The sequence below is a fragment of the Polypterus senegalus genome, chromosome 8 (assembly GCF_016835505.1).
Source record: "Polypterus senegalus isolate Bchr_013 chromosome 8, ASM1683550v1, whole genome shotgun sequence".
Classification (NCBI taxonomy): Eukaryota; Metazoa; Chordata; class Cladistia; order Polypteriformes; family Polypteridae; genus Polypterus; species Polypterus senegalus.
The window spans coordinates 161,828,475-161,955,145 of NC_053161.1; the positions used below are offsets into that span (position 1 = coordinate 161,828,475).

Genomic DNA, 126,671 nt, shown 5'->3' on the forward strand with positions numbered 1-126,671 from the left:
AACCATCATTTAAAAACTGCATTTTGTGTTTACTTGTGTTATATTTGACTAATGGTTAAATGTGTTTGATGATCAGAAACATTTTGTGTGACAAACATGCAAAAGAATAAGAAATCAGGAAGGGGGCAAATAGTTTTTCACACCACTGTAGAAACATTCCTATTCAAATATAAATACAACAGTGAGCCTCAGCACTTCCACTTGATTGACACCACTTCTAACCTCACCTAATTCTGATCAGATTCCTTATTATTTGCGTCTTTTGCCAAGAACTAATTCAAACAAAGACCTGCTTGCCTCACACAACCAAAAGAGTATGGTTGCCATCCCTATAAGAAGACACTGTAAATGGACAGTCCAGGTCATCAGGGGAGACAGTATTTTGAGGACTGCCCTTCACTGGACTCCAAGAAAAACATGCAAGTAAGGTAGGTCTTACAGTACATGGAGGATGACTGTGGAGGTGGAAGTCAAACCTGTAAACCACAGATGAGATGCTATCAAAATGTTGACCCAAGACAGACTTTTCTGCCCCCTACGTGCCACTGGGCATTATAATAACTATATTGTAGATGACTGATTCTAGTCATGAAGCAAGTAGCTTCATCAACAGTTCACAACCAGAGAAGTAATTTGGGTAATCTCGTGGCTCTGATTTAAAAGAAGTATGATCTTGGTTTGATAATTTCTGAAAAGTATTTTTGTTGAGAAAATGGCTACATTTAAAAGTTAGAACAGTGCTGTAGACAAATGATACCAAAAGGTTGATTGCGGTTTTGGTGGAAGGCAATCTGGTCCTGAAGATTTATCCTTAACCAATGCAGTCTGTAAATCTTCTGAAGTTCAGTCCGTGAAAAAAAAAAAAAGGTAATCTACTGAGGTTTGTTAAGTGAGTTTCAGGAGGACCAGGCCTTCTAGAAATAAACTTTTAAAACTTATGGTGAGACAAATGGAATTTAGCAAAATTGTAAGAGCCAATCTTAGAAAGTTAAACATTTGAGTTAAACCCATTTGCTTAATTTAAATGGAAAATTAATTTCTTTCATAGTCATAGATAATGGTGTAGTCTTTTCCCCCTGTAAGTTAGTATGGCATAGAACTTTCGTGCTATAACTAAGATAATAGTGTGTGTTAATTAAGTCAGTTGATGTTTAGAATAGGTCCCAGTACACAGGGACTTAAAAGACCCATTTTCAGCTTAGAAATGGGATAAGCATACAGTTTTCTGACGATTTAGAAATGGTTCAGAAACGTTTAGAAATGATTTTGTAATGACTAGAAATTAAACAAGATTTATAAGCTTTGAGCAGAACTTCTCAAATAAGAACTTTTCTAATTTATGCTATTTCAATCTTTCTCTGCTTTTGTGTGAGCTGTTTTACCTTATATTTTTACTAAAGCTTTTAAAAATGAAGATATTTTGTCTTCAGAATCATTTCGACATGTCAGGCTTCTGCTGAATCCCATTTACAAGTTGGTGCTGCTGAACGTTGGTAATTTGCACTAATTCTAACTAAAATTTAAGAACTTGGTAATTTCACAAGGTTTATTGGTATGATGCCCTGACTAGTTTCTGATGACCAGAGACAATGAGTTATACCTCCAAGAATAACTGTTTCAGTGCAAATGTTGGCAGATGTTGATGGAGTTAATCAACTGTAAATGGTGACAAAACCCGTCATTATGTTTTATTGGACTCTCTTTGCTAGAAGTAAAGTTAGTTTCATTGGTATGACTGAGATTCCCCGCGCTCACATGGGTAACAAGGAGCAAATAATGGCAAAAATGGCATTGACATCTAGCAAGAGATTGAAGTGAATGCATAAAGAAAAATAATCTGTGGATGATGTTTTGCATATATGATTGTTGAAATGGACTCTGACTCGATAGACACAAATTTAATACAAGTGATTGAAAACAAATGTGAGGTAGCAGCATCAGCTAATCCTGGTGCTCAACAGGTTTGTATAGCTGACACAGCTACAGAGATGTTAGCCTGGGAGGACCGCCACTTGCAATGACAAGAGGTACCAACCAGACTGCGATGCACTGTAACCACACATGCCACTGCTGCCCCACCACCATGTGAGAAAAGCCTGGCAACTAGTCTGCCGTGCATTTCAGGCAAACTGGAGAATACAGCACACAGCAACTAACGTTTTACGTTGATTTTCTGTGTGAAACCTTTGCTTTGAGTACTTTTCAGAGAACTCTTTTTTTTGGAAAAGAAACATTAACCCCTCAAAGAGATAAGAGCCTACTGTTAGCTGAGTTTAGTTCCAGACAAACAATATTGCACCCACATATGGCAGACCACTAACACAGCCCTTTCGAGAAATAAACAATTTATTTCCAATTAAGTTTGTCATTTTGTGCTCTAAGTTGAGAAAAGAAAAGAGATGTGATTCTAGTTTCAAGGTCTTTTGCCATTTGGACTGAGCCAAACAGCTGGTGACCCACACTGGGAAGGTGCCACAGCCTTTAACAGTCACCTCAGCAAATTAGGTATCCTCTATGGCAACAGAGTAGTTAATAGAAATCAATTCATCAGATCACTCCAATACTATTATTTGTGTTTTCAAAGTTTTAACGGCAGCTGCCCTTTCTACCCAGCTCCTTGCACACCTCAGTGTTAACATATGCAATGCTTATGTCTCTGTTATGTGACATTTGGTATATGGAATTAGCAGTCTTGCTGAAGCCAGACACGTATAATATGTACGTCTGGAGACAACCTTGGGTGAATTTTGTCTAAAAACTGGGTGGGAACAATTACATGACTTATTGTCAGTTTTATAAACCAATCCAACGCCTAATGAGGGTGTCACTCAATGTAGGTGTCGGGTCTGACTTAATACAGACTCGAGCATTTAGGGCTGAAGGAGAGATGAAAATATGACTTATCCTTACAGCAACCACCGCGCTTGTGGCATCTTCACAAATAAACCCGGTGCATGCTGTCAATAGGGCAATGTCCTGACGGTAAAAGGTTTGCGCACGCGTATGCGTGTGCGAGCGGCTCGGGCAGTGACACAAGCGATTTGTGGGGTGTAACATTAATTAGCTCCCCTACTACAACATACATTTGGCATGCTACTAATTATATACATCCATTCATCCATTATCCAACCTACTATATCCTAACTACAGGGTCACGGAGGTCTGCTGGAGCCAACACAGGGCGCAAGGCAGGAAATAAACCCTGGGCAGGGCGCCAGCCCACTGCAGGGCGTGCACACACACACACCAGGGACAATTTAGAATCGCCAATTCACCTAATCTGCATGTATTTGGACTGTGGAAGGAAACCGGAGCACCGGGAGGAAACCAACGCAGACACGGGGAGAATATGCAAACTCCACGCGGGGAGTAGGTCTCCTTACTGCGAGGCAGCAGCGCTACCACTGCACCACCGTGCCGCCCTAATTATATACAATAACTAATTATTATAGGGAAGTTCATAACTAAAAACTACAAAAAAATTCAAAAGACACATTACACCGTCCTGGCGTCATGCCAGGGGTTTGTTTCCTGCCTTGTGCTCTGTGTTGGCTGGGATTGGCTCCAGCAGGTTGGATAAAAGATGGATGGAGGGATGGACACATTACACTTTGCTACAGGTGCACAGATCAGGCTGCATAACAACCACTGTCTGACTATACGTATAAAACAATTAACAAAAGAAATTTAACATTACTCTCTAATTGGAAATTCAAACATATCACAAAAAAATAACTGCAGTGTTTTAACACACTGTATGTCCATAGACTACAATGCTTATTCAAAATGTATTTTCTGTTGTCATGAAATATAGTGCTGCAGTAGTTAAAATGGCGGAAAGAAATCTTAGCAGAGAGAGACATTTCTAAAACAAAGAATAGACCTTTGCCGAACAGTCACTTCTCTTTTGTGCTCCATAGCTGGTCTCCATAATGCAGGGTCTTTAGAACTGCAGTAAGGTGTTTGTGGCTGATCATCAGGCAGTGGCTGGGCTCCATCATCATCCTCACTGGACTCACTAAGGTTAACCTGTTGCTCCTGGTAGATTGTGTTGCTCTCACTCCACTTTGCCATAACATTCTCCTACCCCTCAGAACTGGCCAGGATAACATGGGCTTTATCACTACTACTGCTAAATCCCAATGGCTGTGAGGCTTCGTGTTTTTTTTAAGAAGGAATCTAACAATTCCGGGCACATTTTGACATATGACAATAATGACCCTTTAAATCTATTTTGTAATGTGATTTTTTTATGACACTGTAGGTTGTACAGAAACTGAGTGCATGGCTAGCCAGTAACCAAATGTGTGAACTTAAGAGTTTTTTTTAAGTGTTTTTTCTATATATTAACCATATTAATTGTGATTCCAAATTGTGCCGTGTGCAAGTGTTTAAATTGCTGTTTTGGTTGTACAGTATTATTTCTGTGGGGAAAACAGAAGCGCTTAAAATTAAAATCTTTTGAGTCTTGTTTCATTACAAGAATCACTATAAACTTTGAGAGAAAAAAAGTAGTAGAATCACAAGGATTGTAAAGTGCTTTTTAAGCACCTACCCTATTTTTAAAATATGTTAGTTACACCTGAATTTGTCAGGAAGTCGAAAGAGAAGGTTTATGCATGTATTGAGAGAGGACATGCAGGTGGGGGTGCAACGGAGCAAGATGCAGAGATCTGGTAAATATGAAAGAAGACGATCCGCTGTGGCGACCCCTAACGGGAGCAGCCGAAAGAAGAAATCCTATTAAAGTGGCGAACTGACAGCGAAGCTCCGGTTCGAACGTGTGAATACGAGGCGGACGAATGCGCGTGCACGTCAGGGCTGAACGAATTTGGCGGGTAGTATGACATTCGAAACGGAGCATGCGCCATACTGAAACGCGGAAGAGCACGCGAGTATCTCCGTATTGCCGTGTCTCTTTCAAGCGGGCATTTGTTCTCATTGGGTTATTAGGTAACTGAGGAGGTGATTTGGCTCGTGTATTATTTGAGCGAATCTTTCGCAAAGATATCCCGTGAGACTCCAGCTCGTGCTTCCCCGCCGGTGTACGGTGAGTGTCATAACTGTGCAGTGTGGCAGGAGTGCGAGCAGCTTTAAAGAATCACATCACACATAAAGCCAAGGGTAAGTGCTCAGAGTGCTGCCTCTTCACTTCATGACTGTGATGTTTTACATACTCTCCTGTGAGATGTCAACAGCGTTGATTCATTTTGCCTTTTTATTTGCTGCTAAGGCTGAAATCTTCCCATCACGTCGTACTGCGTGACGTCATTAAAAGCGCCGGAACTGCAGTCGGCGTGATCCTCGTCGAGATTTTCAGTTGTGGAAGTTGTGGACAACAAACTGGAATCTGTGAACGGGACTGTAAAAACCTGACGTTGAGTGAGTCGGCTTTAAAACGTATAATAACATCCCATACAGGCAGAAGGTAAGTGATCGGAGTTCAAGGCCGTCACGCTATGGAAGTAGTCCTTTAGATTTGCTCCAGTCACAGAGCACGCTGGCTTGAATCGCTGCTAAGGGCACATCTGTCTCGTCCTACACTGCTTTTTGTCTTGTCGAATTTGCTCCCTGAATACTCCAGAGGGTTTGCTATCTCTGCTTCGAAGCAACGGTTAATATTCACTATTTGCCGTATGTTCCTGTAGAGATTATTGTCCTTGTGGAATCCCAGAACTCGGTGGGTGATCCGGTCCTGCTGTTTGTACATTAACTGTGGTCTGGTTATGTATCTTTAATGAAAACACTTTGTCTGCGGCTCACTTCATGTGACGTTGTTGCGTTCCATTACTACTTTAAAGCGCTGATTAATGGTCATTATCGTATGTTCAGGGCATGACATCTTATTATATCACCTCAGCGATGTACTTTGGTTAGTTCTTTTCTTTATTTATAGGATAGTCCCAGGTAAAAGTTTATAAATGTGCACTGTACCTTTTCATTGTTTTCTTAATGACACACACTAATCACTTTCTAAACTTTTTTAAAGGGCATCAAGTATTGCCAGAGGTCACCAAATTCTTGAATGCTTTCCAGTACTGGATGAGAGAAAACTTTTTGCAACTAAATAGTGGCAACATAGAAGCCATTGTTGTAGGTATTCCATGCCAGATTTAAAAAATAAATAAATAAAACTGGGTACACATTACTGTAAATGGCCAGATGAATCCATCATTCGTCTTCGTTACTAAGGTAGGTGTTTAGCTTGGTACCACCTTCAAACTTTGATAGGGATGATCCATGTAAAATGCTGAGAAGTTAGTCCATACTTTTATATTGCCCCACCTGATATACTAAAGAGCATCTAGTAGTTGCAGGTTGTGCATAATACTGCTTTACTAATACACAAAAGTATTCCCTTATAACACCTGTTCTTTACTTTGTTTGCCTATAAAGGAGTAGATCTCATATAAGAGTCTGCACATTGTTTACTGGCAGTCACGTGTTTGGGATTAATTTATTCCATCCACTTCTGCTATCCTCTAATTCTCTGATCATCCTGTGGAAAGCTTTCTGCAATGTGTGATGGAGCCTTTGGTTTCATTGTCCCGCACCTACAGAACAAATTGACACAGTTTGTTTGGGCCTTGTGTGTTTTGAGTGTTTCTGAGTTTTAATATACAATTCTTATTTTAGTGTTTTATGTCTCTCTATTATAATAAAAAATCCTGGAGAGAAACAGTAGGGCGACGATACGTGATCTTCATGTTAAGATCACGGAAGACACTTAAAAGACCCACGAAGCTAAAGAGATTGGCCACAGAGCGTCTCGCGGGGACCTTAAACATGAGACTTTGTGCCAAGTGATTGACCCAGGACCATCTCGTGATGACGTAGAACATGAGATTCTTGCAAGATACACCCTACTTACAAATAAATAAGAGCAAGGACAGCCAGCAACACACTCGGTCGTGTTTTGGTTTTGAGCACACACACGTTATAAATGAAACATAGACAACTAAGCGAAGAAGAAAGCAGCGTAGAGAAAAGAGATGCAAAAGCGTTGGAGAGGCAAAAAAGGAAAAGAATAATCTAGGTGCAAATTCAGAAAATAAAGAATGTAATTATCAACCCGGAACAAGTGGTATTGAAAAAAAAGAATGTCCAATCCGGATGTTGGCACTATACACACGCAGAGCAAGTTCGAGATTATGAAAGCAGTGAGATTTGAAAGGCTCAAAAAAAAAGTTGCTGCGATACACATGTGGAGAAAGTTAAAGAATATGAAAGTAGGAAAATAAAGTATAATAAAAAAAAAAAGAAAGTAAAGATCACAGGAGTTCAAACAAACAGAAATTACTCGAAAAAGGAAAAATAATCACCATGGACCAGATGTCATTTAAAAAAAAAAAAGCGGGATAAAGCAAGGTCAGAAATAAAAGACAGAATAGAAAACAAAGTAAAACGTCATAAAAAGGTTAAAAAACAAGGGGCCAAACACATGCAGAGCAGGTTATAGATGATGAAAAGTGGTATTTAAAAGATTTAAAAAAAAAAACATAGGCGCAAAACAGATACAGAATATGAAAGCAGAAAAAACAACAGTGTCAAAACAAAGAAAATAAACATCACATTAGCAAAAAGAAAGAGAAATTATTACTCAGAGAAATAACGAAAAGGCGAATAGAGATTGAATATACAGTGGTGTGAAAAACTATTTGCCCCCTTCCTGATTTCTTATTCTTTTGCATGTTTGTCACACAAAATGTTTCTGATCATCAAACACATTTAACCATTAGTCAAATATAACACAAGTAAACACAAAATGCAGTTTTTAAATGATGGTTTTATTATTTAGGGAGAAAAAAAAATCCAAACCCACATGGTCCTGTGTGAAAAAGTAATTGCCCCCTGAACCTAATAACTGGTTGGGCCACCCTTAGCAGCAATAACTGCAATCAAGCGTTTGCGATAACTTGCAATGAGTCTTTTACAGCGCTCCGGAGGAATTTTGGCCCACTCATCTTTGCAGAATTGTTGTAATTCAGCTTTATTTGAGGGTTTTCTAGAGTGAACTGCCTTTTTAAGGTCATGCCATAGCATCTCAATTGGATTCAGGTCAGGACTTTGACTAGGCCACTCCAAAGTCTTCATTTTGTTTTTCTTCAGCCATTCAGAGGTGGATTTGCTGGTGTGTTTTGGGTCATTGTCCTGTTGCAGCACCCAAGATCGCTTCAGCTTGAGTTGACGAACAGATGGCCGGACATTCTCCTTCAGGATTTTTTGGTAGACAGTAGAATTCATGGTTCCATCTATCACAGCAAGCCTTCCAGGTTCTGAAGCAGCAAAACAACCCCAGACCATCACACTACCACCACCAGATTTTACTGTTGGTATGATGTTCTTTTTCTGAAATGCTGTGTTTCTTTTTACGCCAGATGTAACGGGACATTTGCCTTCCAAAAAGTTCAACTTTTGTCTCATCAGTCCACAAGGTATTTTCCCAAAAGTCTTGGCAATCATTGAGATGTTTCTTAGCAAAATTGAGACGAGCCCTAATGTTCTTTTTGCTTAACAGTGGTTTGTCTTGGAAATCTTGCAGGCCGTTTTGCCCAAATCTGCCATGCAGGCCTGCAGTTTTTAGCCCTGGGGTCTTTGTGACCTCTCGGATGAGTCTACGGAAATTGAACTCAGGTGTGATACACCACAGTTAGGTTATTACTTTAACAAGGGGCAATTACTTTTTCACACAGGGCCATGTAGGTTTGGATTTTTTTACTCACTAAATAATAAAACCATCATTTAAAACTGCATTTTGTGTTTACTTGTGTTATATTTGACTAATGGTTTAATGTGTTTGATGATCAGAAACATTTTGTGTGACAAACATGCAAAAGAATAAGAAATCAGGAAGGGGGCAAATAGTTTTTCACACCACTGTATGTATATATAGATAGATAGATAGAAGATAGATAGATAGATATTTTTATCTATCTATCTATCTATCTATCTATCTATCTATCTATCTAACAAACTAACAGCTTTGCGCGTAGTATCCCATTTTTACCGGCCGGCGATTCAAAGATGGTGCCGAAGCTTAGTGCAGTCTCGGGTGTCTGGGAAAGCAGAAAGACAGCTACAGGGGAATCTTTGTTGGTGTGGTAGTGGATGTGCACCGTAGCTTTTTCTTTTTTTTTTGTCTTAGTAACCTCAAGATAAGGTTGACTTGTTTAAATGTTATTTAGTGTTTTTAAATGTGTTTATTTTGCTGTTGGATATTTTTTGTTTTTGCTCGAGGTGTTGTTATTTCCCCCTGATGGACCGAAATGGTGTCTTCCTGTGTGTAGGCAAGTTGACCAGGGGAATTAATGCGCCTTTAGAAGTACTGTACTGTTGCCTCCGCTACAGGGGAGGGGGGCGTTTGGACGATCGTTCGGAGAGATTTGTGTGAGGTGCCTGAGCAGTAGGTTGATGTTAAGGAGTGGCTTGAGCAGCTTTTTTTTCCCCTCAGAGGAGTTTTATTCATGACATTGGATGAAACAGGGCCCATTTTTGTTTTTTTTAAGGTTGTTGATATTCCTACCTGAACTGAAAGTGACTGAGTAAACATCATGGTAAGAGCCTCGGTGTTGTTTTACGCATTGCATTTACGCATATGCTTTTGTAGACGACTTTTGACCATATGTATACCTAAAACTATCCGATTTATATAACCTAGCCATATGCACATTTCTACGTAACTTAGCCTTTAAAAGTCTCAATCACATCATGGATATGTGTATATGAATGCACTTCAAATGCCGGCCTGAAACGCCCATATATGCACAGCATTGTTTACTTCTCCTCAACATTGGAGGACCGGGAAGGGTGTAAGGTTCCAGCGCCTGAGCGGGTAGCCGCTATGACCCGGCACATGTAATGACACGATAACGTTACAGTGACTAGTACAGGCCATATAAAAACACTGAGGGTTAAAGCCAGCCACCACGTCATGTCTGCCAAAGGTACTCAAAATAACCAAATCACGTTGACACATTTGTCAGTCGCATCTTGGAATGGCAGATGAATTGGGCATTACATTAGGAGAACTGGACACTGCAGCAAATTGCTGTTTATGTTGGGAAAAGCATTTCTTTCTTTTTTCTTAAATATATGTACATATATATCCACACCATACATTGTAGTGCCTCTCTGGACGGTTAATGACATTCAGCACAGCAGGGATGACAGAGTGAAGTTTAGCTGAGATATTCCTGATCTGTCGGTTAGCCCTCTAAAACGTATCAACCAGTAGTTGATATTCCGTGCAAATGTGTTACCTTGACCCTCTTAAAAGAGAAGTAAAATACAGTCTATACATCATATTCATCACTTGTGATGCGTAATATATTTGTCACGTCAATGCACATTGTAATGATGGCTCGGTGATTTGAATTATTATGCATGCGAGTCAACATTTAACCGGTTTGCCTGCCTTTCTCCACTTAACAGTGTCGTCCGTTCCAGCTTTCTCCAGAAGATTTGTCATTAATATACACCAGCCCCGCTAATAGAAAATTTTGGGCCCCTGACTATAGCCGAGCACCTGGGCTCCATACTGCGATAAGTTTGCCTCCCCAAGCCGATCGAGTGACGTACCTATGCTACACTTAAGCTTAACGACAATCACATTGAAATGTGAAAACGGAATTCAATGTATGTAATATCATATCGCATGTCGTGTTTCGTGATGTTTGGAAGGACTGGTAGCTCCGAATTAAAATTACTAACACAGTCCACGTATCTGTATGTGTATCTCATAGTATGATATCAACGATCACAGTGCCCACGTTTGCGCCATACATGGTCTTGACGTGAATCCCCTCATCTTCCAGATGATGTGACAGATCCTTTGAATATTTTGCATCTAAATTTAAACAAGAGGCTGAGATCTCCTCTTATGCTCCTAAAGTTTAAAATTGGACAAAAAAGGCGTCATACGTTGTTTAGGCTTTCAAAACGCCCGGACAATTCTAAAATTAAGGAATCCATCATGCTGTGAAACGTGCCTCTTCTGAATTTTTACTTCTGGATCTTGGGATTCCTGATCATCTGCTTCAAATCCGTCGGACTCAATAAGACGTCTTGCTGTTTTGTAACGCCGACCTGATTTGAACACTGTGGCGATTTCCATTTCATCTGCTGCTGCTTTAGCCTCTCGCAACAGAGCCTTCCAACTGCTCCGGGCCCCTGACAGCTGTTATGGATTCCATCCCTCTGGCGGCGGCTCTGTATACACTTTTCCCCCCAGTCAAGTTTTCTTGTATGTAAACGTCTATGCTCGGAAGCATGTGTGTCTGTCCAGCCCGGAACTGAGACTTGCAGTCATGATAACGGCTCCACCTTCGAGGATATGTAAGCAAGTCCAGCACATGAGCAAAACAAAACCTTCCAAGAAAGAGACACTCGCTTAGCTGCTAACGTCAGCAAAACGGTATCCCTTTTACTTAGATAGATAGATAGATAGATACTTTATTAATCCCAAGGGGAAATTCACATAATCCAGCAGCAGTATACTGATACAAAGAAACAATATTAAATTAAATAGTAATAAAAATGAAAAAAATGAAAAAATAAAATTAATGTTAGCATTTACTCCGCCGGGTGGAATTGAAGAGTCGAATAGTGTGGGGGAGGAACGATCTCCTCAATCTGTCAGTGAAGTCTGTCACTGAAGCTACTCCTCTGTCTGGAGATGACACTGTTCAGTGGATGCAGTGGATTTTCCTCCCGCCGCTTAATCACAAGCGAGGCGAGTACCTCGGTAGCACGAAAGCTCCTAGGAGAGAGATGCCCAGAGCAGTTCCTTTCAATTACCTGACATCTCTATATTTCAATTTTTTTCTGACGATCTTAATAGTTTCTAGGACCGGGCTTTTTACAGCATTGGCTTACACAGCCATATTTTATAAATCCCAGTGTTTGCCTGGGAAGTTGCTTACACACTTTTTAAGCTTCTTTGTGTGCGTATGTCAGCTTTATAAATAAGGTCTCTGGATAAAAACACAAACTAAATGTGCGAGAATGTCCGGGTAAGTTAAATGCCTTCCTGCACAAGTAATTTTTTTTTTTTATTTTAAAAAACGAGTTGAGTCAGCCGATCTCTTTAATTCTAGGGAGGTCATTCCAAAGTCTTGGCACTCTAGATCTGAAGGCTGTGTTACCCATAGAGCAGCGGCTAGTTTGGGACACAACGCGATTGCCAGGATCAGGAGACCTTCGTGGGTGACCAGGCACAGCATGATGGAGGAGGTTACTAATGTGTTTTGGTGCAAGGCGGGCCATTTGAAGCCTTCTAGGTTGGTAGCCGAATTCTGTATTCAATCCCGTAAAGCACAGGGATCCCGACTTAAAGCGGAGCAGGACGGGTGCTGCGTGCTCGCTGGTCCGGGTCTGTCTAAAGATTCTTGGAACCAAATGGAGCTGGGATTAAAAATCAGCGGGGGCACCTGCCAGTTGGGAAGACTGTTTTTATTGCTTGGGTGTATTTTGTATTTTTGCTGCTATTTTGTAATTTTATTTAGTTGTGATTATCCTTTTGCTTTTTAATTATCGTTTACTATGTCTTTTTTAGTAATGTTATTATTTTTGTTTTGTTTCCCCAGCCTACCATGTATTCTAGCTGTGGAGCGTGGAGTTTGGAACAACCAGATCACCTAATCTGCAGATGCACCGCCGATGGGACAAGTACCTAAGACTCTCCTGTACTGTACAAGCAAGCTTTGCTTCCCAGTGAAACTCCTAGGGCACTGCAGAATTCTCGTACTTTTTTAGTAAGTTGCTGTTTTATTTATTTCTTGGGGTTTTCCTCTCTTATTGTTAAAGGCTCCTTCTAGCTTCAAGTTAAAAGTTCTCCAAGTTTTAGTCATGGGTTTCCTCCAATTAATCTAAAAAGTGTAGCCTTCTGCTCTTTGAGTAAGTTAGCCTTGTCCAAAGTTGTTTTTTTTTTCTCGCCGCCTTTGTTCGTTCTTGTGGTAAAGATTTTAATATCTCTCTCTATTATAATAAAAAGTCCTGGGAAGAGAGCCGCGAGATGAGACTGTGCCAAGAGATTTAACTATGCCCGGGGCCGGAAATAAAAGACAAAGAGTAGATGACAAAGTATAAGGTCGTAAGGGATTCAAAAATGTTGGTGCGATACACATGCAGAGCAGGATAGAGATAATGGAAGTATGAAAATTCGAAAGTCTCAAAAAAATGATACTAAAGATCGCATTAGTGCTAACAAAAGGAAATTATTACTCGGTGAAATAATGAAACAGCGAAAAGAGATCGAATATATTGTTCGGATTTAAACTTTAAGTCAGAGACTTGTAGATCATCTAATGCATGTTGCCATCAGGGAAAAGTTAGTGTTTCTTTCCAATTAAGAGGCATATCTGTGAGAATTAAAAGATCTGTTGTTTGGTGAAAGTGAAATCCCGCGAGAGAAAATTTCAAGCCCCGCGAGACAAGACTTTATGCAAAGAAATTTGGAAAAGTCCTGCCCACATCTAAAACATTTACAACCGCGCACATGGTTCAATCATTTCTCATTTGTGTGAATGCTATTGTCAGACACAGTTTGTGTAGAGAGAAAGAAATGCTATTCACTCATGGGCAGTTATGCGTTGCGTTGTCACGATGTAATTCCAAACATGGAATCAAAATTCAATGCGATATTGAAGAAAAGGTAAAAGCGAAAAGTGATTGAATATATGGACATAGGTGATATGACAAAAGTATGTAGATGGCTTTAAACTTTAAGTCAGAGACTTGTAGATCGTCTAATTTGTGTTGGCATCAGGGAAAAGTAGTGTTTCTTCCCAATGAAGAGGCGTATTTGCAAGAATTAAAAGATTTGTTGTTTGGTGAAAGTGATGTCCACATATACGAGCAGCAGAGACGTGAAGCTGCTGGTGCATAGCATAGGCAGGAGGGTTGGCGAGCAAAGCGAGCAGGGGGCAAAGCCCCCTAGTCTTATGAAAGAAAGAAACATCCCCTAATAGGACAAGTCAGTGATCAGGCAGGAGAAAAACTCTTCATGGCATCTTTTAATTACTCCTCGGCCAAATGCCTTAGAGGGTTCATTCATCAAAAGCAGTCCATTACAGCCTGGTCAGAGAAACAAAGAATTGAAGGTCAGTTTATAAACTACTGAATTTATGTACAGTGTTAATCGATGCTTATATTTATTCTGGTTGGTTTACACTCAAAAGACTTGTATACAATTAAAGTCTATTGTATTATATTCTGATTCTTCTTATACCTTTGAGTTGAGTTACCACCGTTGAAATTTCTGTGCATGCAACAACTGTCCATTCTGGTTCTTTACAGGATATCTGCTGATTTCTTAGTCATCATTCAGTACATTTGTCCTGTATTTGATTTCCTGTTATGACCACAAAGGTTTCTGACATTTATTATCCCTTTATGCTGTTTCTATAAAATGAAAGCTATGTTACCCTAAAATTATTCTTCCACATTCTTTAAGTTATTTGAGTTATTCTGATAAGTAAGAGTGGTTGAAGGGTCACTGTTCTTTTTATGCAAGCATCTTTGAATTTTATTGTTGTTAACTGTCTTGTCGGTAAGTTGTTTCATTATTCTCTGCTCCTAGCTTTTTAGACTGTATGACGTCGTCGTAGTACTCTTAAACTGTGTGAACGATAGGGGGCGCTCTCGCTCCCTTGAACCCCTGTCCACGACTCCAGACACCAGGTAAAAGTCCAAATGTTGACTTTATTTTTCTTCCACAGTGCACAAAGCACACTCTCCACCACAATACTCCTATAAATCAACAATTCTCAAATAAACCAATCCTCCAGCTCCCAGACGCGTTGCCACCCTTCCACCCAGCTCAGCTCGTTGTCTGTGAGTTCCCATAGTCCTTTTATACTCCCTGACCCGGAGGTGTTTCTGCCCAACAGTCCACAAGTCCTTATTCCTTCCGGGTCAGGGTAAATAGTCCTTTTCTTCAACCCGGAAGTCCGTCGCTCTTCCTATGACGAACCTCCGGGTCACAGGGCACAAAGAAGCCCTCGATCCTCCCTGCAGCTCCTCCTGTGGCCCCACGGCATCCAGCAGGGCTTTGCATAAAACTCCATTGTCCATGATGCCCTGCTGGTCTTCTGGGACCTCCACGCTGCAAGGAGGGCTCCACCTGGCGGCTCGGGTATTGGCCGGGATAAATGGCCGGCCATCCTTCACAACTGTTAATTCTATTCTGTGGGTTGTTTTCTCCAAGTTACCACCAGTCATTTCACTTAAAACTGTAGCCGCCCAAACAGTTTTTGTGTTGAACTCATCATTTAAATAAAGGTTGCTGTCAGTTTAGTGAAGTTCCCATCTGATTGGAATAACCGACCAAGTAGTGTGGTAGACATTAAGACTTTAGGGACTTTCAAAACTCAACTTGATGTTATTTCTGAAGAATTAAGTGGATAGGACTGGCGAGCTTTGTTGGGCTGAATGGCCTGTTCTCATCTAGATTGTTCTAATTACTTAAGAAGGGAGAAGGCAGACTCCGGTTAAGAAATGTAACACAGTGGCAGCAAAACCCAAAAGGTCCTGAGCACGCAACTGTTTCAATATGAAAAATGTCTCTTGTTGATTTCTGATTAGATGTGTGAGATTAAAATCCAGTTTCTCTTGATGCCTTTTGTTGTTCTATTTGCTGCTTTAGATGTTATTGTACTGTTAATTTGTTTTACCCTGTAATGTAATCTTTACCCTGTAAAGCACCTTGCCATGGTGTTTGCTGTTAATGATGCTGTTTAAAATACGAATTGACACCTGGTAAATTTCCTTAATATAATAGGAAATGTGGAAAAATGTATTTGGTTAACTGATTATCAGTCTTCTCATCTTTAATGATATTAATTAATGAACAAATTTGGTAAGACTCCTACTTTACTTTACCTTTGTCTGTTTAAGGAGGTGTTCTCCAGTCATTAGGCTAATATAACTTGTTTTAAAAAGCAGACTAATACAATTTGTTGATAAACATAAGGATTATATAAAACTTACTGTATGTACAGTGACACACAATAAATTTTAGAACACCTCAGTAAAAAAACGTAATCATTTGAAGTGCAACAAATGACCCAAAATTGTGAAAAAGGTTTTAATTTAAAGTTTAGGTTAGCAAAAGCTGCAAAAAAAGGGAAATTTCAAAATATTACAAATGGGCCTTCATCAGGGAACAGCTAATAGGTTGCACCCTACAGATGTTCTGCAACAATTCAAGTAAATGAAACCTTGAAAATTGATGCAAACAATTTGCACAGGTGTCCTAACTTCTGTTGATTACTTAAAAATAAAACAAAACAAAAAAAAAAAAAAACCTGTCCGTCTCTCTTAAAGCAGAGTTGGAACAGATTTGGTCATTCATTGCATTTCAGCTGAGGGGTTCTAAAACGTTTGAGTGTTAGTGTATAAGACAGGACAAACGAGACAGACCAGCGTATAAGACCGAAGAGACTGGCTGTTTACCGAACTCTTTAGAGGTCTGGTTTAACTTGGCACCAATTAAATACAGGGTGATTCAAAAAGATTCATCCAATTTCAAAGTGCCATTTACAACCGTGAGTCACCTAGGAATCAATCTCATACCAATTTTAAGAGGTGGGTCACAGAGTTTCTGACTGTCACCACTCCCAACAACACTGGATGATCTCTCATTGAAAGAGCCATGAGTCCAGCGACACCCGACATTCTCAATCGAGTATGGGATGAATTTGACTATCGCGTTGATGTTGTCTGTATAGCTGGAGGAGGTCATAGCCAGTCAAAGTCATAATCCCCCTCCAATAACTTTTTTAGCTTAAATCTCCCATTATGCCAATCCAAGACACATGCAAATTCAGTTCCAAGGGTTACTCATAGGACCAAATCAGCAGGCCAAGATTCGTTAAAATCTGTAACAGTGATGCTCAAAAGTGTGAGGATTTGATATCGAATTACCGTTAGATAAGAGATTCCATAAAAGGAAATTCGATTGTCTTTAGGTCTGAGTGATGTGGTTCTGCTTGTTCTTTCAACAGCAAGGAAGAGGCAGCTGCCATTTACTGTAACCTCTAAATGGATATAAAACAGGAGATATGTGAGACTGACATCAATACCATGGAGATCCTGACTGTAAGCATTAAAGATGAGGACTGTCAATGGGAGTCTGTCCACCCAAAACAGAACAGTCTCTGCATTAATAACGATTATGAAGTGGTGACTGTGGGTATTAAAGAAGAGGCGGAGGAGAGCTCTGTCAATACCGAAACTAGCAAATGTAAAATTATAGAAAGCGTCGAGGAAGATGAACTTCGGTCATCGTCGACTCTTCATTATTACTCTCGAGATGAAGCAGTGACCGGGATAGTGTCTTCTCAAAATGTATGTCCTTCATCTCTGAAGCCACCTATCACAGGAAGTCCTGAATCATTACATTCTGACACCAAGAGGACGGAGGAAATTTCATCGACTAGAACTCGGGACAGTGAAGCATCGCCTTCAAAGCAGTCTGGAGAAAGTAAGTGGAAAATTAAAATATTTTATTGTAAGTCTTAGGGGTCGGGGTTATAGGCCTGTTAGAGAGATCACTTGTGTGTGTGTGTTTTAATCTGAAAATGGGAAAAGCAGTGAGTTTTAATTTTTTCATGGTGATCGTTTCCCATTTCTTCATTGTGTAAGCACAGGTTTCTATTGTGATCGATGACTTGTGTGGCATGAATTCCATCAGTAGCATATCCTTGTATCTCTAAAAGCTTTTGCCATGGCTTTTTTGGTTGGCTGCTGCACACAGAATTTCTCTTAGGGATCATATGCATGAATGTTATGGAATCTTTTGTTTGGTTTCAAGGATTTTCTCCAATCTTAATTTTTCTGAAAAAGGCATTGTGTGTCACCAGACTGTTCATGGATGGTTGGGAGACTTGCTCTCGGTGGATGTTTTAGCCCCATTTTTTATTCATGGCTGTGTTCTTAGACCAGATTGTGAGTGAGCCCACTCCCTTGGGTGAGAAGCAACCCCACACATGAATGGTCTCAGGAGGCTTTACTGTTGGCTTGACACAGGACTGGTCCCATTCTTTATTCATGGATCGGGATCAGGGCACTACTTGTGCAGAGCTTAGTAAGGAATGGCAGCAGGCAGGTGGGAGTGCATCTGCATGCACAGTGAGGTGAAGACTTTTGGAGGATGGCCTGGTGGGTGTCAAGAAGGGCAGCAAAGAAGCCAAGAAAAACATCAGGGACAGGCTGATATTCTGCAAAAGGTCCAGGGGTTGAACTACTGAGGACTGCTGGGGTCAAGTCATTTTTTCTGATGAATCCCCTTTCTGATTGTTTAGGGCATCCGGAGAAGAAAAGGTGAGCGGCGCTACCATCAGTCCTGTGTCATGCCAACAGTAAAGCACCCTGAGACCATTCACGTGTGGGCTGCTTCTCAGCCAAGGCAGTGGGCTCACTCACTATGTGGCCTAAGAACACAGCCATTAATAAAGAATGGGACCAAAACATCCACCGAGAGCAAGTCTCCCAACCTTCCAAGAACAGTTTGGTGACGCACAAGACCTTTTCCAGCATGATGGATCACCGGGCCATAAGGCAAAAGTGAGAACTAAGTGGCTCAGGGAACAAAACATCGAAATTTGGGGTCCATGGCCAGGAAACTCCCCACTTAGAACTTGTGGTCAATCCTCAAGGGGCGGGTGGACCACCAAAAACCCACCAATTCTGACAAACTCCAAGCATTGATTATGCAAAAGTGGGCTGCCATCAGTCAGGATTTGGCCCAGAAGTTGATTGACAGCCTTCCAGGGTGAATTGCAGGGGTCTTGAAAAAGAAAGAAGGGCCAACACTGCAAATATGGACTCTGTGCATAAGCTTGATGTAATTGTCAATGAAAGCCTTTAAAACTTATGAAATGCTTGTAATTCTACTTCAGTGTACCATAGACACATCTGACAAAAAGATCTAAAAACACTGAAGCAGCACACTTTGTGGAAACCAACACTTGTGTCATCCTCAAAGCTTTTGGCCACGACTGTACTCTGACATGGGACTGTGAGTGTGAGGAGGCGATGGGCTGAACCCTAGCATTTTGAGAAAGCTGAATTTTTTTTTCTCCTTGTGTAAAAGCCATGTCCACACTGTGGTACCATGAGGAGTACGGTAGACCTGCCCTTTTCACATTCACTTACACCCCTGAACATTCCAGGATAGCAGTGTAAGGTAGAGTCCTGTGGGGGTGTAGTTGTCAAGAACTGCATCCTACACGTACCGACATCTTTTAAACTGCACCTGAACCGCTGCGCCCAAACAAGGGTTAAAGGGAAACAAAACCGACCCACTGATTTAAGAACCGCAACCCAAACTGCAATCGCAGGCATTCATGATTAGGAATGAGTGCTAGTGCCCAATATCACGCATTTGTAATGCCTAGTGGTAGGGATTGGGGATGTACTTCATATATGCATTTCTTTTTAGTTATGCTTTGCTTTATATTTTTTCCAGTTTAATGAATTATAGTTTAGCATACTTAGTTTACATTAGTATATTCCAAGCCTTTGAAAAAGCAAAAGCAGAACACTGCAATTTGTTATGATACTTCTGTTTGTCTGTCTATTATATAGTGTCTTTCTATCTCTTTCTCTTCATTATATAGTGTCTTTCTCTTCATTATATAGTGCCTTTTTCTCTGTCTCTCTGTCTTCATTATATAGTGCCTTTCTGTCTCTCTCTCTCATTCTTTTTCTCTCTCTCTCTCTCTCTCTGTATCTATATTAGTACAATTTTGACATGAACAGCCACTTACTCCTCAATCCTTTTCACCTAATTCCTCAAAAACAATATTAAGGCTGCCATGCGAGATGGTCACTCATTCCATGTGTCTGTAGTTTCCCGTGGGTGTGAAATGTACCCTTAACAAGTTTCTATTTGCGACTTGGTTTTCTTGTTGACTATTTGAAATCAAATCAAAATCAAATTTAAAACCACAAGCAGAACCCAGTGTACTAATTCCCTTTGTAGTTCTAATCAATTATGTCAATTATTTAAGGTGTGATATAGAAGTCCAACCATTAAAGGTGCTCTTCCATATTGCCAGGGTGGATGTTTAGGAGTCTCATTATACCAGTCTTACACACAGTCCTGTCCAACTTCCATCCACGGACATGTTGCTACGATGTTTGGATGTGTCAAATACCATTGCATTGTTATCAACTGCTATTTTTCTGAAGCATTAAGTTCAAGAAAAGTTTTCCAGGACATACCCATATTGATTTTTCTGAATGTTTTACTTGAACGCAGTCAACTTGGGTGTGATGTAATTCCAAGCTCCAACATCTGACTTCTGAGGTAAATGGATTGCAGTCCCAAATGATCAGCCAGTCTCAGCCAACTTGCTTCTACTGTTTTAACTTTAAATAAAGAATTCTGTCATTTTGCCGTGGACTTATTGCTACGATGTTTGGATGCACAAAATACATACTATGTTTAGGATGGAAAATAAAAATGAAAGATTCATACAAGAAAAGTAAGACTTGCTTTTTGAGAAACAAGGGACCATGTAGGATACAGGAACAATCATTTTAAAAATGCCTGGACATTCCCACAGTGTATTAAGCTGGTCTGCAAATAAGACTCAGAATGATTATATTCACATTTGAGAGGTGTGCTGGTCAAACCCTGATGCAGTTTCTTGTTTGTTTATAACCCTGTGTAGGTATCTAAACATGGAAAACACTTCAGCAGGCTGCATCAGTTAGATAGATAGATAGATAGATAGATGGGATTAATAAAGTATCTATCTATCTATCTATCTAAGTTAGAAGGGTGCTTTCTGAAAATCTAATTAATGCAAAGCCAAAGATGCAAACTATTTTTTTTTTCTTCTATTGTTGAAGGTCTGCTCTCACCAAGTGGTGTCATCTGAACCACACATTTTGATTTTGTTACACTCTACACCTATAGAGGCACCCCTATGCAAAATTTTGAGCCTGTTAGGTGGTTTAGTTCTTGAGATGTGGTCTTGTGTTAAATTTGACACCCCTCTCCTCTCAAAAAATTGTCTCTCTCTTGGAAAGTATTGCTCTTACATCAAATTTAGGTACTTACCTTGACAGAAACAGCAGGTACGGTATTGTCCGTGAATGTGGGTAGTGGTGCAAAAGGGGTGTCGGTGAACGAGGCTGAACATCTGCAAAGGGTGCAATGTGGATGAAGGTTATGGGTGAGCATGCAGGGCTTGAGAGGCCTATTGAACTATGTGCATGTCTTTGGAAGGAGTTGTCAGAATCTAAGTGTTACTCGCTGACCTACAGATATGAAGAATAAGGTTAGGTGCCACCTGGAGAGAGTGTGTTCAGGAGATGGATCCATTTTTTATGCATGGGCTATATGAGTTGTGATTGGATGATTGTATGCAGTGTGATGGCGAAGCGAGTCACAAGGTAGGCATGAGAAGGAGAGATTTGACAAGGATTTGCTTGCAGTAATCCTGCGAAAGTATCTAATGGTGCTATGGTGGCTAAAGAGGGGAGTGTTCATTCTAGAACTGAGCAGGTATGTCCGTTTCTGGCAGAATGACCATTGTGCCCTGTAGTGTTTACGTTGGAGTTCCTCCAATTAATGTGTTTAACTGAAGGAGAAGTGATGGTTTTGAAAGGTGCTGGATGAATTCAACTCCTCTGCTAGTAACTTTCTGTAAACTCCATGGGGTGGGGGAGAAGAAACTACAGTGTCTGCAGGTGAAGTCCTCTGAACTATTGATGAAGTGGGGGCAGAACCGAGTGGTGATCTCATGTGCTTAACTAATTGTCATGGGGAGCTATTTGTCATTGTCATCTGTACTTTTCATCACATGACTGATTTCTCTTTGTCCTAAGTAGCTTTTGGGAGTGGAGAGAGAGAGAGGTTTTTGTCATTCATAATCCTCTTCATGAATTGCACCTTATTTTTGATTGTGCCAGTGCACATTAACTGATTTTTTTTTTATTGACTATTGTACTGTTATAATTTGGCACATTTTGAATAAATATTTTTTATACTTTTTCCATAATATTGGTCTGTGTCTCCCAGTCATCTCTTTCTAGTCATGGACTCCAGATGCCCAGAGTCCAAGAACATGCCAAGATGCCATGGCACAGGAGCGTCACACTACACGGTACCAATGTGAGGTTTCACATTCATTCTCTGATTGTAACAAACATATCTATCCAAGCATCCATTCATTTTCTGTCTGATGTATGCATTTTCAGAATCAAGGACCACAATAGCACATGCAGAACAGTGGGATATTGGAGGAAACTGTTTACCAGCAGTTCTAACAACAGTTGTAGCAAGTAAAAATCGAGGCAAATTCCAAACAAAGTAGTTGTTTGCCTTGTCTGCACCAGCAGTGGAATGAGCTGCTCCATTAGTCTATACCAAAATAAAATTATTATGTTTCAATACATAGATACAGAACATAAATCTCCCTATTAAAATGATGTGTGCGGTGTTAACAGAAATCTATATTCTTCTAGAAATGCAGCTTGGGCAAAACCACATACTTCATTGATGAATATGCAGATGTTAAGTTTATGTCATTTGTTTGCTGTTTGAAAACATACTAATGTAGTATAAACACATGTCATATTTGAATGGTCAAGATTAATTTGCATTAGGTTAAAACAGCCCGATTCAATTTGTAATTCTGTATTTGTTCATAACTCAATAACAGCAATCAATCATTCATTTACAGTTCTTTGAAAACAGCACAACAGAGACTTCTGAAATAATGGAATAATAATGTAAAATGTACAGGATTGTTTTCACACAGAAAGCTTTAAGGTGTGAAGAAACATTAAAAAAAAGGTAAATCACATGATTTAAGTGTACATTTCCTATTTTACTATTTAAACTTTTGCTACAGACAATGTGCTCATGTGTTGAGCATTTATAAAATTATTGAGATCTGTATCCTTCCGTGTTGAATTTAATTTTTACAATTTCTTTTGTTCTTTGAAATGTTGTTCATAATTTCAACAAGAATATATGTAATGTGACTTAGTTAACAACAGAGCAGTGGCGTGAAAATAAGCATTTATTTTTCCTCTTAACCTTCATACAGGAGAGAAACCTCACTGCTGTCCTGAGTGTGGCAAACGATTCACACAGATGGTCTCCCTTAAAACCCACATAAGAATTCACACCGGAGAGAGGCCGTATTCTTGTCCTGAATGTGGAAAACGATTCTCAGACAGGAGTCATTTTCGGAGACACAGAAAAATTCACACTAAAGAAAAACTAACACCAAGAGAAAAACCTTACTGCTGTTCAGAATGTGGCAAGCGATTTTGTAATTTAAGAGATCTTCGTTGTCATACAAGAATTCACACCGGGGAGAAGCCATATTGCTGTTTGGACTGTGGCAAACGGTTCTCACAGATGGTTACCCTTAAGACCCACATTAGAATTCATACCGGAGAGAAACCATATTCTTGTTCTGAATGTGGAAAACAATTTTCTGACAGGAGCCATTTTAAGAGACACAAAAAAATTCACACTGGAGAAAAGTTAACCCCGAAAGAGAAACCTTACTGTTGTTTGGAGTGTGGCGAACAGTTTTTGCTAATGAGTCATTTTAAGAAACACACCAGAGCTCATACAGGGAAGAAACCCTTCTGCTGTTCTGAATGTGGCAAAGAATTCTGTGACAGTAGTACTCTTCGAAGACACTGTAGAATTCACAATGAAGAAAAGCCTTATTGTTGTTCGGAATGTGGAAAACGATACTCGCGAATCACCTACCTTCAGATACACACAAGGATTCACACTGGAGAGAAACCTTATAGTTGTCCAGAATGTGGCAAACAATTTATACAACTAAGAAGTCTTAAGAGTCATGCAAGAATTCACACAGGAGAGAAGCCATATTGCTGTAATGAATGTGGCAAACTGTTTGCACAGCTAACGTATCTTCAGAGTCACACAAGAATTCATACTGGGGAGAAGCCGTATTGCTGTAATGAATGTGGCAAGCAGTTCTCACAACTGAGCAGTCTTCACATCCACAGACAGAGCCACAGTGGAGAGAAGCCATTCTGTTGTAACGAATGTGGCAAACAATTCTCTTACAGGAGCAGTCTTCGTAACCATTCGAAAATTCATTTATTGGAGAAACCACATTGCTGCTCTACATGTGGTAAGCGGTTTTCCCAAATTGCCACTCTTCAGACCCACATGAGAATTCACACTGGAGAGAAGCCGTACTCCTGTTCTGAATGTGGGAAACGATTTTCTGACAGCAGTCGTTTTCGGAGACACAAAAGAACTCACACTGGGGAGAAACATTACTGCTGTTCAGAATGTGGCAAACAGTTCACACAAAGGGCCACTCTTAAGACCCACTTAAGAATTCACACTGGCGAGAAGCCGTATTCCTGTTCTGAATGTGGCAAACTGTTCTCTGACAGCAGGTATCTTCGGAGACACAAAAAAATTCACTAGCTAGGGAAGCCCTGAAAGTGTAAATTAGAATGAAGAGGTTTAGTTTTAACTCTTTCCTCTCCTTCACTGTCTAAATCTTGATGAGTGTGTTCACAAGGGGGACTTTTCTTAAGATCCATACCAATCTTCTCATAATATGAATCTACTTTCATAGTGTGAAAGAATCCATAATACTTGCTGAAGGATAGAGTGTCCAGATTATGCACTGTGGTAGATAATGGTGGCAATGACGAGTGCAACACTTTTGGATAAAGACCAAAAACCTCCAATGTGATGTCAATCTGGATTTATAGTTTTGCTAGCTCCAGCACAATGGAATGAACAAGGCAGCAAAAACACATCAATTGAAGAGGACTGGACTCGGGGCAGTGACCAGTTGAATATAAAAAGGAGATCACATACTGATACTTCTACACAACTGACCCTGAATGTACAACTAAAGAACATGACAGGAGGTCCTGTGCATATATGTATAGTCCAAGAAGATAATATTGAATTGCAAATTAGATATAACTTTATGATCTGATTGGAATAATTAAAAACAAATCAAGAGAAATTGGAACAACTCCAAACAGAAAATGAAGATAACCATGATTAGAAAGCAAGACCTCCTATAGGCGTGTAAATAGAAAGGGAAACGTCCTGTTAGGATGCGAAGAAAAGGGTATTCATGTGATGTAGCATTAATGAAAGCATTAGCAGCCAACAAAACAGGAGACAGACACGTATTTAAAGAGACATTTGAGAATATATGGAGAAAAGTGACCCAACACACTTAAAAGGAGATCATCATCAAGGGAATGTGTCCTCAAAGGCAACTGATTCTCAAACGGTGAAGTGCCAACAATTAACAGAGAAGTGATGGGAGAAGGAATTGATGTGCAACAGATTAAAGGTGACAAAATGTTTACATTCAACTGAAACTGCCCAGAATTTGCAAGAATATACCACTGCAATGGCTCAAAAAGAGGAGTATCTAGAATTTGAAAAATCATAATAACATTTCAACCCAGACCCAAAAAAGAACAAACCAACTAAACAGAATCTGTCAACACTGGCAGCAGTTATGTAATTGGAGGACTAAGTTGGCATTTCTATGGACTTAAAGAGAAGAGAGAGCGACCAAGAATACAATTAAGGCATTCCATATGCAGTAGCACATATAAGATGAATGCTGTAAGGCTATAACTGAGAGAAAGCAAAAACCAACAGCATATAATGGATTTATCAACAGAAAACGGCATCCAGAATTGTGCAGCAAAACTCATCACCTCAGAATTAACAGCACAGAAGAAAATCCAAGTAAGGAACCATCATGGGAATGCATTCCACCTTGGATGATATAAACGGAAGAAAAATAAAGACACTGATGCTGAGAGTTGACATTAGTCAAAGTGTATATGGAAGGCGTGAGGTCATGAAGTCCTAACAAAAATACAAGAGTGGTAATTACACAATTGAATTTCAACACCTTAAGACCTACAGTGGAAAAATGACACACTCCAGTTCTGGCAGAAAGTCGAAGGTTATGATAGAAACACAACAAGAGTACAGAACAGGCGGTCTGAACAGGTTCAAGGTTAAGTGAGGGAAGCTCGGAAGTAACTTCACCTCCTGCCCCAAAAAAAGAGAAACATTTTTGGTGAAACATACAAGAAGATACCTGAGGACACAACAATGTGGATAAGCAAACGACAGACGGTCACAGAAAATGCCAAGTTAAAAAAGATGGAATGTTCCTTAGTGTTCTTCAGGTTTGTGTTTTTAAACTGGCTTTGGATTGCTTGATTTTTTTGACGCTGCTGCTTGTGTCTGACATTTTGTTCTGTGGATTTCAGACAACACTTTGCTTTGAAAAGCGGTTTTGATATTCGGCTCTTGTACTTTTTTTTTGGACTTACTGAATTTAATAAAATTAAGTTGAATCTTTATGTTTAGGCTTTGTTGTTTCTGGGCCAGAGATTTATGATTTTGTTCTCAGATGAAACTTCGATCTTAGGTCCTTATATATTAAATATTTTTAAAGTTTTGGTAGATCCTGAAACCATTAATATAACAACAAAAATCGGGAGTGGTCTCCCCTAGACTTTCTTGTATTCTCAGATATGGGGATGGACATTTGAGGAGTCAACTACAAGAGAATGATTATATTTTTATATTATGAACATTAAAGAACCATCAGCAGCAAATCAAATCAAATGAGTTATATATTGAAAATTATTATTAAAGTAAAGTTGAATAAATTGGACTCTGCAGCTGCATGAATAAAAGCTAAAGCACCACTTCTGGTTAGCGGAGATAGCCCAAAAGTGGATAGAAATCTATGTTTTGTACCTAATACTTGTATGCAAAATTTGGTTGACCTAAGTGAAAGCGTAGTCAAGTTATCGTGTTTACACACACATGTGCGCGCGCACACACAGAATTCCAAAAATGGTATTTCGGACTCAGGGAGGTCTTAAACATCGAGATTCATCAAAATCTCTAAATGGAATTTTTGGAGGATTCTGATACTTTCCCTATACTTTCTTATATGAGAAAGTCATGGAGGTGTAAAACGTTGAGATTCATCAAAATCTTGACATCAACTCTTTGGATGATTCCAATAATTGCCCTATACTTCGTTTACGAGAAACTAAAAAGGCAGAAGGGTTTGCCTAAAAGGCAGCTGAGAGCAAACAAATCCCCAAAACAGAAGCGAGAATAAATAAAGAAAAAAAATCAATCCTTACAAAAGAACTTCAATGGACCACTGAAGGGTCCTTCTTCTTGTCCTTCTCCTCCTCCTATAGTGGTTTGCAAACCCAATTTATGTGCAATAGTGCTGCCAACTTGTCTGGTGTGAGGTACAGAGCATGAATGAAAAAGAAAGAGAAAAAGAAAACATTTCTTTTAGACGAATAATAAATCGACACATACCGCCCCATACACCAGAAATAATTCAAAACAGTTCTGTGGTATGAACTAAGGTTAATTTTGTAGGTCATTTTTCAAAGTAAAACTATTAACCGTCAATACCTGTATAGATGCCTGAAGTTGATTCCTTTCTTCTTTTTACGCTTCACTCTGAGATGTTAATAATAATAATAATTCATTACATTTATATAGCGCTTTTCTCAGTACTCAAAGTTACATACTGTATTGTTTCATATTAATCCCACTGCCAAAATAACCCTCATTGACATTTGGCTATTTGATATAGGAGTTAATTAGATCTTGCCTGAAGAAGGGGCCTGAGTTGCTTCGAAACCTTGCATGTTGTAATCTTTATAGTTAGCCAATAAAATGTGTCATTTTGCTTGACTTCTCACTACATCCATAATGGCTAACATGGTACAACACCCTATTGTAGTATTATATGGGAGTTAATTAAGTCTGTCCAGTTCTTTAATCTTGTCAGAATTATTCTAGTCCTTCCTATTTTTTCTTCCCCATTCACCCACAAATCCAATGTTTGTTTATAATAATTCTTTACATTTACATAGCCTTTTTCTTACTCCTCAAAGTGCTGCCACGTAGCGAGGACTCAGGACGTGAATCCATGATCTCCTGCAATACAGGAGCACTACCTGTGTGGACATTTTTATATATTTTATGCCAATGTCTCTTCTTACTCCCATTATCCCATACATTTCTAATATAATAATGTTTGACTTTCTCAATCCTTCATCTTCTGATTTACTAATTGTCATTTCTGTATCCACACTGGACCATTTAACAGTTTTTATTCAGCCGTACGATCAACTCTTTTCAACACATTTATGTGCAGGAACCCACCAAAAACACACACGCACACACAGTAGCCAACATTTTACAAGCAAAATAAAATCTAATTGACATCCAATAATTCATCAAATCTGCAAGCAGAGGTAGTTTTAATACCCCTCAGTCCTGAATAAGTACTTGAAGAATTTGACAACTCTCTCTTCTCCTGAATTTCCCACACCCTGATTATTGCTCTCAGTTCTGCTATTGTTGAAGCAGACTGGCGCAGGCACCCAGTGCCCAATGAAGGCACTCAGGGACTCTGGACACAGCTGAATCAGGCTTGATTGTATGGCACACATAAGATGGGAATGAGCGTTCAGCCATATGCACCTTTTACTTTTATTACAATTCTCATCATACAAGCCATTATTCTACCTCATCGGACTCCTTTCATTCCCACTGCTCTAGTCTTGCCACTAATTAATTTTACTAATATTCCTTAACTGAGGGGGTGTCAAAACCCCTCACTGTCCATCATTTCTGTTTGACAGGGCCTATCCTTACTCCCTTTTAACTGGCATTTGCCACCATTATTTACAGCCAAAGAGTTCACATTCCCTTTCTAAGCGAGGGGCCCATTCTTCAGCTTGATAAAATATCACTCCTTATAATATTCATGATCTTATAGGAAAGGTTTTCCCAGATATTTTAAGGAATATTTAAATCATTATATGTATTGCTTATTTCATGTTTTTTTTTCTCATAAATCAAATATCACTCCTTATAATATTCAATAATAAAGGGTCTAATAATCTTATAGGAAAGGTTTTCATTACATACATGGTAAGCATTTCCCCAAACATTTTGAGGAATATTTTAATCATAATGTGTATTGCTTATTATATGGTTTTTATCTGTTTTTTTCTTTTTTAAACCTATTTCCTGTATAGATCTGGAGTTGAGTGTACATACAATTATTAGGCAGCCCCAGTAAATAGTTGTATTACATGGAAACACCCCTAGTCTTCATAATTCTATTCATAATCATCAGTTTCCAGTCTTTGGAAAAATTAAAGGCACATGAAAATCCATGCATTTTCGCTTATCCAGGGCAGGGTTACGGGGCAGCTGAAGCCGATCCCAGCAGGTATTGGGCACAGGACAGAAACAACACCTGGATAGGCCTCAGCTCCATTACAGGGTAAGTACATGCAAATGTTTCAAGAAATTACAACTCGTGTAGAGTCTAAAATGTCTGTAAATTCAATGATAAAATATTACAAAGATAAAATCCCTTGTTGTCATAAATGCAAAAATACCCTACATATGACAAAAATCTCTTTGTTGTTCAAAAGAAATGATATTTTTTTTGGAGTCAATTTCTGTAAAAGGGATGTTTTTGTACATTCAATAAGTGATCAGTACTTTTGTTTATTACATTTAAAAAAAAAAATAGATTAGAGGTTTGCAGTATTTGTGCAACACCGCAAAAGGTGTGGTTTTAATTAGGTCAATGAAAGGGGAAAGTATGCTGATGCATGCTGTAATTTGCCTGTATTCCAGTGTGAGTGTTTTTTCCATGCTATATGGTGATATTGAACTTTTTAATTATGATTTATTTATTTATTTTTAAATAGGTTTTATGTATTCTACTCTGTAGGGAGACCTGCAATTCTGAGGGATGTGGTGGTGCAACCCCCCAAGTAAAATTTGACTTCCAGGTTCCGTTCCAGTTAACAGCGGAGTAACGACAAATATGCACTGGTAGAATCTGGTATTATAAAAGCCAGACTTTTTATTTCAAGATTCAAGAGTATTTATTGTCATTTCATCCATATACAGTAGTACAGCATACAGTGAAATGAAACAACGTTCCTTCAGCACCATGGTGCTACATAAAACACAGGAAAACAAAGAATCCACGACACATAACATAAAGACACATAATATATAACAAGGTGCTTGTGAGTCAAATGTGCAACACTGCAGAACAGAACACATATATCAGATATTAGTCCGGCCCGTGAGTGTTCAGGAGTCTGACTGCTTGGGGGAAGAAACTGTTACACATTCTGGTGGTGAGGGCCCAAATGCTTCGGTACCGTTTTCTCAATGGTAGGAGTGTAAACAGTGAATGTGAAGGGTTTGTTGGATCATTCACAATGCTGGTGGCTTTGCGGATGCAGCGTGTGGTTGTAAATGTCCATGATGCCCTTGTTCATTTATCATTATCTTATCAATTGTCTCCATTCCAACAGTAGACAATTTGATTTTTATCTTGTGCCTAATCCAGTATTTCCCTACCTTCACAAGTTCAAGAAGATTCAAGATACCATATTTGTACATTTTCATGTGTCATAAATGCGCTAGGTTTGGACTTTTCACAAGTCTTGTAATTAGAAGGTCTAATTACAAAAAGTCTCTCTAGGAAGCTCAAGTCACTAAATAAATTAATTCAGACTCAAAATGAACAAAACAATCTCAAGAAATGCAGTCCAAATCCTAAACAGGTCTGCCATTACAGAGCATAGAATAAGAAGCGGACCTCTTCCGTCCTGTCGCAGCACTATGTGGCCGTGTGATGAACAGCAAGCCCATCTCCCTCCATCTACACCTTGGACTGAGAAATTGAATTAAATGTTAATAAAAAGAAACAAAAATAGAAACCCAAGCAAGCACCATAAAATCAATGAAGTAGGCATTTTTAAACAAGTGCACTGTTTTTACTTTCTCATATACGAATTATGGGGAAAGTGTTGTAATCATCCAAAAATTCCACTTTGAGGTTTTGATGAATGTTTTAGACCTCGGAGTCCGAAAATACCATTCTTGGAATTGTGTGTGTGTGTGTGTGTGTGTGTGTGTAAACATGATAACATGAGTACTCTTTTACTTAGGTCAGTCAAATTTTGTATACAGGTATTAGTTTTATCCAGCAGGGGGCGCTAGCTCCCTTGTTGGAATGAGTTATTTTGTAATTGTGACATGTTACATAATCCAGGACTATATAGATATAATATAAAAAGATGATACCACTCCCTTAGTAATACAGTGGTAAGAAATCAATCAGCTGCGCCTGAGTCAGGGTTCTTGAATCCTGGTCTCCAACCACGGGCACTGTCCGGCGTTTTGGGCGGAGTGGTCGCTCTGAGGCTAAGGATCTGTGCTGGTATTCAGAAGGTTGCCGGTTCGAATCCCCGTCACTGCCAAAAGAGATCTGGGCTCTTAAGTAAGACCCTTAACCTGTAATTGCTCCAGGGACGCTGTACAATGGCTGACCCTGCGCTCAGACCCCAAGGGGTATGCGAAAACTAACAAATTCCTAATACAAGAAATTGTATAAGGCGCAATAAAGAACAAAAAAAAAAATAAATAAAAAAACTTTCTTTACGCGGTATAACAGATGAGGAAGCCATGACAAAAACCCAGTTTCTGGGAGTGGGAGCCCAATGTGTACACACTGTAAAAAATAAATCTTGCATATGTGAAAAATAATAAAAAAATAGCTAACTATACGCAAAATAATCATTACCTTAATTAGTAAAAATGGGTTTTACCCTTTTTCTTGATTATTTTAATTCTAATTCAATTTAAAAATTAAGAATAATGTTAACTTATTATTTTTCTTGAAATGTAAACATTTTTTATAACTTATTCTATGTAAAAAATATACTGTGAGTTGAACACATTTAAGTTAAATTTAATGACAGGGCACTTCCTCTAATATCGAAATGTTAGAGGAAGTGCCGTGTCATTACATTGATTTCCTGGTCTTTACAACAACGCATTCAGCTGTAACGCTTATCCCATAATAAGAGCTATTTTACTACAAATGTGTAAGTATAAAGCATATTAATTCCGTAATGAATAACTAGTATTTCATCTCATAGTTACAAATGTAAGCATTTGTTGTTTTCACGAAAACTTTCCCTTCATGTGGGAAACATGGCGGTCAAGGTAGCGTCTTTCTAACAACTTACCTTGTTGGTTTGCTTTAAAAAGCAAGCACATTTCTCGGATAGTTACGTATGTTCATATGTTTTTTGTTATCGTTTAAAACTTTTATTTTACACAGAAAAAGAAAATGACACTTTGAGACAAGTTTGAGAACGATATGGCATTTGTCCTAAACTACGACCTGTAAACAACATAAAGACGTTTGCCTAACCGTCACGGTATTATTTGACCTCTTATTTAATTAGTGTTCTACATAGGCCATGTATTTTCTGGTTAATTTTTAACATTTTGATTTATTTAGCGATGTTTGATTTCCTATTTTATTTCAGGATTTTCGCTATCGCATACTGAAAAGTAGTGAAAAGGCGGCCATTCATTTAAGAGGACATGTTGGCGTAAATGCAGGAAGTGTTTAAAGAGCGGCACCTGCTGCAGGATTTCACGCTTTCACTCTCTGTTTCCTTCCCGTTTACCACTCATTCCTGGGACATTATTTGATTGAGATATACTTTTTGAAGAAAGTTTAAAAAAAGAAAAGACAATTTTCATTGACATTTGAATGTCAGTAATTCAGTAAAAATTATCCTCAGACATTTGATTTAATTTTCCTTTGAAAATATAACTGTTGTTGTGACTATGTCTGTATGTTCAAATAAATAAAGATATATGGATTTTTAGCATGTATTTGTTAAGTCATTACTGTCCAGCGTTGCATACTCACTTTTTTTGAGTACTTTAATTCAAATGAAAATCGGAGTAAAATGAAACCATTTTTTCCACTACTTATATTTAATCCAACTCATTTATTTTAGGTAAATTTGAGTTAATTAATAAATTAAGTTTCCTCAATAGTGCAGTATATTAAATCTACTCAAAAATATTGCTTGTAATTTGTTGCCTTATTTTTTTTTAAGTAATTTTAACGCAGTATTTTTTACAGTGCAGTCTGCCATTTTGGTTGCTGTGTTGAATTTTCAGGATCGAATGACGTTCTCTTCCATTAGTCCGTCGGCTTCAGATGTGTGCCGGTCAATGCTCCAAGGCTTTGTACTCTTTCTTCATGTGCAGGCCCCCACTTTGGCGAATCATACCATTCCAAACAAGACACAGAGGATACAGTTTCATGCTGACTTTGACACACAGAAATGCCCAATTTCGTAGTTGTCCCTATCTTGTCTTCTAATTCTTGCCTAGCAGTTCTTATATGGTGAACTCCTGTGTGCTAAATCTGGCTTTGTGTTAGCTGTGAGTAGAAAGAAAAGTTGATTTATAAAATATTTTTCTACAGAGCATAGTGACCTATTAAAACTTATATACTTATCACATCGGTACAAAACGTAGATTTCTATTGACTTTTGAGCTATTTCCGCTAACCGGAAGGGGTACTTTTTTGTTCACGTAGTCCAATTTATTTAACTTTACTTTTGTAATAATTGTTCAATATATTATTCATTTGTTTTTATTTGTTGTTTATGATTCTTTAATGTGCATAGTATAAAAATATAATCATTGTCTTGCAGTTTACCGCTCAAATATCCATCACCTATATCTGAGTATACAAGAAAGTCTACGTGAGACCGCTCCCGATTTTTATATTTGGGATTGTCACCCAGCATTTGTTCCAGTGAAACCAGTGGAGCGTGGTCTCTGATGTCTCCAGCTCCATGCCATTCCCCCAGGGTATTTGCTGACATCCGTGAGAATTTGTTTCAAGAAATGCGATCCACGCAGGGTTCCCACTCAGAATAAAACAGCCTACAAAATGCTCCTTCAGAGCCAGTGTTATGAAATTATATACCTAGATACGTATATCAGGTCATCCTGCTATTAGAAACCGTAAGATTCACTCTGACAGATGTATTGTTTGTTAAAAAGAAAATTTTAGATCACGATATATGAAAAATATCTAAATATAAAAAAGTTTTATCAAGAGGAAATTGAGCTTTAATGTGAAGTTGCATTAATTGTACATAACAGCAGTACATCGGTAGTGTCACACGTGTGCACACATTAAGCGCAGGTTATGTAGAATGTAATATTAGAAGTGGGGAGATCAAGGAAGGAGATAGATGCACTATATCCCAGATACAGTAAATAGATAGATAGATTGAGAAAAGGCACTATATAATGAAAACAGATAGACATGTGTAATGCAAGGGTGGCCCAATCTGTGAGGTCACAGAACTGTGACAGGACATGTGGATTAGTGTGGAAGGCTCCTTTCTGGTGTGTGTTGTAGTGGTTAAGGCTTTGGACTTTACACACTGAGGCTGTGGGTTAAAATCCCACTTCAAGTCACTTGACTTGCTTGTGCTCCAATTGGAAATTCAAAAGAAATGCAACCAATTATGTCTCAGATGTTTTAAGTCACCTTTGAAAAAGGCATCAGCCAAAAATGTCAAAGCTGTTATTGTGGGGTTGTCCATCCAATCTGGACATTTCCTGATAGGTACTGCATTATAAATAAGGTTACAAAGACTGATGAACATAGGTTGTCTATTTTTGCGTAAGTTCAATTTGTGTGGGCTCTTTTTTGCTTTTACATGCTTATGTAAAATTCTTTATATTAATACAAAATATTTTTTTTAAAAAGCAATAACGTTTTAGTCCTTAATATTATCTATTTTATAAATTCTAAGTCACCCAAAAGCCAACATCTAGTACACAGTCTAGTAAAGATACACTTAAAGAAGAAATTTAGAACAGTAATTCATAAAGCAGGTGTTGCAGAGGCTTCTGTCTTACTCAAAAACTGATTTTTGAAGGAGTCCAAAATCCTTACAAAAAAGCAACTTCAGCTTCCAAAACTCAGTGGTTTTAAATTTGATAAGGGCCCCTCTGACCTTTAGGTGCCTGTGCCTGGGCTCAGAAGCCCTGTTCCATGTTTGGTAATAAGCAAGAAACAATCCTGAGCAATGTCAGTGATTTAATCCAAACAGGTGCTCTACGGAAACATGCTGTGCTTTTTAGGATTAATACGCATGCTCACAAAGCAAATACGTCACGTATTCTCATGTTTGTTAACACGCTCATAGAATTGTGCTGCTTGAGTTTATAACGGATTGTTTTGATATTTTGTCTGGAGTTTTTGATAATTTTTCTAGGGCATTAGACGAGGTCTTTTAACATTCTGCATGAGGGTTTGTGACCTGAAATCCCTCTGTTCCGTGGAGGCTGATTTTGCCTGCTATTTCACTCTGGTTTCGCACGTTGCGACAGGTTTTTAATCTCGCGTTAATGATTTCTTGATGTTATTCAAATGATCCAATCCAGCTTGTTGCTCAGTTTAATGGCTTTTGTTTGTCTTGCTGAAATAGTCAAAATGTGCTCATAACTTATTTTCTACATGCATTAATATTTACGCTTTCTAATATATTGTAATTGCGACTGTCGAGGATTTTCAAAATAGCTTCTTAGATAGTTAAGTATGAAGCGTATAGAAATACATAATATAAATGCCTTGGTTTAAAATTGAGCCAACACTTATGTGATTTTTGCCATTAACATGGCTCATTGGCTCTTGTATGCATTCTTGGTTAATGTCATTCTTGCACGCAATTAGTTCCCTTTTTATTTTGTGAGTGATTTAATGAGGTAGCCACTTGGTGAATGTGTTCATTTCTGGAGACCATGTGGAATGTTACCGAGTAGCTTACATTGATGCTTGCTTCTTAATAACGCATTTTATACTGTCGAGTTATGATATCCAGTTTATCATTTTTTATGACTCACTCTTAAAATTTTTTTTTTTTTTTATTAAAATTTACTTGACAGCATTTCATGATAAAGGAAATATTTCTGTCAATGTGTACTAGTTGAACTTTTCAAGTGTTTAGACGGATTAATAAAAAAATAGGATTTAGCTGCCGTGTGCAGTACTATTTTTCGATACTGCACCACAGATTGACAGACATAAGCATCGATTTGTGTTACGGCAGTACAATTCGACAAAGCGGTACAAATTAATGAAACAATTAGACTGATGTACCGATGTATTAGGCGTCAAAAAGATGAAGTGCCTCGAAAAAAATATGACGTCTAGTCACTATACACAGAAATAAGCAAACAGACGGATTGTTTTAATAAAGACAGACAGGACGGTGTGGTGACACAGTGGTTAGCGCTGCAGCCACACATTTCCAGCATACACTACGTGCCTGGTCATTTTTTTGTGATGAGTTTCAAACATTCTTTTCATTTGGACGTGGTTTTTGCTCCCTTAACCCCCAGATGCAGTTAATTGCAATTCCGAATCCTCTCCTTTTAAGCCTGAAAGTGTTTGAATTGTTGTTTGGATTGTATTATCAGTGTGTTGTAAAACTGAATCCCTTAAAAACTACTGTCTCTTGAGTCAGCACATTTTGGAAAGAAAAAAAGTATGAGTTGCATTTGCAGAGCGCACACCCTTCTTTTTACAATACATGTATTTCTTAATCCTGAATTCAGAAACCGTTGCGTTAAATCGGCGCACAGGACCCAGCGACTACGAGGCAAGCTAATGCGCGCGCATGGAACTGGCGGGCAGTAGGACACTGTTGCTACCCGATCTGCGCGCGCATGCGCAGAATTTTACTATTACGACCCTACCCGATCTGCGTTTTTTTTACTTTGCGACACGAGTCCCCATCCGATTTGTCTCGCGCACGCTCTTGTCGCTTGTCGCTACCCGATCTGCGTGCCTACCAGATTTGCGCGCGCAGGCGTATTGAAAGCCTAACATGCCGTAAAGTGTTCACGCATGCGTTAAACAGATTGGGCAGCACCGTAAAGTGTGTGATGACGTAGACTTTCACTACGCACGCGCATGCAGATCGGGTCGGCAACGGGAACCAGGTAGTGACACACACCGCATGCGCTTAATGAAAAAAACATTAAAAACAAAAAAATCACTTTACGGCACGACTCGATCGGAACTGTGCATACAGCACAATTTGACATTACGGTTTATTCATTTTAGTTCCACATTAGTTGACCATAATGAAAATATTTATCCTGCAAAATAAACGAAGCAGCCTTTGTGGCGTAACATTGATGTCCAATGTTTAATCGCCGTAAGAGGAAGCTTAGGTGTGCACACCTGATGATCCCCAATTAGGGCGAACTATACACTGTGTACTGTTTGTATTATTTGGCAGGTACTAATATATATATATATATATATATATATATATATATATATATATATATATATATATATATATATATATATATATATATATATATATATATATACAGTATGTATATATATATTGTATATATATATATGTTATATAAAGCATGTAGTGTTTTTATTTTACCACTCACGTAATAAATCATATAAAGTTTCCTTTCCGTTTTGATCTATTGTTGCAATTTCCCTCTTATGTGCAAATTGTGTTTGTTTAAAAATATCTTTAGACATCAATTATTATTAATAAAATTGCCATTTATCTTAAGGCATCAAGTTTACAAAACCTAATGTATCCAACCAGTTTTATAGAAATATATGGTCCTTTTTCAAAAAAAGAAAAGAACGAACACTGTGTTGCATGGCATTGTGCTGACTGTCCCTGTCCTTAGTATTAACTGTGACAGTCCACTTGTTAAAATTCTTTAATTCGTTCTCAGTTCTGCAGTCAGGTCAGATGCTGAAGGAGTCGAGAGTATAAAGCCACCGTTTTAAATCCTCATTTATTCCAATGGCTATTAATCTTACAGAGAAGTTTAACTGTATATCCACAGACTTAAATTAAGGAAGTGCGCTGTTATCACTTAAATCAATCTATTTGATCTTTTTTTTTTTTAACAGTAAGTGCTTGTTGCTGTAGTTCATATTTGTAATTCATTTGTTCTTAATGATGTGTTTTTAATGTTATTTCAAGGCGTCTCTGTAAAACCCGCTGAGAAACCAACTTACCTATTAATATAATAAAACTGAACTGAATTTAACAGCTGTAAAATAAAATATTCTCCACTGAGCAGAATTTAAACAGCATGAAGTAGTTCAGTTTATGATGAACAACATGTGGACGGAGGGCAGTGATACTCATTCTTACAAGATTAATTAACACAACGCAGCGCTGTTTGTGTGCAGACTCCTCGTCTCATGTCAGTGATTTTATTCACCCATATTGACACAGAGCCAGTTCATTTTTACAACTTAAAAAAAGGAAATACAATACACTTATCATACATTTTTATTGAAGGAATAAATGGTACATTTAAAAATAAAAGTGAAAGATCTGTGAACAATGTTTCTCAAAAACAAATTATATACACACCCATATTTATATGTACTGTATATATACTATATACTATACATACTATATATATATAATGAGTAGAAAATTCAGTAATCATAAAGATGTATAAATGGGAAATGCATTTAACTAGAACACAACTACAATGAAAATGGCCAACAAGGGTGGTGTTAAAACTATTAGGGAAGGAGAACACAAATATATTTACAGATTTTTACCTTAGTATTTAAAAAAAATGTTAGTCAAGGTTTTGAACACAATAAAAGTGAATCATTAAATTTGTCAAAAAAGGAAAAATGCTATTTTAGGTTTATGAACAAGATGCTACTCGGAGTCAAAGAGTTCTTATCCAGCAATATTCCATAAAAATTCTGTTCTATTTAAACTGACATCTTTCCTGATCTGTCCTTTAATATTCGTTCACTAATAATATTTCTACATCACCTTTGCTTACAAGTGTAGCTCAAATTGCTCCACAAAAATATACAGTTACAAAGAAAACTGAAGGCATTATAAAAGTAAATGAGAAGCAGACGGAGGAGTCCTTGTCCTTTGTAATAAATACACTGCCTGGTCAAATGGCCGGGGACAAAGACAAACTTGCAGCCTTCAAGGACACTGGAGATAATAAACCTCTGGGGGTCCCAAGCCAAAGCCCACACAGCCCCCTCTGCACATCCCAGCATACATGATTGTGGCCGTCTCAGTCCAATCACAATTCCATTTCAGGACATCTTGTGAACTTTTCTTCTATCACACACAGTTGGAGTTGATTTAACAGACGGTGGAGACGCAGGGGGGCACCACTGCAATACACTGGAAAAAACCAACAGAGAAACCGCAGAGGTTAGTGCCCAGTGCAGAGCTTACAAAGTGTACACAGCACCATTTCTAATCTATTACTAACCAATGCAAGTAACTAAGAAAAAGCCAAATTAGAAAAGTGGGCTTGTTGAAGTTTTTCGAGATGCTTGACATTTGTAGCCTGGCACTTCTCTATTGGCAAAGCACTCCAGATTTTGTTGCACGAGTATAGAAAGCTGCTGGTTTTTATGGTTGATCTTGGAATAAAAAGCAAAGCAACGTTTCAGAGAAGAGATGTTGGGAGAAGACACTCAAAAAAACAGGCAGGGTCTAAAATACTCAAAGCCTTCTAATTATTTAATAGAACCTTAAAATCAATTCTAAGTGAGACAGACAGCCAGTGTAATGAAACCGAGACAAAAAGGCCAATACCTCGTGATCACTTGGCAAAGACACAGCAGATCAGAGCAGAGATTGAGATGGAGGATTCTAGAAGTGTCAGGAGGGCCAGCCGCTACTTCAACATGGCACACATCTCTCTGTCCTCCTTCTTTAACTGCTGCCCCATAACACGAGCGGACTCTTCTACTTCACTGTAACTGTTAAAAATATAAACACAGTAGATATTCACTCAGGGAGTTCAAACATTAATAAAGTGTACTCTCACTTCTTCTTCTGCCTCCTTTCTTGGTTCACCTGTAGATCAATTATTACCAAAGTAAACCATCACAACAGATAAAGGTCTGCTTAGAGTAAAGTCGAACTAATAATATTTTTTTTAAATTACTTTGGTTTTTTGTAGGATGTTGAAAGAACCCCAACTTAACTGTCATTGTATGTAACATCGTTTTTTCCTTTTACATTACGCATACAGTAGACATTGTGTTATAATCTCTGTATATCTGAACTTCTAATGTGTTGTGCTCAGGTGTTCATTACTTACATGAATACATCTTTGTTTTTCACTCCTGCCTTAGTTTTGTATTAATTTAAAATTAAGTCTCGGTTCTTTCAAAATCCAACAACAAAGCACAGTAACTTAAGAACATAAATGTTTTTTTGTAAAACAGAACAACATCCCTGTTTAGTGACTGCTGGGACTGATGCTCCTCAGTCTCTGTGTTTGTGAGGATTCACACTCTGAGGCTTTCTGTCTAAAATTAAAAAGCCGTGTTAGTTACTGGACAGAGTGAGCAGACATACAGTACAGTATTCAAGGCAGCAAAATATTACAGATCAAGTAATAAATATGGGGAGGCTTTGTAGGAATTGTGCACACATTACTTTTGAAACTGGAAGCCTCAGTAGTCTTACCTGTAGAAATAGCAAATCTAACATGAACTGCACATCATCTCGAACTGGAAATCTTAAAAACAGAAGAAAAGAACATCCAGTTGTGTCTCAGAATGCGGGTACACTGGCATCTGTTCAGCCACATGGAAGGCTGGTTACCACCGGGCATCCTGTAGGGTCAAGAGAAAAAATACAATAAAGGGGCATTGTACTTCTAACTGCAGCAATAAGAAATAAGTTATCTCTAAGGAGCAAGGCTCCTCCATTATATTCAGTTAATGTATGTATGTGAACTTCTATAAGATTATAACACATGACAACAGCAGGTGCCCAGCCTGTCACTGTGCCACATTAGACGCACACCACACTTCTCTGATGGCTTTGGATATAAATTTTAAAATTGCCTGTTTTCAACCATGGAATTTTTTTCTACTAAATAAGGTTAAAGTAATCCATTAACAATTTGTAATTCTATTATCCGCATCCTGCTTTCTTGTAATAACTTTGTTGTTGCTACTCTTGTATGTAATATAGCCTTCATCATTATAATTTGTTAACGTTATTATGGAAAAACTACTGCATTGATGTAATCTGATATCAACATAATAAAAAAATACCGACGGCTTTGGAGGGCACACTTTACACCCGTCGAGTGTCAGTCCTGCACTCCTAATTCTATTCCTAATTCGACACCTCGATTACATTGTTTTACTTAATTATTAGGATGCCGTTCACTCTTTAAGATAAAAAAAAAATGTGGACAAATGTTAAAAGAAACACACCACCAAATGCTAATAGAATGCTACGAAATAAATGACATACATATATTAATCCATTAACCCAAACACGGAAAATGCTGTGATTTTTACGATTAAACCACGAGATTACGAAGTGGTTTAACTAAAAGTGATGTACTTACAAAAAGCTGTATATGGCCATTATAAAGTTCACAGACACACGTCGCATTTCATTTCGCTCCCTCTTCATTCGACTGGAGTTAAATTTTTCAGGCGACACATCTTCCATGACGTTCTAAAATTCAAAAGTTGCCATCTTCCAGTAACAAGTCCACTTACAGACGGAGTTAAAGGACAATACAAAAATGACTCGCAACTACAAATCAAACCTGACGAGTGACGTGTGTCGTAAAACATTCGACATGCGCAGAACAAATCGGGCAGCGACGTGAAATGAATTTTTAATTAAGCACAGAGAGCGTGCGCGACACAAATCGGATGGGGACTCATGTCGCAAAGTAAAAAAATGCAGATTGAACAGGGTCGTAATAGTAAAGCTCTGCGCATGCGTGCGCATGCGCGCGCAGATCGGGTAGGCACCGCAGATCGGGTAGCGACATCGCTACCCGTCGAAAAGCGGAAGGGCACCTGAGTTGTTCTGCATATTGAGTCTTCCTTATTTTCGTGGTTTAGTGTAATGAAGGTACATGTCGTCGTCAAGATAACGTTTAACTGTGTAGAGGTGGCGCGACTCGTGTCTCTTTGGTGCGAATGCTTTACTACCAAACCGCGCGGAACGTCAGCTCAGCTGTGTCAGGTGCAGTGAGCCAGGAGTGCAAGTCGGTTTTAAAGCATCACGTCACAAAGAAGGTCAATGGTAAGTAAATCGAGTGTTTTGCTCCTTCACTTTACGACTCTGCAATCTCCATGTTTAGGCAACGCTAAAGTTAATTCAAATGTGTGTTTTCAGCTTGGTATTCCTCATAGCGCCGTGTCGTGTGACGTCATCGAGGGCGCCGGAACTGCAGTCGGCGTGCGGCTGGAGACCGTGGGGGAGTTGTGAGCAGTGAGCCGCAAGCTGTGAAAGATAATAGAAGCACTTCGTACCGAGTGAGTCTCCTGTAAAAACATCACATCGCCCAGAGGCAGAAGGTAAGTGATTCCAGTTCCGGTCTGTCACTTTATGGACGTGGGATTTTAAATCGCTCTAGAAACGATTGCAACCGCGATTCCATTAGACACCCCCCTTTCTCTTCCGGACGTAGGTTGATCAAATCCTCCAGTGTGCTTTCTATTTGTTAAACTTTTTGTAGCTGGTTAACTTCACTTTGTTGAGTCCCATTTCTACGTCAAAGCTTCCGGACATATCACATCTGTTTAATGTACATTTCGTGCCCTATTTAATCGGTTATCTTGTGTGTCTGCAGAACTCTAAACTCGAAGGAATAGCGATTTCGCACAAAACAGCGCGTTCATTTGTACATTTCGTTTTTCTTTAAGAGAGTAAAACACACAATGCTGTTAAAAATAAACTTGCTAAAGTAATTCGGTGGTACAACTGTTGTGTTTCACTTCCAAAATAAATAAATAAAAAATAAAAGAGAAAAATCGATGAAATAATAAGGAAATGGACAAAATATCTCTTCTCATACTAGACAGCAATATGTCAGTGTCCCATGTAATGCCTCATATTTATTAAAACAGTAGCAAAAGTCAAGCAAAGACCCAGCAGGGTAGCATCAAAAATGAATTCATTCATTAATAAAAAAAAATATGATGGAGATAAATAATCTCTTGAAGAAAAAAATAATTTGTCAGTTTAACTTAAAACATTAAACAAAATACCACTTTTTCATTGCCTTATTGGATTCTTTCAATTAAGAAAAATAAGTGTACATGCGAGGTATTTATTGTAGGGCATCACCATTTTTCTTTTTTCCTTTCTCGTATAAGAAGTATAGCGAAAGTATTGTAATCATCCAAAAATTCAATGTCGACTTTAATGAATCTCCACGTTTAAGACCTCTCTGACTTTCTCATATTCGAACAATAGACAAAGTATTGGAATCCTCCAAAAGTTCCATTTCGAGATTTTGATGAATCTCGACAATTATGTCTGTGTGTGTATGTAAGCACGATAACTTGAGTACACTTTCACTTAAGTCAACCAAATTTTTTTATACAAGTATTAGGTACAAAATGTAGATTTCTATCAAATTTTGGGCTGTTTCCGCTAACCGGAAGTGATACTTTACCTTTGATTTTCCAGTGTTAATGTTATCTCATCTTATGTTTCCCAAATGTGGTGTAGTGTGAAAGATTTGCAAAAACGTATGGCCAAAATGATCTGAGTGTAGCACTCCCAAAACATACCCTAATGAGGTTGGTGACTTGTGAAGCATCATCACTGGCCCAGGATCACTCACAGGCCCGCACAGAGAGGGTGGATGCAAATGGTTATTATGATTCGCTAAAGGCGAGGAGTACCTTGGCCGACTGGATGTCTAACTTTATATAACGACAAACTGTTGTTAGCTTCTGCAGCGCAAGAGTTCTCCTTGAGCTGTGCGCCCAATGTGTAAATCTTAATATTCTTCACACAACACAATGAGAAATCTATTTTCTGAGTTCCACTTCTTATCTGAAGTTCTAATCAAATGTTGTTTGCTCATTGTCACATGAGCTTATCTGAGGGTGAATTGTTGGAAATTTGTGGATAGAATCTGGAAACTGTATCTTGATCAAAAATGGGTGCTTTTGTTTCATTAACAGAGTCTTGAGGAAAGGAGTGAAAATCGGACAGTTTCACAAAATTACAAGCATAGAGTATATACAGTGTTTAGCAACTTTACAACGATTAATGTTATCCTACATTTTCATACAACTGATGTAGCTCAAAGTGCTTTACAGGATGATGAAAGAGAAAAAAGACAAAACGATTAGGCAATACTAAGTAACTTAGAATAAAAGTAAGGTCCGACGGCCAGGGAGGACAGAAAAAACAAACCAAAAAAGAACTCCAGAGGACTGGAGGAAAAAACAAAATCTGCAGCGGTTCCAAGACCACGAGACCACCCAGCTCCCTCTAGGCATTCTACTTAACATAAATGACCTCAATCTGTCCTCCTGGTTTTCAGGGTTCACATGGAAGAACTTGATGATGATGGTCATGTGGACTTCTGGCTTTTAATCCATCAATGTAGGGACATCATGGTGCTTTGATCAGGTGGTGGCGGCACAGATCGACACCACAGAAAATGGAAAAAGAACAGCAGATACAGTAGGGGTTAGCACGGATTTCTGAGCCACCATGAGTAATAATTAAATTCATATACAGAATATCAGAATTACACTAAAATGAAGCCATGAGAAAGCCATGTTAAAGTAATGTGTGTTTAGCAGTTTGTTAAAGTGCTCCACTGTATCAGCCTGGCAAATTCCTATTGGCAGGCTATTCTAGATTTTAGTTGCATAACAGCAGAAGGCCACTTCACCACTTCTTTTAAGTTTAGCTCTTGCAATTCCAAGCAGACGCTCATTTGAAGATCTAAGGTTACGATTTGGAGTGTAAGGTGAGAGGCATTCTGAAATATGACGGAGCAAGATTATTTAAGGCTTTATAAACCATAAGCAGTATCTTAAAGTCAATTCTGAATGACCCAGGTAACCAATGTAATAACTAACTTTAGTGTGTTGCTGACATCTTATAATGTAATATGGTATTTTGATTTATTTGGTATGTGATGCTCTGCTTAAAGATGATTGGCTGGTTGGTGTCCATAAAAATAGGAATTTGATTTTACATTAGGGTGTTCAGATTGAATTTCACTGCATAAAAAGAAAAACCTTCAGATGGAAAATCTGATGTTTGAATGTACAAAGATAAAATGTTGGTGGTTTTCTGTGCATTGAAGACATAGTTATTCCATTCAACATGGTGGATTAGATTAAATTATTTATTTATAAAAGCACATTTAAAACAGAGGTTGTGCCAAAGTGCTGTACAAAAAAGCATTAAAGTAAACACAATGCAAGCAATCATGCAAAAGCAGATTAATAAAAACAACCAATTGTAACATCCACCACAATCCCATCGTACACAATGAAAGACAGAAGAAAACAAGTATGTCTTAGGCCGACTATTAAAAACCCCAATAGAGGATGAAGACCTGATGTGAAGAGGCAAGTCATTCCAAAGCCTAGGAGCAACAACTGAAAAAGCTCGGTCTCCCCTTGTGGTATTGTATACAGGGATTCCCTCGCTATATCGCGATTTGAGTTTCGCAGCTTCACTCTATAGCGGATTTTAAATGTAAGCATATCTAAATATAAATCACGGATTTTTTGCTGGTTCGTGGATTTCTGCAGACAATGGGTCTTTTAATTTATGGTACATGCTTCCTCATTTGGTTTGCACAGTTGATTTCATACAAGGGACGCTATTGGCGGATGGCTGAGAAGCTACCCAATCAGAGCACGTATTACGTATTTAATAAAACTCCTCAATTATATACGATATGCTTTTTGCGCGGTGCTTCGCATACTTGAAATCCCAAACAGCACGTATTGATTTTTGCTGGTTTGCTTTTCTCTGTCTCTCTCTCTCTCTCTCACTCTCTGACATTATCTGCTCCTAACGGAGGGGGTGTGAGCAGAGGGGCTGTTCGCACACTGGCCTAGAGGATACGGACGCTCCTCTAAAAATGCTGAAAGACTACCTTCACATTGCTCCCTTCCTTGCAGCTGCTTTGTCCAGCGGTGCTTTGCATACTTAAAAGCCCAAACAGCCCTATTGATTTTTGATTGTTTGCTTTTCTCTCTCTGTCTCTCTCTCTCTATCTGACATTCTCTGCTCCTGACGCGCACTCCTTTGAAGAGGAAGATATGTTTGCATTGTTTTAATTGTGAGAAAGAATTGTCATCTCTGTCTTGTCATGGAGCACAGTTTAAACTTTTGAAAAAGAGACAAATGTTTGTTTGCAGTGTTTTAAAGTCCCTGTCTCTACAACCTCCTGTGTTTCTCTGCAAATTTGTGACCCAAGCGTGACAATATAAAAATTACAATATAACCGTATGGTTTTTACTTCGCAGATTTTCACCTTTCGCGGGGGTTGGGTTCTGGAATGCAATCCCCGCGATAGAGGAGGGATCACTGTAAATCCTTTTTTAAAAATAATCCCTTCTGGCATCGGTCTGTTCTTATGTTTTAATCATCCAGTTCTCCCATGCCATTGGTAAAATGGACAGCCCATGAGGGTTGACACTCTTGTTAGCGAGAACCGATGATGATATCCACATTTATGTTGTTGTTTAAGGATGTGGAGGCGTTGATTGGCCGCCTTGACAATAGCTGTGATGCGTTGTGCCCATTTCAGGCCATCAATGATGTTCACTCCAAGGAGTTTAAAGTTACTAATCCTCTGAACAGCATCCCCTCTAATTTAGATGGAAGTGTGTTGTGCCTTCTGTTTCCTGAAATCTCCACCCTGCTTTTTGGTTTTGCTGACATTAAGACTGAAATTGTTGTCCTGGTGTCACTGAGTCTTCAGGTAGAGCTTCTCTCTCATTGTTAGTGTCAGGCCTGTGATGGTGGTGGTGATGATGTCGTCAGCAATTTCATGATGGACCTGGAGTTGTGTCTTATCACAGAGGTAGAGATGAATGAGGACGGGAGGGACTTGTCACAGTACCCTGTGAAGTGCCGGTGTTGAGGGACAGCATGGGGGATGTATGTTTAGATACTCCTCCAGATCTGATGGGTTCAGTGCACAAAATCAAAGCACAGTCCATTTCCTCCTTTATCACTGAAAGGTGCATTGAGGTGATCCTCTTGTCCAGTGAAATAAACTCCAAACTGTGCAGCATCTGGCCGGACATTTGTGAGCATCTCCACATTGCTCAGGGTAGGAGAGAGGTGACCTGTGATTGAGAAGTTTGGTTCCAGAGTCATGATATGTGTATTGGAGTCAGTGTTTTTCAGCCTTCATGAGTTTTTGACGTCTTATGCTGCCAGAAACCTCAAGTTCTATGTCCAAAGAGAAATGTTCCATTGCTGAGGTCTAATATGACTGGACCCACCCCTTTCCTTGCTGACCATGGTCTGACATTGCAGCTGACCCTTACCCTTCACAGTTTGAATGGTAAGCCCATATGTCAGGTCTACAAAGCTTGTTCCTGGGCTGGGCCTGACTGTGTGATTCGTTACCTGCCCACCAGGCTTCTGTCGGGGGAAAAAAACAATCACAGGCCTGGTTTCAGTGGTGCGTTCTGGTATACCTGTTCAGGTAAGGTTATCATTCATTTAGTTAGAATATTCATGGATGACTGTTGGATATGTAGACCAATGTGCTGTGGGTAGAAGTGTGAGCTCTAAGAATGATTAAAGCACACAAGAACCCCATGACCAAGGGGACAGTCCTAAGAAAGTGATGAACACCACTGCTGTCAGTGATTGGACCAGACATGAGTGCTTTGGCCATAAACTACAGTTAGCAATTAGTGAGTACCCAGTGACATCTATGCTAAACCTAAACACCGTGCATGACATGGTGTCTGTGCTGTTGCCATTTAGCATATTTTATATGGATAACAAATTATTACCTGTCTTGATAATGTGCGAAAACTGTGTAAGCATGAACTTGAAGGATATTCAGAAAGTCCTGTTCTTTATTTTGATCTGATGGTGTATTGGGCCTATTTTCAGCAGCAGCATGTAACAATATGCTGCATGCTAAATATTAATATGTAATGCTTGTACATAACCATATAGTAAAGCTATCAGGTTTTGTTTACATCCTACATTACTGTCATTTAAAATTTGCATCTTAAATCTCTTGTTTTCTTAATGCAGCAAAACCCCAATGTAGCATTCCCTTGTTTAACATTTTCACACATTTTACATTTTTGAATGTTGAGTGGCGATGGTGGCTGATTTTTCAGAAATAACATTTGCTTTGGGAAAAAAAAAAGAAGATATGTTTATACTTAAATTTTATTTATTATCTATACTAATAAAAGGCAAAGCCCTGACTGACTGACTGACTCACTGACTCACTCATCACTAATTCAGATAGTTTTTCCAGTCTAATCTTTTTGTAGCCGGGTGGAATGTGTGTATGTGTATTACGTTAAAAAAAAAATAATAGTAATAAAAAAAATATATATATATATAAATGAAAGGCAAAGCACTGACTGACTGACTGACTCACTCATCACTAATTCTCCAACTTCCCGTGTAGGTAGAAGGCTGAAATGTGGCAGGCTCATTCCTTACAGCTTACTTACAAAAGTTGGGCAGGTTTCATTTCGAAATTCTACACAAAACGGTCAATAACATTCGACAACATCCGCCATGTTGAACTTTCTTATTTATGGCCCCATCTTCACAAAATTTGGTAGGTGGCTTCCCTGCACTAACTGAAACCGATGAACATACTTATTTCGATGGTATGACGCCACTGTCAGCTACCCTATTGAACTTTCCAATGTCACTAATTCTCCAACTTCCTGTGTAGGTAGAAGGCTGAAATGTGGCAGGCTCATTCCTTACAGCTTACTTACAAAAGTTAAGCAGGTTTCATTTCGAAATTCTATGCGTAACGGTCATAACAGTCGATAACATTCGACAACATCCGCCATGTTGAACTTATTTATGGCCCCATCTTCACGAAATTTGGTAGGTGGCTTCCCTACGCTAACCAAAACCAATGTACGTACTTATTTCTGTGGTATGAGCGACTGGTTGCAATCGAGGGAAAGATGAATGCAGCCAAGTACAGGGATATCCTGGACAAAAACCTTCTCCAGACTGCTAAGGACCTCAGACTGAGCCAAAGGTTTACCTTCCAACAAGACAATGACCCTAAGTACACAGCTAAAATAACGAAGGAGTGGCTTCACAACAACTCTGTGACTGTTCTTGAATGGCCCAGCCAGAGCCCTGACTTAAACCCAATTGAGCATCTGTGGAGAGACCTAAAAATGGCTGTCCACCAACGTTTACCATCCAACCTGACAGAACTGGAGAGGATCTGCAAGGAGGAATGACAGAGGATCCCCAAATCCAGGTGTGAAAAACTTGTTGCATCTTTCCCAAGACGACTCATGGCTGTATTAGCTCAAAAGGGTGCTTCTACTTAATACTGAGCAAAGGGTCTGAATACTTAGGACCATGTGATATTTCAGTTTTTCTTGTTTAATAAATCTGCAATAATTTCAAAAATTATTTTTTTTGTCTGTTAATATGGGATTCTGTGTGTACATTAATGAGGAAAAAAATGAATTTAAATAATTTTAGCAAATGGCAGCAATATAACAGAGTGAAAAATTGAAGGGGGTCTGAATACTTTCCGTACCCACTGTATATGTTTATGTATGTATACAGTGCTCAGCATAAATGAGTACACCCCCTTTAAAAAGTATGAATTTAAACAGTAGCTCAATGAACAAAAGAACAATTTCCAAAATTTTCACAAGGCTGAGTTTTATTGATCACTTGTTTAACTCCATAACATGAAATTAAGGTTAATAATATAACTTAGATCACAAAATCTTCAGTTTTACTCAAATTGGTTAAATAAAAATGAATACACCCCACAACAAAAACTACTACATCTAGTATTTTGTATGACCACCGTGCATTTTAAGGACAGCACCAAGTCTTCTAGGCATGGAATGAACAAGTTGGCGACATATTGCAACATCTATCTTTTTCCATTCTTCAAGAATAACCTCTTTTAGAGCCTGGATGCTGGATGGAGAGTGATGATCATCTTGTCGCTTCAGAATTCCCCACAGGTGTTCGATTGGGTTCAGGTCAGGAGGCATACTTCGCCATTCAATCACCTTCACCTTGTTCTTCTTCAGAAATGCAACAGTAGCTTTAGATAGATGTGTGTTTTGGATCATTGTCGTGTTGGAAAAGTGCACGACGACCAAGTGCACGGAGTGATGGCAGCATCTTCTCCTTCAGTATAGAGCAGTACATTGTTGAGTTCAGGATACCATCAATGAAATGCAGCTCCCCAACACCAGCAGCATCATGAAGCATAAGGACACTGCCACCACCATGTTTCACTGTAGGCACCATGCATTTTTCTTTGAAATCCTCACCTTTACGACGCCATACAGTTTTGCAACCATTAGTTCCAAAAACAGTGATCTTTGTCTCATCACTCCAGAGTATAGAGTCCCAGTAGTCTTCATCTTTTTCAGCATGGGCCCTAGCAAATTTTAGGCGTGCTTTTTTGTGCATGGGCTTTAGGAAAGGCTTCCTTCGTTGACGATACCCATGCATGCCATTCCTCTGCAGTGTACGTCGTATGGTGTCACGGGAAACGGTCACTCCAGTTTGGCTTTCTACTGCTTTAGCTAACTGCAGTGAACGTGCATGGCACTGTACTTCCTGGAGTCTGCACGTGGCCGCATTTGTTCAGTTGTTTGTTAACTTTGTGTGTGTCTTTTTGATGTAAGTTATACGCTTTGTTGTTCATTTTATTAGAAATATTTCTGCAAGTAATGATTAAACTCAACGATGTTTTACTGACATGTTCCAGTAACCCTTTAGGTCAGATATAAAGTGTGTTCAGTTTGTTTACAACTGTATAAAATACTTTTAGCAATGTCATTTTTTTTTATTAGTTTATACGAGTTTCTAGAAAACAGACTTGTAGCAGTTTGTTTTAGTCTGTACAGTGCTAACACATTTAGTAACTTTTATTCATTGTCTTTGCAAACGTCTGCATGTCAAAGCGCTCTGTTAATTTCTGCCGCTTTTAATCATTCTGTGAGTTTTTATTTTTGTGACAGTTATTTTGTTATTGTATTTGTTCTGTTTCAGAAACCACACCCACATTTACCTGCAAATAAATATTTAGCTTTACAAAAAAAAAATCCTTCCTTTGCAATGTTCAGCAGTTAATCGAGTCATTCTACATTCTTTCTGGCCTACTTTATCGAGGATTAGGATGTGGTGCCACATACACACCAGTTTGCTGCACACACTGTTTAACAGTTACCGTAAACAATTAAAAAGAAACCAATTATTTTTAACATTTAAACATCTTCAACTAATTCTTTATTTAGTACACAGTATATGCGATTAACAGCACAAAATAAGTATTTCATTATAGTGTTATTAATAGTAATGAATCATGATTATAATACCAAGGACAATAATTGTTATTTTTAAATGTTGTGGTAATCATGAACCCCTACATTTGGGATACAGTTAATTCAGTAAGTATTCAGTCCCCTTCACTTTTTTCACATTTACCTTAGTTGCAGCCTTGTGCCACAAAGTCAGTAAAATTAATTTATTCCCCATGTGACGGTCTGGTTGTCTCCATGGTCCCTGGGAGGTTGAACCCAAAGACCATCGATAACAAAACTGAGAATGAGCTGGGCGAATGAGGACACATACACAGTCAGCAAGGGGTGGGTGTAGAGAGCCCAATTGCTTTCACGAAAACCAAACAATTGTCCCAGGTGCAGTGCTGCATCAACAAATAAATAATCCCTAAAAATGTATCTGTCCTTAAGTTAAAATCCAATAAATAAATAACCAACAGATAAAATTGAAGTAAAATAATAGTCATGGGGAGCTTTGTGCTGTCTGGCTTTCCTCCCCACCTGAGCCCAGTGTGTCTTTATGCTTTGTCTCCCTATTTCACCACAATGGTCTTAAAACCAGAAGACGGGTACGGTGCCAGTATTTTGTTAGTCTTCTGCAACACCCTTTGATGAAATATATACCTTTAACGTTTAGCTTGATTCACCAAGGAGGACCTGCTCCCCCAATCTTCTAACAACGTTCTGGAGACTTTGAGGGTGAAAAGAGTCCTTGCCTTGATTTGTGGAGTTTGGCAAAGACAGGGAGGAGTTCAATCGTGCGGCGTAGCACCCAAGAGGTTTGTGAGGAGATGTGCGTTATTTGTTTCCTTACCAAATGCTGAGTTCGAAAACTTATTTATACCATAGTCAATTTTTTTTGTCCCAATCCAAAACTAGTCTGAATACTTGTGTCAATTGGAGACCTCAGGTTTTTTCTTCTAATAAATTTTCAAAAATGAGCAAAATCCTGTTTTTACTTTGTCATTCGGGGTGAATTGACTGTTGTGTGACTTTAATATAAATAGATTAAGCCTGAGACAGCAAAATAACATTTAACATTTAAAAAGTGAACTGGTGTGAGTACTTTCTGATTCTGAAACTCAACACAGTAGCTGTATACCTGTTTTCCTCTATGGAGTGCTAGCTCCCTGGTTGGAATGTTCTTTTTAATTGCGGCATCTTAAGTAACCTGAACCTGAATAGATACATTGTAAAAAGGCGATACCCCTCCCTTAGTGATACGACGGTAAGAAATCATGTAAGAGAAAATAACTTAGCTTTCTTTAATGATGATTTATGCGGCATAATAGACGAGGAAGCCATAGCAAGACTATTATCGAAGTGGGATCTTGTTGTATACAGTCTGCCATTTTTGTCACTGCGCTGGAAGGATTTTCAGGATGGATGACGATATCACCTATCCATCCATCGGCTTCAAAGGTGCGCCGGGCAATGTGCCAAGGCTTTCTACTCTTTCTCCATGTGCAGGCCTGCATTTAGGTGAATCATGCCATTCCAAACAAGGCAAAGAGAGGCATGCTGACTCTTAACACGCAGAAATAGTGCATGTTCCCCATTTGTCTTTGTCTATCTTGTCCTATGCTTGGCCTAGCAGTTCTAAATGCTGAGCCCCTTCGTACAAAATCTGGCTCAGCTGTGCATGTAGAAAGAGAAAAGAAAAGCAAATTTAAAATATTTGCACAGAGCACAGTGACATATTAAACTTGTATTCTAATTACAGTACCCCTCATATCTCAGGCAAGCAGCCATATGTGATTTTGAAAACTCCTTTTGTTGCTTGCTGTTAAAAATCTGTGAAGTTTAAATCCAGTTTATCTTAATGTTTAGATTTGCTGCTTTAATTTTATTGTACGGATCCATTTTTTTTTTCCCATCCTGTATAATAATCTTTACTTGGCAGAGAGCCCCTTATGCTGTTAGATAGATAGATAGATACTTTATTAATCCCAAGGGGAAATTCACATAATCCAGCAGCAGTATACTGATACAAAGAAACAATATTAAATTAAATAGTAATAAAAATGAAAAGAATTAAAATAAAATTAATGTTCGCATTTACTCCCCCGGGTGGAATTGAAGAGTCACATAGTGTGGGGGAGGAATGATCTCTTTAGTCTGTCAGTGGAACAGGACAGTGACAAAAGTCTGTCACTGAAGCTACTCCTCTGCCTGGAAATGACACTGTTAAGTGGATGCAGTGGATTATTCATGATTGACAGGAGTTTGCTTAATGCCCGTCGCTCAGCCAGAGATGTTAAACTGTCCAACTTTAATCCTACAATGGAGCCTGCCTTCTTAACAAGTTTGTCCAGGCGTGAGGCGTCTTTCATCTTTATGCTGCCACCCCAGCACACCACCGCGTAGAAGAGGGCACTCGCCACAACCATCTGGTAGAACATCTGCAGCATTTTACTGCAGATGTTGAAGGATGCCAACCTTCTCAAAGTATAGTCTGCTCTGAGCTCTCTTACATAGAGCATCAGTATTGGCAGTCCAGTCCAATTTGTCATCCAGCTGCACTCCCAGATATTTAAAGGTCTGCACCCTCTGCACACAGTCACCTCTGATGATCACAGGGTCCATGAGGGGCCTGGGCCTCCTAAAATCAACCACCAGCTCCTTGGTCTTGCTGGTGTTAAGGTGTAAGTGGTTTGAGTCCCACCATTTAACAAAGTCTTTAATTAGCTTCCTGTACTCCTCCTCCTGCCCACACCTGATGCAGCCCACAACAGCAGTGTCATCAGCGAACTTTTGCACGTGGCAGGACTCCGAGTCATATTGGAAGTCTGATGTATATAGACTGAACAGGACCAGAGAAAGTACAGTCCTCTGCGGCGCCCCTGTATTGCTGCACACAATGTCAGACCTGTAGTTCCCAAGACGCACATATTGAGGTCTGTCTGTAAGATAGTCCACAATCCATGCCACAAGGTGTGAATCTACTCCCATCTCAGTCAGCTTGTCTCTAAGGAGCAGAGGTTGGATGGTGTTGAAGGCACTAGAGAAGTCCAAAAACATAATTCTTACAGCACCACTGCCTCTGTCCAGGTGGGAGAGGGATCGATGAAGCATATAGATGATGGCATCCTCCGCTCCCACCTTCTCCTGGTATGCAAACTGCAGAGGGTCGAGGGGGTGACGGACCTGTGGCCTCAGGTGGTGAAGCAGCAGCCGCTCCATGGTCTTCATCAGATGTGACGTCAGAGCAACAGGCCGGAAGTCATTCAGCTCACTAGGACGTGATACCTTTGGGACAGGAGTGATACAAGACGTTTTCCCAAGCCTTGGAACTCTCCCCTGTTCCAGGCTCAGGTTGAAGATGTGCTGTAGAGGACTCCCCAGTTCCAACTGTTTCTTACTGTTAATGATGCTGTTTAAAATAAGAATAGTCACACTTTAAATTTTCCTTAATATGTACAGTGCTTCTACTTTGTTTCCACTAACTTTTCATACAAGTTCAGTAATTTGTATCTTAAGTTAAACCTTCAACATGAAGCAAATATGGTTGCCTGTGTTAAGTACTTTTACTTTTCAACACTTGGCTTACACACATTCTGTTTAGTACGGAGAGCCCCCAACTCTGTGAGATGATCTTCTTCAAGGCTGTTGCACCAGCACGCTGCACGTTACTGTGATAGGAAGAGTGATGCACTACCATCTGCGCGTTGAGCCGTGATTTCTTTAAACTGTCTGACTTGGGGCTGGAGTTCATTGAGAGGGTGGTGTAAAAAGACCTTGAAATGTTGTTAGGTCAGAATGGTGCACTTTTGACTCAATTAACTCTTGTTCTTTCAACAGCCAGGAAGAGGCAGCTGCCATTTACTGAAACTCCCAAGATGAATGTGAAAGAGGAGACGTGCGAGACTGACATAACTACCATGGAGATCACAGCTGTAAATACTAAGGAGGAGGACTGTGAATGGGAGCCTAAACAGGGCAGCCTCTGCATTAAGGACGAAGATTACGAAGTGGTGACTGTGGGCATTAAAGAAGAGGCTATTGAGACATCCAAGCATAAAATTATGGAGCATGGTGAGGAAGATCACCTTCATTCTGAGTGTCAAAATAAAGCTTTGACTGGGATAATGTCTTTTCACAGCAGAGGCCACTCATCTGTGAGTCCATCTATCAAACAGAGTCCTGAATCGTTACACTCTGACACCAATAGGGTTGAGGAAATTTCATCTAGTAGAACTTGGGACAGTCAACCATCGCCTTCAGAGCAGTCTGTAGAAAGTAAGTGTACAATTTTAAAAATGTGTGCAAGTTTTACGGTTAGGGGTATAGGCCTGAAAGGGAAGTCCCTTAATTTTTTATGTAAAAAATTGGAATCATAATGAGTTTTAATGTATTAATAGTTAAATGTCTGCGGTGGGCTGGCGCCCTGCCCGGGGTTTGTTTCCTGCCTTGTGCCCTATGTTGGCTGGGATTGGCTCCAGCAGACCCCCATGACCCTGTAGTTAGAATATAGCGGTTTGGAGGCTGGATGGATGGTTAAAAGTGGGGACAGGTTTTCTTCCAGTAAATTAACAGGCAGAATATAAGCTGTGTTTGGGAAATGTAAGAGCTGCCAGTTTTTATTAAAATCACACTAGGGATTTGGCGTGCATGGGATTCAACATTCAAGATTCAGCACAGCTCTTATTAGAGTGTATTTATGGTAATAGAGAACAATTGAGAGTGTCAGACTAGGAGGTGTTTAGAATGCTCACTCGCTCTGTTAACATGGAGTGTGCATTTACATGTGCGGGCATAACTGGCGAATGACTGGAATGAGGCGGAAAGCAAAATCTGTGTCTACGTGGGCAAGTAATCTTCTGGGGCCTCATGTATAAATGGTGCGTACGTACAAAAATGTTGCGTAAGAACGTTTCCACATTCAAATCATGATGTATAAAACATAAACTGGGCGTAAAGCCACGCACATTTCCACGGTACCTCATAGCTTGTCATACGCAAGTTCTCAGCTCGGTTTTGCAGGCTGGTGGCACCCAGAGTCAAAGCAGTGCTGCTGTTCCTGTGTGGTTATCCTTTCTTTTTCAGATCCACATCCCTGATGCGGTTTTATAAATACACTGAAATTAACCGCATATTGTTTATTAGTTTAATGCATCTGATTGTAATTAACCTGTAACAATATAATGGTCCACAGAATGGTCAAACTATTCCAAATACCATAACTGCTTTAGCATTGTTACTCTCACTGCACCTTCTTCTTCTTCTTTCAGCTGCTCCCGTTAGGGGTTGCCACAGCTGATCATCTTTTTCCATATTACTCTCACAATGATATAAATACTCTGAGTGGTGCAGTATCTGAGTGTGAATCACAGCTGTACAGCAGCTGATCGGAAAGAGAATTATCGGTATACAGCATCAAGCACACGCTGCCTCAGCCATTCGCTATTTGAACTGCTCTCATATGACAAACGCTTCAGAGTCTTTCCTGTTCAGACTCTGCGGTTCACAAACAGTTTCATCCCAAGAACTATAAACACAGTCAATCAATCCATCAAGTGCTCCTTGTAGAACTGTTTGTACTTATAAGTACAATCACCTCACTGTAAACTTGCGATACAGTTATAATATTGCACAACCTTAGCCACTTTATAAAGTGCGTACAGTAATCCCTCCTCGATCTCGGGGGTTGCGTTCCAGACCCCCCCGCGATAGGTGAAAATCCGCGAAGTAGAAACCATATGTTTCTGTGGTTATTTTTATATATTTTAAGCCCTTATAAACTCTCCCACACTGTTTATAAATATTCCCCGCAGAGTTATACAGCATAATCCCTTTGTATTCTCTTAGATATTAGGTAAGATTCATTGAAATTATGTATATAAACACACTGTTTATATACAGTAAAACCTAAATATTATTTTAAAGATTTTGAGTGTCTCCGATATCACATGTTACAGCCATTACGATAGACATGCCACCAGCAATAAATACGTACAATGCAACAAAAATAGTATACAGTAAATGTGTGTGTACAGTGACACTAAGCGACGCGTACATGTACTAAGTACTGTAAGTAGAAAATGAATTATGGTTACTCACCAACAATGACACGATGACTTGTCCGATAACAATGAGTTTAATTTTACTGCACAACAAAGGAGAGCGTTACAGCCCATAAAGGAGCCACTTCAGGCGATTGTGTAGCACTGCCGTTGTTCTTCTTCCGGCAGTCTTCAATCCAAATCCCTAAAGCAGATTCCATCCAGACTACTGCCTTATTACATCCACTTACAACTCGTTTTGCACCCTGGTTAAAAGGACACTGCGGCCGTAGATCTTATATTCCTTTCCTACTTTTTAAATAAAAAGAATCGTAGCCTTCAACAAATCCAAAACGCGTTTACTTTTTGGCAATCATTAACATCTTCCGTTTGCGCTTGGGCACGGCCCCTGAAGCAGTAGCAAATCGTTTTGGAGCCATAATGAAGGGCTTGACTATGCACAAAGATAAACACAAAAGAGCACAACTCTTTACACAGGGAAACACGTTGATGCTGAATGAGCGAGACGAGACTTCCTGGTTAACACTGCATTCAGCAAGTAGGAACTTAACTGCGTGCTCTGATTGGTTAGCTGCTCAGTCAGGAGAACTTAACTGCGTGCTCTGATTGGTTAGCTTCTCAGTCATCCGCCAATAGCGTCCCTTGTATGAAATCAACTGGGCAAACCAACTGAGGAAGCATGTACAGGAAGTAAAAAGACACATTGTCCGCAGAACCCGCGAAGCAGCGAAAAATCTGCGTTATATATCTAGTTATGCTTTCATATAAAATCCGCGATAGACCGAAACCGCGAAAGTCAAAGCGCGATATAGCGAGGGATTACTGTATTTACCAGTGGTGGGCCGTCAGGGCCTGCAAGGCCTTCTCTGCTGGCCTAAAAAAATATCTGAATCACAAACTGATGTTAATTATATTTTGTCCATGAATACTTATTAAATAATTCCAAATCGTCTGTCTGCTTCTTTTCATAGCTTTTCTGATGGCTGTGCTGTTTCCAGACGTGTATTTTCGTATTTAAGCATTTAACCAATCACATTTCAGCCATCATTTGTTGCCAGGCAGGGTCAAAGAAGTCTGCCCGGAGGCCTTCACAATCTGTTCTGCAGGCCCTCTAACACAAAGTAAATGTTGATTAAACTGTTGCTTCAACCAATCAGATTTTGAGTTGGTGTCACTTAGGGCCCTCTAACAGGCGTACGGCAACGTCACCGTATTCAGACCCATAGATTGGATAGTATGGTGTAATAGCTATTTTGTCACCCCACAGTGGCTGAAGGAGGAGAAGAAATAGATTTGGTGGCAGATTTACTTTCAAGGCCATTTTCAAGACGGACTTTTCAAGAAAAGCTGGACATTGTTAAGAAAGGTCGGACAACTCCGAAGCTAGCTAGCCTGTCACAACCAGGAGGAGGATTTGTCCGCCACTTTCAGGTTACCAACTACGAGCGGTACCCCTGGCTCACAGGGTCCGGGGAACACTGCAAATTGTATTGCTGGGAGTGCTTGTTATTTGCCACTGATCGACGTGGTGTTTGGAGCCACACTGGGTTTGTAAATTTAACTTGCCTATCCAAGGCAGCAACAAGACATCAAAGCACTGCCGGACACTTACAAGCAACGGTGCTTTCCAAAACTTTTGGGGAAACCAGAGTGGATCTACAGCTGAACGAGCAAGTGCGCAGGGAAATGGAGCTCCACAACGAAAAGGTGAAGAAAAACAGAGAAATCTTAAAAAGACTGATAGACTGTGTCATTTTTTTGGGCAAACAGGAACTTTCATTTCGGGGACACGATGAAAGCATGGGATCCTATAACAGAGGGAACTATGTGGAGCTTCTTTCTCTCATTGCTGAGAGAGACATGGATTTACATTACCACCTGTCCACCAATGAAGTGTTTAGTGGGACTTTGGGTAAAATACAAAACGACCTGATCACTGCTATTGCTGAAGTGATGGTAGAAGAGATAAGAAGTGACGTTAAAAAAGCACCGTTCGTCTCTATTATGGTGGTTGAGACGACAGACGCGAGTAACGCAGCGCAGCTAGCACTGGTCCTGCGTTACGTAACGGGCACAGGTGTCAAGGAGCGATTTGTCAGATTTGAAGATGTTACCAGTGGGAAGCGAGCTGATGACATTGCAGGTCTTATCATCAGATTTTTGTTGGAAAATGAATGTCTGGGTAAAGTTGTGGCGCAGTGTTTTGATGGTGCAGCGGTCATGTCTTCTGGATTAAATGGAGTGCAGGCTAAAGTTAAAGAGAGAGCACCTTTGGCTTTATTCATACACTGCTATGCACATCGGCTCAATTTAGTACTGACTCAAGGGGCCTCAAAGCTTAAAGAATGCAAGATCTTTTTCGGCCACCTCAATGGCCTTGCTGCATTTTTTTCTAGATCGCCTCGGCGCACGCAACTACTGGACGTAATCTGCCAGCGGCGTCTCCCTCGTGTGGTACCAACACGGTGGCAGTACACATCCAGAGTGGTCAATACGGTCTTTGAGAAGAGAGATGCTCTGAAGGAACTGTTTCATCACATTCTGGAGCATCATGAAGAGTATGATGAGGACACAGTGTGCTGTGCTGATGGATTTAAAGCACGTCTGGATGATTTTGAGTTTTGTTTTTTGCTTCACACATTTAATGGCATTTTTGAGTATTCAGCTGTGCTCTTCTCAATACTACAGAACAATAAACTGGATGTGCAGTTTTGTCTGGCTAGGGTAAAGGAGTTCTGTGACACCGTTGAGCGAGATAGAAGCCGATATGAGGAACTCTACGAGGCCACTGAACGCACTGCAGGCGCTCTGAGCACACGAAGAGGTCAAGCGCAAGATCCTCGCGCGCACTACCGCCAACTCCATGGCAGGATTCTTGACAATATTATTTGCCAGACACAGACCAGATTTCAAGACCACGAAAAACTGATGTTTGTCACGCTCCTCGACCCCCAGAAGTTTCGGGAATACAAGAAAAATTTCCCGCATGCAGCCTTCTCCAGTTTAACACAGAGCCACGGAGCACTTTTTGATCTGTCTCGGCTAAAAACAGAACTGACTGTGATGTATGCCATGGATGATTTTGCAGGAAAATCTCCCACTGATCTCCTTGACTTCCTTCATCAGAAAAATCTGAATGAGAGCATGGGGCAGCTGTACACATTGGTATGTTTGGCGGTGACCATTCCCGTGTACACTGCTTCTGTCGAGCAGACATTTTCAGCCCTAAAGCGAATTGAAACTTATGCCAGAAATACGACAGGGCAGGTTCGACTTTCAGCATTAGCTTCGATGGCGATAGAAAGGGACTTCATGATGGAACTGAAGCGCACGGATAATCTGTACGACAGAGTAATTGAACTGTTTTTGAGGAAAGAGAGGAGGATGGATTTTGTTTACAAATAATCTGAATTTTTGGTGAGTAAAATGTTGCGATTTTCTTAAATAATATTGCAAGTTTGAGTTATTGATGTTTTTTATGTGTCGCAACTGTAGCTGCAGTAGAAAGGAACTTGTTCACCCCTGGTTTGTCTATTCAATAAAGGCATATATTGTGGCTACAGGAGTTATCTATCTGTGATGCAACGGCTCTTTATACTGTGTTTCTGCATATTAAGATGGTTTTTATAACCATAAATTATTTTTTGAGGGACAGGTTGATTCAGATGGAGCACTACTGAAGGCCAAGGTTTGAAATACACGGTCCGCCACTGGTATTTACATATGATGACGATATCATTTTTAAGATGAGATGCAGCAAAATATGTTTATTATATTATACAGATAAAAGTTTGACTACTTGGTGCTGCAGTGTTTAGTGAGGAGCTGGAGCTTCGTTCATGGATTGTTCCTGCCTCGTGCTGTATTCTTGCTGGGGCTGGTGCGACACTGGTAGGATAGATGGATAAAATAATTAAACATTACAAAGATACTTCAATGTTCCTAAAAAGTTTTGAAGAATCAGCGTTCTGAGCTTACAGATGGCTTAACATCTATTACAGAGCTGATTGTGTGACGATTTCGTATTTGGAGAAAGAAAAGTAAGGACAGGAATTGGAGGTTAGTACGTTTTGAAAGAGATAGTACTTCTATAATAAAGTATTCCATCCACATGGTGCAGCAAGCATCTTATGTGAGATATGAACAATCACTGCGCCATCCTGTTCCCATGTTTAATAACATGCTTTAACTCTTATCATCATGAAAATTATATCACATATACTTCTCAGTATTTTAATTATTCAGAGAGCTGTAATATTACGAATGTAATGGATTCTGTGTCCTATTGGAGGAAGAGAAAGCCCTGGAAGCACGTAGTAATTCAACCACATAGAAGATCAAAATACAAAACAAAGAATTTAACATGCTACTTTAGTTACGATGGGATTTGAGAAACTAGTAAATTAAAGGATTTTAAGATGAAGTTTATGATGTTCTACTTTAATGACAAAACAAACTACGTGATTAAAGTGAAAATTTTGAGATTAAAGTTGACATTTCGAGCTTTTTTTTCCCACTGTGTCCCTATTTTTTTTTCTTTTCTCTTTACTCAAGTAAGCTTTCATATGACACTCAGACGGTGGGCTACTTTAATATTAACTGACAACTTCTTTTTTTTTTTTTATTTCGGACACTGTGAGACTTTGTGAACTTGAGCTTTCGAGTTTCTCCAACACGCTATGTTACTCGATCAACTTCCTTTTGTTGTTTATACCACTCTTTAAACCAATGAATAGTATGTTTTTCTTTGCCTCCACTTGGTATTCGCTGAAATTCTTCTGTTTTCCCTCGTACTTTTTCTATTGTCTTTTCACAGAAGGCTGATCTTAAGGGTTATTCATATTGATTTGCATATTCAAAGCGGTGTAATTCTGGGAGGAGTTGGGGTTGGACAGCAGGTGCGTGCATGAGTGTTAATTTTCACACTGACCAGGATTTACAGTATGTAGCAGAAGAACGTGGAAGCTGGTGTTCGCACAGATTTATGCATCTGGATTTTTTTGTGCATAAGCACATTTCCGCTCATGTCATTTTATAGTGCAAATTCTACGCACGGCGTTATGCATGATGCCCCTGGAGTCATTGTTTTTCAAAACACTCTATTGTTATTAATCTGCGTAATAAAAGGGCTACATGTCATCACTTGCCACTGAGAGTGTGGGAAAATAATCATTAATACCAGTGATAATTTTCTTGTCTCTCTATTATATTAAAAAAAAAAAAATCCTGGGGATAGAGAGACAAGACGTGATGTTCATGGAAAGACACTTTAAAGTCCTGAGAGAATTAAAAGACGAGATTGTTGTTGTTCCCGGACCATCTTTCAAGTCACGCCCAACTTGCAACCATTTTCAAATAAGATCACGGACATCGAACCTCTTAGTCGTGTAAAGGCTTTTATCAGACACATGTCCTCAGCTCTTATAAATACTTTCTAGATGACACGTCCACATCTAAGCGAAGAAGAAAGAACAGCGCGTGCAGATCTCTTGTTTTTAAAAAAAAAAAAAAAAAAAAGCAAAAACAAACTATATTTGTTTCCCATTGTATCACAGTTTAAGAGGGGGTTTTGGAGGAGTGACCGCATCTCCTTGGGGTGCGTTAAGCCCCCCTTTTCACAACGCGAGTGGAAGAGATGTGACGTGGCTGGCAAGTAGTGCTGGATCGGGGTGGGCGAGCATTAGTGCAAACAAACGAGAAAATATTGCTTGGTGAAATAACGGAACAGGGAAAAGAGATCGGATATATTGTTCGGATTTAAACTTTAAGTCGGACTGAATAAGTCAGCCTGGTCTAAAGTTGTTTTTGTCTGGCCTTATTTGTTCGTTCTTGTGGTAGAGATATAACATGTCTCTATTATAATAAAAAATCCAAGGAAGAGAGACGACACATGACTTTCTCAGAGAGACACTTTCATGTCCCACAAGATGAGACTTTGTGCCAAGAGATTTAGCCACGCTTCTATCTCGCTCAACGGTGTCACAGAACTCCTTTACCCTAGCCAGACAAAACTGCACATCCAGTTTATTGTTCTGTAGTATTGAAAAGAGCACATCTGAATACTCAAAAATGCCACTGAATGTGTGAAGCAATAAACAAAACTCAAAATCATCCAGACGTGCTTTAAATCCATCAGCACAGCACACTGTGTCCTTATCATACTCTTCATGATGCTCCAGAATGTGATGAAACAGTTCCTTTAGAGCATCTCTCTTCTCAAAGACCGTATTGACCACTCTGGATGTGTACTGCCACCGTGTTGGTGCCACCCGGGGCTGGAAATAAAAGACAAAGAGTAGATGACAAAGTAGAACGTTGTAAAGAATTCAAAAACAGTGTCGAAATAAATATGCAGAGCAGGTTAGAGATAATGGAAGTACGGAAATTTGGAACTCTCAAAAAAAAAAAAATGAGAGTAAAGATTGCATTAGTGCAAACAAATGGAAATTATTACTCGGTGAAATGACGGAACAGCAAAAAGAGGCCAATAACCCTGCTTTCTCTAACCAGAATAAGGGCTCACGTGACATTTTAGAAATCGGATTTCTGAGAATAATCGGGTTATGTAAATGGACTGAATGACTGCGAACCTCCACCCACAAAGGTCCTCTGTTGCTCTCTGGCCATATCTCAAGGCCACGAGCTTCTTGTTAATAATTGAAGTTAATTTTCTTTTGCTCTGTGTTTAACCTGATTTGTGTGTGTGTAAATGTTTTTTTTTTTTTTGAATAATTTACTTCTAAAGCATATATATTTATAGATCTGTGCTAGCACTATAAGCTTGTAGTTAGTGAAGAGCATTAGATCAAAATAACTGGAATAGAGTTAAACAGTCACGTTGGCTGTTGGTCCAGATGACATACCTATGGAAGCATGGAGGTTTTTAGGAGAGATGGCTGTGGAGTTTTTAACCAGATTGTTTAATGGAATCTTGTAAAGTGAGAGGATGCCTGAGGAGTGGACAAGAAGTGTACTGGTGCCGATATTTAAGAATAAGGGGGATGTGCAGTACAGCAGTAACTACAGGGGAATAAAACTGATGAGCCACAGCATGAAGTTATGGGAAAGAGTAGTTGAAGCTAGGTTAAGAAGTGAGGTGATGATTAGTGAGCAGCAGTATGGTTTCATGCCAAAAAAGAGCACCACAGATGCGATGTTTGCTCTGAGGATGTTGATGGAGAAGTTTAGAGAAGGCCAGAAGGAGTTACATTGTGTCTTTGTGGACCTGGAGAAAGCAAATGACAGGGTGACTGAGAGGAGCTGTGGTACTGTGTGAGGAAGTCGGGAGTGGCAAAGAAGTACGTAAGAGTTGTACAGCATATGTACGAGCAAAGTGCGACAGTGGTGAGGTCTGCGGTAGGAGTGACGGATGCATTCAACGTGGAGGTGGGATTACATCAGGGGTCATCTCTGAGCCCTTTCTTATTTGCAATGGTGATGGACAGGTTGACAGACGAGATTAGACAGGAGTCCCCGTGGACTATGATGTTTGCTGATGACATTGTGATCTGTAGCGATAGTAGTGAGCAGGTAGAGATATGCTTTAGAGAGGAGAGGAATGAAGGTCAGTAGGAACAAGACAGAAAATATGTGTGTGAATGAGAGGGAGGTCAGTGGAATGGTAAGGATGCAGGGCGTAGAGTTGGTGAAGGTGGAGGAGTTTAAATACTTGGGATCAACAGTACAGATTAATGGGGATTGTGGAAAAGCGGTGAAAAAGAGAGTGCAAGCAGGGTGGAATGGGTGGAGAAGAGTGTCAGGAGTAATTTGTGACAGACGGGTATCAGCAAGAGTAAAAGGGAAGGTCTACAGAATGGTAGTGAGACCAGCTGTGGTATATGGGTTGGGGGCGGTGGCACTAACCAGAAAGCAGAAGACAGAGCTGGAGGTGGCAGAGTTAAAGATGGTAAGATTTGCATTGGGTGTGACGAGGATGGATAGGATTAGAATTGAGTACATTAGAGGGTCAGATCAGGTTGGATGGTTGGGAGACAAAGTCAGAGAGGCGAGATTGCATTGGTTTGGACATCTGCAGAGGAGAGATGCTGAGTATATCGGTAGAAGGATGTTAAGGATAGAACAGCCAGGGAAGAGGAAGGCCTAAGAGAAGGTTTATGGATTTGGTGAGAGAGGACATGCAGGCGATTGGTGTAACCAAGCAAGATACAGAGGACAGAAAGATATGGAAGAAGATGATCTGCTGTGGCAACCCCTAACAAGAGGATCCGAAAGAAGAAGAAGAGGAGTTAAATAATCACTAATTGTGGCGAAAATCTGATCTAATGGCAATGGTAGGCTTATTATGGGATTTCACCACCTTTAATTTTTTTTTCATTAGAACACCTAGAAATATTTGCTTGTGGCATATGAGCCACACACACTCCCATAACACCTTTCCTCTATGTTCTTTTTAAACAAACAACAAATGTGTTCTTGATTAATTGTGCGCATAGACATGTCTCCTCTCTAATGCTTTGTTACTCATTTATAAAGCGGGTATTCGCCTCTATTGAATCTTGTACAAATAACAGTATGTCTGCTCACTTTCTTCTTGTTTATTTCGGTTTACCAATCAGGTTAAACCACACAGCACTCTGGGTAATAGTCATGAATGGGTAGGCTGTCCCCATTACACACTTCACTTACAAGTCAATGCATGTAACCCTGACGGCCCTAATACACTGACTGGAAATCACATTTATTTTTGCATGAACAGATTTGTATGCAAGTTTACATGTTTTTTCACGCTTTCTAATTTTAGCATATCTGTATTTTTTATTTGTTTTTTTTTAATCCCTGTTGCAGCAAGAATTTAATTCAATATACTGAAAGAACTGTTTTATCGCCTCCTCTCCCCTCAAACACCTAAAATACTCTTGGCAAGCCACATCTTGCTTCACAAGTTTAAGGAAAACAAAAATGATCTTGATGAGACTGTTGTCAAACATCCACGGTGGCTGTGTCTGTAAAGAAAATAATCAGTCAGGTAAAGGGCTTTTCTAAGAAATGAAAATAAATAAATTATACGAGACTGTTCAGGGTGGACTCAATATAAACAAAGCACCCGATGTTCTGTCCATAGATGGGTCCACCAGCTCAATGGTAAAATGACCCAACTGCTAAGAAGCAATGGTGGACCTGGACCTTAGCTGGAATAATGAGCAAGACTTTCTGCCTAAAACTCTTCTGCTCTTTGAGAACTTCATTTAGCCTCCTTGCCCTACGCTTGGACCAACCATATCTTTTAAGAAATGTGTTCTTTGTTTAGACAACAGAGGAGACTGATCGGCTTGCATGACATCTTACTGAACAAATCCTGTGCACTGACAGAACTTAGGCTGTTAAAACGTATTTAGATTTGAATGACTAAAATGCATGGAGTTTTTGGAGCAGTCCATCTTTCTGCTGTTGTTATTGCAGTGTGACGATTCTTGTTGTTACTGGGTTGTGACTTGGTGCCTCCTGAACTTTGATATTTGGGCAATATCTTAACCAGGATTACAGTGCCTGTCTCTCTCTCTCTCTCTCTCTCTTTTATATCAATATATATCTATTATAAAAAAAACTTGGAAGGAGATATGTGATTTTCTCTGAGACACTTTAACATTCCACGATAAAGTGTCTCCAAGAAAATCATGTAACGTCCCACGAGACAAGGCAGTGAGACGAAAGGACAGCTGCTGCACAGGTTTTTAAATGAACGACACACAGCACAACAAGCAGAACACGCACCTCCACAGCAACAGCAGCTCCCGTGTGTGTGTGTGTGTGTGTGTGTGTGTGTATATATATACACACACACACATACACACAGTGGTGTGAAAAACTATTTGCCCCCTTCCTGATTTCTTCTTCTTTTGCATGTTTGTCACACAAAATGTTTCTGATCATCAAACACATTTAACCATTAGTCAAATATAACACAAGTAAACACAGAATGCAGTTTTTAAATGATGGTTTTTATTATTTAGGGAGGAAAAAAATCCAAACCTACATGGCCCTGTGTGAAAAAGTAATTGCCCCCTGAACCTAATAACCGGTTGGGCCACCCTTAGCAGCAATAACTGCAATCAAGCGTTTGCGATAACTTGCAATGAGTCTTTTACAGCGCTCTGAAGGAATTTTGGCCCACTCATCTTTGCAGAATTGTTGTAATTCAGCTTTATTTGAGGGTTTTCTAGCATGAACCGCCTTTTTAAGGTCATGCCATAGCATCTCAATTGGATTCAGGTCAGGACTTTGACTAGGCCACTCCAAAGTCTTCATTTTGTTTTTCTTCAGCCATTCAGAGGTGGATTTGCTGGTGTGTTTTGGGTCATTGTCCTGTTGCAGCACCCAAGATCGCTTCAGCTTGAGTTGACGAACAGATGGCGGACATTCTCCTTCAGGATTTTTTGGTAGACAGTAGAATTCATGGTTCCATCTATCACAGCAAGCCTTCCAGGTCCTGAAGCAGCAAAACCACCCCAGACCATCACACTACCACCACCATATTTTACTGTTGGTATGATGTTCTTTTTCTGAAATGCTGTGTTCCTTTTACGCCAGATGTAACGGGACATTTGCCTTCCAAAAAGTTTAACTTTTGTCTCATCAGTCCACAAGGTATTTTCCCAAAAGTCTTGGCAATCATTGAGATGTTTCTTAGCAAAATTGAGACGAGCCCTAATGTTCTTTTGCTTAACAGTGGTTTTGCGTCTTGGAAATCTGCCATGCAGGCCGTTTTTGCCCAGTCTCTTTCTTATGGTGGAGTCGTGAACACGGACCTTAATTGAGGCAAGTGAGGCCTGCAGTTCTTTAGACGTTGTCCTGGGGTCTTTTGTGACCTCTCGGATGAGTCGTCTCTGCGCTCTTGGGGTAATTTTGGTCGGCCGGCCACTCCTGGGAAGGTTCACCACTGTTCCATGTTTTTGCCATTTGTGGATAATGGCTCTCACTGTGGTTCACTGGAGTCGCAAAGCTTTAGAAATGGCTTTATAACCTTTACCAGACTGATAGATCTCAATTACTTCTGTTCTCATTTGTTCCTGAATTTCTTTGGATCTTGGCATGATGTCTAGCGTTTGAGGTGCTTTTGGTCTACTTCTCTGTGTCAGGCAGCTCCTATTTAAGTGATTTCTTGATTGAAACAGGTGTGGCAGTAATCAGGCCTGGGGTGGCTACGAAATTGAACTCAGGTGTGATACACCACAGTTAGGTTATTTTTAACAAGGGGCAATTACTTTTTCACACAAGGCCATGTAGGTTTGGATTTTTTTCACCCTAAATAATAAAAAACATCATTTAAAAACTGCATTTTGTGTTTACTTGTGTTATATTTGACTAATGGTTAAATGTGTTTGATGATCAGAAACATTTTGTGTGACAAACATGCAAAAGAATAAGAAATCAGGAAGGGGGCAAATAGTTTTTCACACCACTGTGTGTATATGTATGTGTGTGTATATATATAAAAATATATATTTAAATATAAATTTATTTATATATTTATATTTTTATATATATTAAATACATAAATAAAAAAATCCAGTAGCTGGCTGTCTGCTTTTCATGAGAAAACCACTTAACGGATTTAGATCAGATTTTTTTTTTTTCTGTATTGTGCTTGAACATTACCTGTTGATTTTGTGACCTCCCTCATCACACTGAGTATCATAGTTCACTTGCAGGAGCGATATATTTGTGTGAATCTGAGAGAGACCACAGTCGAGCACCAGCTTTGGGGTGTATCTTACTTCCACTTAGCTAGCAAATGAGAGAACTACTTAACGTATTTACATGTTTTTTTTTTTCTTTTTTTCCCTATGATTTGCTTGAACATTCCGATTGATTTTGTGACTTCTCTCATCACGCTAAGTATCACAGTTCACTTACAGTACCGATTTATTTGCGCAAATCTGAGAGAAACTCATCTGGCTAAGTGTAGGGGGACGGAACTCTCCTCACTCACGCGGCAGCCTTGGGGAGTGTACCTTACCTCCGCTTAGCTAGCGGACGAAAGAACTACTTAACAGCTTTAGATCTGACTTTTTTCTAGAATTTGTTTGAACATTCTGGTTGATTTTGTGACTGCTCTGATTGCGCTAAGTATCATAGTTCACTTGCAGGAGTGACATATTTGCGGTAATCCAAGACAGAGGCTGCGGGGCCGAGGGGAGGAGGAAGAGTGATGTCAGAAGTTGGAGCTGGGCTCGTGCCTGCTTCCGTTTGAGTCGGTCTACCTCTGCGTTTTGGAGTGTATTTTGCCTGCGTCACTTAGCTAGCGATAATTGTTTGTTTATTGATTTTTAAGGTTTGTACTGTTTCACTACTACGTGGGGGCAGCCTCAGGAAACGGTTAGTAAAGAATAAATAATGGTTCAATATGTAAGGCAATCAACCAAGTATTGCCCTCTACCCCCTTCCCAGTATGAAGCAAGACCATTTGAATAGATCATTACGGCGCAGAGCTTAGAAAGCTTAATTGATTGCTGCACAATAGCAGAGTTCAAATCGGAGCAGACACTTTCTTTTATGATATGCTTTTATTTGTAATGGTTTCAATTTACCTATTTGTACACACAATCTTAAAAGTAAAGGTGCCAGAGTGGTTCTACAGAGTGATACCATGAGGGAACCATTTTTTGGTTGTCAAAAGACCCAGCCACATGAAGGTTCCAGAAAGAAATGTTTGTTAATTTAATTTTTAAAAGGTTCCATACAGTGAATAACCACATATACAATAATTTTATTTGACTTGCTCTTGCCACACTACTCAATCACTTTTTCAAAATGTCTGTGGTTCTCTGTGAAGTGAAAAACTTCCTAATATTTGTGTGAAATTTACTCTTAAGTGTCCAACTGTGTCCCCATATTCTTGATGAACTCATTTTAAAATTATAGCCTTGATTCACTGGACTAATTCTCTTCATAATTTTAAACACTTCATTCATGTCTTCTCTTAATCTTATTCTTCTTGTGCTTAAATTGAAAAGGCTCATCTTTTTTAATCTTTCCTTATAACTGATCCCCTGTAGCCCTGGAATACAACCGTAATTGTTGTAACTGAAAAGTATCACTTTTTTTTAACCCCTTTAAAGGGAAACACAAAATTTGAGCAACATAATTTGTATGAATTTGGCAAAATAATAATGCGGTTCCTTAGTAAGGTTGAGAAAAAATGACTAATAAAATTTTGGTTTTTACACATGATCTAATTCTAATTTTTATTTTTCTGTTTAAACATTTTCGCTCCAGAGATTGTGGTCATGTGGTGAGTATGTGGTTGGAAGTCGTTTTATAGTTAACTTTATTTTTACAACTACTTATGCTTTTAAAACCTCATCCGTAATTTCAACAAGACTTTACATAGTGTGACTTAAAGCGAATAATTGGCTAGAAAATAAGCTTTTTTTTTTCCTCTTAAATTTCATACAGGAGACAAACCTCATTGCTGTCCTGAATGTGGCAAGCGATTTTGCAATTTAAGAAATCTTCAGTGTCACACAAGAATTCACACTGGAGAGAAGCCGTATTGCTGTTTGGACTGTGGTAAACGGTTCTCAAAGATGGTGACCCTTAAGACCCACATAAGGATTCACACTGGAGAGAAGCCATATTCTTGTTCAGATTGTGGAAAGCGATTCTCAGACCGGAGCCATTTTCAGAGACACAGAAAAATTCACACGGGAGAGAAATTAACCCCGAAAGAGAAACGTTTCTGTTGTTCAGAATGTGGTAAACAGTTTTTATTAATGAGCCATTTTCAGTACCACATAAGAGTTCATACAGGAGAGAAACCCTACTGCTGTTCTGAATGTGGCAAACCATTCCGTGACCGAAGTACTCTTCGAAGACACTCTAGAATTCACAATGGAGAGAAACCTTATTGTTGTTCAGAATGTGGCAAACGTTACTCACGAATTGCCTATCTTCAGACGCACGCAAGAATTCACACTGGAGAAAAGCCATATAGTTGTCCGGAATGTGGCAAACAATTTGTTCAATTAAGGAGTCTACAAAAGCACACAAGGACTCACACAGGAGAAAGGCCATATTGTTGTTCAGAATGCGGTAAATTGTTTTCACAACTAAGTCACCTTCAGAGTCACACAAGAATCCATACTGGAGAGAAACCATTTAGCTGTAATGAATGTGGCAAGCAATTTACACAAATGAGCAGTCTTCAGATCCACAAGCAAAGTCATAGTGGAGAGAAGCCATACAGCTGTAATGAATGTGGGAAACAATTCTCTTATAAGAGTAGTCTACGAACTCACTTAAAAATTCATGTAGTGGAGAAACCACATTGCTGTTCTACCTGTGGTAAACGGTTTTCCCAAATGGCCACTCTTCAGACCCACATAAGAGTTCACACCGGAGAGAAGCCATATTCCTGCTCTGATTGTGGGAAAAGATTCTCAGACAGTAGCCGTTTTCGGAGACACAAAAGAATTCACACGGGAGAAAAACGGTACTGCTGTTCTGAATGTGGCAAGCAGTTTACACAAAGGGCCACTCTTAAGACCCACATAAGAATTCACACTGGTGAGAAGCCATATTCTTGTTCTGAATGTGGGAAACAATTCTCTGACAGCAGCCATCTTCGGAGACACAAAAGAATTCACCATTAAGATAAGGTCTGAAGTCGTAGGCTAGAGGGTGAAGACGAGGAGGAGTTCAAAGTAACTCTCCTAATTCCAGATCTTTACAGGATAGGCTTTATTGTGTGAGGTCTCCACTAAATCGTCTCATACTGTGAGTCTTCTCTCACAGTGTGAAAAGGATCCATCATACTGGCTAGCTGCAGGATAGAAAGATGAGCACACTCTGCCTCTGCACTATACTTGATTATGGTGGTAGTCAGTCAGTTATTTTCTAACTGGCTTATTCCTGAATAAGGTTGTGGGGGTCTGCTAGAGCCTATCCCAGCCAGCATATGGCTCAAAGTGGGAACAAACCCTGGACAGGACACCAGTCCATTGGAGGGTGAACACATACATGCACATACATCCACCTCAACCACTCACTAAGGCCAATATAGGATCGCCAATTCACCTCACCTGTATGTCTTTGGAATGTGGTAGGATACCGGTGTAAACCCACACAGACACAGGGAGAACATACAGACTCCATGCTGGGAGGTCCTGGGATGTAAACCCTGGTCTCCTTACAGAGAGTTGCGCCAATGCACCACCCCTTATGGTGTCTGTGATAGTGCAAAATCATCAGGTACAGAACACAAGACATCTAATATGGTGTCCATCTGGATGGCCATTTTTTCTTTTCCCAAAATAAACAGGGGGGAAAAAAATCAAGTCCAGAAAAATTACTATCTCTCCTTTCTGTTTGGTGACAGACACATGATAAAAATGCCAGACCCAGTAGATGTGTGAACATAAAGCAAAAGACCTGGGAGTATGAGAAGAAAAGGGACACCACATGATGCAGCAAAACTGAGTAAAAAATAGAAACATTTGTAAGGAAATTTGGGAATAAACACTACATTTCAAATGACTACAATCAAGATGATTATCAATGAGAACTGGAATAACCTAAGAAGTTACAGATCTTCAAACAGTACCATCTTTAAAGTGAAACGTTATAGCAGAAGGACTGGAGATATAGTAGACTGAAAGTTACAAGAAAAATTTCAATTCAACAGAAATAGTCCAGAAATTTCATAAGAAGCTCCACCCCAATGGCTTAATAAGAGGAAACACCTCGGAATGTAAAAATCAACTGAGAGTCACCCTGACACAAAAAGGAATAAACCACTTGAAGAAAAAGACACCATAAGAGGACTAAAGGGTCCAGGAAATTTAAGAGCAGCCACAGGACATAATTTGACAGACTGCAGTTTTGTGAATATATTTATAGAAGAGGAACTGACCAAAAATAAAATGAAACCATACCACACAAAGTACTATAAATAAATCTGATCAGCTATACCTGAGAGAAAGCAACACTAACCACATATAATGGACTTGATTTCATGGAAAACAGGATCTGGTATTGTATGTCACAACTCATCAACTCTAAAGTAACAGCACAGAAGAAAGTTTAAAGTAAGGAAATATCAACACAATTAGACACCACCCTGGTGAAACACGCCGTGAAGAAAAGTAAAGAATCTGTGCAGAGAGGTGACATTTTATTAAAGCTTATTTGAAAGAAGTGGAATCACAAAATCTTAACAAATGCACAAGAGGAGAAATTGTAGAATCAAATGATGACACCTGAAGATCTACTGTGGCTAATGACAAACTCAAAATTCTGGCAGAAGCTTAAAATATAACAGAAATACAAAAAGGGGTACAGAATAGGATATACAAAGACAGTCTAATAAGCATTCTTTAGAATATTAAGGGAGAGCACCCTGGAAATAACTATCACCTGACAAAAAAGAAACAAGCACTTTGGAGTAACGTATAGGAAGAGGTCCAAAAACAAAAGGAAGTGATGTAGATGAGCGAACTACCAATGGAAACAGAAAACACACACAGTAAATGAAGTTAAAAGAAAAATGTCAGTTCAACAGAAATTGTCAAGAAATTTCATAAACTCCCAATGGCTTAATAGGAGGAGCAAATAGAATTTGAAAAACCAACTGAGGGTCACCCCATCTCAAAAAAGCTCTAAACCATACTAAACGAGAACAACCCAAAGAGGGGAAAATGACACCATAAGAGGACTAAGGGGTCCAAGAAATTTAAGAGCAGCCCCAGGACTTGTGTATAGAAGAGGAAACGACCAAAAATGAAATGAAACCATACCACATGAAGTACTACAAATACATCTGATAAGCTATACCTGAGAGAAAACAACACTAACCACATATAATGGACCTGAGTTAAGAGAAAACAGGATCTGGCATTGTGCGTCACAACAAATCAACTCTGAAGTAACAGTACAAAACAAAATCAAAGTAAGGAAATATCAACACAATTAGACACCACCCTGGTGAAACAAACTGTAAAGAATCTATGCAGAGAGGTGACATTAATTAAAGCTTATTTGAAAGAAGTGGAATTACAAAATCTTAACAAAAGTACAATAGCAGTAATCCTAGAATCACATGATGACACCCGAAGATCTACAATGGCTAACGACAAACTCTGAATTCTGGCAGAAGCTTAAAAGTTAAGAGAAACACAAAAAAGGGTACAGAATAGGATTTGCAAAGACAATCTGGAAAAGTTCCGTAGAATGATGAGGAGGGGGCACCCTGGCAATAACTTCACCACCTGACACAAAAGAAACAAACACTTTGGAGTAACGTATAGGAAGAGGTCCAGGAACACAAAGAAGCAACATAGATGAGCGAACTACCAATGGAAACAGAAAATGGAGTGTTCCTGGTGCTCTTTCCAGGTTTGTGTTTTTGATTTGATTTTGGACTTCTTGGCTTTGTGTTGCAGGTTACTTCTGTGGATTTCAGACAACAATCTGTTTTGATATTTAGAACTTGTTTTGCCTTTTTTTATTTGGATTTTTTTTTTTGTTTCATTTTTATTATTATTTTACATTTTGGACTTTTGTTTAATAAAATGAAACTGAACTGTTAAATCAAGGCTTTATTTGTGAGCAAGGGTTTTTATGCTTTCGTTTTCTTGCTTTTGGTGAACGCTGGGCCTCAAGCCTTTTTTAAAGTATTTGGTCCGTTTAGGGTTTGGTCAAGTCTGACTCGGAGTGCAGATCTGATCATCTAAAGTGAAACGTTCTGACAGAGCCTGAGTGGTTGAGCTGCCAGCTGAATGTGGCTTCTCTAATCCATGAAAAAGAAGCAAAATGGAACAAAACACCAATGAGTACAGTCTGCAAACAGCCAGTTGTGGTTCTATGATTCAGACATCTCAAAATATTAGAGAAAGCCCTCAAGTTAGGGAGGTAAATGCACAAAATAGGGAGAGAGAGAAATGATAGAGATCGCCACTTATAGAGATGAAGAGTAAATGGTGGATGTGGGGGCAACATTGATACAAGTGTGGACACAGCAGACTTGATGTTGAAGAAGCAGAGTGGGCAGGCATAGAAATCACAGCAGCAGGTGTAATAGAAGTAGAAACCAAATGTAGAAGAGCTGACCCCAGGAGCCTTTCAGGTCCAGATATGGTGATGTAGGCAGTCATGGAGGTCATTCGGTACTCATTATGTAACTGCGCTCTCTGGATTCCATGTGGTTTGCATTCATTACAGGTTGATGATAACATTTTTTTATGTGCCATATATTGTTCTAATTTTGTTACGTTTCTTGCTTTTCATTTTTATTACACATTATCTTCTATTGCTTTTTATATTTTCTGTTATCCGCCTTAACATTTCTGAGGCTGTGTCATAAGAAATACTGAGTGAGGTCTTTGTTTCCAGAGATTTCTACCAAACATTGTGTGTGTGTGAGTGTGTGAGATGTTCTTAGTTAAACAAATTTATTTATTGCTCCAAAATATTGTAAACTTATAACAAATGGTACCACATACTCGCTTCTAGACCCACAATTGATGGAGCACCACCACTGTTTTTTGTTCAACCCTGCGACTTTTGATTTGCTGCCCTCCCATTACTTTCCACCTTCCAAATGTCTGCATGGGAGCAGATCGCAGATGAAGCACCAGAGAGAAAGCGAGTGTTTTTACTGCAGCGCCTGCTTTTCATTCTGTTGGATACTCAATGGGGTTTTCCTGCCAGAACACATTAATTATGCTGAATGATTAAGTATAAGATGATGATTTATTGTGATTGGGTTTTGTTCTTGTTATTATGTCACTTTAAGGTGGTGCGGTCAGCAGAATGAACACATTCCCCATCGTCCCTGCTCTGTTTGTAGAGCTAACGCCCCCTGATGGATATGCCTCCATCACCCAGGCCTAGGAGATGATGTGCAGAGCAGTGCCACAGTTCTTACACACACAGGTCTTGAGAAATGACTGAAGATTTAGCAGGCAGTTAAAGACAAAACAAATGAACAAGAATATAACAGCAATAAAGGAAGAGTTTGACAGAAATTAACTCATAAATATTATCCAAGAAATAAATGAGCGTTTAGCTTTTGTAATCTTGTCCTCATGTGTATTTAGAAGATAGCATTGACTCAATAGAATTACTCTCTTCATTATTATTGACACTAGTCTCCTCAAGTAAACAATTTAGTATTCAGTGAAAATAATTCAACTGGATCTTTTTTAATTAATTCAGAAAGCATTTGATAAGGTGCCACATGAAAGGCTTGGCATCAAATTAAAAGAAGTCGGAGTTTAGGGTGACGTTTGTAGATGGGTGTAGAATTGGCTCAGACACAGGAAGCAGAGGGTGATGGTGTGAGGAACCTCATCAGAACTGACCAGCAGGGGTCAGTGTTAGGGCAGCTGCTATTTTTAATAAGTATAAATGATTTAGATAGGAATATAAGTAACAAGCTGGTTTAAGTTTGCAGATGATACCAAGATAAGTGGATTAGCAGATAATTTGGAATCCGTTATATCATTAGAGAAGGACTTGGATAGCATACAGGCTTGGGCAGATGAAATTTAATGTCAGTAAATGTAAAGTATTACACATAGGAAGTAAAAATGTTAGGTTTGAATACACAATGGGTGGTCGGAAAATTGAGAGTAAACCTTATGAGAAGGATTTAGGAGTCATAGTGGACTCTAAGCTATCAACTTCCCAAAAGTGTTTAGAAGCCATTAAGAAGGTGCGACAGGCAGTTGGTGTCCTTACCCAGCCGGGACGCCCCTGCACACTATATTCAGGGGGAGCAGCCATGGACACTGCAATACCTCCCCCTGGACGCTAGATGGCCGCCTCCCTGGGGTGGAGCAGTGCCACGGGTTCCCACAGGACATCCTGGGAATTGAAGTTGGGTGCAGCCCTGTTGGGTTCCACGGGCACCACCAGGGGACGCTGTGCTTGGAACTCCTGAGCCCGTATGGGCAACAAATTCATCACACCCGGAAGTGCAGCCGGAAATTGGGGATCAAGCACCTGGAGCACTTCCGGGTGAACTATAAATGGAGCCAGCGACCACCACTCGGGCCAGAGTCGGGTGGAGGAGGACATGGTTGCTTGGAGTGGTGGTGCCAAGGAGGAAAAGAGAGTATTTGTGTTTATTGTGTGCTTGGGACTGTGTTGTGGCTGGGGGTTCACTGGGAAGACGTGTCCTCCAGTTGAAGAAAAATAAAAATGTATTTATTTTACATGTGCTTCCCGTGTCCAATCTGTGTTAGGTCAGGCGTTATATAGCATCTTTTATTACAAAGGCTAACAGAATGTCAGGTTATAAAGCGCCTTGATGTATGGAGTACAAATCACAGAAGGTTCTGCTCAACCTTTATAACACACCGGTGAGGCCTCATCTGGAGTACTGGGTGCAGTTTTGGTCTCCAGGCTACAAAAAGGACACACAGTGCATCCGGAAAGTATTTACAGCACATCATATATATATATATATATATATATATATATATATATATATATATATATATAAATTAATAATAGCCTTTTTGCCCTGTGTTGTCTGGGATTGGCTCCAGCAGACCCCTGTGACCCTGTAGTTAGGATACAGCGTGTTGGATAATGGATGGATGTCTATATATATACAGTGCATTCAGAAAGTATTCACAGCGCATCATTTTTTCCACATTTTGTTATGTTACAGCCTTATTCCAAAATGGATTAAATTAATTTTTTTCCTCAGAATTCTACACCCAACACCCCATAATGGCAACATGAAAAAAGTTTACTTGAGTTTTTTGCAAATTTATTAAAAATAAAAAAATTGAGAAAGCACATGTACATAAGTATTCACAGCCTTTGCCATGAAGCTCCAAATTGAGCTCAGGTGCATCCTGTTTCCCCTGATCATCCTTGAGATGTTTCTGCAGCTTCATTGGAGTCCACCTGTGGTAAATTCAGTTGATTGGACATGATTTGGAAAGGCACACATCTGTCTATAGAAGGTCCCACAATTGACAGTTCATGCCAGAGCACAAACCAAGCATGAAGTCAAAGGAATTGTCTGTAGACCTCCGACACAGGATTGTCTTGAGGCATAAATCTGGGGAAGGTTACAGAAAAATTTCTGCTGCTTTGAAGGTCCCAATGAGCACAGTGGCCTCCATCATCCATAAGTGGAAGAAGTTAGAAACCACCAGGACTCTTCCTAGAGCTGGCCGGCCATCTAAACTGAGCGATCGGGGGAGAAGGGCCTTAGTCAGGGAGGTGACCAAGAACCCGATGGTCACTCTGTCAGAGCTCCAGAGGTCCTCTGTGGAGAAAGGAGAACCTTCCGGAAGGACAACCATCTCTGAAGCAATCCACCAAACAGGCCTGTATGGTAGAGTGGCCAGACGGAAGCCACTCCTTAGTAAAAGGCACATGGCAGCCCTCCTGGAGTTTGCCAAAAGGTACCTGAAGGACTCTCAGACCATGAGAAACAACATTTTCTGGTCTGATGAGACAAAGATTGAACTCTTTGGTGTGAATGCCAGGAGTCACGTTTGGAAGAAATCAGGCACCGCTCATCACCAGGCCAATACCATCCCTACAGTGAAGCATGGTGGTGGCAGCATCATGTTGTGGGGATGTTCTTCAGCGGCAGGAACTGGGAGACTAGTCAGGATAAAGGCAAAGATGACTGCAGCAATGTTCTGAGACATCCTGGATGAAAACCTGCTCCAGAGTGCTCTTGACCTCAGACTGGGGCGACGGTTCATCTTTCAGCAGGACAACGACCCTAAGCACACAGCCAAGATATCAAAGGAGTGGCTTCAGGACAACTCTGTGAATGTCCTTGAGTGGCCCAGCCAGAGCCCAGACTTGAACCTGATTGAACATCTCTGGAGAGATCTTGAAATGACTGTGCACCGACGCTTCCCATCCAACCTGATGGAGCTTGAGAGGTGCTGCAAAGAGGAATGGGCGAAACTGGCCAAGGATAGGTGTGCCAAGCTTGTGGCATCATATTCAAAAAGACTTGAGGCTGGAATTGCTGCCAAAGGTGCATCGACAAAGTATTGAGCAAAGGCTGTGAATACTTATGTACATGTGATTTCTCAGTGTTTTTATTTTTAATAAATTTGCAAAAATCTCAAGTAAACTTTTTTCATGTCATTATGGGGTGTTGTGTGTAGAATTCTGAGGAAAAAAATGAATTTAATCCATTTTGGAATAAGGCTCTAACATAACAAAATGTGGAAAAAGTGATGAGCTGTGAATACTTTCCGGACGTACTGAAGCAGGGCTAGAAAAGGTCCAAAGAAGAGCGACAAGGCGGAGTCCAGGGCTACAGGGGATGAGTTATGAAGAAATATTAAAGGAGATTAAGAGGTGATCTGATTGAAGTGTTTAAAATTATAAAGTGAATTAGTCCAGTGGATCAAGATTGTTATTTTAAAATGAGTTGATCAAGAACACGGGGACACAGTTGGAAACTTGTTAAGGGTAAATTTCACACAAATATTTGGAAGTTTTTCTTTACAGAAAGAATGATAGACATTTGGAATAAGAGACCAAGTAGTGTGGTTGACAGTAACACTTTAAGGAGTTTAAAAGCTTGGCTTGATGTTTTTTTGGAAGAAATAAGTGGATAGGACTGGCGAGCTTTGTTGGGCTGAATGGCCTGTTCTCGTCGAGAGTGTTCTAATGTTTTATCAATGCCTTTCTTGTAGTGTAGAGAGCAGATCCACACAAACTACTCCAGATATTCTTCCCAGTGCATTATAAAGTCTGGACACAGCGTACCATTTTATTTGGATAGCAGAACAATGTTTACAAGAACAGGCTATTCAGCCCAACAAAGCTCGCCAGTCCCATCCACTTAATTCTTCTAAAATAACATCAAGTTGAGTTTTGAAGGTCCGTAAAGTCTTACTGTTTACCACACTACTTGGTCACTTATTCCAAGTGTCTCTGGTTGACTGTGTAAAGAAAAACTTCTAATGTTTGTGTGAAATTTGCCCTCAATAAGTTTAATAAGTTTCCAACTGTATCCCCGTGTTCTTGCTGAACTCATTTTAAAGTCACAGTCTTGATCCACTGGACTAATTCCCTTCATAATTTTAAACACTTCAGTCATGTCACCTCTTAATCTTCTTTTGTTTAAACTGTAAAGGCTCAGCTCTTTTAATCTTTCCTCATAACTCATCCCCTGTAATCCTGGAATCAGCCTAGTCACTCTCCTCTGGACCTTTTTTAGCTCTGCTATGTCCTTTTTGTATCCTGGAGATCAAAACTGCACCCAGGACTCCAGATGAGGCCTCACCAGTGTGTTATAAAGCTTGAGCAGAACCTCCTGTGACTTGTACTCCACACGTCAAGGCGCTATATAACCTGACCTCTGTTAGCCTTCTTAATGGCTTCTGAACACGGTCTGGCAGTTGATAGCGTCGAGTCCACTACGACTCCCAAATCCTTCTCCTGTGTACTTTTGATTTTCAAACCTCCCATTTTGTATTCAGACCTAATATTTTTACTTCCTACATATATGATATATAGTCTGTTTTGCCAGGCACACCTAGCTTTGCATATCCACTGTATGTTAGACAACCTGAATTGAATGCATGCTGTGACTAAACTAAAGAGCTAACTTTGTGGGTGACATATTGTATTAGTAGACTTTAAATATGAGAGGAAACCAAAAAACAATAAAACACTTGATTAAGGCAAGTTATTATTACTATTATAGAAAATTTTAAAGATGATTGTGATACACCTAATACAACATAGTAAGCAAAATCTTTGCTGTACATCAGCCTCTGCATGCTTTTTTTGTGCCTGATAGAAGGTGTAGTTCCTGCATTATCACTAGTAAACATCAGCCATGGTGAATCACAGCACAAATTTCCTTGGTCATTTAAATCCTCGTGACTAATATAGGCTAAATGTACAGTCGCTTTGAAACGTTGGGCCCCCTTGCTTAAAACGTCTTTTACTGTCAATTGTTAAGTAAGCAGAAGATGGACTGATCACCGAAATGTATAACGTTAAAGATGACACATTTCTTTAGAATTTCAAGCAAGACTTTCTTTTTTTAGGGCTTGAAGCAAAAGTATGGGCACCCAACATGGTCAGTACTTAGGAAGACCACCTTTGGCAAGCATCACAGCTTGGAAATGCTTTTTGTTGTGAGCTAAGGGTCTTTCAGTTCTTACTTGGAGTATTTTTGCCCATTCGTCCTTGCAATTAGACCGTCTCTTGGGCCATCTTGCATGCACTGCTCTTTTGAGACCAATCCACAGATTTTCAATGTTGTTCAGGTCAGGGGTCTGTGAGGGACATTGCAAAACCGTCAGCTTGTGCCGCTTGAGGTATTCCATTGTAGATTTTGAGGCGGTTTCTGATCATTATCTTGTTGTAGACTGCGGTGGGTTGGCACCCTGCCCAGGATCGGTTCCTGCCTTGTGCCCTGTGTTGGCTGGGATTGGCTCCAGCAGACCCCCGTGACCCTGTGTTTGGATTCAGCGGGTTGGAAAATGGATGGATGGATGGATATCTTGTTGTAGATCTCTTTTTAACTTCCAATTTTTTTTATAGATGTTGTGATGTTTGCTTCCAGAATTTGCTGGTATTTATTCAAATCCATTCTTCTCTACCAATGCCATATTCCCTGTGCCTGATCGATCCACTGCCTTGCTTTGTAGTTGGAGACTTGTTCAATTCCTGGAATTCAGTGCCCTTTTTTCATCAAACATACCTTTGCACACTGTGGCCAGAAAGTTCTGTTTTGACTTCATCAGTCCACAGGACTTGTTCCTAAAATGCACCAGGCTTGTTTAGATGTTGATGTGCAAACTTCAGGTGTTGAATTTTGTGGTGATGATACACGAAAGGTTTTCCTTTGCTGACTCTTACCATACTTGTTCGGGTTTCGCAATCACAGCACCACCACTCCAGAGTCTGCTAAATTTTCCTGAAGGTCTTTTGTAGTCAAACGGGGGGTTATTTGCCTTTCTAGCAATCCAATGAGCAGTTCTTTCAGAAAGTTCTCTTGGTCTTCAGACCTCAACTTGACCTCCACCTTTCCTGTTAGCCAGCATTTCTTAATAACATTACGGACTGAGGAAACAGCTATCTGAAAACGCTTTGCTCTCTTCTTGTATCCTTCTCCTGCTTTGTGAGCATCACTTTATTATTTTTCAGTGTTAGGCCATTGCTTAGAGGAGTCCATGGCTGCTGATTATTGGGACAAGGTTTGAAGAGTCAAAGAATTTACACAGCTTTGACATTTGCATCACCTTGGGTTTCCTACGACTGTGAACAAGCCATAGCCCTAATCAGCTAATTAAGCTCTGAGACCACCCTAGGAAACTCTATCTCAGACCTCAAATAGCTTGGGGTGCCCAAACTTTTGCATAAAATGCCAAAAAGAAATCAGTGTGTCATCTTTAAATTTATGCCTTTTGGTGATTTGTTCTTGTTCTACTCAGTTAACTATTCCTAGTAGCAAACGTTTTAAACAAGGGGAGCCTGAATTTTTGCATGCCACTGTATGTCCTGCAGTCTTATGTGCCACCTAGCAGACATATGAATGTCAAGAAATTAATGTAAAACAGTGACAGAGCCAACAGTGAGGATGGGTTGCTAAACCTGGGGGCCATAAACATGACAGAAAATATTGAGGAGCATCATCATCATCATCCCAAGATTGTCATAAACCCCTGGAAACAGTTGTCTGCAACCAACCATCAACTACAGTCAAAGTAAAAAGTATGTGAACCCCTAGGAATTCTCTATATTTATGTCTAATTCCCATATAAAACATCGTCATATCTTCATGTCAGTCACAATAATGAACAAACACAGTCTACTATAACTGAAGATACACAGATTTTCAGAGAAGTTTTGACCATATTGAATAAATCATTCAAACTGTGAAACAGAAGGTTGGAAAAAGTAAATGAACCCTAAGCTAATGACTTTTTAAAAAGCTCATTGAAGTCCGCATTTAGCACACCTGGAGTCCATTTAATGAAACGAGTTCAGAGGTTTGGTGGCCTAGAATGACTTTGATTGATCACAAACACTATAAAGTTTGAGGTTGAGCTTTTGACAAGAAGCATATCCAGATGGGAGTCATGCCTCGCACAAAAGAGCTGTCTGAAGAGCTACGATCAAGAATTGTTCATCTACATCAGGCTGGAAAGGGTTATAAAGTCATCTGGAAGATCTGAGATATTCATCAGTCTACTGTTAGGCAAGTTGTCTATAAATGGAGACAATTTGGTATTGTGGCTACTCTGCCTACAAGTGGGTGTCCTGCCAAGATGACCCCAAGAGCACAACACAAAGTCAGCAATGAGGTAAAGAAGAACCCTAGAGTGACAGCAAAGGACTTGAAGAAATCATTAGAACTTGCTACCATCTCTGTTCATGAATCAACTATATGCAAAACATTGAACAAGAAAGGAGTCCATGGCAGGACACCAAGAAGGAAGCCACTGCTATCAAAAAAGAACATTGCTGAACGCCTAAAGGTTGTGAAAGAGCACTTGGACACTCCACAACGATACTGGGAAAATGTTTTGTGGACTGATGAAACCAAAATTGAACTATTTGGGAGGAACCAGCAGAACTTGATTTGGCGTACAAAGGGCACTGCGTATCAACATTAAAACATCATCCCTACAGTAAAGTATAGTGGAGGGAACATCATGATTTGGGCCTGCTTTGCTGGCATCAGGGCCTGGACAGCTTGCCATCATTGAGGGGAAAATGAACTCACAAGTTTATTAACAAATTCTCCAGGATAATGTGAGGGTGTCTGTCCGTCAACTTAAGCTCAAAAGAGGCTGGGTGATGCAACAGGACAATGACCCCAAACATCGCAGCAAATCCACCGCACAATGGCTTCAGCAGAACAAACTCCTCCTTTTGGAGTGGCCCAGTCAGAGCCCAGATCTCAGTCCTATTGAGATGCTGTGGAATGACTTGAAGAGAGAGGGAGCCGTACACAGAAGTCAACCAAAGAATAAGAAAGAGTTAAGGCAATTCTGAAGGGAAGAATGGGCTCAAATTCTCTCTGCACGATGTGGAGGTCTGATCTGCAGTTACAGGAAGCACCTGGTTGAGGTCATTGCTGCCAAAGGAGGGTCAACCAGTAATTAAATCCCAAGGTTCATTTACTTTTTCTGCTGCCACTGTGAACATTGAATGTGTTTGTAAAATAAAGACATGAAAGAGTAGAGGTTTTTGTGTGTCATTGGCTTAAGCTCATTGTGTATATCAGTACTTATGACCAATTCATGCAGTAAACAAGATAATTCCAAAGGGTTCATATACTTTTTACTTTGACTGTATCTCCCCGACCTACAGTGGGTACTAGAATGTGGGTTCTGTACCTAGAATAGAAACTATCCTCCACACCCGACCACCCACAACACTGGAAACCATAGCCTACTGCCCAATCAACTTTCCTCTGCCCCACATCATGGAAATCACTGGCCCACACTGCCCATACAACTGCCTACCTACTGTATGTGACACTAATATAGTGCTTGAGAGGGATGGGGGGGGGGCACATTAAAAGATTTGCACCTCCCAGTTACAAAACATTGGCTCCATCAGTGCTGCGACGCAACAACAAAAGCGTGAGTGTTTTTAAGTTATTTTTATTTATGTTATACTTTAACATTTTTATCAAATGAAAGTGCGTGTCGTCATCAGGATGACGCTGACTGAGTGCGATTCGGGTCTCTTTGGTGCGAAGACTTTACTACCAAACCCCGCTGGACGTCAGCCCAGCTGTGTGCAGTGACCCAGGAGTGCGAGTCACTTTAAAGTATCACGTCACAAAGAAAGTAAAGTGTTTGCCACTTCACTTTATGACTTTGCACTCTCTGTGTTTAGGCAACACTAAAGTTAATTCAAACGTGTATTTTCAGCTTGGTATTCCTCATAGCAACGTGTCATGTGACGTCATCAAAGGCGCCGGAACTGCAGTCGGCGTGCGGAAGGTGACGGCGGGGAGTTTTGAGAAGTGAACGACGACCAGAAGTGAAAGATAATAGAAGCGCTTTATGCCGAGTGAGTCCTCCTTGAAAAGTATCACATCATCCAGAGTCCGAAGGTAAATTATTTGAGTTCGGAGCTGTCACTTTATGGATTTTAATTCCGACCAGTCACAGTTGCAGGTGCGTAAAACACACGAGGCTGAAGATGGCTACTTATTCGCAGCTCCTTAGACGCCTGTCTGCTTACTTCTTGCTCCATATTCAACTCCACACCGCTAATTCTGAGACTTTGTCAAGCTGCAGTTGAGATTTTACTGGTCCAGCGCAGGTACCTGGGTCAAAATGACTGGCAAAATTCGCACACTTCTACTTCGAATGAATGGGATGTATTGTTGATGTTCAAAGGGGAACGTAAAGGGTTGCGACCATCATTGTCGCACTTTTGAAAGTTTTGCCCCGGCCAATTCAAGTTAGGTGGTAGAGTTTGTTTTGGTATTTTTTAAAAATAAAGTGACTTTACTCTAAATATACTATGTGCAGCATTTTTCACAAACATCACTTTAGTTGTAGGTTACCATTTTTATGATGTGTAAAACTACATAAATGTACATACACACTTGGTTAATGATGTGAAAATATAAAGTTCCAGGTTGCCCTTTGTATGTGAAAGAAATGGCACAATTCCTTAGAGCCTTTTCCATTTACTTGTCACAACTATAAACTCTCTTCCCCTTGTTCTTCATCATCACAGTCTTTGCTGTCTTCCAACTTTGTAACTGCACGCATAGCATCTTTATGTTCCATTTCTAGCACTGAACACTTACATTTTTTTCCTTTAAATAAACCATTGTTTTTGTCCATCCGATGACTTGCCCTTACCATGTCCTTCAGCACTGTTAATTCCTGTCCAAAGAGGCATAGTTGTGTGAGATATAGAAGACTGAAGAATATTTTATATATATATATATATATATATATATATATATATATATATATAAAAATACCAGCTTGATGGAGAAGTAGTGTGTTAAAGAAGTAATGAAAAAGAAAAGGAAACATTTTGAAAATAACATAACATGATTGTCAATGTAATTGTTTTGTCACTGTTGTAAGTGATGAGTGTTGCTGTCATATATATATATATATACACACACACACATATAAACATATATATATATATATATATACATATCCACACACATATAAATATATATATATATATATATATATATATATATATATATATATATATCCATACATATCTACATATACACACATCCATATACATACACACATATATATATACATACATATCTACATATATACATATACACACACACATATATACACACACACACACACACAGCAACTGTTGCTGGGGGTGCCAGAATCCATCAAGAAAGAAAAATGAAAAACATTATTTGTACAAAATCTTAATTTATTTATCCATTCCTAAATAATTAAATGGGCAGGCTATTTCGTATCATTGCAATATGCTGTTTGTTAAAACGGATGACTCCCGCTCTTACGTGCAAGTCTGCGTGGATATTATGAACTATCATATCTGTTCAAGTTCTATTTAAATTTTAAATAGAAGGAATTTTTATTTAGTCGACAGAAATGTCTTTGGTAGGAATGTAAGTTAAATGTAGGCATCATTGCATAAATTTTTCTTCACCATACAAATGTAAAGAGTAAATTCGCCTTACATTCCAACCAAAGAGATTTGTGTCAACTAAATAGAACTTGAAAAGATATATTTTTTCGAATGTGATCGTGCAATTCATATCGAGTTGACGTGCACTACATCAAGCTCGCGTGCTATTGTGGTTTCGCCTGCGTGCCTCAATAAGTCACCCTCCCCTCGCTCTTACTTTTTTACCGTTCATCTAATGATTACACGGAGTATGGCTTTACCAAAACAATCATTGATGGTGAATAAAGTATCTATTATTCATAAAGCTTCAATTGGTGATCTGTCTTTCTGCGTTAACTGCATATTTTTTCATACGTCTCAAACCAAGGGGATGCGAGGGTAAAATGAATCGGGAAGCGCTGATATATATGTATGTGTGTGTATATATATGTATGTATGTATATATATATATATATATATATATATTTATATTGAAATAGTTTTACTGTAAAATAATGCAAAGAGTACGTAACACGTGTTTCGCCCTAATTTTGGGGTCATCGGGGGTACATACTCGATGCACCCCCTCTCGGGAATCGGACGTCGGCGCTAGAGGCAAAGCCTCTTCCATTGTGCCACGGCGTGTGGTTTGTCTATTTGAGCGTATGTAGATCGGGGTATATATATATATATATACTCGCGCTTCACAGCGGACAAGTAGTGTGTTAAAGAAGTTATGAAAAAGAAAAGGGAACATTTTTAAACTAACGAAACATGATTGTCAATATACAGTAATTATTTTGTGAGTGTTATGAGTGTTGCTGTCATCAAGGATTTGATTATCATTATTTCTTTCAATCAGGTTCGTATTTGTAGGATGTGTTGAGTTCAAGTCACATTCTGTGTTTGTCAATCGTTGTAAAGATAACAGTTTTCATTCATCGATTCGTTTCTTACTGCATCAATAAACAGCTCATCTTCCTCTTTATCTGAGACGTGACACACTGCATGCACGGTTTTTTTTTTTTTTACACTGTCTTCATTTAGCGGGACATTGACTTTTTCCACCGTGTGCTTTGTTTCCGTAGTAGCTGCACTTATGAATATGCTTGTAGGTATCAGACTCTTCATATTTTTTTGCTGCCTTCTCAATTGTGTAATTTGGTTTTTGTTCAGCACTCTTTGGAACTGTTGCTTTTTGTCTGTGCACTGTGTCAGTTCACATGAGCCGCTCGGTGTTCTTGCATCGAGGGTTCCCAGCTGTGCTGGTGCCATCTCGTGCGATATCCACGGCTGTATGTAATGTTAGCTAAGACCCGGCACTTAAAAGTTTCTCTCGCAGTTTCAATGAGTTTGTGCCAAACACCACCCTGACCATCTCATCTTCCTCTGCATAAGCACAGTCCTTCACCCGTGAATATTTAGCGGCAGTGTTTCTATTGGATTGCCGCTGACGGACGCCCTTATATGGGCAGGCACTAAATTACGTGGGAGGCGTAACTCCGCCTCCCACGGCCATCGAGCAGACGTCTATTATAGTATATGGACGAGAAAATAGGATCCAGTTATGACCATTACGCATAGAATTTTGAAATGAAACCTGCCCAACTTTTGTAAATAAGCTGGAAGGAATGAGCCTGCCAAATTTCAGCCTTCTACCTACACGGGAAGTTGGAGAATTAGTGATGAGTGAGTGAGTGAATCAGTGAGGGCTTTGCCTTTTATTAGTATAGATATAAAATATATATTGCACAACTTTAGTTTAGATATGTATTTTGTTAATGTACTTTTGTTAATTAGAATAATTAAAATATTTTCTTTATCAGTATGCTGCTGCTGGAGTATGTGAATTTCCCCTTGGTACTGACTCTATCTATCTATCTATCTATCTATCTATCTATCTATCTATCTATCTATCTATCTATCTATCTATCTATCTATCTATCTATCTATCTATCTATCTATCTATCTATCTATCTATCTATCTAGGCAAAGTTTAAGGAGTGAAACCTTTATGATGTCAACTGAAATGTCATTTAATCGGAAGCATGTGTGCCATTGTGACTGCTGGTTTAAGAACGTCCTTCAGTAGTTTAGGTGTAGTGGCCATGTTTCCACTGCCAGGGTTGTTTAATTCTCTTTGTCCACCCTAAAATGTGTGGAATTCACCTAATTGATGATTAATCTTTGGTGTTGATGATTAGAATGTATTAGTATTTGATAATCTACTTTTACAGAGAATTTAAAATTAAGTAACAATACATTCCTAATCAGGTTTAAGCAAAACATGTTGTGTAACAGCTTGCTTTAGGTCATGTTAGAGTAAAACATGAAAAGATTATAACTGTATTTTAAGTAACTGAAAAACCACCATTTATTTGTCCCATGAGGCTTGCAGGCCTTTTATTATTATTTTTTTTTTTGCTTGCTTAAAGCACCAGTGTGAGAGAATGAAAGGATAAGGACCATGTGCACTGTAAAGAAAAACTTAAGGCCAATTTCAGCTTTAATGGTGGGAATCGATCAATGAATACGTTTTGGACTCCTTCACAGGGTATGAGGTAATTGTGGTCTTGGACATTAGATAATGGAACAAAGAACTAGGAGTAGCAGAGTTGTGTAATAAAGATTGTGGTATATGATTTAAACTTTCTCTTGCCTTTCTTTGCTTAACGGTCATTTCTACCACAAACACCACTGATTATCAGCTGATAAGTGGAGGGAAACACACAAAATGGATTCTAGTGTTGTATGTTATGGTTGCTAGTTTGTACCTTTAGGTAAAGCATCTTCTTTTTCTTCGTTCGGCTTCTCCCATTAGTCAAGTCAAGCTGGGGAGGCTGCACTGGTACAGTGAGTTGCCGCACCCACTACACGACGAAACAACTCGGGATACTTTTTTGCAACCCCCCAGGCAGACCCGCGGTCCAGTCCCACCCTCCAGAAATGACCCTGTCTCTGCAGCAGCCAGGTCTTATGTGGGCGACCCCTTGGCCTGGTCAAGCCTATCGGGTCCCCAACAATGAGGACCTTACAAGCCGGATCACCCTCGGGGAAGTGTGCTGCAGGCCGTAGTGCTGTAACTGACGCTCCCTCACAATGCAGGTAATGTGCCTCATTCTGGACTCCATGAGCAACACAAAGTCAAACCAATGGTACCCAAGGATTTTCCAGAGAGACACAGTACCAAAGGAGTCCCACTAGGTAAAGCATAATACAAAATAACATACTGCTTATCCAATACAGCATTTCAGCATAGAAATTACTAAGCATACTGTAAGTATGGAAAATGGAATTTTGGTTTATTCTTCCCAATGCAAGTTTACACTTGATTCACAAAAATGTACAAGGCAATAAATGAGGCAACCTTAGACAAGACATTGACACATCAGATTCATTTAGACAAAGACAATCCAGTAAATCTTGCTGACAGTTTTGAGTTTTAGATTTTCCCCCCCCCTAATGTATTTGATTGACAATGATGTAGATCGGCAGTTCTCAACCTGTGGGGCGCGCCCCCCTAGTAACAAAAATGGGGGAGCGAAGATGTGAAAAAAAGAAAACAAGAATCGAAACTATGAAAAATACATCTATTGAAATCAAAACAAATGAACTTAAACTACATTCTGATACTAGAAAAATAAATATAGAGTTAGATAAATGTGTATAATTAAACTTGTAGCGGTGTATCGGCAGCAAAAAATATATGAAAAAATTTTATTAGGGTTTCAAAAATACGTTGGGGGTGAAATTAAAACTGTTATGAAAAGTCGGTTCGCAAATACTTAAAGGTTGAGAAACGCTGATGTAGATTTATAATATTCTAGTGGTGAACTAGTTGGTAAACGCAGGACTGAAGATTCTGATGTGTTAAACCACTCATAATTTCTCTATTATAAAAAAAAAAATCCTGGAAGGAGACGAGATGTGACATGACTTTCTCAGAGAGACACTTTCACATCTCTCGAGACGAGTCTTTGTGCCAAGAGATGGAACCACAGCCCAGGCTAGAAGCCCTGCGAGATGAGCTTATGCAGAGAGATTTGGAAAAGTCCTGCATGGTTATGTCAGACACATTTCTTGTAGAGAGAGGAACGATAATTCACTCAAGGGCAGTTATACGTTGCGTTGTCATGATGTCATTCTAAACACGGAATCAAAATTTAATGCACTATTGATGAAAAGGTAAAAGCGAAAAGAGATCGAATATATGGACATTGGTGATATGACAGAAGTACACCATGCAAAATGCAGATCACACAGCACGACAGCAGCAGTAAGCCAGCAGCTGATCAAGCAAAGAGGAGGTTTACTGTTTAAGAGGGGGTTTCGGAGGAGCAACTTCTTGGGTTGCGTTCAGCCCCCCTCTTCACAATGAAGAGACGCGAAGTTGCTGGCGTTTAATGCAGGCGGGAGGATTGGGGTTGGCAAGCGAAGAGCCCTAGTTTCATAAAATGTTAAGAACTTTGTTACATTACGTAGACAAATCGTAATTAACATAAGAAACCTAAATGATTTTTCTTTTGTATTTAACACATGATAAACTTTGCTATCTCAGTGTGTTGTAGCTGTACGTAACGGTCGTGCTTAACAGCAATATTTTCTCCCAACCCAAAGCTCATTGCAGGACAGACTTATTGACCACCTACTTATTTCATATAAAGGAATGATTAATACTTTTTATTCCTATACTTTGTAACGTTTACTATTAATCTATATTAACTTTACATATCCTAAAATATACGCTATTTCGTAAAATAGACAATTACATTTTTTATAGAAATGGCTCTTATATTCAGTATGTGAAGAACATAAAGTTACCAAACTAAAGGAGACCATTCAGTCCGTTTGTTGCTCGTTTGTTTAGCTAATAGCTAAGCTGTCCAAAATCTCTTCAAGACACTTCTTAAAGGGTGTCAGAGTTCCTGCTTCAGGAATTAAACGTAGACAATATCTGTATATTCTGTTGTTTGCTTCATTGTTAATATTATCAGCAGTTAAACATGAACAAAAAACAAACTCTAATTTCATGCCATGGTGTGAAAACAAAAGAATGTTTTAAAAACCAAATACACATTTGTTTTTAATGTAGCTCTAAATGGTCCATGTGACTCACATATAATAGCCAATAGATAATAGTAAGTTGAAAATGGGATTCCCTTATGAAGAAGACTTGCTGTGTACATCCAAATCTGGCCCACTGTACACTTCCTAGGATGCCATTTTATTCTTGCCATCCCATATTTTGTTATGAATTTGGTTTTTGTTATTTACAAACATGGCTTAAAGTATTGGAAAATAATTAAAATTTTCTGTGAAATATATTGAAAATAACAAGAGTAATTGTTGTTCACCATTTTTGTAATTTCATAGAGCAGATCATTGCTTTTGATTTATGACTTAATGTCTCTCTCTATACAGTGTGTATATATATATATATATATATATATATATATATATATATATACACATACATACAGTGGTGTGAAAACTATTTGCCCCTTCCTGATTTCTTATTCTTTTGCATGTTTGTCACACAAAATGTTTCTGATCATCAAACACATTTAACCATAAGTCAAATATAACACAAGTAAACACAAAATGCAGTTTTGAAATGATGGTTTTTATTATTTAGGGAGAAAACATCCAAACCTACATGGCCCTGTGTGAAAAGTAATTGCCCCGAACCTAATAACTGGTTGGGCCACACTTAGCAGCAGTAACTGCAATCAAGCGTTTGCAATAACTTGCAATGAGTCTTTTACAGCTCTGGAGGAATTTTGGCCCACTCATCTTTGCAGAATTGTTGTAATTCAGCTTTATTTGAGGGTTTTCTAGCATGAGCCGCCTTTTAAGGTCATGCCATAGCATCTCAATTGGATTCAGGTCAGGACTTTGACTAGGCCACTCCAAAGTCTTCATTTTGTTTTTCTTCAGCCATTCAGAGGTGGATTTGCTGGTGTGTTTTGGGTCATTGTCCTGTTGCAGCACCCAAGATCGCTTCAGCTTGAGTTGACGACACAAATGGCCGGACATTCTCCTTCAGGATTTTTTGGTAGACAGTAGAATTCATGGTTCCATCTATCACAGCAAGCCTTCCAGGTCCTGAAGCAGCAAAACAACCCCCGACCATCACACTACCACCACCATATTTTACTGTTGGTATGATGTTATTTTTCTGAAATGCTGTGTTCCTTTTACGCCAGATGTAACGGGACATTTGCCTTCCAAAAAGGTCAACTTTTGTCTCATCAGTCCACAAGGTATTTTCCCAAAAGTCTTGGCAATCATTGAGATGTTTCTTAGCAAAATTGAGACGAGCCCTAATGTTCTTTTGCTTAACAGTGGTTTGCGTCTTGAAAATCTGCCATGCAGGCCGTTTTTGCCCAGTCTCTTTCTTATGGTGGAGTCGTGAACACTGACCTTAATTGAGGCAAGTGAGGCCTGCAGTTCTTTAGACGTTGTCCTGGGGTCTTTGTGACCTCTCGGATGAGTCGTCTCTGTGCTCTTGGGGTTTTTGGTCGGCCGGCCACTCCTGGGAAGGTTCACCACTGTTCCATGTTTTTGCCATTTGTGGATAATGGCTCTCACTGTGGTTCGCTGGAGTCCCAAAGCTTTAGAAATGACTTTATAACCTTAACCAGACTGATAGATCTCAACTACTTCTGTTCTCATTTGTTCCTGAATTTCTTTGGATCTTGGCATGATGTCTAGCTTTTGAGGTGCTTTTGGTCTACTTCTCTGTGTCAGGCAGCTCCTATTTAAGTGATTTCTTGATTGAAACAGGTGTGGCAGTAATCAGGCTTGGGGTGGCTACGGAAATTGAACTCAGGTGTGATACACCACAGTTAGGTTATTTTTAACAAGGGGCAATTACTTTTTCACACAGGGCCATGTAGGTTTGGATTTTTTTTCTCCCTAAATAATAAAAACCATCATTTTAAAAACTGCATTTTGTGTTTACTTATATTTGACTAATGGTTAAATGTGTTTGATGATCAGAAACATTTTGTGTGACAAACATGCAAAAGAATAAGAAATCAGGAAGGGGGCAAATAGTTTTTCACACCACTGTATGTATGTATGTGTGTATATATATATATATATATATATATATATATATATATATATATATATATAGAGAGAGAGAGAGAGAGATAGATAGATAGATAGATAGAGAGAGACATTAAGTCATAAATCAAAGACCCAGGAGTACTTCCGGGGTTAGGACTTCTCCTCTGGAAGCACTTCTAGGCCATTTGGAAGTCCCAAAGACTAGGGAGTGTACCTCCCTGCAACTCCCCCTAGTGGAACCCATGGACCCCAGCAGGGTTGCGCTACTGGACTACAAGTCCTGGCAATCCCTGCGGGTGTCTGAAAGGTAGTGGAGCCCAGGGAAGCTGCCACCTAGTGTATGGGGGAGCACACTAACCTGAATACAGTGATCCCTCACTATATCGCGCTTCGACTTTCGCGGCTTCACTCCATCGCAGATTTTAAATGTAAGCATATCTAATTATATATCACAGATTTTTCGCTTGTTCGCGGATTTCTGCGGACAATGTGCCTTTTAATTTATGGTACATGCTTCCTCAGTTTGTTTGCCCAGTTGATTTCATACAAGGGACGCTATTGGCGGATGGCTTAGAAGCTACCCAATCAGAGCATGTATTACGTATTAAATAAAACTCCTGAATGATATACGATATGCTTCCCGCGTGATTCTTGATTGTTTGCTTTTCTCAGTCTCTCTCACTCTCTCTGACATTCTCTGCACCTGACGGAGGGGCTGTGAGCAGAGGTGCTGTTTGCACAGAAGCTGTTTGCCTAGAGCAGTGCTTCTCAGGGGGGGCGCGTGGCTCCGTCAAGGGGGGCGCGTTTGACCTCGGGGAACATGCTTTTTTATTTTTCTTTTAAATTTTTTTTGAATTTAGAATGCACTTTAAATCTTTTCTGTTACATTTAATAAAGCTATTCTTTGTTGTAAATTGGTCCATATTTCTTTCTTTTTTTATTCTCTTATACGTTAATAAGGATACAGTGTTATGCAGAGGTGTACTTATAACAATTTTATAGACAAATGATACTATTTATAGTCGTGCGGGGGGCACGAGATGTTTTCTTCTTCCTAGGGGGGTGATGACAGAAAATAATTGAGAAGCACTGGCCTAGAGGATATGGACGCACCTCTAAGAAATGTTGCTTTATCTTACTTTACTTACTTAAAAGCCCAAAAGCACGTATTGATTTTTTGATTGTTTGCTTTTCTCTCGCGCTCTCTCTCTCTCTGACATTCTCTGCTCCTGATACGCATTCCTTTGAAGAGAAGATATATTTGCATTCTGAGAAAGAACTGTCATCTTTGTCTTGTCCTGGAGCACAGTTTAAACGTTTGACTAAAGGGTGTTATTTCATGTCTAGAGGGCTCTAATAATGTTAACAGTGTGGGAGAGTTTATAAGGGCTTAAAATATATAAAAATAACCATACAAACATATGGTTTCTACTTCGCGGATTTTCATCTATCGTGGGGGGTTCTGGAACGCAACCCCCGCGATCGAGGAGGGATTACTGTATAGAGCTCTCCCCTGTCCTCTTTTGATATTGGCATCCCGGCCAGGCAAGGGTCCTAAACCAGTTCCGACTGGGACGCTGGTCCCTCACGGTTTAGATGGAACAATTATGTGCTGTGTTGCTTTGCATTTTATCTTCAATATTTTATGCTTTGACATGTATCTCAAAAAGTGCTAAAAATGTATGCTTAGAAAAATTTAGGGTTTGTTTGTTTCAAACCTTTTTTTTCTTTTTGTATGGAATGTTATTTGATTTTAATGAATTCAATAAAATAATAAAAAAAAAAAGAAAAATTTAGGGTTTAACGGCAGGAAACGTATAGCGGATATAGAAAAGAATATTGAAATATTCCCTTTTTTTTTGCTTTACAGCCTTAAATGAAAATACACAAACCAATATTTTTTCTAGCTTTACTTATTCAATGCAGTCTATAACATCCAAATGAAAAATATCACAGGTACAGTTCAGAAAAATTATAAAAAAATCAAAAACAAGAAATCCTGAGATGAATAAAGGATCACCCCTCTCCTAAACTCAATCAGCTGCCAGTGCCCACCATTTCTATTGCAGACCCTGGTTACTGGCGTCCTTCCATCTGTGATCAATTGTAATCCGTGTGATTAGTGAAACTGTTCCTGGTGCATTCATTCCCTTGCTTGGTAGTGCAACTGACAGCAAGCAACTGAGTATGGGTGGCAAGACACCTTCAAAGATCTCGGGGATAGAGTTGTGGACAGACATATAGCAGGAGATGGATACAAACAAATCTCAAAGGCTTTATCAATCCCAAGGAGCTCAGTAAAGTCCATAATAAAGAAGTGTCAAGTTTTTCATACTACTAGGACCCTCCCTGCATCCGGCTGTCCCTCCAAACTGGATGGAAGAGCAAGGAGGAAACTGATAAGAGAGGCTACCAAGATGCCAATGGCCACTTTGAAGAAGTTACAGGATTTGATGGCAGAGAGTGGTCATTGTGTGCATCAACAATTTCATAAGCGCTCCACAATTGTGGCTTGTTCGGGAGGGTCGCAAGGTAAAAGCCGCTTCTCAAGAAAGGCCACATTAAGGCTCGTTTGAGCTTTGGTGGAATGTACCTTGAAGATTCTGATGCCAAGTGGAAAAAGGTCTTATGGTCAGATGAGACCAAAATCAAACTATTTGGCCTCAATACCAAATGGTACACCAATGCAGCTCACCATCCACAACACACCATACCTACAGTAAAGCATGGAGGTGGCAGCATCCTGTTGTACGCGTGTTTCTCTGCTGCAGGGCCTGGGGCTCTCGTTGAGGTAGAAGGAAAAATTAATTCTTGAGGAAAACCTGCTACCCTCTTCCAGAAAATTGAAGATGGGCATTTTACAAAAGGTGGTTCAATGCATTGTAACCCTTTACAGTGCCATTCAAACATCTCGGTTTATCCCATAGGAGTGTGCCAACTTTGCTAGTCCTTTTGACCCAGGTACCCACATCGAGCCCAGCAAAACTCAACTGAAATTTAACAAAGGCATCTGTCTTTTTAGAAAAAATGTGACAATTGCAGTGGCCCAACACTTTTAACCCTTTACTGTATGTTGCCGTTTAAGCATCAACAATAAATTCCATTCATTAGATGTATGAGTGTGTCAGGTTTGCCAGTCCATTTGCCCCAGGTACCCATGTTGAGTTAGGAAAAGCTCTACTGCAGCTTGACAAAGTTTGCACAAACTGCCAGAATTAGCTGGTTGGAGTTGAATATTGAGTAGTGAAAAAGGAGTCGGGGACATAAGGAGTTGCGACTAAGTAGCGATCTTGTAAGACTCGTGTAAGACACCCCCCTTTGTCATGTGGACTTAGGTTGACCAAATTATTTGACTGTGTAGCAAAGCACACAGGATGTTTGTGCGGAGATATCCATTATTTGCTTTAGTAGCAACTACTGAGTTCCAAGAGTTGGTACCAAAACTGAAGTCAACATTTTAGTACCTATAGAACACTAGTCTAAATCGATTTTTCATTTTTATTTTTAATAAATTTTCATAATTGTCTAAAATCCCATTTTCAATTTCTCATTCTGGGGAATTCATTCTAAACCTTCATGTCCCAGGCAAGCTGCCATATCTGATATTGAAAACTCCTTGTGTTACAGCACTTTTAAATGAAATTTGTGTAAAGCACATATTAAATACTGAGAGCTCCCAACTCTGTGAGATGGTCTTCTTCAAGTCTGTTGCACCAGCGGTCCACACATAAGTATGATAAGAAGAATGATGAACTACTGTCTACATGCTGAGCTGTGATTTCTTTAAACTGTCAGACATATTTGAGAGGGGGTGGGTGTGAAAAGACCTTCAAATGTTGTCAGCTTTGAATGGTTCAGTTTTGACTGAATTAACTCTTCTTCTTTCAACAGCCAGGAAGAGGCAGCTGCCATTTACTGTAATGCTAAGATGAATGTGAAAGAGGAGCCGTGCGAGACTGACATAAATACCATGGAGCTAGCAACTGTAAATACTAAGGAGGAGGACTGTAAATGTGAGCCTAAACAGGGCAGCCTCTGCATTAAAGATGAAGATCGTGAAGTGGCAACTGCAGGCATTAAAGAAGAGGCTATTGAGACATCCAAGTATGAAATTATGGGGCCTGGTGAGGAAGATCACCTTCATTCAGAGTTGACCCTTCACCATGAGTGTCAAGAGGAAGCCGTGGCTGTGATAATGTCTTGTCACAGCAGAGGTCATTCATCTGTGAGTCCATCTATCAAACAGAGTCCTGAATCATTACATTCTGACACCGTAAGGGCAAAAGAGGAATTTTCATCTAGTTTAACGCGGGACACTCAACCATCACCTTCAAAACAGTCTGGAGGAAGTAAGTGTACAATTTAAAAATATGTGCATGTTTTACCATTAAGGGTATAGGTCTGAAAGGGAAGTCCCTTACTTTTTATGTAAAAATTTGAACTATAATGAGTTTTAATATTATTATTATTAAACTAGCCATCCCCTGTGGCTTCGCCCACATAGAAGTGAAACAGGACAGTCAGGAGGGCCTCGCCCAGCTCCCCACTCCTGATGTCACTCTTTCCCCTCCTCTCTGCCCACAGCCTCAGTCTCAGATTAGCTCAAAAATATCGCTCCTGTAAGCGAACTATGATTTTTAGCGTGATGAGAGAAGTCACAAAATGAACCGGAATGTTCAAGCAAATTATAGAAAAAACAGATCTAAATCCATTAAGTAGTTCTCTTGTGAAAAGCGGACAGACATACAGACAGACATTAGATTTTACACACACACACACACACACATATATATATATATATATATATATATATATATATATATATATATACTAGCCATGCGCATGTTAAAGTTGTCTGTGAAGGGCTCCCTGTTTAAACGTGGCTGCCAGTCGTGAACTGGCCCTTTATCGCACAGCATTATGATTTTTTTTATAAGGGAAACACAATTACAAAAGAAAACCCTTGGATATTGATTTGATAGGAACGTCCTACTCGGAATCACTGTGCGAATCGTAATTATGTGGTGGTGTAGGAGCATTTCTGCTTCTGTCCGTTCACAGTCCGTCTCGTTTTCAGTACGCTGTCGTTTCCTCTCACGATCTCTTCTCAACCTTTCTCCAATCTTGCAGGTTGCTTTGTGGCAATCCAAAGAGTAAGGCAATATACACGGAGCAATGGTTATAAAAGGGGGACACATAGGTATCCAGGCTCTTTAAAGCATAAATAGGGATCACTTCACTGACATGTGAGCAAGCCACAGTACAACTGTGAGACGCGCAGCACTCGTCGGCTACAACGTAACAATAATAAATATCCGGCACGTGCTGTTACGTTGTCATTCATTTTACCCACTGTCTTTCTTTCATTCATATGTTACGTAGGCACGTACCTTTTATCTTCTGCAATCTCATTCTCTAACCAGGCCTCGGGAGCTAACCAGCGTAACACTGTCCACCACCCCTTTCGTTATTCTGGCACATTGTTGACATCCGTGAGTAACAACAACATACTAAACTGGAAGGTGGTCTACGCATGCGTGGAAGTCACGGACAAACAAAGATCAAGATCTAAATGAAGATCTCTTTAGTTAATTTAAAGCACAACAATTTGTTTAGTTTGAATGTCGGTGTTTTGAGGTGTGACTGGAGTACTACAGTCTTCAGTAGTATAAGCGTGGAGGAGATTCTTAATGCAATGCCTATGTTTTAGCTGTCTCTCTACTGCCATCTAGTGCTTCTTCTAATTCATTCACGGACAAACAAAGATAAAGATCCAAATGAAGATTTTATATATATATATATATATATATATATATATATATATATATATATATATATATAAATATAAAAGTAAAATAAACTTGCAAGGAGATGTTCCATGAGACAGACAAGTCAGTCATACAAGTCCCATGATGCACGTGCAGAGCAGGTTGAAGATAAAGAAAGCAGGAAAATTCGAAAGTCTCAAAAAAATGAGAGTAAAGATAACATTAATGCAACCAAACGGAAAATATTACTTGGTGAAAAAACAGAACGGGCAGCATGGTGGCGCAGTGGGTAGCGCTGCTGCCTCGCAGTAAGGAGACCCGGGTTCGCTTCTTGGGTCCTCCCTACTTGGAGTTTGCATGTTCTCCCCATGTCTGCATGAGTTTCCTCCGGGTGCTATGGTTTCCTCCCACAGTCCAAAGACATGCAGGTTAGGTGAATTGGCGATCCTAGGTTGTCCCTAGTGTGTGCATGGTGTGTGTGTGTGTGCAGTGGGCTGGCGTCCTGGCGGGGGTTTGTTCCCTGCCTTGCACCCTATGTTGGCTGGGATTGGCTCCAGCAGACCCCCGTGACCCTGTGTTAGGATATAGCAGGTTGAGTAATGGATGGATGGATGGAAATAACAGAGCAGCGAAAATATATAGAATAGAGTTTGAGGATGTCTGGGGGAGAAGAGAGACAAGGCACTGACTTTAAAATGTTTGAAGCGCCACACGAATTGCAGATTATGCTGCACAGGAGCAGCAGCAAGCCAGCAGCTGATCGAGCAAAAAGGAGGTTAAAAAAAAACAACAGTTATTTGATTCCCATTGTATCATCATTAAAGTGGGGTTTCGGAGGAGTGACGCGTCTATTTGGGGTGTGTTCAGCCCCCCTTTTCACAATGGAGCATACCCATAGAGTAAAGATTGCATTAGTGTAAACAAATGAAAAGTATTACTCTGTGAAATAACAGAACAGCGAAAAGACATTGAATAGTGTTTGAGGATGTGTGGGGTACAAGAATACAATACAACTTATTTTTGTAGAGCCCAAAATCACACAAGGAGTGCCGCAATGGGCTTTAACAGACCCTGCCTCTTGACAACCCCCCAGCCTTGACTCTCTAAGAAGACAAGGAAAAAATCCCCAGTATGGAAAAAATGGAATAAACCTCAGGAAAGGCAGTTCAAAGAGAGAAACCTTTCCAAGTAGGTTGGAGAGAGACAAGAGAGACAAGGTAGTGACTCGAAAACGTTTGTAAAGCCGCACGAAATGTAGATCATGCTGCACTGGAGCAGCAGCAAGGTAGCAGCTGATCGAGCAAGGAGGAGGTTAAAAAAACAAGTTATTTGATTCTCATTGTACCATTTTTAAAGAGTGGGTTTTGGAGGAGTGACCGCATCTCCTTGGAGTGCGTTCAGCCCCCCTCTTCACAATAGATTGTAGCGGTTGGCGAACAGGGGGAGAAGCCCCCTAGTATGTATTGTGGAAAACCAGCCCCTGACACAGACAGGCGGACACCAATGGTTCTATCACGCACGTTTATTTACACTATGTACAATCCCCAAAATAGTCCTGCTCAGCACACAGTACCCCTTCACCTATAACCCTTAAGTCCTGGCCTTCCAATGCACCTTCCTTCACCACCTCCACTCCTCTCCTCTGAGCTCTGTCCTCTTCCTCCCAACTCTGGCTGATGACTGGAGGGAGGCGGCCTCTTTTATCCCCACCCAGATGTGCTCCAGGTGCCCTCTGATGGACTTCATCCAGTCGCCACAGTATGTATATACAGTGCATCCGGAAAGTATTCACAGCGCATCACTTTTTCTACATTTTGTTATGTTACAGCCTTTTTCCAAAATGGATTAAATTCATTTTTTTCATCCAAATTTTACACACAACACCCCATAATGACAACATGAAAAAAGTTTGCTTGAGGTTTTTGCAAATTTATTAAAAATAAAAAAAACTGAGAAAGCACATGTACGTAAGTATTCACAGCCTTTGCCATGAAGCTCAAAATTGAACTCAGGTGCATCCTGTTTCCCCTGATCATCCTTGAGATGTTTAATTGGAGTCCACCTGTGGTAAATTCAGTTGATTGGACATGATTTGGAAAGGCACACACCTGTCTATAGAAGGTCCCACAGTTAACAGTTCATGTCAGAGCACAAACCAAGCATGAAGTTAAAGGAATTGTCTGTAGACCATTGTAGCTCTGTGAATGTCCTTGAGTGGCCCAGCCAGAGCCCAGACTTGAATCCGATTGAACATCTCTGGAGAGATCTTAAAATGGCTGTGCACCGACGCTTCCCATCCAACCTGATGGAGCTTGAGAGGTGCTGCAAAGAGGAATGGGCGATACTGGCCAAGGATAGGTGTGCCAAGCTTGTGGCATCATATTCAAAAAGACTTGAGGCTGTAATTTCTGCCAAAGGTGCATCGACAAAGTATTAAGCAAAGGCTTTCAATACTTATGTACATGTGATTTGCCACTCAAGGACATTCACAGAGCTGTCCTGAAGCCACTCCATTGATATCTTGGCTGTGTGCTTAGGGTTGTTGTCCTGCTGAAAGATGAACCGTCGCCCCAGTCTGAGGTCAAGAGCGCTCTGGAGCAGGTTTTCATCCAGGATGTCTCTGTACATTGCTGCAGTCATCTTTCTTTTTATCCTGACTAGTCTCCCAGTTCCTGCCGCTGAAAAACATCCCCACAGCATGATGCTGCCACCACCATGCTTCACTGTAGGGATGGTACCTGCCACCACCATGCTTCACTGTAGGGATGGTATTGGCCTGGTGATGAGCGGTGCCTGGTTTCCTCCAAATGTGACACCTGGCATTCACACCAAAAGAGTTCAATCTTTGTCTCATCAGACCAGAGAATTTTGTTTCTCATGATCTGAGAGTCCTTCAGGTGCCTTTTGGCAAACTCCAGGCGGGCTGCCATGTGCCGTTTACTAAAGAATGGCTTCCGTTTGGCCACTCTACCATACAGGCCTGATTGGTGGATTGCTGCAGAGATGGTTGTCCTTCTGGAAGGTTCTTCTCTCTCCACAGAGGACCTCTGGAGCTCTGACAGAGTGACAATCGGGTTCTTGGTCACCTCCCTGACTAAGGCCCTTCTCCCCCGATCGCTCAGTTTAGATGGCCGGCCAGCTCTAGGAAGAGTCCAGGTGGTTTTGAACTTCTTCCACTTATGGATGATGGAGGCGACTCTGCTCATTGGGACCTTCAAAGCAGCAGAAATTTTTCTGTAACCTTCCCCAGATTTGTGCCTCGAGACAATCCTGTCTCGGAGGTCTACAGACAATTCCTTTGACTTCATGCTTGGTTTGTGCTCTGACATGAGCTGTCAACTGTGGGACCTTCTATAGACAGGTGTGTGCCTTTCCAAATCATGTCCAATCAACTGAATTTACCACAGGTGGACTCCAATTAAACATCTCAAGGATGATCAGGGGAAACAGGATGCACCTGAGTTCAATTTTGAGCTTCATGGCAAAGGCTGTGAATACTTACGTACATGTGCTTTCTCAGTTTTTTTTATTTTTAATAAATTTGCAAAAACCTCAAGCAAACTTTTTTCATGTTGTCATTATGGGGTGTTGTGTGTAAAATTTGGATGAAAAAAATGAATTTAATCCATTTTGGAATAAGGCTGTAACATAACAAAATGTGGAAAAAGTGATGCGCTGTGAATACTTTCTGGATGCACTGTATGTTTTTTTATATGGAGACGCTTTTTTTTTCAGCAGCAAATTGCTAAAATCACAGGCATAATAAAAGCTGTTTTGGAGCAATGTAAGAGCTGTTGGTATTTATTAAAATCACACTAGAGGTTTGGGGTGCATGGAATTTAACAGTTAAGATTCAGCATATTTTTATTAGTGTCCTGCATGTATTTATGGTAATGGAGAACGAAAAGTGCCAGGCCACGAGTTGTTTAGAACTGTGACTTAGTCTGTTAACACTGAGCGCGTTTACATGCATGTGAATAACCGGATTAAGGTAGAAACCTGGTTTCTTCAAAATCTGCATCTACATGGGCTGTGATGGCGTTGGTCGACTGCATGCTACCGGTTCCCTCCAGGAGCCATTTGGACCCGATCTGTTGATAATCATGACCAGGATGATGTGAGTAGATGAGAACTAACACACACCAAATAAGGGGCAGGCAAAACAGTGCTAGAATGCTTTTATTAGCAAACCAACAGAGCAAGTGTGCAAATAAATAGTGCTGGTTAAAATCATCTTAAATGAATCCAAGAGGTTAAAACATCCATAAACTGTTCAGTAAAAGCAAAGTTAAAATCCCAAGGCAGGTTAAACCAAAAACCCCTTTGAAAAGGTAAAAGCTCTGTACAGGTGTGTGAGCACTGGTGCTTCTTTCTCTATACAGATTTCTTCCAAGCTCACCCTTAGCAAGAGGTTTAAAAACTCTTTTATTGTTAGAGCTGTAAACATTTTGATTTCTGCTAGTTGTGGAGATGCTGCTAAATGCTAAAGTCTGAATTATTACTTTGCGTACCGTTGAAAGTAAGGTGCCACAGATAAAAGCTTCTCTATCTTAAAATGCTTCCTACATTGGTTCCATATTCTGAGTAAGTGAAGCACAATTGGGTTGTTAGTATATAGGTGATGACTTGTATTTACTGGGGTACAAAGCAAGGCATATAAAGAAGTACTGCAGTATTTTATTTCTATTGCAGACCAAGCCAGTTTATGTTCGTCTATTTGTGTCCATGTCCAGGTTTTTATAGCTTGTATGTAGGTAGAGCCATGCCACCTTCTGCCTTAGGTCTTTGTATGTTTGCCCTTTGGATACATGGATGTTTTAAATTCCAAATAAATTAGGTTACGGTTGAATCTAATATCTTAAAAAATGATTTATTGATGTGTATTGGAATGTTTTGAAATAGAAAAAGAAGCTTAGGAAGAATATTCATCTCGACAATGTTAATTCTTCCAGCTAAAGTGAGATGGAGGTTAGACTGTTTATGCAAGTTTTGCTTAAGCTTTTCCATGCAGACAGCAAAGATTTTTATTGATAAAGAGCTTTATGTTTACTTGTGATGTTTACCCCTAGGTATTTAAACTGATCTGCGATGATAAAAGGGAAGGTGTCCAATCTAATATTGTGTGCTTGAGAGTTCATTGGAAAGAGCACACACTTATTCAGAATTATTTTGAATCCAGAAATCTTTTGAAATTCTGTTAGTGCTGTCAGGACTGCAGGCACAGTATTCTGTGGGTCTGATACTGTATGTAAAGTACCATATCATCTGCGTTTAGAGTAACTTTCTCTTCCAGTCCTTCTCTGATAATCCCCTTTATCTCAGAAGCATTACGACAGTGAACTGTCAGTGGCTCCATGGTGATTGTAAAAAGCAGTGGTGACAAGTCCTTGTCTGGTACCACGTTCTAGTGTCAAGCAGTCTGAATTAATGTTGTTAGTACAAACTGAAGCTTCTAGATTGGTATACAGTAGTTTGATCCATGCACAAATGTTCGGGTCAAACTCAAATTTTTCCAATGCAGTGAAAAGTTAGTTCCATTCAATCATATCAAATGTGTTTTCTGTATCCAACAATAATAATATATCCAGGGTGTTAGACTTTGTGGGTGAATATATTACATTAAACAGGCATTTAAGATTGGAAGCTAAGTGTCTGCCTTTAATAAATCCAGTTTGGTCTTGTGATATTACCAAAGAAAACACTTTCTCAATCCTTCTAGCTAGGACTTTGGAGAGTATTTTAACATCATTATTCATAAGTGAGATTGGTCTGTATGAAGCACATTGTAATAAGTCCTGATTTTGCTTAGGAAAGATGGCAATTAATGCTTGGTGAAAAGTTTGAGGTAGAATTTTATTGTCTCTAGCATCTGTAAATGTTGCTAGTAAAAGGGGAGCTAGCTTAATTGAGATTTTGTTTTATAAAATTCAGCCTAGTATTCATCAGTGCCTGCTGCTTTCCCATTCTGAAGTGAGTTTATAGCATCTATTAATTCTGATAGTGCCAGAGGTTTATCCAATTCCTCTGCCCTAAGAGTATCTATGTGTGGTATCTATAATGCATCGGGTTGTGTCTTGTATTCTTTACTCTCAGTAGAATATAATGACTTATAGTAGTCTCTAAATGTGTGCATTATAATTTTATGGTAAATGATTTTGTCTCAGTGTTGGTGATTGCTGGGATTGCATTGTGAACTTCTTGCTTGTGGACTTGTTGAGCTAAGATCTTATTAGCTTTCTCTCCATGTTAATATTAATGATGTTGTTATTTAATAATAAGTTGTTCTGTTTCTTTAGTTGTTAAGAGGTTGAGTTCTGAATATAGAGCCTGTCTTTTCCTATAAAGTGCCTCATTTGGATACCTGGCATCCATTGATCTATTCTGCAAATTTCACTGATTAGCTCTGATACCTTCTAGGTTTCTGATTTATTTTTGTCGTAAAGATACAAAACAATCTGTCCTCTTAAGAAAGCCTTCTGAGTTTTCTAGAGTATTCCTGCAGAGACCTCTGAGGATGTATTTGTCTCTAAAAAAAAATTGATTTGTTTGAATATAAACTCTGTACAGTTCTTGTCTGCTAGTAAAAGTGGGTTAAGGCTCCATCTGCGAGATTAGTATGTGGGGAATAGTGATGTGAGCTCCATGATCAACGGGGCATGGTCGTAGATAACAATAGCGTTGTACTTACAAGATTTAACCATAGGCAAGAAATTATCTGTAAAGAAATAATCAATTCTTGTGTAGCAGTTATGCAAAGGTGAGCAGAAGGAATATGCTCTTGAGTTTAGGTTTATGAATCTCCATGGATCTGATGAGTTGTGATCGGTAACAAACTGTGTCATTGTTTTTGCAGTGTTAGACGTCATCGCCCCTGTGGCAGGAGACCTATCTAGGTCTGGATTTAAAATACAATTAAAGTCCCCAGCCATTATAGTTTTATGAGTGTTCACATTGGGAATGGATGCAAATACATTTTGGATGAAGTCCCTATCATCCACATTGGGTGCATAGATATTTATTAAAATCACTTTACAGCTATGACGATCACATATCTCCCTTCAGGATCAGATACTATGTCTGATACTACAAATGAGACTGTTCTATGTTTAATTTCCCACACCTCTAGTTTTCTTTGTAAAGCTGGAATGGAATATTGGGCCAATCCAGTCTCTGTGCAGCTGAAACTGATCCTTGCTTAATAAGTTGTTCTCCTGTAAAAATACTATTTTACCGTTTAGACCTGTTAGGTGAGAGAATACTTTCTTTTTCTTTGATTCGTAATTGAGACCTTTAATATTCCAGCTCACAAAGTTAACTGTCCAGTCTTGGACCCATTGCTTCTGAACTATTGTTGTCATTTTGTAGTCTTTACTGAAAATAAGACAGCTTTGACCTTAATTTCCAATTTTCCCAGGAGTTATTGCCATGAAGCCTGTTGTTACATTGGCACTTATGAGGATTAAAAGGAGAGAGTAGAGATAGTGTGCTCTCTTCAAACCTCCTCCCCCATTTTGCCTCCTCACGTGAGGCTGGACCCCACTTCACAAGTTCCTAGAAACAGAGCACGTCCAAAACAAACATGCCCCCCAACAGTGGCTTATAAGGATTAAAATAAAGATATTTATTGACAGTACAGTCCAAATAGTATAAACATAAAATTTTATCTTAAAACAGTTTGAGAGAGTAAACCCAGGGAATGATGTTAAACAGTAGCCCTGGATAAGCAGATAACGTTTGATAGTAAGCCCTAATACAATAAACCAAGGGTATGATGTTAAACTGCCCCTTATGAAGAAAAAAAGAAAAAGAAAGAAAAATTCCACGTACATACATGCATATAATTGTAATTAAAACATAAACAAGAGGTAGCTGAGAAGAAAATTGGATGTATAATTACGGTACCCGTGTCATTGTGAGCGAGGTAAGATCTTCTTTACCATGCCAGGACCCTGGGACTAACGGTCGTATTTCAAAAAGTGTTGGGAATCAGTTTTCTTAGCTCTTTTTCTGCTTCCTCCATAGAAGTAAAAATGTAGAACTTGCCTTGAATGTCCACTTTCAGTTTGGCAGGATACAAGAGGCTGTATCTGATCTCTGTTTCCGTAAGCACTGTTTAAGGCTGTAAAATGCGGCACATTTAACGGCTGTTGAGGGTGAGAAACCCGGGAAAATACGAGTGTGGTTATTTTCAAATATAATCTCTTATTTCTGTCTGTGAAGTAACATTATATGTAATTTTTCAAAATGCACAATGAAAGTCCTAGGTTTTGAGGTATTCAATCCACGTATGCGGTAAGCTGCTGCTATCTCGGTGTCTGATTTGAAGTCCTCTCCAATTATCTAGAGCAGGGGTCTCCAACAGTCGAGAGAGATACTTTTACAAAATGAAAATGGCCGAGAGCTACTCATGTTCTCTAACATTTGTTCTCATAGCTTATTTCAACCCAAACAAATTGAATAAGCTTCTTTTGCTTGAACATTTACAAAATGTTGGTGTCCACAACTCACATTTTGCATTAAAACATCACAGAAAATATTGAGCTCACCTGCAAGTGCATTTTGTATGTCTGTATGCATTTTCTAGTGTATCTCACGCTATTAGATTAAAACATGAATGCTGTCAAAACAAAACCGTGCAATTCCAAATACACAGATATGACTTCTTCATTTGTCATTTTGTTCCATGTCACTGTTTCACTTTATTCACAGGTCCAGTTGCATGTGTGATGTGTTTTTTAGTTAGTCAGATGACTGGCACTTCATGGAGTCAACAAGAGAGGCAGGTGTATGGTGGAGTGTAGCCACATAGGTTCACTCTTATGGAGTCCTTTAAATGTTCACCTGTCAGTCTTGTTCTGAACTTTGACTTCATGACATTCATGTCAGACTCACAGAGGTATGGAGACCCAAATAAAGCAGATATTTTCAGAGCTGCCTGGTGAAGATTATTATAGTTATCTGTTGTTTACTAAGCTCCAAAAATGCTGAGAATGCTGTTGAGACTTTAATTGCACATTATTTTGAAGGTTTACTAATATATAATATAGAAAATCCAATGTCTGTATGTCTGTCTGTTTTAAATGAGAGAACTGCTTAACGGATTTAGATCAGGTTTTTTTCTATAATTTGCTTGAACATTCTGGTTGATTTTGCGACTTCTCTCATTTCGCTATGTATCATAGTTCGATTGTGGTATCAATTTATTTGCGCAATCCAAGATCCATGCAGTAGGCCGAGGGGAGGGGCCTTCCTCACTCACTCACCAGCTTTGCGGCGTGGTCCTTAACACTGCTTAGCTAGCGAATGAGAGAACAATTGAAGTCAACTTTGTTTGATATTTAAAATAAAGTGTTACTTTGGTCTTGATGAGTTTGAGTCCGGATATTCTCTTAAGTGTATGCCACATTGAAAAGATAGATTGCAATTCAGATTGTGGAACGTGATTTTGTGTTAAAAGGATCATGATATGATTTTTTGGAACGACTAATCAAGTTTTCAAATTTATGTAGGATCCATTAGCCCTTTGGCAAGCTTCTTGAAAAGGGGTTGTGAGCTACCGGTAGCTTGCGAGCGACGTGTTGGAGACCCCTATCTTAGAGAATAGTTCAGCTAAGAATTTCACTGAGTTTGGACTTTCAAGATTTTCAGGGAGACCTTTGATTCTGATATTATTCCTTTGGCATCCATCTTCCAGTGCAGCTAGTCTGTCCCCAAGCACTTTGCATTCGGAATTTGCAGCCATTGCTTTTCCATCAGCATTAGATGTCAGTTGTTCGGCTATTTCATTACAAGTCGTGAATGTTTGTTTAACGTCTTCAAACTGAGCGTCAAGTGCTCCAAGTTTATTCTCAAACTGAAATGCATTTTTCTGTGATTTTTCCTCATTTTTTTATAGCATACCTTTAAAGGCTGCCATAAAGCGAGTACATTTTACCTGGTCTTTAATATCCTGAAGCATCTTCTCGTTTATCTTGTGTATGTCTTTTATTTTTTTTATATATCATTTATATCCTTCTTTATGTTATTCTTCAGTTCCTTTATGTCTTCGAGTGGTGGCCATTGCCGCGATAATTGCCTTCAGCTCAGACAGATCATTTCGGTCTTCTCCGAGCTCCACGGGTGAAGTAGCAAGCCCAGTTTGATTTGGTGTTACTGGCTCACAAGGGATAGATGATAACTCCGAAGGTATGGCCATTTTCAGTTTCAATGAGCCTTCTCGAATCGGAGAGTTATCCTGACCTGACTCGCTTGCACATTTGCTCCCCGCTTAGGTCATGGCTGGAGGCGATGCAGCAGCATCAGGTCCTGGGATGTCTGCGCTTTCACTTATCTGTTCCAGATCAGTCTCTGGCAGGCTGTACCTTGAGGTTGAACTTGATGTCTGTTTAGACTTGGATGAAGCTTTAGCTGTCTTTTCCATTTCTTTCTGAGCCTTTTTTTCTACCATTAATGTTTACATATGCTTGTATGTACTGCAAATGAACAACCTCGGGTTGAGTAAATACAGAATACCTCGGAGTATTAAAAAAAGAGAATAAAATAACATCGCTGCTAACGGAGTTCCGCCTCAGACGCCCACCTCCCGTAACGGATGAGACCAATAAAAAATTTGAAAAGCGTACTTTTTAGGAATTTGTTAGCAAAACAATGATGCATTTCTTTAGTGTAGTTGAGAAAATGTGACCAATAAACTTTCAATGTCATTTTTTTTTTTTACACATGGTCTAATTCTAAATGTTGTATTTTAACATTTTGGCTACAGACTTGTGGTCACGTGGTGAGAATGGGGTTGAGAGTCGTCTTTATATTTAACCTAATTTTTCCAATTACGTATGCTTTTAAAATCATTTCCATAATTTTAACAAGGTTTTATATATTAAGACTTAAAGTGAATAATAGAGGCTAGAAAATAAGCTTTTATTTTTTTGATCTTAAACTTTATACAGGAGACAAACCTCATTGCTGTCCTGAATGTGGCATGCGATTTTATAGTTTAAGAAATCTTCATTGTCACACAAGAATTCACACTGGAGAGAAGCCATTTTGCTGTTTGGACTGTGGCAAACGGTTCTCAAAGATCGTCACCCTTGAGACCCACATAAGAATTCACAGTGGAAAAAAGCCATATTCTTCTTCAGATTGTGAAAAGCAATTCTCAGACAGGAGCCGTTTTCAGAGACACAGAAAAAATCACACTGGAAAGAAATTAATCCCAAAGGAGAAACGTTTCTGCTGTTCGGAATGTGGCAAACTATTTTCACAACTAAGACATCTTCATATTCACACAAGAATTCATACTGGGGAGAAACCATTTAAGTGTAATGAATGTGGAAAGCAATTTACACAAATGAGCGGTCTTCAGGTCCACAAGCAAAGTCACAGTGAAGAAAAGCCATACGGCTGTAATGAATGTGGTAAGCAGTTCCCTTACAAGAGCAGTCTTCGGACCCACTTAAAAATTCATTTAGGTGAGAAACCACATTGCTGTTCTACTTGTGGTAAACGGTTCTCCCAAATTTCCACTCTTCAGACCCACACACGACTTCATACTGGAGAAAAGCCATATTCCTGCTCTGAGTGTGGGAAAAGATTCTCTGACAGCAGCTGTTTTCGGAAACACAAAAGAATTCACATGAGAGAGAAATGTTACTGCTGTTTGGAATGTGGCAAACAATTCTATGACAAAAGTAGTCTTCAAAGACACTCTAGAATTCACAATGGAGAAAAGCTACATAGTTGTCAGGAGTGTGGAAAACAGTTTGTACAATTAAGGAGTCTAGAGAATCACACAAGAACTCACACAGGAGAAAGGCCATATTGCTGTTCAGAATGTGGCAAACTATTTTCACAGCTAAGCCACCTGCAGAATCACACAAGAATTCATACTGGGGAGAAACCATTTAGCTGTAATGAATGTGGCAAGCAATTTACACAAATTAGCGGTCTTCAGATCCACAAGCAAAGTCACAGTGAAGAAAAGCCATACGGCTGTAATGAATGTGGTAAGCAGTTCCCTTACAAGAGCAGTCTTCGCAACCACATAAAAATTCATTTAGGTGAGAAACCTCATTGCTGTTCTATTTGTGGTAAACGGTTCTCCCAAATTTACACTCTTCAGACTCACATAAGAGTTCATACTGGAGAAAAGCCATATTCCTGCTCTGAGTGTGGGAAAAGATTCTCTGACAGCAGCTGTTTTCGGAGACACAGAAAAATTCACACGAGAGTGAAATGTTACTGCTGTTCGGAATGTAGCAAACAATTCTATGACAAAAGTAGTCTTCAAAGACACTCTAGAATTCACAATGGAGAAAAGCTACATAGTTGTCAGGAGTGTGGAAAACAGTTTGTACAATTAAGGAGTCTAGAGAAGCACACAAGAACTCACATGGGAGAAAAGCCATATTGCTGTTCAGACTGTGGCAAACTATTTTCAAAACTAAGATACCTTCAGATTCACACAAGAATTCATACTGGGGAGAAACCATTTAAGTGTAATGAATGTGGAAAGCAATTTACACAAATGAGCGGTCTTCAGATCCACAAGCAAAGTCACAGTGAAGAAAAGCCATACGGCTGTAATGAATGTGGTAAGCAGTTCCCTTACAAGAGCAGTCTTCGGACCCACTTAAAAATTCATTTAGGTGAGAAACCTCATTGCTGTTCTACTTGTGGTAAACGGTTCTCCCAAATTTCCACTCTTCGGACCCACATAAGAGTTCATACTGGAGAAAAGCCATATTCCTGCTCTGAGTGTGGGAAAAGATTCTCTGACAGCAGCAGTTTTCGTAAACACAAAAGAATTCACACGGGAGAGAAATGTTACTGCTGTTCGGAATGTGGTAAGCAGTTTACACAAAGGGTCACTCTTAAGACCCACATTAGAATTCACACTGGTGAGAAGACATATTCTTGTTCTGAATATGGGAAACAATTCTCCGACAGCAGTCATCTTCGGGGACACAAAAGAATTCACCATTAAGAGAAGCCCAGAAGGAGTAGGTTAGAGGGCGAAGAAGGGAGGAAGGACTCCAAAGTAACTCTCCTAATTCCAGGTCTAGATTAGTACCTCTACAGGATAGGCTTCATTGTGTGAGATCACTACCAAATCTTATCATAATATGAGTCTGCTTTCACCATGTGAAAAGGGTCCATCATATTAGCTAGCTGCAGGATAGAAAGATGTCCACACTCTGCCTCTACACTAAAGTAGGTTATGGTGTTTGTGATAGTGTAAAATCTAATTTGATGTCAGTCTGGATGGGTAGTTTTCTAGTCCAAAAATAATCAAATAAAAAGAAAATAAGTCAATAAAAATTAGAATCATCTTTTTCTGTTTGGTGGCAAATACATGATCAAAATGCAAGACCCAGTAGATGTGAGAATAGAAAGGGACAAGACTTGGGAGGATGAGACGAAAAGGGACATTACATAGTTCAGTAATTAATCTACAATCAAGGTGATTATCATTAAGAAGTGAAATAACCTCAAAAGTTACAGATTTTCATATAGTACCATCTTTTAAGAGAGAAGTTATGGCGGAAGGAATGGAGATACAGCAGACTGAAAGTTACAAAAAACATTGAATTTAACAGACATTTCATAAGAAGCTCTACCCCAGTGGCTTAAGAAGAGGAGCAATCAGGAATGTAAAAATCAACTGAGAGTCACCCTGACCCAAAAAGGAATAAACCAACTGAAGAGAATGACACCATAAGAGGACTTAAGGGGTCCAGGAAGTTTAAGAGCAGCCCCAGGACTTATGTATAGAAGAGGAAATGACCAACAATAAAATGAAACCATACCACATGAAGTACTACAAATAAATGTAATAAGCTATAACTGAGAGAAAGCAACACTAACCACATATAATGGACTTGATTTCATAGAAAACAGGATCTGGTATTGTGCATCACAACGCATGAAATCTAAAGTAACAGGACAGAAGAAAATCAAAGTAAGGAAATATCAACACAATTAGACACCACCCTGGTGAAACAAGCCGTGAAGAAAAGTAAAGAATCTATGCAGAGAGGTGACATTTATTAAAGCTTATTTGAAAGAAGTGGAATCACAAAATCTTAACAAATGTACAAGAGCAGAAATCATAGAATCACATGATGACACCTGAAGATCTACAGTAGCTAACGACAAACTCAAAATTCTGGCGGAAGCTTAAAAGTTAAGAGAAACAAATAAAGGGGTACAGAATAGGATTTGCAAAGACAGTCTGATAAGCGTTCTTTAGAATGTTAAGGGAGAGCACCCTGGAAATAACTTCATCACCTGACAAAAAAGAAACAAACACTTTGGAGTAACGTATAGGAAGAGGTCAAAAAAATACAAAGAAGCAACGTAGATGAGCAAACTACCAATGTAAGCAGAAAACGCATACAGTAAATGACAGAAGATGGAGTGTTCCTGGTGCTTTTTCCAGGTTTGTGTTTTTGATTTGATTTTGGACTTCTTGGCTTTGTGTTACAGGTTACTTCTGAGGATTTCAGGCAACAATCTGTTTTGATATTTAGCACTTGTTTTTCTTTGTTCATTTGGATTTTTTTTCTTTTCATTTTGGACTCTTTGAATTTTGTTTAATAAAATGTGACTGAACTGTTAAGTCGAAGCTTTATTTGTGGGCAAGGGTGTTTATGCTTTTGTTCTCTGCTTTTGTTGAACTTTAGGCCTCAAGCCTTTTTTAAAGTATTTTGGCTATTTAGGCTTTGGTCAAGTCTGACTCGGAGTGCGGATCTGAGCATCAAAAGTAAAACGTTCTAACAAGGTTGAGCTGCCAGCTGAATGTGGCTTCGGTAATCCATGAAAAAGAAACAAAAGGGAACAAAACACCAATGAGTACAGTCTGCAATCAGCCAGTTGTGGTTCTATGATTCAGACGACTGAAAATATTAGAGAAAGTCCTGAAGTTAAGGAGGTAAATGCACAACATTGAGAGAGAGAGATGATAGAGATCACAACTTATAGAGTAAATGGTGGATGTGGGGGAAACATTGATACAAGTGTGCCTGTGGACACAGCAGACTTGATGTTGAAGAAGCAGAGTGGGCAGGGATAGAAATCACAGCGGCAGGTGTAATAGAAGTAGAAGCCAAATGTAGAAGAGTTGACCCCCAGGCTCAGACTTGCAGGTCCAGATGTGGTGATGTAGGCAGCCATGAAGGTCATTCAGTACTCATTATGTAACTGTGCTCTCTGGATTCCGTATGGTTGACACTCAGTACAGGCTTATGACAACATTTTATTCTTTTATGTGCCATACATTTTTCTAATTTTGTTACGTTTCTTGCTTTTCATTTTTATTATACATTATTATCTATTGCTTTTTATATTGTGCTGTATCAGCCTTAACATTTCTTGGGCTGTTTCCAATATTGTAAACTTATAACAAATGGTACCACATTCTAGCTTCTAGACCCACAATTGATGGAGCACCGCCACCACTGTTTTTGGTTCAACCCTGCGACTTTTGATTTGCTGCCTTCCATTACTTTCCACCTTCCAAATTTCAACATGGGAGAAGATAGCAAATGAACCCCCGAGAGAAAGTGAGCACCTGCTTTTCATTGTGTCGGAAACTCAGTGTAGTTTTCCTGCCAGAACATATTAATTATACTGAATGATTCTTTAATGTAAGCTATGTATAAAATGGTTATTTAGTGTGATAAAAAGTTATTTTGTCACTTTGAGGTGGTGCTGTCAGCAGAATGAACACATTCCCCATCATCGTCCCAGCTCTGTTTGTAGAGCTAACGCCCCCTGCTGGACATGCCTCCATCACCCAGGCCTAGGAGATGATGTGCAGAGCAGTGCCACAGTTAAAGACCTGAATTCAACCCTGAAACAAATTGACAATAATATGACAGAAATAAGGGACAGTCTGATAGAAATTAACTCCTAAATAAATAAATGAGCATTTCACTTTTAGCGTCTTGTGTCGTCATATGTATTTAGAAGATAAGCTTGCCTCGTTAGAATTACCTTATTAATTTCCAAAAAAACATATTTAACATTAGAAAAATTTGGATCGTCCAGCCCAACAACATTTACCGAGACTAACCAAGGTAACATCAAGTCAGGTTTTGAAGACCCCTGAAGTTCTACTGTTTACCACCTTACTTGAGAATGAACTATATTCTGTGTGTTTATGGCACTTTGAATGAAGAAAAACTTTCCATTTGTGATAAATGTTCCCATAACTAACTGTGTGTCTTAGGTACTTGTTGAGCTCATGTAAAGTAACGGCCTCATTCACTGCTCTAATTATTTTCATAAGTTCAACTATGTCCCCTTTTTGTCTCTGCTTGCTTAAACTAAAAAAGTTCAACTCCCTGAATCTCTCCTCCTAGCTCAGACGTCTCCGTCCTGGAGTCCTCCATCGTCGCTCTCCACTGCGCCATCTTGTTTGTAATATGGAGACCTCACTCAGCAACCAGCTGGTGCACAGAGCTTGCTCTCTAGATTATGGATAATATAACATCACCTCACAAAAATATAATGGGCAGTGATGAGCGAAACAGGAGAGTTCCAAGAAATTGACACAAAGATTTATTTCACATGCACTTTCACAATCGGTAAAAAGATTACTTTTTGAGGTTTTTAGGGGATGGAAAGAAAGGAACATTATTCTCTAAAGGTTTCACATCAACATTTACCTCTTTTGGATGACTGGTGCATTTCTCAGATGGAAACAAACAGGAAAAGTATCTTTAAGAAACACAACATGACTTGACAGAACCAACAACGCGACGTCCTCTTAGGGCTCATTAATACTTTACGCTCGGAATGCGAACGCGCACACATTATGGCTGCCATGCGTTCCCAGCATTCATTTGACGTGTCCTCTGAGCAGGTCCTCAGAAATGAACATGATGCGTGTGCGAGTTGCAGTACCAGCAAAAAGTCAGGGGTGCAGTGTGACTAAAGTTGGAATGTGACATCAGAGTGTCTGTTTACTATCCACATGTGACAGAAAGTCGCTAGGCGGATCCTACGAGATCGATGTTCCTGCTTTGATGTTTGATGAGTAGTTTGATGTGGTGAAGCAAAATGGCGACATACAAATGCATTTGTGATGCTTTTACAGTTAGGTCCATAAATATTTGGACAGAGACAACTTTTTTATAATTTTGGTTCTGTAAATTACCACAATGAATTTTAAATGAAACAACTCAGATGCAGTTGAAGTGCAGACTTTCAGCTTTAATTCAGTGGGTTGAACAAAATGATTGCATAAAAATGTGAGGCAACTAAAGCATTTTTTAACACAATCCCTTCATTTCAGGTGCAATTGACTCAAAGGCTATTTCATGGGCAGGTGTGTTCAGGTCCGTCATTATCAATTAAACAGATAAAAGGCCTGGAGTTGATTTGAGGTGCTGTGCTTGCATGTGGAAGATTTTGCTTTGGACAGACAACATGCGGTCAAAGGAGCTCTCCATGCAGGTGAAAGAAGCCATCCTTAAGCTGCGAAAACAGAAAAAACCCATCTGAGAAATTGCTACAATATTACAAGTGGCAAAATCTACAGTTTGGTACATCCTGAGAAAGAAAGCAAGCACTGGTGAACTCAGCAACGCAAAAAGACCTGGACATCCACAGAAGACAACAGTGGTGGATGATCGCAGAATCATTTCCATGGTGAAGAGAAACCCCTTCACAACAGCCAACCAAGTGAACAACACTCTCCAGGGGTCGGCGTATCGATATCCAAGTCTACCATCAAGAGAAGACTGCATGAAAGTAAATACAGAGGGTGCACTGCAAGGTGCAAGCCACTCATAAGCCTCAAGAATAGAAAGGCTAGATTGGACTTTGCTAAAGAACATCTAAAAAAGCCAGCACAGTTCTGGAAAAACATTCTTTGGACAGATGAAACCAAGATCAACCTCTACCAGAATGATGGCAAGAAAAAGTATGGAGGAGACGTGGAACAGCTCATTATCCAAAGCATACCACATCATCTGTAAAACACGGTGGAGGCAGTGTTATGGCTTGGGAGTTCATGGCTGCCAGTGGCACTGGGACACTCGTGTTTATTGATGATGTGACACAGGACAGAAGCAGCCGAATGAATTCTGAGGTGTTCAGAGACATACTGTCTGCTCAAATCCAGCTAAATGCAGTCAAATTGATTGGGCGTTTCATGATACAGATGGACAATGACCCAAAACATACAGCCAAAGCAACCCAGGAGTTTATTAAAGCAAAGAAGTGGAAAATTCTTGAATGGCCAAGTCAGTCACCTGATCTTAACCCAACTGAGCATGCATTTCACTTGTTGAAGACTAAACTTCAGACAGAAAGGCCCACAAACAAACAGCAACTGAAAGCTGCTGCAGTAAAGACCTGGCAGAGCATTAAAAAGGAGGAAACCCAGCATCTGGTGATGTCCACGAGTTCAAGACTTCAGGCTGTCATTGCCAGCAAAGGGTTTTCAACCAAGTATTAGAAATGAACATTTTATTTCCAGTTATTTAATTTGTCCAATTACTTTTGAGCCCCTGAAATGAAGGGATTGTGTTAAAAAATGCTTTAGTTGCCTCACATTTTTATGCAATCATTTTGTTCAACCCACTGAATTAAAGCTGAAAGTCTGCACTTCAACTGAATCTGAGTTGTTTCATTTAAAATTCATTGTGGTAATGTACAGAACCAAAATTAGAAAAAAGTTGTCTCTGTCCAAATATTTATGGACCTAACTGTCCATAAAGCGTCACATATTCCCCGTTGTAATGATACGATACATTTTAAAAGTCTCACATACCATCTTTTGTGCCGTCTTCTTTTTCTGGGGCTTCCTCCTGAGCTGACAGCAGTGGCAAACAGCAATAGATCAGCACACAGAACACATTACATGTATGATATTCCAACTCTCTGCACATTTAGAATGCTTAGAGTTATACTTGAGATCACTTTCATGATGAAAATGCATTAAAGTATGTATATGACATTTAAAGATAAGTTGTTAACTTCATTTAAATAATGAACACTGTTAATAATTACACATGTTGTGGCGGCACTGTCTGCCTCTCAGGGTGTCACATCGCTGGTGTTCCCTTCCTGGAGTTTGAATGTTTTCCTGCTGGGTTTCAGCAAATTATGACCAAGTGGTACCAACTACCCATTTATTAAACGACTAATGGTTAATTTTCCTATACTGCAGATTTGACGTTTTCCAAGAGTGTAAAGCTGTAATAATGAGGCACTCCATTTGCAGGAGGAAGTCGGTATTTCCGAGTTCCCAGTCAGAATGTTCATTTGGAACGCCCCCTTGTGTTACATTGTAGTAATGCACTGTTTATTAGCACTCGGCCTATTTGTGACTATCGTACACACAGTTCTTACAGCTTTATATCATTGGACATGTTGATACAGTGTTTAGATACCGCGTGATATGTTGTTATAAACTGCTATTGATTCCGATGGAGCAAACACAACTAAAACGGTATATAAATAAAATTTATTATTATTATTATTTTATTTTTATTAAAAGTTTTCCTGGAAGCGTCCATATTGGATCGATTTTCGAACGTTTCACTGGAATGCAATCAGCTTCCTGTGAAGAAACGCCTCTCCGTCTCCGTGTTTGTTTGTTTGCTTGCATGCACAGTCCTTAAATAAAAATGTTACTTAAGGGTTTCTTCCTTAGGTGCACAAGTGGGGCGGCCGTATGTTGTCGGGCTTGGAGTGGAGGAGATGGCGCGTGTTTCCACGTGAAGGGCCCTCGGGTGGGGGGCGCGTGTCCGCTGTTCTTCTGATGCGGCCGTATTGTTTGAAGGCTGCGGAGTAACAGACAGGCGCGTGGCCGACGCCGATCGCGGGCATAAGAGAAGGACGTGGGGCGGAGTGTCGCCCAAGTAGGCGCGCGCGCAGCGCAGAGTAACGTCAGGCCAGGCGCGTGGGTAAGGGAGCGCGAGGGGTGTTAGACCAGGTTCAGCTAATGGCTGATCGTGATAAAAGCCAGTCTTCACGCCAAAAAGGAGTGGGGTTGCTCAGTTCAGACCAGGAGAAGGTCAGTACGAGTGCCGCAGTGTGATGTATCGGCAGGGAATTGCGATTGCCAGGATAAGTAAGATTTTACCCCGGGCAGCAAAAGAAATCTAAAGATCTCACTTCTTATATAATAGATGACCGGCATCCAGGCTGTCAGTTTTTTTTTTTTTGTGTGTGTGTACACTAATAACTCTATAATTGAGATTTAAAATGTGATATTTCCATTTTGCCTTGTACTTCTAGCATAGTACACAAGTCTACAGTTTGTCATGTCATGTCAGTGCAAAAACAGTGTTTTTTTGTAATGGTTCCTATAAATCTCTCCAAGTTGAATAACTACACAGATCTTTCTTTACATCCACTCATCTATTTTTTCCCCCTATTCTGCACCCGCTTTGCCCAGTTTACATTGGTAGGGCTGGGTATCATGCATTGAGCATAAGACAGGTGCCAACCTTAGCTGCTTTATTACAAGTGGATGTTTGTTTGTCAGTTTATGGAGAATTCCCACTACATCTGTTATAATTATGTTACAATGATTGAAAATGTCATGTTTTCCAAAAAAAAAAAAAAATATCCAGGTGATGTACAGTTGGAAAATCTAAAGTAAAAAAGTGAAAACAATTTGAAAATTACCAAAGTGAATTTGTAAATGAATGCATTAGATAATGCTGTTTTGAATGATGATAAAAAGTGATCCCATCTACTGACCAGCAAAGTGTGTCCTTGGACAGAATCAGAAGCACTGGCTCATTAAATTACTCAGAGGGCCGTCTGTCTGTGCACAGAGAGAAAAACAGGTTCAGAGGTTAGGGGCAGGTGCTGATAAAGTACAATTATAACCGTTATGATGTCAAATAAAGAAATCCATTTCAGAATTTCCATACACATGATGTTTGCTGCCCAGTTCTGCACCTTTAGTACAATCTGTGCCTAGATGTGTAAAATTTACTGTCTTGATGTACACTGGTACGAGATCACCCGCTTCCGTAATTGTTGCTGGGAGTTGCTAATTGCCACACCTGTGCCACATCTCCATTTAAAAAGGAGAAGCGGGACAAAGGAAAAAAATGAAAGGAAAGAAAAAGAGCGAAAGTTAGAGGAAGAAAAAGGCAGGAAGGACTGAGAACAGGCGCGGGAGTAAGAGAGCAGGTTTGCTGCAGAGAAGCAGGCAGCTAAGAGTTAGAGCCCCGGAAGGAGTGTGTGGCCGACGCTGTAAGAGGCAGTTGGAAGTTCTCGCTCCAGCTGAGCCATTTCTAGGAGCTGGAGTGACCAAGAAGGTTGATGGCTTTCCGCATAAGGCAGCAGGAGTCACAGAGGCTTGGGAGGCTGAGCCCCAGCATGAGCGCCATGACCTTTGGTGGAACCCGAGTCCCGGTCTGGTGAGACAGCTGCACATAGCCAAGGGGCGGAAGGCAACCAACCAGATCAGGAGGAGGTCAGCTGCAGCTGCAGGTAGGGTGACTCCCCTGTGGCAAAACCCATTTTAAAAGGATTTATTTATTATGGATTTTAACTTCCACTTTTTACTCCTTTTTAATGTTTTATTTATTTATCTTTGAGAACAGCATTATTTCTTTGAACACTGTTTTGGTTTCTTTTTGTCAATAATAAAAGCACGGGACACTTTTACACCATCCACTTGCTCCAAGTGTGATTTGTCCTCATCTGCCAGCTCATCTGGTTACATTACCGACAGTGTTGGGTTCAAGAGGCTCCCAAAATTGGAAGAGGGAGCGTAGAACATGCTGGCCCTCTCTTCTGGGTCTGATCACTTTCTCATCCCAAGCGGGAATGCCTGTTTGCCTGTTAGGACTCTACTGTCCGGGTAAGGAAACATCCGCTCTTCTGGCCGGGATCTCCATACAGCCACTGTCGTGACCCAAGATGGATAGATGGATGTAATAATTAAACAAGCATCACAAAGATTTTTCAGTGTTCCATAAAAGATTTGACGAGCTTACATTTATTGCAGAGCTTATTGTGTGGTAATTGGTTACGTGGAGAAAGAAAATGGAAGGAGAGGAATTGGGGGTTGGTATGTCTGACAGAGACAATACCATTGCATTAGATTATTCTATTCAGGGTCACACACATCACAGCAAGCATCATGCGGGAGGCAGAAACAATCCCTGCATGGGCCGCCGGCTCATTGCTACCACTGCACCACCATGCCCCCCATGTTTAATACATTCTCTAATGCATTTCATCATAAAAATGTTATCAAGTATACATTATACTCTTCTAAAATGTTTAGAGAGCTGTAATATCATGAATGTAATGTATTCTGTGTGGCGGTCAGTGTCCGCACACTCCTGTCTACGAATGAGAAAGCCCATTTAAGAGACACGTAGTCTAGGGAACGCATGCTACTTTAGTTACGATGGGATTTCAGGTCAAGTCAAGTTGGGGAGCATGCACTGGTACAGTGTTTTGCCGCACCCACCACACGATGAAACAACTCGAGATCCTGGTTGGCAACCCCCCAGGCAGACATGTGGTTCAGTCCCACCCTCCGAAAATGACCTTCTATCTGCCGCAGACTGGACTCTAAAGACTTGGACTTTTGTCCTTCAGCATAGATATTGGGAGCGCCACATACCCCTTTCCAGCGACCTCATGACCCCCTTTGCTCTCCCAGTCTGTCTACTGACTTCATAGGAAGAGTCACCAGGCACATGAATGTCACTGCCAAGGTAAGTACACCTCCCGACAAGGTCGACACTCTCTCCACAGACAGACATACTGCTGATGGATGTGCCTAAGAGGTCATTAAAGGCCTGGATCTTGATTTTTATCCAAGACACTCACAAGCCCAAACACTCAGACTCAGAGAGGTCCTTACAGATGACACTGCAGTTGAAACCTGCTGGGCTGTCTACTTTGAGCAGCTGTTCAAAGCTGATCCTCTGACTGGGACGTTGGATGTCTCTGGGTCCACGATTCTTGAGGCTGATCCTCCAATTAGCTGTGAACCACCCAGTCTCACTGAGATTTCACAGGTGGTGAACCAGTTGAGGGGAGGAAAGGTTGCAGGGATCTGTGGTATCTGGAGTGAGCTTCTCCAGGCTGGTGGTAAGTCTGTCCTCCTGGTATTGCAAGCAATCTTTGCTTCCATTTGGGAGACTGGCATCATCCCAACTGACCGGAAAACGGGACTTGTCATCTCTATCTGGAAAGGGAAGGGTGATCGTCTGGATTGTGGCAACTACAGGGGGATAACACTGCTCTTGCTGCCGGGTAAGGTCCTTTCTTGGGTCGTCCTTCATAGGATCCATGATCAATTACTCACCTACCAGCAACTGAAGCATTCTGGTTTTACACCTAAGAACTCTACCATCGACCACATCCTGGCACTGAGGGTACTCATGGAGGGCAGACGTGATTATCAACAGAGTTTCTTAGGAGCCCTTGTCGATTTTTGTACAGCATTTGACTCAGTTGATCGAGCTACCCTGTGGGACATCCTGAGGGTTCATGGGATCCCCTCAAGATTGCTGGATTTCGTGAACGGTCTGTACACTGGTACTGTAAGTGCTGTACAGAGTGGAGGCAGGACCTCTTTGTTTTTCCCAGTTGTATCAGGGGTTTGTCAGGGGTGTGCTTTTGCTCCTACTCTGTTCAATTCTTGTATGGACTGGGTGTTGGGTAAGGTCATGGGGTTCAGTGACTGTTTGGCATCTGTTGGTGAAGAAAGATTCACGGATCTTGACTTTGCTGATGATGCTGTGATCTTCGTGGAGTCAATGGAGGCTCTGGAGAGACTGAGTGAGGATTTGAGGAACTCTAGTAAATTAAACATCGATTTTCAGATGAAGTTTATGACGTTCTACTTTAATGACAAAATAAACTATGAGATTAAAATGAAAATTTTGAGATTAAAGTCAACATTTCAACCTGTTTTTTTCCCACTGTGTCCCTGTTTTTTCTTCTTTTCTCTGTACTCTAATATGCTTCCATATCACACTCAGATGGTGGTACTAAGACTCGCCTTTTCACTTCGACTTTGATATCTGACCACTCCTTTTTTTATTTTGGCCACCGTGCGACTTTCTGAACTTGAACTTTCGAGTTTCTCCGCCACGCTGTATCACTCCATCACTTTCCTTTTGTTGTTTATGCCACTGCTTAAGCCAACAAATAGTACGTTTTTCCTTGCCTCCACTTTGCATTGTCTGCAATTCCTTTTTTTTCTTTACCCTGTGCTTTTGCCATCATCTTTTCACAAAACACTGAACTTAAGGGTTTATTTAAATTGATTTGGATGTTTAAAGGGGGCATCATTCTGGGAGGAGTCAGGGTGGGGCAGCAGGGGCATGCACATGCGTTATTTTACTCTGACCGGGATTTATGGAGTGGAAATCCATGAAAGTTGGCTTACGCACAATTTTGTGCATCTGATTTTTTTTTTGTATGCACATTTCCACTTTTGTCCGTACGCCATGTTCTAGTGTGAATTCTACGCACTGCGTTATACATGCCCCAGATGATTTTTTTGTTATGTCCCGATACGTAAAAACCTTCAAATTGAATGAGGGTCTACTTTCTTTATCATATGACTGTAAATATAACAGACGGTCATGTCACTTGCAGAAATTCTCAAATGATTCTGCACTTAAACGGATGTACTGATAAAGGGGACGAGTCAGGTAGCGAGGTTTTGAGATTCAAGGACTGTCTCTCTGATACGGATGTGACTAACACGGGAGCACCACAAGGGACAGTCCTGTCTGCTTTTCTCTTCACTCTGTACACCTCCAACTACAAATGTAACAGCAGGTGTCACTTGCAGAAATTCAAGGTGATTCTGCACTTATGGGGTGTACTGAAAAAGGGGATGAGGCAGAGGAGAGGAGTCAGCTGGAGAAAGAATCGTCTACAACCTAACATCAGCAAAACCAAGGAACTGGATATTTGATTTTCACCGCGCCAAGGAGCCTCTATTTTCAGTCGCTGGATATAGAGGTGGTCCACTCCTACAAGTAGTTGGGGGTCCAAATCAATGACAGACTGGACTTGTTTTGTAACACAAAATGTATTATTATTATTATTTCTTATATAGTTCTGTTTATATAGTGCCCTTCCCATGCTCAAGGTGCTTCACAGAGTCTCAGAAAGAACAATAGGGTATATGTAACATTGAAGTCAAGTAATATCTACATAGAACACTAAAAACAGATAAATACAGGATAAACAAAGCATTAAATATATTAAAAAACAGAGTAAAATACTAAATTCAATACTAGAAGAAAAACCTAACAAATAACATTATTTATGATATCACACACACGCACAAATTATCCTGGCTCAGAGAGAGAACCTGAAATTCTGCCCCCTTTTTCAAGCCTTGCTGAACATTTTCTAAAAAAAATGAATGGAGTCAGCTGATCTCATTAATTTTGGGAGGTCTGGACACTTATACAGCCGAAGGCCCTGCTGCTACCCATAGAGTGCTGATTAGTGTGGGGCACAGCAAGACTGGCAGAATCAGAGGACCATAGTGGGTGAACAGGAGCCTAGTGAGTTAGAAAGTCACTGCTGTATTCCGGTGCAAGGCCACGTAAAGCTTTGTAGGTTATTAACAGAATTGTATATTCAATCCTGTAAGACACAGGGAGCCAGTGGAGGTGAAGCAGGATGGCTGTCATGTGCTCGCCGTTGCTGGTCTGTGTCAAGACTCTTGCAATAGAGTTACTAGAGCTGTGATATAAGATCTGAAGCGGCCCATGCCAGTAAAGAGTTACAATAATCAATGTGGGATGTGATAAAAGCATGATGCGATAAGTGGTCTGTGGCGCTGTGCCAGTTTTAAATAATTGCGCCCCACAAAGTGCAGGCTCTAATTGGGAATGGGAGGGGGCACAGATGTGCTTTACTCCAGGGACAGATTGTGAAGGCACGTGCGAGGGCGTCAGGCAGGTGCCACATTGATTACTTGGATGGAGTGGCACGTGAACAGCTGTGCCCCATTAGGAGTGGTGGGCTAAAAAAGGAGCCTGCACGGGTAGAGGGGGAGACAAAAAAGAGACAGATAAAGCACTAGTCATAGCCAAAGCCTAATTCACAAACACAAAATACCATCTTAATTAAACCTTTATACTGTTGCTAAACTAACTAGGAATTGTGTCTGCTTTGATAAGAGCTTCATCCAAGAGGAAAACCTGAACTGTATAACTGCTGCCATATTTATACGTGTAACCACTAGGGGGTGAAACTGAGCCACATACCACCATAAACAGCAATGCCTAAAACAATTCCAGTTTCAAAGATTTCGTTTTCATCTGACAAAATGTCTTCCACAAACAATTATCAGCCAAATAAACCATTCATAGATCCTCCTTCCTCCTCCAAAAAAGTGTTGCCCGCTGCCTCACTTAAATTGAGTCAGAGTCGGGAGGCAGCTTTCTTTCAAGCTAGACCTAGGAACTGCTTGTGGTCTCCTGACCCAAGTCCTCTGTAGCACATTCAGGATGTATGAAAACCAGGGCAGTCCTCCCCCAGCAGCGCCCTCTGGTGGTCTTCAAAGACCCTGACAGTGCTGCGTCTCCAGACTCCAACTCCCATGCCGGCCTGCAGATGTCCTAATCGGATTTAGCTCTGAGGAATACTGCCACCTGCTGTACGGGGGAATGAACTGCCCCCGGTGAGCTCGTTTGCCCGATCCTTCCATTCTGGCCTCCTGGCCTTCCTTTATCCTGATCAGGATGCTTTCCTTCCTCTCTGGCACCTACATATGGTAGGGTTATGGTGTCATTGGCAGTGGCGACCACTAAAATGGAATCATGAAAATAAAATAGGTCAAAATGAAAGCAAAACGTAAAACTACTGCTAGAATTGAATTCAACATAATAAAAAAACAACCTAAGAAGATGCAAAAAAAAGTTTACATGAGAACACCTTAAAGACAATCAAAAAATTAATAAATA

At 39.8% G+C, this 126,671-nt stretch overlaps 2 protein-coding genes across 5 annotated transcripts; both read left to right on the forward strand.

Annotated features, from left to right (window-relative positions):
* The first annotated feature begins 4,910 nt into the window (after window positions 1-4,910).
* Window positions 4,911-73,340, forward strand: LOC120533369 (zinc finger protein 721-like). Its single transcript, XM_039760222.1, has 6 exons — window positions 4,911-5,124; window positions 5,234-5,428; window positions 12,585-12,752; window positions 17,004-17,482; window positions 23,067-24,414; window positions 70,803-73,340. Exons 4-6 carry the CDS (start codon window positions 17,041-17,043, stop codon window positions 71,944-71,946), a joined length of 2,934 nt encoding a protein of 977 aa, XP_039616156.1. The 5' UTR covers window positions 4,911-5,124; window positions 5,234-5,428; window positions 12,585-12,752; window positions 17,004-17,040; the 3' UTR covers window positions 71,947-73,340.
* Window positions 55,489-114,261, forward strand: LOC120533250 (oocyte zinc finger protein XlCOF6-like). Of its 4 annotated transcripts, none has more exons than XM_039760037.1 (4): window positions 73,434-74,686; window positions 85,192-85,376; window positions 97,862-98,319; window positions 110,685-114,261. In XM_039760037.1, exons 2-4 carry the CDS (start codon window positions 85,327-85,329, stop codon window positions 112,718-112,720), a joined length of 2,544 nt encoding a protein of 847 aa, XP_039615971.1. In that variant the 5' UTR covers window positions 73,434-74,686; window positions 85,192-85,326; the 3' UTR covers window positions 112,721-114,261. The 4 variants fall into 4 exon arrangements, with proteins under 4 accessions (XP_039615974.1, XP_039615971.1, XP_039615973.1 ...); XM_039760038.1 differs by lacking the exon at window positions 73,434-74,686 and adding an exon at window positions 84,996-85,107; XM_039760040.1 differs by lacking the exons at window positions 73,434-74,686; window positions 85,192-85,376 and adding an exon at window positions 55,489-55,550.
* The last annotated feature ends 12,410 nt before the right edge of the window (window positions 114,262-126,671 follow it).

Excerpts from the sequence above, each read along its gene's own strand:
- LOC120533369 (XM_039760222.1), top strand. The coding sequence starts at position 17,041 with ATGGATATAAAACAGGAGATATGTGAGACTGACATCAATACCATGGAG. Across the intron at positions 17,483-23,066 it reads TTCAAAGCAGTCTGGAGAAA|GAGAGAAACCTCACTGCTGT; the intron begins GTAAGTGGAAAA and ends ACCTTCATACAG. Across the intron at positions 24,415-70,802 it reads AAACTGTTCTCTGACAGCAG|AAATCTTCAGTGTCACACAA; the intron begins GTATCTTCGGAG and ends TTGCAATTTAAG.
- LOC120533250 (XM_039760037.1), top strand. The coding sequence starts at position 85,327 with ATGCCGAGTGAGTCCTCCTTGAAAAGTATCACATCATCCAGAGTCCGA. Across the intron at positions 85,377-97,861 it reads ACATCATCCAGAGTCCGAAG|CCAGGAAGAGGCAGCTGCCA; the intron begins GTAAATTATTTG and ends TTCTTTCAACAG. Across the intron at positions 98,320-110,684 it reads TTCAAAACAGTCTGGAGGAA|GAGACAAACCTCATTGCTGT; the intron begins GTAAGTGTACAA and ends AACTTTATACAG.